This window comes from Sebastes fasciatus, chromosome 1, assembly GCF_043250625.1.
Source record: "Sebastes fasciatus isolate fSebFas1 chromosome 1, fSebFas1.pri, whole genome shotgun sequence".
In the NCBI taxonomy this organism is placed as follows: domain Eukaryota; kingdom Metazoa; phylum Chordata; class Actinopteri; order Perciformes; family Sebastidae; genus Sebastes; species Sebastes fasciatus.
In genome coordinates, this window is record NC_133795.1 from 15,292,278 (window position 1) to 15,405,481 (window position 113,204).

The following is a 113,204-nucleotide window of genomic DNA, read 5'->3' on the forward strand; positions in this document are numbered from 1 at the left end:
TGACTTTTTTCTCGCAATATTACGACTTTTTTCCTCGTAAAGTTATGACTTTATTCTCGTAATATTATGACTTTATTCTCATAAAGTTATGACTTTATTCTCGTAATATTATGACTTTATTCTCGTAAAGTTATGACTTTTTTCTCGTAATAGCAGATGTTTTTTTCCCTCAATATGGCCCTAGTACTCCGTGGTACATTTGCTCTTTGGCCCTCACTGCATTAGACTTATATACGATATACTTAGACTATAGGCTGTGTTACCTTCATCACAATGCTCAAATGTTTTGCGGCTCCAGACAGATTTCTTTTTTTTCTTTCCCTAAAATGGCTCTTTTGATAGTAAAGGTTGCTGACACCTGCTCTATGGATAATGGTGTCGCCCTCAGGTAACAAACTATTATATAATATATTGTATATATTAATTAATACATCCATGAACCATGGATGTATGGATGTATTTATAGAAAACTAAAAATATATATGCATGTAGCCTACATTAGTATGTAAAGAAGTATGTTTGGTTGTTTAAAGATTTATTTTGTTTTTATTTATACTAAAACTGTGGGGGGGTTTTGTACGTTGCTCAGGGCAACATTGTGCAGTTGGGCCACTTTTGTTCGATCAATATCATGCTAAAGTTTGCTCAGCCTTTACGCTCCCAGCCGCTGGAACAACCTTCCAGAGGAACTGAGAGGAGCTGAAAATATTGATATTTTTAAACGTAAACTAAAAACCCATCTATTTGGTCTGGCTTTTATGTAGTGTTTTATAATTGTACGGTTTTATTGTTTATATTTATTTTATTTATCATCATCATTATAGTGTTTATTTTACTATATTTTGTTTAATCAACATTTTATTGCTGATTCTGTTTTATTAAATTTTAATACAATCAGCTTATTCTGTGTAGTTTCATAATTTGTATTTATTTTTATTGTTTGTTTTTATTTTCTTGTATTTTATTTATTTTTTATCATCTTAAATAACCATCTTTTATTGCTTTCTTATTCAATGAACTTTTATATTGTTTTTTTTGGTGTGCATTAGTCTCTAAATCCATTTTTAACATTCTACATTTTTGCCAATCGTATGTACAGCACTTTGAATTGCATTTGACTTGTTTGAAAGGTGCTATATAAATAAAGCTTGATTGATTGATTGATTGATTGATTGATTGATTGATTAATTGATAATATCATAATTAGGACCATAGTCAATGTTTTTATTTTACTGTACACAAGAACATTTTATGGGCTGGAAGAACATGATGGAGCAGTTGGGGTTGTCGTTCCCTCTGACAGTGAGGAGGACAGTGAGCTTGAGGAGAGTCAGAAAGAGTGTATCCCCCTGGGCCCGACCGGATCACGTTTGAGAGACAGTTAGGAGGTCAGGGGTCAATCAGCAGAGTATAACGTGTGTGTGTGTGTGTGTGTGTGTGTGTGCATGTGTGTGTGTGCATGCAGGTGTAGTGGCATATTTTCACAGTGTGGTATTAGTAGTTATCGACCCACAGCTGCTGCACCACAGCTCCACATGATCACGTCATGGAGGAACTTTGATTCTCTGTGTTGTATTTCTTAGAAATCACTGCCTACGTGCCTGATGGTTGGTCACCGGCATCAAACCAACAGCACACGTCTGATCGGTTAGATCTAATCTGATGCAGCTGACGGTGTTAGAGCATGAAGCAAACGCTGAATCGTGACAGAGGGGAATTATTTTTGTTAACGAGACAAGTGGGCGTCACATTAACACCAAAGAAACAGGTGATATCGTTGACGTAAACTTGGATTCTCATTGGTTTGGCCAAATAAATATCAACAAATAGGCAGAAGTCCAACTTGAAAACTTTTAATGACATCTACAGTAACAGTTTGTGTTAAATTAGAATAAATACAGAGTTCAGATACTGAAGTTTATTACACTTACAAAATGGTGGTATGTCACTCATAGAAGGTTTAAAACAAATTAAAGAAGTTGCATTGTGCTGCACTGCTGAACTGTGGCACATATTTACATTTTAAAGACAATACAGACAAAGACTGGGTGCAGAGTGGCACCATGCATTCCTACACAGGAATCATTTCAACAGCTGCCATTTGTTTTGTAAAAAAAGGGACCCGTCACTAAAAGTTGACCATAAGCACCTTAGAAAATAAACTTTGATCAACATCATGTCTACACAAAACTCTCACAGTAGCTGAACAGAGTGCTCCAGGGATGACGTATTTTTGTAGGCCAACCAGGAAGTTAGCATCATCCTGGTTCCCTCGACAAAAAGCCAATGGGATTTTTCCATTGGGTTTTGGATTATTGCAGAAAATAAGCACTGTGGCGAACAAACGTTTATGATACTTACACATTTTGTTCAGCAAGATAATCTTTACAAATGAACACCACTTTTATGATTTTTGAAGTGTAAATGCAATTGCCAGAAGTAAAAAGCTAACGTTAGGCTATAAACATACTACACCACAGTCGCATGAGCGCAAGTATACTCAACAAGGCTGTAGAGGCGGGCGAGTCGGCGTTTAGTAGACTCATTTAGCCACTTGTTAGTTTAACGTAAAAGCTTCAAAATTCAAGAGAGGGTTATTTATTGATGTATTTTATAGTGTAGAACAAAATGTTAAAATCTCTTCAGCTTGTGTTAACCACAGACCTTATTTCAGGCATCCAACAAAAACCCATTGACTTCCAGACGAGGGAACCAGAAGTGCTAAAATACTAACTCATTTAGGACTCAGTCCTGCAGCACTCAATAAGAGCTGGAGAAACAGCATTTCCATGTGTCAGTCTGAGACTCTCCTAATACTCTTGAGTAATTTATGGCACACTGAGTATCTCAGACTTATATACAGGAAACTAAATGAAATATCTGCACGACCAGGACACACAAGAAATGCTGTATATAGCGAAGAGCGCAGACGATCACAAATCATAATCAGATTTAGGAAGGGGTTACTCGAAAATATAAAATCAGCTTCAAATACGGACAACACGCTCACTTTAAGATTGTCTATTGAAACGTACTGCTCAGTCTTGGCTTCTGTGCAAATAAGTGCTTGATGGTGATTTTAGTCTAAAAAAAACCCCCCACAGTATTACATTTGGAGTTACACTGCTCCCAGTGGAAAGCCTCAGTGATGAGCTGTCGCTGCTCATCCTTCATTCATTCTGTCCTTCTCCTCACGACACTAGGTTACGGGTACGGAGGGCTTTGGCCTTTGTCGTGTCGAAGGTTGAAGGTCCGCTCTAACTGCGTGCAACCGGCTCACGGCTCCTGTGTTAACTCCCGTCTGCGGGCGTTCTCTCTCATGTAACAGATCAGCACAGGAGAGTGGGTCATCGTTCAACAAACTGGAGGTTAATGACACTTTCAGGAACCAGTAGCGTCCGTGTCATGGGCTTCACGGAAATCCCTTCTGGGTCCGGCTTCACATCGAACTCTATGAGGATCTAGTGTGTGAACAGAGAAAACAGATTTAGTCCAGGGTGACTGAAATGAAAAAAAGTGCTCATCACGTGCTAAGTGTTAGGTCGTGACTCTTAACTGAAGTCCCTGGATTAAGTAATCAAATTAATTCATTAGGAACTGGATTTGCACAACAGTTTAAATCCCCATCGCTTACATTATTCCGTGAAAAAATGCAGCAAGAGGATTTGTCGGAAACACTGCAGTTTCTGACAAACTATATTTAATCAGAAACAATCTAAAGCACTTGTTGACTAATTCAAATAATCTGTGTACATGCAGCCTGAAATAGAATGTGTTTACGATGTCTTGAGACAAATATATGTTGTTTTAAATGTTACATAAAACATTTTTAAATGACTGAGAGGTTAAAAACTGTTAAAAACGGTTCTGATTTTCAACAGATAATCAAACACTCAATTACTGCTGAATATACACAGTTTTCAACCACAAAATAGAGCCTTTCTGGTAGCTGCAACGATTAATCGATTAGTTGTCAACTATCAAATTAATTGCCAGCTATTTTGATAAACGATTAATCACTTTGAGTAATTTTTTTAAAGAAAAAAAAGTCACAATTCTCTGATTCCAGCTTCTTAAATGTGAATATTTTCTGGTTTCTTTACTCCTCTATGACAGTAAACTGAATATCTTTGAGTTGTGGTCAAAACAAGACATTTGAGGACGTCATCTTGGGCTTTGGGAAACACTGATCAACATTTTTCATCATTTTATAGACCAAACAACTAATCGATTAATCGAGAAAATAATCAGCAGATTAATCGACAATGAAAATAAATGTAGTTGCAGTCCTACTTCCTGGTCATATCACAAACTACCTATCTATATCAAAGTCTTAAAGAAACACGACATCAGGTCCAGCCAACTCACCCTGGCGAGAGCGAGGTAGAGCTCCAGCTCGGCGACACGACGACCTATGCAGCTGCGTTTTCCCACGCCAAACGGTACGGAGGCGTACGGGTGGTGAGTCTGGTCCTTGTTCAGCCACCGATGGGGCTGGAACTCATTTGGATTTGTAAACACCGCTGGATCCCGTGATGTTGCAAAGTGGCACAGGGTGATCAGAGTCTGAGTGGAAAGATTTTACTATTAGATACGCGTAACATTCACATTTAGCCCAGTAAGAAGGACTCCTCACAGAATCCATCACAGAGTACGAATGGTTTCAAAGTGCGCTAATTCCCTCAACACACTCACATTTTTAGGGATGAGGTAGCCTCCGACCTCGATGTCTTTCTCTGTGATGACTCTTGCATTGGCAGGAATAACGGGGTACAACCTGGAAAACAAAAGTTAAATAATATGAGCAAACTTCAAAGTTGAAAAACTACATGTCTTCAGGAAATGAACTGAAATCTTTTGAGTTGTACCTGAGCACTTCTTTGACTGTGGCTTTCAGGAGAGGCATGCGGGCCACATCTGCTGCCTCCGGTATGCTCCGACCCTCCAGCACGCTCAGCACCTCATCCCGCAGTGATGCCTGCACCTCGGGGTGACGTGACAGCTCGTACAACGACCAGGACATGGTGCTGGAGATCTGAAAGGACGGGCAGGGTGCACGAGAGGTCAATAAATAAATCAGGGAGAACCGACGGCAGAATCCAGCGTAGAAGGGGACAGAGTGATCATTCTTACTGTGTCGACTCCTGCGAGAAGCAGCTCGGTGACGTTGCTGTAGACCGTCTTCATTGGCAGCCCGGTCCGCGACAGGAAGTAGGTGAGATAACGACCCTCCACCTTCTCTCCACGGGCAACCTTCTCTGCTTCGGCCGTCAGACGCTGGTCAATGTGGCCTTTTGCTGGAAGCACAGAGATGAGAGGCCATTATGACAGGATATTGAGACCAAGCAGGAAGTCGTGAGCTTTAGTAAAGTTTGTAAGTAGTAAATTTGGGGAAAACAACCAGAGAATTATGTTTATTATAACCACAGTTTGATGTTTAAGACTTAGAGCGCAGATGATCTTGCAGTGCGTAAGAGTTAAAGACTTTAATCTCCTGCTTCCTGATCCAGTTTGCACCAGAGCGATTATTTTAAACATGTTCGATTCAGATCTGGATGAGTCTTAACGTACTGGAAGAGTGAGGAGTGTGACGATAACCCAGCGCTGAGTGGAAACCAGCAACAGACAATAAGAAATGAGAAGGAGCGGAAGGAAAATAATCATAAAGTGTGGAAAGACGTGCAGTATGTTTGTTTTGGTTTCATGTTCAATTCAATTCAAACAACTTTATTAATGCCTCTAGGGGCAATTGGTTTGGAGAAGCTTGTACATAAAAACATATATAAAACACAGTAACACAAAACAACAACAATATATGTAAGCTAAAAATACAGGATCTAAAACGATTACTGATGTAAATTAGACTAACTAATAAATAAACTGACTGAATAAGAACAATAGAAGGATCAGTCTAATAAGGGATAAAAGGATCTGTGGTAAAAGGAACTGTTGAAAAACTGGTGAATTTCTCTGCTCATGCAGCTTTTTAAGAAATGTATTTGATGTTAATTTTTTAGATATTTTTTCATTATATCTTCCAATTTTATCACTTTCAACAGTGTTTTTGTAAAAAATACTAAAATGACATACATACAATCATCACTATCAGAGTTATTATTTAGTAGGCTAACATTTTCCTACGCTGACACTGAACTCAAATGATCAGGAGAAGTGAACCTACCGAAGTCAAACATGTAGTCCCAGCACTGACAGAAGATGTTCCAGGGTTTAGGAAACAGCTGGTGTAACCACTTGGGCATGGCCATGGTGAGAAGCGTCATCACAAACATGGTGTTGATCGACTGGATGAAACGCTCTGTCTCTTCTGGGACGACCTCATCCAGGCAGCCGATTCTGGATTCAAACAACACCGAGGAAATGCCTGTCAAAGAAAAAAAGAGAAAAAAAAGAGATAAATGAGGAGGTGAGAAAGAAGCAGCACGAGGGCTGACAGGAATGTACCGCAAACTGCACAGGGAGATGAAACCACATCTAATAAAGCTTCTTCTGATGGTTAACATTTTACTTTTCAACAACAGTGTCAACACGACGGCAGAGTAAACGTTTGAGAGCTGTGCACGTGACCACACAGTCACTGGACTGAGACTGTGTTTAGTCTGGGTTAAATCTGGGAGAAGTGCATGAATGAATGTAGCGCTCTCATCTCTGTCGAGGAGCCTTGAGGCGGGGAATGAGGAGTACTCAATAATCAGTGGTTATTATGAGCTGGTATTAGGTCGAAATTAAGACAAGTACAACTGAAGTACTGAGCTTAAGTGCAATTTTGAGGAACTTGTACTTTACTTGAGTATTTCCATTTTACCATATACTTCTACTTCACTACATTTCAGGGGGAAATATTGTACTTTTTACTGGGCTACATTCATCTGACAGCTGGCATATGATCTGTTTATAGAATATGATGCAGTGTTATATGTAGGTGTAGTTTAAATTAGCTCCATCTTGACAAACTACAACATTTAATGTTGCTTACACTGTAATGCATCAGTGCAATTATCCAATATAATATATAAATATATATAATAACATAACACTCTGAAATAGGCCATTCTGCTTTTCCTGGTAATAACTTTGAATACAGGACTCTCTCTCTACTTGTAAATTAGTATTTTTGTATTGCATACTTTTGCTCAAGTAAAGGATTTGAGTACTTTTTCCACCACTAGAAAGGTGAGCTAAAGTCACTCTGGCTGCACATTTTGCACTTCCCTTACACATGTATATGTGTACTTGGTACAAATTTCCAGTTGGCTGCTCTAGCTCTTTGTTTTATTGTGTTGATGTTGTGTTTTGTATTCTGATTTTATGTGAACCCTGGATGCAAAAGAAATGTCCCCTCGTGGGACAATAAAGATAACCTAACCTAACCTAAAGGTTACTTGGTGTTGATCGATGATGGCACAACAGGCTTTGACAGGCATGTATGTTTAAAATGTCACATAATGCTGCTCCCTGCATGTGGCTGGCCCTAATTACCAATGTTTACACGGTGTGGTACACCCTGTAGTGATGCATGATGCCGCCACGCCTCAAGGCCACATGAAACCTTACCCTCGAGGCCGAAGCGATAGAACTCGCTGGCGATGTCGGAGACGAGGCCCTGGGAGCCCCTGCGAAGGCGAAGTTTGGCAACGAGGTCGCTGACCACGCCGTTCAGGGTCTTATCGTAAGCTTCGACTGCTTTTGGGCGCAGCATGTGCTTCCCCAGGAGGCTTCTCACCGACTGCCACTCCTCCCCCTCACTGGGAACACACACAGAGTAAAAATACTGGTGTTAGTATTACTAAACTAGTAGTACAACGTCAGGCTTTCAAGAGTGTTTAACTGCTGAATTAAAAAGGTTTCGTCCACTTTATTTCATTCTGAATCAGCAAAACAGTAAGAGGGCTTAATATTAATGAATGAAATGAGTTCAACTGCTGTCTTATCTTTGATTTTAATGTTTTCAGTTCTCAGTTACTTAATTACATCAGCCAGTAACGCCACATGTCACACTATGAAAGTACAAATCATTGAAGTTTACATTTAGTTTGACACTATGGACTACTACTAGGAAGTGTCAGAGTGATACTCACGATGTCAGGAGTCCATAGTGGTGTCCTCTGAGCTGCCTGTAGTCCTTCCAGGAGGAGAGGTCAGAGCGCATGGGGTGCTGGCCCTCCTGCCTCAGCACCTGCTCAATGAGCGTTGGATCGGCCACATGAACTGTCAGGATGGGGCCGAAGCTCGCCTTCCACATGGGCCCGTACCGCTGCACGCCTTCCAGCTGGAAGAGAGAGAGGGGGGGGGGGGAACTTGTGAAAACCCTGCAGGCTATGAGGTGATCTCCATCTTTAGATGTAGCTTACATGCAGGTTTTCTCTAATCCAATGGTTCTCAACCTTTTTTTGTGTCAAGGATCCCTAAACTGATTCACATTAGGTCACACACCCGTTTGATAATATTTCGCTTCAGGGACCTCCATCGAAAAGATGTTGGTTGTTAGATATGATTAACAGAATTCTTTAGTTGTCAACTACAGTTGAGGAGATTACCGTGGAGGACGTGAAACTCTTACTCACTGAATTAAATAGTTAAACTAATCAGTTCTCCATTTTTCTGGGGACCACCTGGAACTCCCTCAAGGACCCCTGGGGGTTCCCGGACCCCTGGTTGAGAACCACTGCTCTAATCTACTCATGATTATATTTTCACTGAAGATACATAACTTTGATCAGCCAAATCTTGTTCTCTACTTGGCAGACATGTTGATAACTGATTGCTAAATTAACTTACAAACCATGATGTCTCAAAAGGGAAATTTATATTTAAGCCACTCAACAATGTGTTTTGCCTGCATGTTGTTACACTTAAAGCTTGAGCAGAGTTTGGCACTAGAAGGCTGTTTTCACATTCATATGCTGAAAGGGGAAAGTTCCTCTGTGCTCACCTTTAAATCTCAATTATGTTATCAGAAATGCATTCATTCTGCTCTCTTTGAATGTCCTGTGTATCAATATATATATATATATATATATATATATATATATATTATCATTTAGTCCAGTGGTTCCCAAACTTTTTCACATCAAGGACCCCTAAACTGACACAAATTTGATACGATTTTTTTTTTTTTGATTACAGAAAGTGTATGAAATGTGTATGACCCCTAAACTGACACAAATTATACCACGGACCCCCATTTGATACGATTTTGATATTTGATTACAGAAAGTGTATGAAACCCATGACCAAAATAGTCATACATCCTGTCATCATGTAATTTATGGAAGGAATTATAGTGAAAATAAATTATTCCCCTTTTTGCATACAAGGGACCCCTGGAACCCCCCTGAAGGACCCCCACTTTGTGCATCCCTGATTTAGTCCACTATGTTGCAGAATATATTGATACTAAAAAGGCATACATACACTTCAATAAAGGTTGAATTGAATATATATATATATATATATAGTCCAGTCGTTCCCAAACTTTTTTACGTCAAGGACCCCTAAACTGACACAAATTTGATACGATTTTTGCTTTTTGGGTGTTTGATTACAGAAAGTGTATTAAAGCTATGACCAAAACAGTCATACATCCTGTCATCATGTTACTTATGGATGCAATTATATTGTACTGTAATTACCCTGTGCCTTTTCTACCTTTTCTTCTCTTAAAGCTGACTCGGTGTAAACTGCTCAGAATTACAATGTACTTGGCAAATAAAACTCTTGAATCTTGAATTATAGTGAAAATAAATGATTCCCCTTTTTGCAGGGGACCCCTGGAACCCCCCTCAAGGACCCCCACTTTGGGAACCCCTGATTTAGTCCACTATGTTGCAGAATATGTTGATATTAAAAAGGCAACTATTGTAAAAATAGGACCTCCAACCAAAAGTTGGACCTCCTCTGTCATCTCTTCTTACCTGTAACTGGTGCAGCCTGGACAGCCCTCGTTTGGCGAACAGATCCCAGGCGAAGCTGACCACCGACGGTCCAGGCATGTGGTCCAGACTCCTGACCTCCACCGCCTCCTGCTGCTTCTGTTTGGCGGCTGATGATGAAGCGCCCTCGACCCATCTCTCCATCCACTTGAGCAGCGGGAAGGCGCTGCGGCCGGATACTCTCAGAGCTTGTTGCAGCATCCTTCTCGCAGTGATCATGAAGCGGTGGCCGGACGCGGCTCTTTCGGGTGTCTCGGGTGCTCATTTTGTTTCCCCCGGTTGGAGACAGTATTTATAACGCACACGAACCTGCTCCTCGAACCTGCACCGTTTCTTTAATCTGGACCAATCAATGGGTGTCAATGCAGCGCAGGTCCCGCCCCCCAACACCCCCCCTGCTGTCCCCCCAGTGGATGAGACAGTGAATGAAGGTGTGTCCAATCAGAGAGCTGAGCTCAGACCAGCCCAGACACAGCACACGTGGAGGCCCTGGATAAATAATACATTACTTCTCCTCTGTTGGCCTACTGTTGAAGCTTATCTCACCCCCACCTCCTCCACTATCACCCTCCACCTCCACCATCACCCTGCAGCACTTTGCTCTCTGACACTCCTGCAGACAGACAGACATGCTTCCAGTGATCACGCACCACCGTGTGGAAATGAGGTCTTGTGTGCTTAATAGAAACACTATTACCCCTCAAGGCCAATTATTATAGATCCAATTGATTTAGGCTGGGCCACAAGCTCCAAGCAGAAAGTACAGAAATCAATAACCAAACAAAGTGCCCTAATTTGGCTGCAGGGCGTCTTATAAATAAGAAGGGGGCCTGTTGAGGGCCCGCAGTGACAAAGACATGGGAACATTCTAGCTTAACGTGGGGTAATAAGCAGGGACAGACTGTGTCTTTTTAAGACCTGGGGAGGCAGGGGGGGTTGTTTGTTTACCCAACTATGATCAATTCTTTTGCTGACACGGTGGGTTTCCTAGCAAGGGAGAAAATCCTGACCTGATTTCATTTGAACTGGAATTGGTCCATTCTGAGAGTGTGTGTGTGTGTGTGTGTGTGTGTGTGTGTGTGTGTGTGTGTGTGTGTGTGTGGACTGTGAAGTAACGAGGCATACCCAGAATCTGCTCTGACACTTGCTCCCGTAGTTGGTATATGCCCTAACTAGAATTCTTGTATCACCCAGTTTCACAGAAACACAGAAGAGGAATTGATTGGCAATCTCAGCGGGACGAGTCAGCGAGTCACATCCATCGCAGCATAGAATTTACACTTGACTGGCTTTCTTATCCATCGTGGTGTATTTTCTTTTGCATCATCTTGTCTTCCAAGAGGGTCCTGACAAGTCATTACATCTTACCAGCTAGTGGGTGGGAGGTGCGTACAAAAAACATCTAGGCTACTGACAAAATACATATATAGTTATTATATAGTTATAGTTAACATGACAAAAAAAGTAAAAATGACAAAACATGACAAAATCATAGACATTGATTGATATTTCTTAAAGTTAATACTAGAAACAAGTGCAACTTCAATAAGGCTAAAAAAGAGAGAGGTTATGGATTTAATGTTTTACAGTAAGTTATACCAAGCAAAGGGAGCCTTGGATGAAAATGCCTTATTTATAATGAATTTCTGCAGAGACTGAGCGAAGAGACGAAGCTGATCAGTGTCTTAATAAATACATTGAGGTATAAAAACGACATCAAATAGACTCGGGTAATTCAAAATAATGCAATGACCAAAAAGAGATGCAAAACAACCGAAAGGAGACATAAAACAACCACAAAGAGACACAAAACAACCAAAAAGAGACACAAAAGAACTACAAAGAGACATAAAACAACCATAAAGAGACACAAAACAACCAAGAAGAGACCAATATGAACCAATGACATTTTCTTCTGGCATTTAGAACCTCATATATATCACCTTGAAGGGTATGAAATGGTTATCTCAAAATACATACATACATATAATCTATTGTAAATAACATTTAAAGGTCAAATATGGGACTCAGTATTATCACACACACACACACTGGCATTATCCCAGACAGGTAGCAACAACTGGGTGACATGTTTTTCCTGATAGTAACAGAAAAATAATGTCTAGTCAGCCCGTTCTCATTCCCAGGGTGTCAAATACCGACGCTTTGTCACGGCCGTCAGCGTTCGATACCGCTGCACAAGGGACACTGTAGTGCCGGTATGAGACGCACCGGGCTTTCCATTAATGTAAACCCATCCGCGTCAATATGAAACTATCGGGGAAAGTGCTGCGGTGACGTAGTTTAAAGAACGAAAAGACACAGGAGGTGGACAAACTCATCCAGGAGACCGCTGTATCAACTTCACAATCAGTGTCATTGTCACTGTACAAACCTAGTATAGTTTTAAACCTAACTAAGTGGTTTTGTTGCCTAAACCTAAGCAATTGTTTTTGTTTAAATCCCAATATTAAGCATGTGTTTACTGCGAAAGAAAAGTGACGCTGAGGGGTCTGACAAACGTCAGTATGTGACGAGTTGGGATGAGAACGTGTTGGCACAGACCTTGATTCACTTTTAATACAACAGCATCAATGTGAAGCTCAGAATCAATAATAATACAGAGGTATTTACAGGATTAATTTATAATAATATAGACCCCTCACTGCATGTAATTGAAACTTTGTAGTGCCAAGAAGTAACCAAAAACATTCTTGTGTGTAATCCCTCTGAATATATGTTTAATATATATATATATATATCATTCTTTAAGAGACCTATCACCCCAATACCAGGCCTTAACCTTTTTAAATCACGAGTTATGACCACAATAACACCGCAGCCAAATCCTATAGGTGGACATATATAAATGATTGCAGCTCAGAGGAGAAAGAAATATTGTCTGGCGCCTGAAAATGAGCGTTGTTAAAATGACATATGAACGTTTTTTACATATAATTATGTACAGTATCCAGCAGATTTACTGCAGGCCTGCTGCCCTGTAATGCTGTGACTTATAGTCATGAACAGACAGCGCAGGGTTTTGCTAAGTGAAACAGCGATTAAGAGAAATTTATTCCACACCGTAACATCACATGTCTGGTCAGCCTGATGCTGGGGGACGTGTGACGTGATACATGACATTTTGATTTTTAGGTGTTAAGGGTGATCTGGCGCAGAACACATGGACTCTGTGTTTTGGGGTGTTTGTTTTGTGGGCCAATCTCATGTGTTGGCATTCAACAGAAGGTCAACTGTGGATGATTTATTTGGCTGGAGGAGGATTCAACCATGAGCATGACCCACTGGGATGTGATGACATCTAATATATCTAACTGAAAGTAAAAAATGTCATGAACTAATTTTGGTCTGATGAATGGAAATGATGGGAAAATGAAGAACTTTACATAATACACATAAACAACTTTTAAACAAGGTCAACAGTATCTTGATGAGTCTGGGGTCTTATGCAACTCACTGCAAACAAACCAAACCAAAGATTTGTTGTTGTAATGCTGATAAGAAATTTTCTTCACATCTGGCTGTTCAGGACTGCGTGCATAGAATAATGCTTTCCCTCATTTTGTTCTTGGCTTTTTCTAAAGAAGATATACATATCTTCACTTCACTTTGCTCTGGCTCACGGTGGCTCAGACGCTCATCTTCAGTTTCTCATTCAGCAGTCTGCTAATTTAAGACCACACAAGAAGCTGACACAAATTAAACCCTCCCCAAAAACCAGACATTCTTAATTAATCTGGCCTTGGCTGAATAATGGGGGATTAATATTGATTATGAAAAAACATAATAAGAAATCCTGTGAAAGAAAGGCTTCTTTGTGCTGTCGTGCGGTGCGAACTGATGTGGCCCAGTTGTTGATCATGCTATAGCGCGCAGCGGGGATCGCCTGAGAGGTATTTAGTTCCCCGTACTGTATTGGCCCGGTGCCCAGGAGGGAGGCTGCTGCACTCCGAGATTAGTGTGTTAAAGTTCATGTCTGCAGTCGGCCTGTCTGGGTGGTATCAGATCTCTGTACACACACCACACACACACACACACACACACACACACACACACACACACACACACACACACACACACACATACACACACACACAGTAGGCTATAGTGTATATGTGTATGTGCCCAGAGGTGCAGACGAACATATATATATATCCAGAAAGTCTAATGTCTGGTGCATACCGTCACAGTCCTATCAGATAAGTAGCCTGGCATCGATAAGATTTCACAGACCGAAGGAAAACAACCAATCAGAGCCGAGCTGGAGTCTGCCGTCATCTTGTAGTGTACTGTTTAGCTGTAAAATGAGAAAATTTGTCATGCCATGTTGAGATCAGTTGAGGATATAACAAGCACCGCCCACCAGCCCGAGCACTCTTTCTCAGAATATTAATTAATATTTGATCAGCGCTGCCTAGTTTGACCGTTTGATCGGAGTTCACAAGTGATTGACAGCTGCTTCCGTTGAATGAACAGCCAATAGGAACGCTCTCGCTCTCTGAAATGACCTGTGATTGGTCAAAGTCTCCCGTCACGGACTAGGTCTTTTAAAGCCTGAAAACAGAGCCATGATGAGGTGCAGAAGTCTAGTTATGTCTCAGAACACTTGAATTACAATATGCTGAAAGGTTATTATTGATTTTTTGCCCACTGATGCCAAAAACATTCTGCCTACTGCAGGTTTAACTGCAACTTGCTTAAAATAATAATAATCTTTTTTTTTTTCCTTCAGATGACATTAATTACATAACTAATAATGTTTTGGGAAGAAATACGTGAACATTTTGCTATGATGGTTGTTTCTAAGAGTAGTTTATTCTTTAGTCGGTAGTCTTTGTACGTTAAACAGGTTGGTAGGATGAGGGTTAGACGTGTTCAGACACAAAGAGTTATCTGTATGGCAATAAGCGGAGGTGTGCACAGAGTTACTAACAACATTACCGAAATGCCCAACAGCTGCTTGTGAGCACACAGGATGTGAGGATGTGGTAATGAAGAATAAAAATAGAGCTATAAAATGACTGAATAATGATTTTTATCACCATATGTACATGCGGTAATTGATTAAGATTGTGCAAGTTTCCAAAAAAAATACTTTCATGTCATGAATATAAAATAGGTGTTTAAGATGTGGTGAGGGACATCTGCTCGATTGAGAATACATCTGGACACAAGATGTGCTCCGTCTTTTTCATTCTGGCTGTACATGATGAATGTCCACCACAGTGACAGCGTACATGTGACAGCTGTCTTTGTTGGTGGGATGTATGTAGCAGACCTACTGTATATAATGAGGGATTTCACAGAAAATGTTGGTGATTTTTCACTTCAACATGCAGTCAGTTAACACTGCCTGGTTGTTTTCACAAAGAGACAGCACTCCGGGTAGAAAAACAACAACCATGTGATCGAGGGTGAATCAGTCTTTTGTAGAAGTTTGATGATATCCAAAACATCACATCACATCTGATGGATGAAGCTTTACAAAAGAAAAATGCTTTTGTGACGTGCTGCCGTCCAGTAATTTAGAAATATTGTACGATTACATTCTGATTGTATGTCTTGTTTACATTTTGCAGATGTACTCCTGCTAGTACATATAGAACTACTTGACCTTAATACTGTTATAAAACCCTGATTACATTCTCCGTCTCCACTGTTTTTTCTTCGTCATACTTCCCACTTAGCTTTGGATTTGTTTCCTCTGAAGCGTGCTTTTACTCTGGGGTCTTATTGGGCCACATCTCTGTATATTTGCTCAGCAGTATATAAAACAAGTAGATACACATCTTCTAGTTATGTTGTTTCTGCAGATGCACATTAGATTATATCTAGCTAGATTTTCAAAGCAGTTCCGAGTCTTTTTTGTTGTACTTTGTTGTTTGCCAGTATGCTTAACCTAGAGCTATCATGCAGCAGTGTATGGCTGATGACCACTAGGCACTGAGTCATATTTTGGTCATCTGATGCCAGCTGACTTAAATAATGAAGCAGTCATGATGTTATGAGCAGCAGGTGTAAACAGTTAGAGAGCTGCAGCTGCTCAAAACTACAAAATAATTACTGGTGTCCATCGGCAGCAAAGCTTCACTTTGAAAAGTTTAGACGATCACATTTCCTCACATTTATCACTTACATGTGGTGGAGGGACACAACTTGCAATAAAGATATATTATTTCGGTACCCTACTGAGAATCATTAACATTAACATTTTGAATGATTTTCTGAGAAGGTGGCGTTATCAGAAAGATATTTTCTTTAGTTTTGGTGTCAAGATTTCAACAGGATTTGCTTCACTAAACTGATTCTTGAGATATGAATCTTGGCTTAGACTGTTTTCATCCTGTTTTTTAATTTGAGTTTGAATAATAACTGACCAAAGTAGAGAAGTAATTTCAGTCGGTGGGGAAGCTTTTGATAATGGTTTTGGACCAAACTATTGAAGGACATTGAAGGACAGCAGGCTCAACCACAAGGGGATTTTTTTATGCAATATGGGGAAATATGACAATCGTAAGATGTTGGAGAGAAAGAGAAGGTTTTTTTCTTTGTTGAGTTGAAGGGCCTGAAAAAATAAGGTCATGGGTCAGAAGAAGTTTCTCATTAGTCCAGAACTGAGAATCCCAAGTGAGGAAGGATTTGCTGCTGCAAACCTGCAGGAGGGCAGATTGGCTGTGATGTGGGGGTGCAGATTCTAACCACAGTTATTAATGCTCTGGGAAGAGACGAGTCAGGTTTTTCTGTGGAAGTACAGCAGCTCAGTTGGGTTTAGGCCGAGCTTGAGGTTGCGGGCAGACATCCAGTTGGAGATGTCAACCAGAGATGCACGCCTCAACCTGAGTATCAGGAAGGAAAAGAGAGGCAGAGTTGAGTGCCAGGGAGTTGGCAAAATGTAGGAAATGATGTGATTAGAAAGCAGATCAGGTCAGATACGTTCTTTATGATAAATGATGAGTTCAGTTGGACATTTAGGATGGAAGCACAAATCCAGAGATCCTCCTGGTGGCTTGTGTGTTGGAGTCTGGTGGTTGACAGAAAAAATGTAGGTAAATGAAGCAGTTTAAAGGTTCAACATGCAGCATAACTCATGTATTTGCTTTCTTGTGGAGAGTTAGATGAGAAGATTGATTTGACTCCCGACTATGTCAACAAAGCACTGAGAAGCTTGGATTACAACACACACACACGCACACACACACACACGGAAAGTGACTTCATTCTCTGCTCAGGTAGACTTTACTCCTCCATATCTTTACATAGCAAATAATTGTTTGCTGCTATATTAATGCTCTGAATGTCAAATAGAGAACATTTAACTATGTGTGCTGACAGGATCAAGAGCAGCTTGAAGCCAAATCATTTGCACTTGGTTCACAATGATGACACTGACGGAGGAGACAATGATATCAGTGTCTAAAGTTTTAACACATCCTTGTGTGTAATGCTTATGTAATGGTGGACAGCTGCTTCAGTAAACACGGTCAGAGGGGGATTAACCTTTGGCCTTAAAACATTCAGAATGAAGCAACAGCCACATTGTTTTACTAGAATCACAATCAGAATCCAGTTTATTGCCAAGTAGGTCTTCACAAACAAGGAATTTACCTTGGTGTATTGGTGCATAGACAAGAAATATAAATATAGAATAGAAAAATTACAATAAAAATATTCAAAAATATGTAAAATGCAACTGTTGAAAAAGGAAAGAGCTGGGCAGGAATGTGCATAACTATATTCTTGCAGTTGTGCAAAGGTTCTCCTAAGATCCACCACCATCTCCACTGTCTAAAGATCTCCCACCTGTAGGTGGACTCATCCACAGCAGAGGTGAGTCCAATGAGGGTGGGGACGTCAATGAACTTCAGGAGCTTGACGAACTGGTGACTAGAGGTGAAGATGTTGGTGTACAGGGAGAAAAGCAGATGGGAAAGGACGCAGCCTTGAGGGGAATCGGTGCTGATGGTCAGAGACGTTTTTCCCAAGCTTCACATGCTGCTTCCTGTCAGACAGGAAGTCTGTGATCCACCTGCAGGTAGAGTCAGACATGTGCAGCTGGGAGGCAGCGCTAAAGACCATAAACAGGATCCTGGCGTAGGTTCCTGAGGAGTCCAGGTCCTGGAGGATGAGATGGAGTTGACTGCGTTGTCTACAGACCTGTTGGCTCTGTGGGAAAACTGCAGGGGTCCAGGAAAGGACGCTCAAAAGACTTCATAACCTCAGAGGTCAGGGCGACGGGTCTGTAGTCGTTAATTCCTGTGATCCTTGTTTTTCTGGGGATGGGGATGATGGTGGAGATATTTCAGCAGGCTACGTGGCATGTCTCTAGTGTTGCCAAATGCTAATCATTAAGTTTGTCTTTCTTTGATTCCCCCGCAGCGCCTTTAATTACACTCTTGTCTGATGACCTGATGCTACTAAAATGTTAATTGATGTACTTTGTTGCCACATGGCAATAATAAGCGATAACAGAGCGGCGGCTGCTCGTGAACATCACAGATTTGATGCACTGGTTAACATTTTAACACCATAAAAAGTTCTGTGAATACTTCCTGTATTGGCTCATGGTTTTGGGCGGAGGAATGGCCAAACTATTGAAGGACAGGCAGCCATGCAGTCTGGGAGAATAGGACAATTGGGAGAAGTTGGAAACAAAGAGAACAAAGGGCCTGAAAAGATTAGGTTGGAAACCTGGGTCAGTAGAAGTTTATTAGTCCAGACCTATGAATCCCACATAAATAAGTACATTTTGTACTGTGTACTTCAGAATATTGAGAGACAGGGAAATGAAACATACTGTGAGTCTACTTCATATTCAACATAGACTGTATAAGTGGACGTTGTCACAGTAACGCCACCCATTGGTTTGTGGACTGCCGTTTTGAAGCCTCGAGTTCGGCATTTTGGCCGTCACCATCTTGGTTCTTTGCAACCAGAAATGACACAAGAGGTTGGAGGTAAGCACAACCAAACGCTGAATAAGACATTTTTAGGCAACCAAAAAAGTTATAATTAACTTTCATGAACTGAAAACACACTCTGAAAGGGTTAAAGTTGTAAGACAAAAACACGGACAACTCCCAGACCAGACAACGCCGTGGTAACGACCTGTCAATCACAAGGTAGCCACGCCCTAAAGCATACCCTGCTTTATGGTCTATTTGACTCTAAATGGGACCATCATTTACTAAATGAACATCATGCTGTATTGAAGAAGACTTGAAACTAGCGATTGAGACCATAAACTCATGTTTACTGAGGAAATAAATCAAGTGAGAAGTAGGCTCATTTCCCTAAAGGCCTTGGCTTCACTTTTCAGACCCGAAGGTTGCCTACTGATATTCACAGATGCTGTTTCAAGATCAGTTTTCTCTGAATACTGGAAGCATCTATATTATATTAATTAATTATTAATATCTATATTCTTATCAGTGTGCTGCAGAAGTTGAATAAAATTAATAAAAAACATGGATGTTGATTTGGTACGCTGAATGTTTTAGCAAAATGTACTGTCAAATATGGCTGACTAATGCCAGAATGCCAATAACCCAAACAGAGGATACAAGTAAAGCGTTTTCTAATAATATAAACATAATAAGTTTATAATAAGAGTGCTTCAATTGCTCTCTGTGATTATCTAAAGTTTTGCGGTTTCTGGGTTTCCATCAGAGGCATGTGCTGTCCTGTTCTTACCCATCACCCCCTGCAGCAGCTAAAGGGCTTCAAACCTGCACCGTCCCGTCTCCAAACTCCTGACAGACAAGAACACCAACCTTTAATACACAGCTAAAATCATAAAATGAGCACAGAAAACCACCGTTTTTGTTACAGACTACTTTGATTTGGACTTCACACAGATCCTCAGCAGACACATCTAGTAGATGAAGATAATTTAGGGTTTATTTTGGATAACATACGACATGTAGGAGCAACACCCGTTGTGGTCAATTTGTGGTTTTAGATAAGTGGATTAAATTATAATAGAGAGAACTTCTGGTAAATCAATCAAACATATAAGTATTAATTAGACAAGATCTTTCAACAGCCTCGTCAAAAAAGCAGAAGAGATGTTAAACATAACTGTGTCACAGTCATCCCTATAATGTGAACCAGACAATGACCCATAGCAAACAAGCAGGATGTAGATTGTTGGCAAACGTCTCAGTCTAATCCTTTTCAGATTCAGCCGCCAATGCTGTGAAACCAACAAAGTTATATCATCAGATTGAATATTTTGTTAATTCAAACAGTTTTAAGCAGTAAAACCCAAAGTCCTCTTCAAAACTAAAGCAGGAATGCTCTTTTTCCCTTGGAGGGCCAAAACTGGAACTTAATGGCAGGCCACGGGCCAAAAGCATACACCTACAGTGTTGTTAAGATGCAAAATGGTACTAGGATCTTTTAGCTTTTACACAGTTAACCCCTTAAAACCCACCTGTTGAATACAATCAGGCTCATTTCCAGTCACACCCAATTTATTTAATTCCATTTTAGGGACCCCAGTATGCAGAATTATTCAAATACACCATTTTAGAATAGGCGAACATAACACATTTATACTGCATTAAAAAAGCTGCATGTGATTATCATAAAGTGGGCATGTCTGTAAAGGGGAGACTCGTGGGTATCCATAGAACCCATTTTCATTTACATATCTTGAGGTCAGAGGTCAAGGAACCCCTTTGAAAATGGCAATGACAGTTTTTCCCATCGCCAAAACCTTTGAGCGTTATTTAGCCTCCTTCCCGACAAGCTAGACCTGGTTGGTACCGATGGATTCATTAGGTTTCCTAGTTTCATATGATACCAGTATCTTCACTCTAGCTTTAAAACAGCCTGCTACAGCCTGAGAGACAGTAAAGTTGGTCGGATTGCCGGCAATCCTGCAGGTCTTTTAATTAAAAAAGCAATTGCTAGAAACATCTGGCGGGCCAAATCGAACCTTATGGTGGGACAACTTTGGCCCGTGGGCCCCACTTTGGGCAATCCTGGACTAAAGTCAGAGCTGTTCCTTTTAGTCCTTTTTGTGAGAAAGGCCCCAAAACAACTGCGATGCAAAACACAACATGTCGTCTTTCCATTTTCGGTCCACCTGTTGCTGCTCTCTTCACCACTGATCACCTCTACAATGATCCAAACCCAACACTGATTTTTAGTTTTACTAAAAGAATTTACAGTTTTACAGGAAATCAAAAACAGCACTTTGGAGTTTGGCGAAATAAACTGAAGTGAATATTTAAAAAAATAATTTTAAAAAAGCAAAACAAAACACTTCACAAGTCTAGCCTGAATAGAGATGCTTTTATGATTTACTTGTGCTGTCTTGTGTGAGCTGAGGAATGAAATACTTAAATTATGTGAATATAAAACTCAAACCCTCTATTGGGTAATAGTGTAAATGTTTGTCCATTAATATCACTGTTCACTGCTGGAGATCCAGCCACAGCCTCCAGATCCACAGAGCAGCGTTATCCTCCATGAATAAATTACTGTATAGGACCATTATTTCAGTTCATTGCATGTCCAAACTGTTCGGTCTTAGTTTGAATCCTCAATCCTCCGGAAAACTGCGAGGAAATTCTTCCCTCCGTTTCTCTGCACTTTCTTCCCTTCCTCCGTACAGGTCCCCAAACGACTTATGATGACATCCCCAACCTGTCAAAAGAAGAGTGATCACATTAAAAGGATGTGGTGGCAGAAGAACTCACCTCAACTAATTTATTTTATTTAATTTGTGGCAGAGCTTTTTCACATTAGTCATGATTCCATTCAATTGTCAAGCAAACTTTTGAAATATCGCAAAAAAAGAAATGTGAATTTGGCGCGTTCCCATCAACTGGTTTGGAGCTAATAAACTCTGCTATAGCGTAGTTTGGTCAGAAGTTGCCGCTATAGGCTACACATGGCTGTAATACACCAGTAAACAGGGTAGAAGAAGTAGAGATACAGTAGAGCCAAGTTGCCTTGACCATCTAACCCATGCACGAGAGAAAAATGGAGCAAAATCTTCAGGAATTTGTTTCAATTGGGCAAGTTTTAATTGTTCTTTCGTAAAAAGTGACTAAATTTAAAGCTTCAGTAGGCAGAATATTTTCGGCATTTTTGGGCAAAAACTCCATAATTACCTTTCAGCACATTGTAATTCAAGTGTTCTGAGAGAAAACTAGACTTCTGCACCTCCACATGGCTCTGTTTTCAGGCTTTAGAAAATGTAGCCCGTGACGGGAGACTTTGACCAAACACAGGTCATTTCAGAGAGAGAGCGTTCCTATTGAGCAATCCTATTGGCTGTACTCCGGTGCTTGGTATTACTTCAGCAGATTTCGACATGGCTGCCAGGTCACAAACTTTCTCATTTTACAGCTAAACAGTACACTAAAAGATGTTTCTGAAAACATTTGAGGAGAGAAATAGGCATTACAGTAACAGAATATTGATTCATATTTGATCAGCGCTGCCTAGTTTGACCGTTTGATCGGAGTTCGCGAGTGATTGACAGCCGCTCAGAGACGGCAGGCTCCGGCTCAGCTCTGACTGGTTGTTTTCCTACAGTCTGTGTAATCCTGCAGATGCCATTAGGAGCACCGGAGGACACAGAGGCACATGATTGTTTTTCAGATTACCTGTCTCATGCACTACTGTCACGATATAGTGACCATTTTATAAAAAATAACTTTCTTTTAATCATATATTTGCTCCATTTCTACCCACTGCAGGTTTGTTTTACCACCATTCTCACTCTTATTCTGTCATTAATGTAAATATGACTAACTTTTTAAAGGAATTACCACATTTTGGGAAATACTTATTTTTTTTTCTTGCTGAGTGTTTGACAAGAAAATTGATTACATGTCTGTACAGAGAGAGAGTGGCATCAATCTTCTCCTCTAACTCTTAACATAGCAAATAAACAGATTTCAAACTTTTCCTCTATACACGGTTTGTTTGTTTGTTTGTTTCTGCTTTAACAAATACGTAACACAACAACACTAGCTAATTTCTGCCATTTATCTGGTGTGACTTCAAGGTTAACAATGAGGCTATTCAGGTTTTTCTGTTCTTCCCTTTTTACTGACATGGTGTAAATGAAGCATAGGCCAGGCCAATCAGCTGATGGCTGTAGTTTAGCTTCATATTTATGAGAGTGATATCATTTTTTTCTTATCAAACTAAGAATGTGAAAAAGCGAAAACGTTGAACTATTCCTTCACAGAATTTCAGATCATGAGTTTGACCTCTCTTCCAGGGATGTAAAGCTCCACATCTACGTACCAGTTCTCCGTCGGGGACACGTGTGAACAGTGGATGTTCAGTGAAGTGCTTCACCATCCAGAGGTGCACCTCCTCCACATCTGTAATGGTATACACCAAACCCTGACGTGCCCAGACAAACACAGGGAGGTTATTAACACAGTTCTGGGAAAAATATGTTAACCAAGCTTCTCAGGTGACTAAACACACATCTATTTATCAAATCACTAATTCAACCCACGGCATTAATCAAAAAAAAATAATACATCACTGATTTCATCTGTTTTAATCTTTCCTTTTAAACATCGTCCAACATTTCAGCATCAGAGTGAAGCGGTTTCGTCACCTCTGGAGAGCAATGGTCCTCGCTGAAAGAGGTAAAAATAACCTACAGACAACACAGAGGTTAATCACCTATGTCACTGCAGTTTACTTTGGACGCTGGACAGATAACATTACTAGAACAGGGATTTCTTAGAAAACTCAGCGATGACACAGATTTCCACACAAAGTGCATGTCGGCAGATTCCGCACATAATATGGGTTTCGTTTCAGAGAAGGAGGAGGAGTATGAGAGGCTGTGTGCCTGCACAGATTCATGTTAACCACACTGTTTCAGGTGTACTCGGATTCAAAAGATATTCATTAATGAACAATAGACTTAATTTTTTAATAGAGGTTAATTTTGGAATGAAATTGCCTCTTTAAATGAGCATTTTCTTGACAGCCTCCCCACCCACCAACATATGGCTGCATGCCAACGCCTAAGGCCCTTGTAGAGCTTGCTTACACACACACACACACACACACACATATACACAACACGTGCATGCACGAATGCATCAATGCACACGCGGACACACACGAGGAAAAACGATAAAGGCCAAATTTAGACACAAGCCCTCCATTGTTCCCAGCAACCTCCATCAGCGCTCTGACTCCAGTGTCCCACCGTTGCTCTGACAGCTCTGACAGGCAGGAGCAGGGTGTGTGCAGACGTCAACCAGCTGCAGGCCACACTGGGCGCTCACATTTTATTTCAGTGAATTCATGGATGTCTGCACACTGCAATCAATTGTCGTTCCACTATTACGGACGTCGGTTTTCAGTGCTATTAAGTCTATGACTGAAATCCAATTCTCCTTCGTTGTGTTGCGGTGGTGGCAAAAGTCTCAGTTGCAGATATTTGAAAACCTCTGGTAACATATACAAAACTACGGTATCTTAATTAAAGCATAAGGCCGGTGATACTACTTTTTATATTGACAACAAATCCCATTAAAAACCCAAAACCATCAATAAATTGGTCCTACTAACAAATATCATCCGTGTAACTAAAGCCTAATACATCTTATTCCTCTGTGCCATAGAGCTCCATTGTTGCTCAAAAATGATTAAAACCACACTGGGAGACATGTTCTTTCATTACGATGAACATGGGCAGTGTCGTTTATTTTGAGTCGATCCCACATACACCGGCCTGCTGCCGTAAATACTCACTACGGTACCAAATTATTCATTAGTCCGCGGCTGAAAAGAGTCCCCAACAAAGCTGCTTTTAGGAAATCATTCAACCATTAAAAATGAAACTACATATTTGTAACTCTGTTTTTAATCACTTCCGTCTTCAGTGGGATTGAATGGGCTTGTGGCTGGATGCCGCCAACAATGTAGGGATGTTGGAAAGTACGAAGAGACGGACCCAATGTACTGAGAAATACCACAAGTAAGTGTGGTTTTCTCTCAGAGATCAAGATAAAATTTCTTGTTTTGTCCAACAAAACAGTCTAAAAGCCAAACGTATTAAATTTACAGAAGCTGAAACCGGTGAATGTTGTTGTTGTTGGAATTTGTACTTGATAAATAACTTAAACAATAATCAAAATTATTAAATTTCTGTTGATTGACTATTCGTTTCAGCACTAGCTGCAACAAGTCTTATTTATGTACATACATACCCCGATTCTCAGCGTGTAGGCGTACTCTGCCAACAATGTTGGACTTATAATCCTCCACTTGTGCTTGGTCTTCTTAAAGTGAGGGTCGGGGAAGAGGAAGAACATCTTGCTGAGCTGAAACACACAAAAAGAGGGTCAGAAACAGTAACGGAAGCACAGAATAAACTAGAGTTACCGCCTCATGGTTGTGTGCCTCCGCCAACCAGTCAAGTTGCAGTTTACATCCATGTCTGTCCACAATGTCATCACTTCATCATTTTATCCTGTTAGACATTTGTGTGAAATTGTCATAATTAGCAAATTAATTATTGAGTTATGGCCAAAAGCGCGTTTTGTGAGCTCACAGTGACCTTTGACCACCAAAGTCAGTTCATCCTTGAATCCAAGTGGACTTTTTTTGCCAAATTTGAAGAAATTCCTTCAAGGTGTACCTGAGATATCACGTTATGGGACGGACAACCTGAAAACATAACGCCGGCGTGGAGGCATAAAAAATAAACTGTTCTTCTATTTTTATCTTGTGTGGGAAATACATCAAGTAATGACTACAGTTTAAAAGGTTTTATTCTTATCTATGAGTGGAAATGATGATTATCATCACTTAAATGTGCCCTCCATTATATGTTGTGGTTGATTTTTAAACACCGCTGATTGCAAAGCTGGAATTTCCCTCTTTGAATTTATTTCCCCCCATAAAGTTCCCCGTCTCTCCGTCTTTGACAAGTGAAGGCTCCATTGATATCAGTCTGGCTGATACATTAAAAACAATTCCAGTAACTTTTTATTAGTTAAAATAAATAATGTCAGGTAGAGACAGAAAGATGTGAGGATAATCACCGGGGACGGCTGCAGCCTCAGGGGCAGCTTCGGTGATGAAGGAAGGCGGAAAACCATAACCTATTTTTGGTTACAAAATATACTAAGAAAAAGAAAAAAGGGTATTTTAGGTCTTTAGAATATCCCGTTGAAACACTCAAAACACATCATGCATGTGAGAAGGATTGGGACTAGATTTGGAGCACTAGTCTGGGTGGTCGTCTTTTATTTCACCGACAGTTTTGTTCTTATCACGAGCGACGTAGTCAATTAATACTAAAGCAAGCTGCAGCTGGAAACACGTTGGTCCCAGGTAAATGAATGCGAGTCAAGAGATGAGCACAATGAGTTGAAGGGAGTGCCACTGTCTGCAAAACAAAGCACCTTAATATGGAGCCAACACAAACCTCTCTTTCAGGCAGAGTTCCTCTGAAACATTTCCAAACTCAGCTTGGCAACAGGCCTTAACTCAGGCTGTAGAAATAATAGCCATATTATTTCTAATTACCTGAAATAGCATATTAAAATAATGATAAAAAATGTAATCAATGAATGTGTTTTTAAATGAAACATCTGTATAATTTGTATTTCATAAATGTGTCAGCATTACTCTCCTGTGTTCATTTCTTCGTTTATACTCGCTCAGGGCATCTGAGGTGAGGTCTTTTCCCCCCGGGTACCTAAATTTACCCTGGTACACTAAGCCCGCTGCATAATCTAATGCGACTTTCAACAAGTCATAGATTACCACAGCTAATTGGAACGGATAAATGCACTGCTCAGCAGCCTTGCGTGTCAGTCAAGGACCCCATTGTTGTGAAATCCTGGATTTAATGAGCAATCCGTATAAATTCATTCAGTCCATATGTTGAACATGAGGAAAGTAATTATTCGTCGGGAGAAACGAGCATATTCTTATTACCTTGGCAGCGCTGGAACAGACTGTCAGCTTTAGTTTGAGGTCGTTAGAGGCCACGGTGGATACGCTGCTACAAAATCGCAGGCCTTTAGTTAGTATATGAGCTCCACTTCAGTCCCAATGAACATCATATGTGTTATTTCTATTTATTACACGGCTTTGTTGAATACTCGATTCACAGCGTTCTACGGTTTGTTATTTTCGTATAATATGTCGGACTCCGGCGGACTGTTTTTGTGTCAAATTATTGATTTCTTAAGTAAGTAGCAGTGTAATAAGCAGGGTAATTTACATCTAGCGGGTCATTGTTGTGAAATAACCCCCTTCATGACAATGTTTTGCGTCGGGGTGCCGCATCGTCCTGTCGGGGTTTATTTCACATGCTGTACATTATCCCTTACATAAAGCATCAGTCCATCAAGTTTAAAAAAATGCACCACCAGTTGTATCTAACCAGTAGGGTTGGGCGTCTGGACGAATATATCAGCTGAGTACATTGGCGGTTGTTATTTTTGGCCGATGTTGGTCATTTTATTTTGTTGATTTAATGATCCGCCTCAGACGAATGAGAGACGCTCAGCCACTACTCTGGCAGACAGAGAGACAGCGGGAGAAAACAACGTGCAGAGCCAGCAGATTTTCACATATATCTCTGTGAATTACAGGTTTGTTTTGACCAAACCACAGTCGGCGTTTGTTGGAACAGTGGAAAGACTAACCATGACGGGTTTTGGTGAGTTTTATTTTGTTTCTGTCGAGTTCGAATGCGTGGTTCACGATGCCCTGCCGCTTGAAAAGCTGATCTCCCAGCTGAAACTACGGCCATGCAGAATACCCATACTATAACATACTATTTAGTATGCCAGAAAAAGATTTAGTATGTCCCGATAAGTATGTCAAATGCAGTATTCCAAAATTACCGGGATGTCCTACTACATCTAGTCGCATTTTGCATTATGCAAGTCAGCATGCTTTTCCGGCTAGTCTGACCCACAATCCTCTGTCTATGAGTAAGAGGGTCAAAGTTCAAGGCACAAAGTCATGAAGAAGTAGTCTGTCCCAATTGTGTGCATACGTTATGCAACAGTACGTCATTTGTATGGGCAGCTGCAGTATGTATTAAAAGTAAAAAGAAAAAGGATGTGATTTGGAACGCACCCCTTAGTTTGTAGAGATGTGCCAGTATGGCGTTTTTACTATATACCGTGGTCAAACATACTGATGGTAACAATACTGCCAACAATCTCCATTACTGTCATTACCGTGACATAAGCTAGTCGACCTACTGAAGTGCTGCTACTTTATGGGTGCTGAGTTGTGATATTCGGCAGCATTTTGCAAGACTGACAGTTAAAACTTCCTGCTTCAAGATCACACACATTACATTCTCCCTAAGAGGTCAACTTCAACTCTGCCTGTGGTCGTTGTTAGTGGTGACCCTGCAGTCTATGCCGGTAGCACAGAGATGGTGTGCAGATGGGCGAGTGGTGCTACAATAGCGGCTGGTAGGAGCCCAACGTTACTGTGCCGCGGTCCATCACAATATGCCCTTTTCACAGCAGCCACTTTGACATGTCATAAACACAGGTGTAATCAATAGGATTAATTATGGCTCTGCTGTTGTGCATGCTGGCTCACTGGAATGACGATGACACACTAAACAGAATGGGACCATAATTAATGTTATTAATTACACCTGTTTACTCTGCTATGACATGTGTAAACGGCTGCTGTGAAAAGGGCATATTGTGCTATTACGTTCTGTCTTTTAACTGTTAACACTCAGCAGGTGTCGCTGACTGTAAGTTCTGGCTGATAGACTGGTGGCTTGGATCATAAACTCTGACTGTGACAGAACCAAAACAAATATATATATATATATCTTTCTTACTAAAATTAATTTCATGAATTTAACCTCAGGAAGGTTTGAGGACTGGAACATTGCAAAGAAAGTGAACAGACGTGATCGACAGTGTGCAGGACGTTTTGGTTCAACTTTGTTGTTTGGCACAACGACAATAAAAATAAATCAGAAGATGAATGAAAACATGAACGTTTGCATTCATAGAAGACAAGACAAAGAATATATGCTGCATTTAAAGTCATGTTCAGTCTTACATTTTAAACACCCAACCTGCTTTTGTTTCTGGTGTTTTTAGTGTATTTGTTGGCTGCAATATACAGTTACATTTTTTGGTAATGATAATGTCACTATAATTTAGCACTAATAGTAGTATTTTAGGAAAGTTTGATGTTTATCATGATGATACCGTACAAACTATCCATCACTGGATACATTTACACTGTGCTCAGTTAGTTTCCCTATAGCACTGCCAATAAAGTCAGTTATATAGCTGTAACATCAAATCCAGACCGTGTGCTCAACGTTCACACCGGGACCGCTGAGTCGTATTCATTCTGATTGGCCGGATGGTGCAGATTAACTTTTAGTAACCGGACTATATAACCAGACACCTGCAGTGTGACGCAGGTGTTCTTAATGAATGAGCCACTGTTAAACTGCAGGTAAAGACAGCGACTGTGAGGCTCAAGAGCTGGAAGCCAGATGCTGGTGAGAATTTATGTTTCTTTAGTTAATTAAGGGGATTCAAGGTGAATGGAGACTTTAAACGGTCGAGGCCACTTTGAGTTGGGAAGCAGGACAAAGAAAGGAGGGAAGCCGTTCAATGCGGAAAAGTCTTCTGGCTGCAACAAACAGAACTAATGTGTACAGAAGCACAACATTGTTAAAACTAATTTACAAACAAATATATTCTAATGAAAATGTGTTTGAAATCATGTTTTTTCTTGACAAATCTTCCTTCAGTAAAAAAAAATATCAGCTCTGTTAGGATCTCTGTTTTTGTGACTGAATTTGAAGTGACGTTTCTCAACAAGTGAAGCACAGTTTGTGACTTTTATTTTATAATTTTGGAATAAAATTGTAGGAATGTTTGTCAGTCGGATAAACAATTCTAATAAAAACGTACAGTAACACATCTGTAAAATAAAACCTCATACTTGATGAGCTCTAATACTAGGGCTGCACAATTAATCCAAATTGTATCTAAATTGCAATATGGCCTACTGCAAAAGGAAAATAATGAATGTAAATAAAAATTAAAAATAATAATGTAAAAATGATCATTCCCTCTAATGTCATAAATCATATCGCAATATCAGTCAAAATAATCTATTTTTTTTTTTAAATCGTTCAGCCCTATCTAAAACCAATTCAAACAGAAGGATACGGAAAACAAATATCTATATTATTCTTATTTAATTCCATGATTGAAACTGTATTCATACACAGCTGGGCTGAAAATAACGCTTCTGAATGGGGTTGTTTTATGTCGGAAAGAGCCGTGACTGGCTGTTTTTAGGAGAACAAAACGGCAACCTGTCGGGACCAAAAATTCCTGGAGAGAATGTTCATTAGTGAATTAAACATCCCAGCATCTAATCGTCCGAGCCTACCTGTCCTTTAGTGAAGTAGTTGGGGAGGTACTTCATCGCATTGCTGCGAAGGCAGGCGATGTTCTGGTATTTTCCTGTTTCTGAGGCACGCAGGGATCGGATACGATCCTGGACATAATCAGACACTTTCACTCGGATCTCCAGGCCCAGCATGAGCTTGTCTGGGAAAAGTGGAGATAACTCCACTGAGGGTTAAAGACACACAGAGACACGAGAGAAGAGGACATGAGGTCAACACAGAGTAAAACTATGACCTGAGAAAACTGTAGGTGGTCAGATCAGAGATGTAAGTACCTAAAAGCCCCCCATATCCACATCCAATGTCTGCAAACTCAACCCGGGGGCTCTCTTTTTTCTCTGAGGGGTTGCCAGGTAAGATATCTGCATACAGCTGGGACCAGTCCATCTCCTCAGGACACACTGGACTGCGGAGGAAAGAGGAGGTTTTCAATTCAATTACTTGGTAGAGAATAAACATGGAAACACCTGACAGTGTGTTCTGTGGATTATCCAGAGTAACAGGGACAGAAGAGATGCTACAGATTACTTTTTAAATATAACTTTTCATTGTTGTTAGCACCTTGAGCCATCAAACTGTACAACACCTCTTTAGGGAGGGAGGGGGGACAAAGGAGGACGGTCTGCAGGACAGATAATAATGCACTAATGCACTTTCATAGACTAAGTTACTTTTTTAATTCTGCACACCACCACCGCTCTACTCTGCACATTTATAGACTGGTTTTTACTGTATTATACCAATAATGAACAGCTTTATTCTGCACTTTTAAAAACTCTCTAACTCAGTTCTCATCCCACATTATATTCCATATTTGACTTTTCTTAATCCCCTGGTCTCTACTGTATATCTCATATATTTTACTATACAGCTCTATATCACTTTTTGCTCTATATTCATATTTTTTAATAGTCGTGTATCACAGCTGTTACCCTGCACTATATTCAGTCTTAACAGTTTTCTTTATCTCCTTGTATTTTTTTACATCTGGTGTATTTTTTGTACTTTGCACTACTAACTTCTTTTTACTAACATGTTTTGCACTATGGAACTGTGATGCTGGAAATCTCTCTCTCTCTCTCTCTCTCTCTCTCTCTCTCTCTCTCTCTCTCTCTCTCTCTCTCTCTCTCTCTCTCTCTCTCTCTCTCTCTCTCTCTCTCTCTCTCTCTCTCTCTCTCTCTCTCTCTCTCTCTCTCTCTCTCTCTCTCTCTCTCTCTCTCTCTCTCTCTCTCTCTCTCTCTCTCTCTCTCTCTCTCTCTCTCTCTCTCTCTCTCTCTCTCTCTCTCTCTCTCTCTCTCTCTCTCTCTCTCTCTCTCTCTCTCTCTCAAATCCAGCCACTGAAAGCTAATCTTTCTGCATGTCTTCATCTCACCAGAGTTAAATAAGCAACTGCTTGACTTTCTTGTCCTCTTCACTGTATAATGAACCCCCAGCAGAGACTTCATGAGCTCAGTGTGTTGCAGCTACAGCCCAGGTGTGAACAGTGAAGGTAACACATGTGATGATGAATCACTCACTAGTCGAAGGTGTGGTAAGCCATGGGGTTAGAGTGAGCTCTCTGTCGGTAGTAACGCTTCTGAGGCATCGACGAACTCATGATGGATTAATATAGAGACGTTAACTTCCTAAATGTTCAATCTGTCTCCTGATTATGAAGTAAACTCAGTCGGCAGACAGTCACGCTGCTTTCTGCTTAGTTTACAACGGTAGTGAGTCGCGCTGTTTTGACGTCATCACCAGGCGTCTCTTCTCAGGGTTGCCAGGTTTGTTATATTATACACTCTCGAGCTCTCCATCCATCCTGTACATGTGTCTCTCTACCAGCTGCTGTAGGTCAGGGGTCAGCAGCCTTTACTATCAAAAGAGACATTAAAGGGAAAGAAACCCAAAAAATCTGCCTGTAGTCAAAACTTGATCATTGTGATGAAGGTAACACAGTTTATAGTCTAAGTATATAGTTTATCAGTCTAATGCAGTGAGGGCCAAAGAGAAAATGTACTACGGAGTATTAGGGCCACATTGAGGGAAAAAACATCTGAGATTTCCAGAATAAAGGCATAATATTATGAGAAAAAAGTTGTAATATTATAAGAATAAAGTCATAACTTAACGAGAAAGAAAGTCGTAATATTACGAGAAAAAAAGTCGTAATATTATGAGAATAAAGTCATAACTTTACGAGAATAAAGTCATAACATTACGAGAAAGAAAGTCGTAATATTACGAGAAAAAAAGTCGTAATATTATGAGAATAAAGTCATAACTTTACGAGAAAAAAAGTCGTAATATTACGAGAATAAAGTCATAACTTTACGAGAAAAAAAGTCGTAATATTACGAGAAAAAAAGTCGTAATATTATGAGAATAAAGTCATAACATTACGAGAAAGAAAGTCGTAATATTACGAGAAAAAAAGTCGTAATATTATGAGAATAAAGTCATAACTTTACGAGAAAGAAAGTCATTACTTTACGAGAATAAAGTCATAACTTTACGAGAAAGAAAGTCATAATATTACGAGAAAAAAAGTCGTAATATTATGAGAATAAAGTCATAACTTTACGAGAAAAAAAGTCGTAATATTACGAGAATAAAGTCATAACTTTACGAGAATAAAGTCATTACTTTACGAGAAAAAAAGTTACAATATTACAAGAATAAAGTCATAACTTAACGAGAATAAAGTCATAACTTTACGAGAATAAAGTCATAACTTTATGAGAATAAAGTCATAACTTTACGAGAATAAAGTCATAACTTAACGAGAATAAAGTCATAACTTTATGAGAATAAAGTCATAACTTTACGAGAAAGAAAGTCATAACTTTACGAGAATAAAGTCATAACTTTACGAGAAAGAAAGTCGTAATATTACGAGAAAGAACTCTGTTGATAAAATAAAAATGTTTCCAATAGAAACTGTAGCCCGCCACAGTTAAACATCAAGAATACAGAGTTTAGAGAATAAAGCAAATATAAGCAAAGTCCTCTTAAACCTGCAGTAGGCAGAATATTTTTGGCATCATTGGGTACAAAATCCATAATAATCTTTCAGCATTTTGTAATTCAAGTGTTCTGAGAGAAAACTAGACTTCTGCACCTCCTCATGGCTCTGACTTTAAAAAATCTAGCCCGTGACGGGAGACTTTGACCAATCACAGGTCATTTGAGAGAGAGAGAGCGTTCCTATTGGCTGTTCATTCAACGGAGGCAGCTGTCAATCACTCATGAACTCCGATCAAACGGTCAAACTAGGCAGCGCTGATCATATGAATCAATATTCTGTTACTATAATGCCTATTTCTGCCTATTGTTTTCAGAAACATCTTGTAGTGTACTGTTTAGCTGTAACATTTTAAAAATAAAATTATATCAACAATAACTTTTTTTTAGTTCCATTTCTACACACTGCTGCTTTAATACGTCCTGACTGAGTGGCTCATGTGTAGCTACTTTTGACTTTAATGATATTCACTGTGTTGTCTATTAAATGAAAATGCTGCAGTTCCCTCTGAGTCCTCTTACTCGACTCTAATATCCTTCTCAGTTCACTCTGTCAAGGTGGTGACACATTGTATTGCTCCCTCCTGCTTTCATAAGGCTTCATGAGACTTATTTCTGTCCATAGATGCTCAGAAGACTAACTGAGCTCTTTGTCTCTCTCTATCCTTCATTATGAGATACATTTGTGAGACTAATAGGATGTGAATGGATTTCCCAGGGTGACTGTTATTTGATTTTGCCCACAAGAATCCGAGATGTGTGTAATCCCAACAGGAAAAATCCAATCTGCATATATCAATAGTGTCAAATCTGTTTTTAAGCAACATTAAAATCCATCTTGTTGCCTAAAAATGAGACAAAATAAAACAGTTTTCCTTTGAGATCAACAAAGTCTTTATTACAAAACATGAACTGTACTTCAAGGGTATATTTTAAGCATTTGTGTCTCGTCTCAAAGTTTTATTGGGCTTTTTAATATCTGATCCATCGATGCAGACTCTCAGGAATACATTGAATACATTAGGGGGAGCCATTATTCACAATCATTTTCACCATCAAACTCTCTATTATAGAGTAAAATCCAAATCAAACTTTATGACATTCATTTTATTTTTTCTTTAGAAAGCAAAAACATTTCATTGACATTTTGTAACACGGTGGTAAAAATGTTAATAGCTTTAAGAATCAAAGCTTTTTCTTTTTCAAAATGAATAATTTTTTTCTTATTTGTCTTGTTTTTGCAGACTCAGATAAAACTGCAACGTTCTCCCGTCGCCCAAATCTCATAAATATTTCTCGTTGTCCACTTTGAGCTCAGGGAGATTCTGTGAGACTAGAAGTTAACGGCAGTGTTTACGTGGCAGATTAGGATTTTTTTTTTTAATGAAATCCAAATCAGCACTTTGATCTCCTCCTTAAACATCGGAACACTTTCGTTGTCTGTATAACTGAGCCTCATACGGTGGTCACCCTCATGACCACCTCATGGTTGGCTCTGCGCAGGCTGTTGGGTCTTAACTGGCTGAGGATGTGTAAAATGGTGTAGCCACAGTGGTGGTTGAGGATAGTCCTGACATGTCGACTCGCCCTTCGTCCGCTGTCCGAGTTCCTCTCACCGCGACCTTTGCTGCTGGAACTGATGGGGTCACCTAAGTCCTTCGCTTTCTCATAATTCAGCACTTTCCACTGCTGGTTCACCGCCTGCCAGCGCTTAAAGATCCGGTAAACAGACGATCCTTCATGGATTATAAGGCCTGGGCATTAAGGGCAAAGGGTGGTGGTGGGGAGGTCGGGGGGGAGGAAGCAGGGTTACATATAGACAAACAGTTGTTTGTTCAATGAGAAGTACAAAAAGGTACAGCGTGAATAAGAACTAAACGTTCTCAAAAATAAAACGATTAATATACTGGACTTGTTTGGACTGATGTTTGGTAAGAAACACGTGTCGATGAAAATCCCTTCACAAGAAAAAAAAAGAGGCAGAGACAGAATGCAACAAATACACTCAATAAACACAAATGTATTATCTCATTTGTGTCTGTGCACTTAGAATAAACAAATATCCACATTCACTAAAGTATCGTAAACTATGGCTGTCACAATATCAGATTTCCACTACACGATCATCAGGGCCAAAAGAATTCACAATAACAATATTACAATAACAATATTAATGCGATCTGCAGAAAAAAATGCTATCAGTCAAATTCATCTTTAACTTTGTATATTGTGCATTTTGTCTCCTTTTTGGCAAATGAATTACGCTCAAAATACGAGTGTAGGGAGGGTCTGTAACCATGACTGTACAAAAATGGGATTTTTTACACAATATTAGCATTATGTGTATTATTAACATGATATCAATATTTCGTTTTTAAATATATGCGGTTATCGTCAATACCAGTATATCGCAACACCCCTAGTATAAACTATCTCCATTGTGCTTTGCAGTCAGCCACTGAGTTATAAATACAAAAGTAAGAGATCAAAAGTAAGAGACAGTGATAACAACATCTCAACAACTATTGGATGGATGAAGGAGGATGAATCTTACTGACTCTGTGATCACCTGATTTTTCTTCTAGCTAAAAGCAACATTCCCATCAGCCGCCCTCGGCTGTACTTTGTATTTAGAGCTAATTACTGCAAAAATGTTAGGATGCTAAAATGCTGAACTAATATGATGAACATGTATACATGTGAACATTATGAGCATGTCAGCATGCTGAGGCCACAGAGCCACTAGCATGGCTGCAGACTCTTAGTCTTGTTAATAAGGTGAGTAAAGCGTTAAGTGAAAGCCAAATTGGTAACGCTTTATTTACGGTTTCCTGAGTAACTATGTAATGTGGCACTAATTATAGCCTTGAAGGAGCTGCTCTATTTAAATCCAAGTAAATATTCATTTATTATTCATTTATTGTTGGAAAGGTTTAATTGTATGCTTGCCTGTAGGCAAACTGCCCATTTTGCTCAGCTGACCTGTTGTGCACTGACGAAAATACTCTCTAGATAGCAATTAATTGTACTTCAGTGAAGTATATCATAAGTATATCATTTAACATCATCTCCATATTTCTTATAAATAGTATCAAGATACATAGTTATGTCTGGGAAATTATTAAAAAAATTATAGGAGTATAAAATAAAGCGTTAACACCATTATGTGTTAAAATGACTTGTTATCTTGTTAAAATGGATATTAATATTCACACCAACATGGCAGCCTCGGTATATGTGTCTTACCTATACAAACGATGTCCATGAAGCCGTACATGCCGTAGCATATCTGGAAGAGGAGGTCCTGCCGCTGCCATTTGGCTGAAGGGCTGAGAGACGACCACACCAACCAGGAGATGCTGGCGATGAGGAACAACGAGCCCAGGATGATGGCCGCGATCTGCACCTTCTCGATGACAGTCAGAGAGATGGCCTGCCACTGGGAGAGAACCAGAAATGGACTGAAACCCTGAACCGTGGACATTGATTTAAAAAATGAGTCTACTGTAGTGCAGGGTTTGTCTCAGTTTATTTGACACTGTATGTTAAGATTGCGTATGACGTCAGTGAGACAAATGCTTGATTTCCCCAATTCACTCAGTGTGAAGTCCGACACCTTCAGATGTAACTGCAGTGCTGTGTCATACAATCACAGCCTCACTGAGCCTCTGCTACTCAGGCTCCCTGAATGAATTAAACCATCTCACTAATACCATATCACACTCTCCAAAAAGATTATAATTCATTCAGAGATGCAGGGATTAGCTAGCAAGACAAGCCACTGAGGGAACAAGCATTTCCATCTGATAATAGCTCAGCATTCACGACATTTGTTGCTACGGTCTGTTCGTCTGCTGTCTGTGTGCCACACACTCAGCCATCATCAATCATGTGCCAACTCTTTGAAATGTGCAGCGTCTCATTAATTTGTTCTTGGTATCTTCCTATAAGTCCTCATCACTATCTTCTTCTCCATTTGTCCGTAAAATAAAAACTGTATAAATAGCTCTGTGAAAATTAAATTGAGATATTCACTCTTTATCTGCCAACAGCAGCGTGCTTCCTGTTAGGAATCAGTGCATGTTGACCAAAATCAGTCCAAATCAGTCCGTGGTCAGTGGTGGACAGGAGGAGTAATCAAGTACTGTACTTGAGCACAATTGTTGTATGTTACTTTCCTGCTACTTTATACTTCTACTCCACTACAATTCAGAGGCAAATATTGTACTTTTTATTCCACTACATTTATTTAATAACTTTGAAGATTTTGATTAATAATACTAAATATAATCAACAAATAATTTATCATGGATTACACACTTTAATAGGCCACTCCATCAAAAAGTAAGCACAACTACAAGCCAAGTATACCTTTCTGTAGGCCTATAAGACAAGAACACTTAATTATACTTCTCTTAAGTATATCTCGATCAAAAGATTAAGTACAATTAGGCCTATAAGCCAAGTATACTTAGACTTTTCTGTATACTTGTCAGTATGAGCCAAGTATACTTATGTATACTTTTGTTAGGTATATCTCTGATAAGTACATAAAAAGTAAACCGAAAGTATACTCTCTTATTTTAACTTTAAAAGAACTATACTAATAGCACACTTGTATAAACTTATTTTTGGTAAGGGAGGTTAACTTTATTGATCCCGTGGTGAAATTCACAAACTGCCCCCCAAGTAAAAAAAATAAGGTTCACCTTTAACAGCTATACAACATTAAAGTGATGAACGCATTTAATGCATCAATAATTATAATACAATAATATAATATATATATTATTCTGTGGGCCTCTGTGCAGAATGAGTACTTTTTCTACTATAAGTACATTTTGATGCCAATATTGTTGTACTTTTACTTAAGTAAAATTCTGAATACAGGACTTTTATTTGTAAAAGAGTATTTCTATACTGTGGTATTACTACTTTTACTTTTCTGAGGACTTCGTCCACTTCTGTCTGGGGTATTATTGCCATTGCATTCACTGTATGATCAATGAACAAAAATGTGATTATATGATTTTCTGCCAATCGCTCACTCAAATCTGGTAACGTAAAGTTTGCACAAGGCTTTCTGCTCTATAGCCTTGCAGTCTAATGTGAAGGTCTTTATTCATATATCTCCTCCTTTAAATGTTTATACCCCAGTAAGAAGAGTTTCCACATTAAAGGGTGAAGACAGACGGAGAGAGCGACTGTACCTGAAGTGGGTTTTTGGTGCTGATGGCCAGGACCTGGTACTTGAAGTAGCAGATCTCACAGCTCCAGGAGCCTCTCTCACTGATCCAGCGGATAAGGCAGGACTGGTGAGTACAGCGCACAGAGCCGGCGCAGCGACAAGGGCTCAACAGCTCTCCCTGCAGGACACAACAAGCAGCTGCATGGGACACACTGGATGGAAGCTGTTATTGAATCTGCCTGTTACAAGATTGGATTTGGTGAAGATGACAGTAACAAATAAAGATAAAGATCTGTATCATGAATAGAACAACTTGCCTCCACGGCCCTGACGATGTTACTGTCACATTTTATCTAGTGAAGGTGTTGTTTGTTGTTCCTGTCATGAAGCTGGCAAGGGGATTAAAAAAGATAGATAACAGCCGGGAGCAAGCACCAACAGATATAATCAATGTGATACTATACACTGTATGTATGCAAGGGGAATAATAATCTTAAAAAGGTAAGACATTAGAAAAATGGGACTTTTGATGGTGCACAACATCATCACATTGTAGCTTGTATTTTCTTTGTTTTTTTGGGTGTAGTAGAATATGGTATTAGTCTATTTGTCTGATTTATTGACAGTCCATGTGCAATCCTGTCTCCAATGTTGTTTTGTTATATTTGTCAGAGTACGAGAGGGTTTCAAAGTGACACCAAATAATAAGTAAAAATGATCACAATAGTTTAATCATTTACATTATATGTAGCTTTCTTGTAACCCTTAATCACATTAAGAGTACTGGTATTAAAGCTTTGATAACAGTAACAGTAACTGCCATGAATCCTCTCAGGATAACACTCCTGTGACTTTCAGGTTTTTGTATATTTGATCAGCTTTCTGTTCTTCCTATATCTGATAAATCTATATGTTGGTGTTTACAGGTCTTCAGTGACTGTAACATACGGTGATCAGACGTCCCCGTTTGTCGGGCATTGTCCCAGTTTCAAGCTGGATGTCCCGAGTCCCGACAAATATCTGTAAAATGTCCTGGTTTTCAACAGTCACTACAAAACTGTCCAAGTTTTCACCACAATTAAAATAATAACGATAATATTATATTTGTTTTCAGCGCTTACATCGACATTTTCATGTTCTGCCCCACTCATTAACCAATATGAAAAACATAAACAATGCATCTGAATTCAACACTGATTTTTTTCTGAAATCAATCAATGTTTTTTTGTCAAGGCTGTTGCTATGACGCTCGCAGCTCTTTCTGACAGAGCGGCTTCGTTCTGCACACACTGCAAGAGTAAGCTACATTGTCGGTGGATTTTGGGAGACAAAACATTATGTCCATGGTGTTGAAAGGTGTGCTCGGTGGGTGTGCTAAGCGCTGAAATAACTGTCCCCCTTCCTGATGAAAATACCTATGGTGCATGCATTGAGAGCATACATGTTGCATGTGCATGAACGTGAGGTACACTTAAGAGTCCTGGTTTTGGGTTCTGAAAATGTGGTCACCCTATTGAAACATCTTCTAATGGGTCTGGTTTAGTTACAGTCAAAGTGTGATGATTCTAACTCATTTCACATCTATGATCCACAGGTCCAGGAATGTTTTTCCTCTCTGAGTTTTCCTGGTTCATTGTGTCTGAGTGGTCAAAGCTCCCACAGCTACCTTGTCCCTTTTATTGCCAATTGTCGCCTATTTTTATGGTTCTTCTTTTGTGTTCACTGGAACAAACCAGAGCTGAGCTTTTTAACCACAATATTCTGAGATTGTGTGACGTCGGTCTGCTTTATAGGGTATACTGATATAGTCGATTATGGGATGAATTTAACTCTAAAAGCAACGCTCTCATACAATTGTGCTCTGCTTGGTGCCGTAATATGGAACATAATGAACAAAAGAACGTGTGACTCTTTCAATTTCTCTGCCAATCATATACGTATGCTGTGTGTATTCTGTGCCTGTACAGGTAACCTCCTGGTGTTGAACTGTCTCCATCAGTTGTGTACATATAGCCAACTCTCCAACGTCTCTCTAACAGTTGCATGAATTCATCAGCTTCAGTCATCTCCATCCCGATCACATGTGTCTAACTGCAGAATGCATTATTTTGCTTGACTAAATGCTAAGCAACTTTTTATTTATTTATTTTTAGGGCTTTATGTGGGTTAAATTGTATGTTAAAAGGCTATATGGGACGTGCAACAATATAATCAAAGACATTTTATTTGAATTTTTTCGATTAAATAAAAGCACGTCAAATATGTCTGGCCCTTAGTGTGATTCTCATTTCCCAGTGTGGCCTTTAGTGAAAGTGAATTTGACACACCTGGTCCAGATGAACATTAGGATGAGAGTTTTGGAGCAGTGATCAGCTCCCAACTTGACACACTAGCAGAAATAACTGGAGTCAGTTGATTTAATTATGACTATGGGGTATAAAAGGGAGTGTACCTCATTATTACGAAGACGTTTCGAGCATCATTCAAGATGTCATCTAACCAGACATTTGAAACATGAATCAAAATGTAATAAAGTGAGAGTCAGTCTACTACATTTCATTATCTGCTGCTTTAACGCCTTCATCTGGATACAGATTGTTCTCTCGTGTCACTTTACCGTAGCCTCAAAAGACATCACAGGACATCTGGTGCAGGTTTTTGTTGTCAGTACGAGACTCCCCAAGGCCCTCGGACTGACAACAAGTCCGAGGGCCTCGCACATCTCACTTTATTTTCTGTCTGACTCCGGGTGATGTGCTACGTCTTTAATTAGTTGGCTATCTGGAGGGGAAACAGAAACTTTCTGAGACCTCTAGCAAAGTCTGTCTCTTCAAGGTTGATTTCATCCGCTTTATTGCTCAGACCGCCACGTCTCCGACGAGAATGACAAGCTTTTTAAAACATTTAATCTTTCGGTGCATCCATTCACTCTGTTCTCCTCTTGAGCTGTACTTTGTGTGACCTTCCTGTTGCCTAAAGGAATGATCAAAGGTTTGATCCCTGTATTAATGGTTTCCTACTGAAGAGTCCTTCAGCAAGTTATTGAACTCGTACTGCCTCCCTCGCTCAAATCCCTCAGAATAATAATCAGTATGAATGTCTTTTATGTCGAGGAATCATTCTCGGAAACCTTTCTTCACTGCTTTTTTTTTAAAATGGCCTAATTTTGTGCATCAGATGCTGAATCTATTACTGCGAGGACTTCACTGGTTCACACAGTAAATATAAAGCCGCTCCTGCTTCTTTCCAGCATAAATGATGCCCTTCGTCTGCCCACTGCTATTTTCAGATCACTGTTGATGGATTAATTCCTGTTTTAGTCTGAGTCATTCTGGGTTTAGCAGACTTGATGCACACTTCCATGTATTTGAAACAGTTTGGTATTGATGTATAATGAGTTTTTTAAACTAAATTTGTTCGCACAACTTAATTTCTTCTTTAGCGACAACCCAAACAAATACCAGTTTACTTGTTATGAGGACTACTACTCAGTCTGTGAAAACAGTTGTATAATGTCTTCTGTGGCTCTGGAGGAGCTTTGTCAAATCCATATAGACTGTACATAAGAAGTGGACGTAGTCACCGTAACATCTCCCATTGGTTTGTGGACTGCCATTTGGAAGCCTTGAGCTCGGCATTTTGGCCGTCGCCATCTTTCTGCAAGAAATCTCCTTATGGCAGTTAATTCCAAAGAAGTTTCAAATAGGTTACTTGCTAATTTGTATCACCTAATTACCATGAAATTTGCGGACCTGTAAAATGAAGTGTTACCAGCGTTTTTTGAATATTAAAGCTGAAGTAGGCGAGATTGGAGCAAATATGATAAAAAAAAGTTATTTTTAGAAAACGGTCGCTATATCGTGCCTCCGGTGCTCCTAACTGCATCTGCAAGATTTCACAGACCGGAGGAAGACAAGCAGTAAGAGCTGATCTGAGGTCTGCTGTCCATCTGCTGTCTATGAGAGCCGGCTGTCAATCACTCGCCTCAAATGTTTTCAGAATCATCTTGTAGTGCACGGTTTAGCTGTAAAATGAGAAAGTTTGTGACGCCGCCGCCATTGTGAAATCTGGTGAAGGAACGCCAAGTTCCGTTCACAAATATTTAGTAAAAATATTTCTAGAATGGGTAAACTTCTTAACAAATATTTACATTTGAGCGTTGCCTGTACTGGGTTAAGTTTCCTGAAACTTTTCACATTCACATTTAATATTTTCATGCAGGTATTTCTATGGATTATTGAGCTCAAACAGCAGAGGAGGAATAGTGAACATGACCTCTCTTGACCTGCTAAGACTTCCTCAGGTGAGGCACCACATGGTTTGAGGCCCCCAAGCACACCTGTGCTGCTGAAGTGCAGGATCCTACAGGTTCCTGGAGGTTTTTCTGGAGCCTCCAGGGTCCTACAGGTTCCTGGAGGTTTCTGGAGCCTCCAGGGTCCTACAGGTTCCTGGAGGTTTTTCTGGAGCCTCCAGAATCCTACACACTGACGAGCTGACCCCCTTGTTAAAGAACCCACAGTGATATACCTTTTATTATTTATAGCTACCTTCTCCGGCCCCTGGAAGCAGATCCGGCACTGCGGTGATCGCCAACCGCTCTCTGAGAGACTCGGGAGGGACGATGCGTCCAGGCCTCCGCTAGCTCCTTCTCCTCCTCCTCCTCCCTCGGATTTGTCCTCCTCTGTCTCCTCCAGAGCCAGGCTACGTGGCCGGGAGTCAGAGCCGTAATACTCTCCCTCATCGTCCCGGTGGGAGCAGCTCAAGGGGGGCCAGCCACAGCCTCCCATAGCGAGCCCTCTCATCCGGGTCTGCGTGTCTGGGTCCGTGCCCGACTCGGTCCTCCTGCTTGATCCGGAGCGCATCAGTACCAACACTTTGAGTTCATTGAAAAACATCCGGATGCGATACTTGAACATTCTTCAGCAGCTTTATACTACACAGACACAACTGCTCTGAGAGACAAAACAGCCTTCAGCTTGACTGTGGCAGCTCCAATATAAAGTACCATCATCATCATTTTATATAATATTATTATTATTATTATTATGGCATCCAAACCATTTGATCAGGCAGTCCACATTCCTATTGAATAAAACACAGATCTCGGTCAAAAAAGCATGCCTGAACCATGATAGGCTATTAGATCAGCCCATAGCTCTTTGCATATCCTGTTGTTATAGCATGTGCACCGCAATCCAGCCAATAGGGAAGCACTATTTCTCCTGGATGGAGCCAATGGAGGCTGAGAGAAATCAGAGTCAGAAGGGTCCAACATCATCATCCTCCCATAATTACATTATCATTTTGTTTTTTTTATCAGCATCCAAGTGTTCCTTTTTTTAAATCAACAGAGGATAAAATTGTTGTTTGTTCTTCTACAGGAGGGGAAAGCAGAGAGGGTGTCAGAGGATGTGGGGGGTTGATATTAAATCCTATTAAGTCAAAGCCGATTTATATCTGAGTTTCTCCCATTTACCTACAGGGGACATGAAACTACACGAGGTGACACGCGTGCATCCTTTGTTGTCTCGCAGTAGGCATCCATCATCATCATCATCATCATCACTCTTCTTCTTCTTCCTCTTCTTTTATCACCTTATCCGACAATTAAGTTACAATCCAGCAGCGTTGCATGTTAGATATGAAAAATTAACAATAATAAAAAAAAAAAATCCATTGCACGACAACTTGCACTCACAGTTTTTTTTCCATCCATCTCTGCGCCACAAAGAGAAGAGAGAGAGAGTCAGATATGGATTCCTGCAAAAAATGAGTCGACTGCAAAAACGTCCCTTCCGGGTTGTTAAAAACAAATCATCAAATCTTCACCAGAATAAATCAAAGGCCTTTCAGTGGGACAATAGAAATGCGACGTGTCCAGGATCTCCAGCTTGTTAAAACTTGATTTTCAGTCGTTTTTTTCTTTCAAAAACTTCATCTGTACAGTTACAGTTACATACCGCAGATTTGCATTAAAGCACCTCCATGCTGCAGCTGAGAGGATGAGCTCCATCCTCAGCAGGCAGCTCCACACTGAGAGGAGGCTGCTGTCCGAGGTGCTGATGTTCATGTGACGTAGAGGCCACGTGCTGATATCCATCGGCTGATGAAGAAAAGAAAAACAATTAATAAGAAACTGTGTGTGTGTGTGCGAGTGTGTGTGTGTGTGTGTGCGTGTGTGTGTGTGTGTGTGTGTCACCATCTCCTGCATGGTGTCATAAGACTATAATAACCAGAACAAAGACTGTCTGACAGAGAGGCTATATACAATAGATCCACCATTCACACCATCACATCTGTCACATCATTGTCACACAGAGGAGACTGTCTGGTGACTATTATTAGATAAACAATGAAAGTCTGCTCCACCATCACAAAGAGATGCTGTTTGCTGAATTCTGCTTTTTTTTTTTTTTAATGAAGAGGCTAAAACTTATTATAGGCTACGTATTATGAAATAAACATTAAACCTCCAGAAAATCATCTGCTGTTTCTGAATAAATCTGCATTTAATATTAGGGAGAGAGAATAGGACGATGACTGAATTGTACACTGATTATATTAATTGATTATATATATATATATATATATATATCTTTGTATGTGTATATAGCGTATATAGCGTATTTTGTTTTATTCTATTCTTTTAAATTTTTTTTTACTTGTATATATTCTTTTTATTTTATTTCAAATTTTTTGTATATGTATGTTTTTCCTGTATCTATAATGGTTTATTTTATATTAATATTATGTTTGTTAAAGGTCCCATATCGTGCTCATTTTCAGGTTCATACGTGTATTTTGTGTTTCTACTAGAACATGTACACATGCTGTAATGTTAAAAAAAAACTTTATTTTCCTCATACTGTCGGCCTGAATATGCCTGTATTCACCGTCTGTCTGAAACGCTCCGTTTTAGTGCATTTCAACGGAATTGCAACAGAATTGCGTTGCTAGGCAACAGTTTGGGTCCGTGTTTACTTCCTGTCAGCTGATGTTATTTACATACACTGCAACCAGGAATAAACTGGGACACATTTAGAATGTTTACGTTTAAAACTGTGTAATGGTCTATATATTGTATATTTGTGACATCACAAATGGACAGAAATACTAACGGCTTGTTTCAAACGCACAGTTTCTGAATACGGGCTGTGTGTATTTCTCCATATATTGAGTGCTTCGATACTTTCACAGTATTTATAAAGCACTTAAACCTGCTTTATAATATAAAAGACATGAAAATCGTACTTTTTACAATATGGGACCTTTAAGTTTCTTTGTACCGAGAATGTTGTTATTGGGGACGTTTGTGAATGTTTTTTCTGTTGTTTCAAAATGAAAAAAAAAAAAATAATATAGTATTGAAAAAATAAAAAAATCTGCATTGAATATCAGAAAATGTGTTTAAGAGAGGCATGCTGTTTATGATATCTGTGTCATTTAACCTGTTCGTGTCTTCCTTGAATGTAAATCTACAGCCAGGGGGCAGAAACTATATTATTTAAAGGTATTACAGTCAGTGTTGTGAATGAGTGATAAGAAGCTGCAGGTGTGCTGAAGAGCTGAATTAGCTGACTTTTTAATAGCACACATTTACGACTTCAGTAAATCATTTCTGACTCTAGCGCTTGAGGACTTGAAGGCTTTTTTTCAGAATCATTGAGCTTTGTGTTATATTCTAAGTGATCAAATTAACAGTTTGAGTTAAAAATGTTATGTTTAATTTGACTATTTTCTCCAGAAATCCAAAAATGTTAAGTGGATATCGATCTGGTTTATTGGTACAATGAGACTATGAGTGGTAATAAATATACATAGCACTTTTCAGTGTGTCAACAGATTAAAATGTGAAAACAAGACGACAAAGGGAGGTGATAAAAGAAATAGAAATGAAATTAAAAAAACAAAGAGGTATTCAAGCAAATGGAGATCTTGACGGATTAATGCTGTTCAGTGTCTCATGCAGAAACATCCATCCATGTGTTAACCTCTCTTAGTAATATAAAGAATCTCATTGAAATAGTGCAGCCTGGAGGTTACAAATGCCTATACTGTAAGTGCAGTATGTCCTATTTGAAGTACACAGTTGGCAACGTACAGCTGGGATCAGAGATACGCAGTGTAGTAAGGAGAGATATCAGTTACAGACTATGACTGATAATCATATGTGAAGCCAGCAGTGCTGTAGGAAAGATTGGAAATGAGCCAATGATAGTTTTCACGTATACTGATGGTGTGTCCTCATCTGTATGATAATGGAGGGTCCAAGGCCATCGCTGGGTTGTGGTAAACATTATACAGAGCCAGAGGCATTCTTATATCTGATGCAATGAAATCCCTAAAGAGGATGTAAATAAACATGTTAGACACACAGTAATTACCATACATTTATAATATCTATAGTCATATCACTTTCAAAGTGTAGAATCTGGTTTGCTCTATGAAAAGAATAAAAAGCAGAAATGCCAGTCGATCTGCAGTGCAAGTCATCAGCAGAAACATTTCCACCTCATAACACCAACATTAGTCAACATTTGTGGTTACACAACTGAGAACTGGTCAAATTAGGGGCATCTGAGAAACAACTGCATCTCTATAAAGTCTCAATACTGCTGCTGCCTATTACTATTATGCTATTATATCAATTCCCCTGAAACAAATCTCAAATTAAATTATTCAATTTTCTGTGGAAAAAATATTTCTTACCAGTTGATTATCACTATGATTAAAATATAATAATAAAGAAATTACATTGAATACAAAACATGAAAATAAAATGAATTACAATGTTTACTGTTAACACAAACTGTAATATTTCTAAGCAAAGATTTATATATACAAGTGGATGATATTTTAATTTATAGTATGGACGTATGGGAATTAATTTATGTACATAAACATAAAAATATATAATATTCTTATAATAATAATAATTTATAATTTATTTAATTATAAGGTTATATTTTTTTCAATTTTTTGTGCTAATATATTCCATATTGTTTTACTGTCTTTCTTCTTACATTTTATATGTTGTTGTTTTATTTTATTTGAAACCTTTTATGTTTTTTTGTATTTTGTAGGAGGAGTTAGATAACCCCAGAATTTGATTTATTGTGGCCTTTTTTTCCTAGCAGTTGTATGCCATGCCTTTCATTGATGGCACATATAATCTATTCTATTTTTATTATATTGTTTTTTAATATCTATTATTAATGATAAATAATTCATAATTTATTTTATTATTAGGTTTTTTTTCTATTTTCTTCTATTTGTTGTGCTAATATATTCCATAATGTTTTTTCTTTCTTCTTAAATTTTATATGTTTATTTATTTTATTTTATTTTAACCCTTTATGCTTTTTTTATTTTCTTACTTATGCAAATAAATAAACAAAATTAAACTAAGAAAACATTTTTATGTGGTGAAATAATAGGCATGTCTGATATATATATGTAGGCCTATATTCTTAGTACCTGAAATAAACAGCAACATAATATATGAAGATATGCATATAACAACATTAATAATAATATCATTATTAGGTATTATTATATTATTACCTAATTATATAATATCATGTATTATTATAGATAATATTATGTAATATTATGTATTATTGTACATACTATGTACAATAATACCTTTAAATGACTATAATAAGTATTCTGCAGCATGGATTATGTGATTATTATAACTTTATTATAAGACACAGCAGAGCTTTTTGTTAATTTTCTTCTTTTTTTTCTTCTTTTAGCTCCGCCTCCTCCAGGAGTTGCCAGAAGCAACAGGAAGCGACAACCCAAAAAGAGTTGAGGCTGCTGGGACTGAAAACACAGAGAGAGAAGAGAAGAGAGGAGGCCTGAATCACAACCTGTTGATTGGTTTGAACACATCAGAGCTGCTGCTGCTGGAGCTGTAACCCTCCGCCTGCCTGCTGGACCCGCGTCTTCTTCCTCTTCTTCTTCTTGAGGACCTATATATATTTATATATATATATACGTGGCACATTAGACAGCATGTCCTCCTCATAAAGCTTACAGTAAAGCTCACCTGCTGCTGCAGAAAACACACACAGACGAGGTAAGTGAAGTCTCCTTACTGTCGGTAACATGATTCATGTGTTTATGTAATAAGGTACAGATGTGGAAGTTAGTTCTAAAAGGCGGTGATCTGCCTCTGCAGTCTGCACTTTTTTACTGTCTTCTTCCGCCACGTCAGTTAACATGCAAGTGAAGGACTGGAGGAAAAACAGTCTGTGTTTGTTGCTTCACTTTGTTTTATACCAGTTTAATTAACAAAGGAGCGCTATGGAAGAGCACCACGTGTCGGGGACAGACAGACAGGGGGCTTTCCGTCTGTCTGTCTCTCTGTCTGTCCTGTTTCTGCCTCCGCCCCCTGGCCTTCAACATCCGCCTGTGAATGAAACGTGGGAGACAAACTAGAGCCGATAATCAATACTGACAGGCTCTCTCCTCTCCTGTGATCGATAGCTGCTGTTATAGGCCTCAGTGTGCAGTGAAACTTCCAGGTGTTATTCTAAAATCTGTCCTCTGTATTTCCACAGAGCCCTGGTCATTTGATTCTATTTTCTTCTATTTGTTGTGCTAACATATTCCATCTTTCTTCTTGTTGAACCCTTTTTGCTTTTTGTATTTTTTTACTACCTGTGCCAATAAATAAACTAAATTAAATTAAGAAAACATTTTTATGTGGTGAAATAATAGGCGTGTCTGATTTAAATGTAGGCCTATATTCTTAGTCCCTGAAATAAACAGCAACATAATATATGAAGATATGCATTTAACAACAATAATAATAAGTATTCTGCAGCATGGATTATGTGATTATGTTTATTTATTTTATTGTATTTTAACCCTTTATGCCTTTTTGTATTTTGTTACTTGTGCAAACAAATAAACTAAATTAAACTAAGAAAACATTTTTATGTGGTGAAATAATAGGCGTGTCTGTTATATATATATGTATGCCTGTATTCTTAGTCCCTGAAATAAACAGCAACATAATATATGAAGATATGCATTTAACAACAATAATAATAACACAATAATAAGTCGCCTATGAATGAAACGTGGGAGACAAACTAGAGCTGATAATCAATACTTCTACTACTACTTTCCATTTTCTTCTATTTGTTATGCTAACATATTCCATACCGTTACATTTTATATTTTTATTTATTTTATTTTATTTGAACCCTTTGTGCTTTTTGTATTTTGTTACTTGTGCAATAAATAAATAAACTAAATTAAACTAAGAAAACATTTTTATGCTGTGAAATAATAGGCGTGTCTGATATATGTAGGCCTATATTCTTATAGTCCCTGAAATAAACAGCAACATAATATATGAAGATATGCATTTAACAACAATAATAATAAAACAATAATAAGTCGCCTATGAATGAAACGTGGGAGACAAACTAGAGCTGATAATCAATACTGACAGGCTCTCCCCTCTCCTGTGATCGATAGCTGCTGTTATAGGCCTCAGTGTGCAGTGAAACTACCAGGGTGTTGTGCTAAAAATCTGTCCTCTGTATTTGCTCTGGTGTTGTGAGCAGTTGTGTCACCAAGGAGGAAACGAGTAGATGTTTTTAGGGTGACAAGGCTGACCACATCCTGTAGGACCAGAGAGGAGGTTTGACCGCACAGAGCCTTAGTCATTCATTATGGGACAATGATGAACTTTTAACAGGCTAACTCTGTAATCCAGTGAAAACGTTTTAAATCAAACTATTGTAGGAGTTAGATAGTTAGAGGTAGTTTAGAACAGTGATGCTGTTACATAGGTTAGACTGGAGTAAGACGCCTCCTTGAAGAACAGTTTCTATTTTCCTTTAAAGGTCCCATATTGTAAAAAAAAAAAAAGGGAGATTTTCATGTCTTTTATATTATAAAGCAGGTTTAAGTTCTATATTAATACTGTTAAACTATCAAAACGATCAATATACGGAGAAATACACACAGCCCGTATTCAGAAATTGCGCGTTTGAAACAAGCCGTTAGGATTTCTGTCCATATTGTGATGTCACAAATATACAATATATAGATTATTACACGGTTTTAAAGATAAACATTCTAAATGTGTCCCAGTTTATTTCCTGTTGCAGTGTATGTGAATGACATCAGCTGACAGGAAGTAAACATGGACCCAAACTGTTGCCTAGCAACGCAATTCCGTTGAAATGCACTAAAACGGAGCGTTTCAGACAGAGGGTAAATACAGGTATAATCAGGCAGACAGTACAAAGAAAATAAAGTTTTTTTAAAAATATTAAATCAGGTAAACATGTTCTAGTAGAAACACAAAATCAAAGTATGAACCTGAAAATGAGCACGATATGGGACCTTTAAAATATGCATCATTTGCATATCAATATAATACGTACACAAGAAGTATGCTCAAGTAAACACATTTATAAGGTAACTAAATCATGACAAACTACAACTCTGTTTTCATTATTAAACTAATTGTAAAATCTCATAAAGGGGCGTCTTCCCCCACATGACCTACATGATTCTCATATTAACAGTAAAAAAAAGTTTGTACATGTAAATCCTTATTTAAAAAAAAATATACACAGAAGCTTATTTTGTACTGTCAGAATTTTACATCAAATTACCTCAAAACCACTTCTTTTGATTTCCTCCCACTAGTAAAATTATTTTTCCACTATTCAAAGATTAGCAAGGCCACTACCACCCAAGAAAAGAGCTGAAATTAAAATTTGCTTTATCTAGTAGTCAGAAGGGGAGTAACGGGGTTATATTAGGCATACAGTATGTCATCCAGTGAGCACTCCCAATTTTATTTTTTAACTGTAAAATGCCCAGCTCAGTAAATATCTATATCATAATTAATCAAATATAAGAGTTCCTATCTTAATGTACTACATTTTCTGCTACTCTATACTTCTACTCCACTACATTTCAGAAGTAAATATTGTACTTTTTACTCCACCTCTGAAATGAACCATTCTGCATAACGAGTACTTTTACTTTTGGTACTTTAAGTATATTTTGATGGCAATACTTTTGTACTTTTACTTCAGTTAAGATTTGAATGTAGTGCTTTTTACTTGTAACAGAGTATTTCTACAATGTGGTATTCTTACATTTACTTAAGTAAAAGATGTGAGTACTTCTTCCACCTCTGCATTTAAGTAAAAAAAAAAAAGGGCTGAAAGATCCAGTGTTGGTTGAGAATCAGAATCTGTACAGACATACAAGGAATTTGACTCCAGTTTTATGCAGCTCTTTAAATGTACTTACACAGAAAGGAAGAAAAGAGCTCTATTAGGAATAAAGAAGCTACAGTAATGATCTGCAGTTTGACAGTACGGACCTCTTTCACCACCTCTCTCTTCCTCCTCAAGTATTTTCTCCGTCTTTGTGGCTCTGCTGCCTCTCACAGTCTGCCTACTGTGGAAAGTTGCAAAATCAGTTTAATTAGTTTGATACGTCATAGGGGCTTTCTTAAAGAATCTAACTGTGGTGCCGCTCCATCACATGTCATTCTACTAAAATATCATTGTATGAAATATAAAAATATAATAAATGCATTTATGATGGTAATGTTTTACCAAAACGTTCTGGGAAGGTTACCGAAGTTTATTTGTAATATCAAACAATATGTAAAGCATTATGGAAGCTTTTTATGGCAAAAAAATGATTGATTAAATACAAAATTATTAGTTGTTAATCTTTTCTTGTTTAACCACTAGATAACAATTTATTTCTGGTTTTAATTGTTTACAAAAGGCAGACTGTGTGGTCCATGTGTCACCATTAATAGTTGACACAATTGGTTATACATAAATAATATATTATGAAAATAATTTAAAACCATAAACTATATTTATGTTCATGTATTTATGATATGAAAATTAAAGCCAGTAAAATCCAAATTATTAGTGTAGCCTACTAATAACTAACTGACTAATATAGAAACTAATATAGAAGTATTTGTTTGGCGTGTCAATGTATTAAAAGGTAATTAAAAACAGACAAGAATAGTAAGAGTTATTTTTTTCATTTGAATAATTTAAAGTTCATGAACTCTGCAGACGTACAATCGGATCTTTCTCTGAATATAATATTTTGTATTAGTAACGTCAATAGATAAGTGATAGTTCACTGGTTTTCTCTTATATGTAGAAAACAAATAAAGGTTGTTGTGAAGAGTAAACTTAACTTAATTCGGAAGATATATTACATTTTAGAATCAGCTACAAATCTTTATGAATTAAACTAAATCAAAGTCTAAAAATAGAACACCCAACAATATTGCATTAAAATGTTTCTTGGGTCATATGTGTGGTATTTTTATGTTTCTCTGTTTTGCTGAATTAAGTCAATTATTTTATTTCTATTTCTCAGTTCAGTTCTGACATGAATAATGTTGAATTTGCATTTTCTTGCAGATACACAAGAATGCAGGTCGGTTCTTGTCAGCAGACAGTCTGACTCAACTTTCTTTGCATAAGAGGAAGAAAGAAAAGCATCGTGCAACATCTCTTCCTCTTATTAACAACAGTTTATATTGACCACTTCAGCTATTGTGGTTTGGCAGCATATCTGAATATTCAATCACTATAACTACTCTGTGCCAACTAAGTATTTTACCCAGTATAGTTGCAATATAATACCACCTCACCGAATACCTTGAGATATAATTAACCCTATATGTGTACATGTTGGGTTGTCAATGGTTAGTAAAATAGTTGATTTGCATGCAGATCTGAAAGGCTCTAAATGTGATTCATCAAATCATCTAAATCTTCAAAAATGTGCCCCAAAAGGCCTCCAGTATGTCCAGTATAGCTACATTATACAGCAGTGACTCTGCATTTATCTGTTTTATTCTCCAGGCTTGTGAGAAGCCATCGCGTTTACAAAGTTACAGTCCAATCATGCATTTCATGCTGTCAACTAAATCTTTTTACGGCCATTCAGAGTGTTAGATTTTGGAGAGCCGGCTTTGGAAAATGAAGAGACCGGTATACAACAGAGGAGAATTAATTCCTTGTTGAATTGTTTGGCTTTCAGTGGATTGTGTTTCTGCTCTTTTGTTGCTGTACTTTTCTCACTCTCCCCTGCTGAAACCATTTTAGCTCCAGCCGTACTTCATCTATTTCACACTTTGTCCGCTCTAACAAATCCACCGTGCTCATAGTTAAACACAGTCTGACAGCAGGAGTCACTGAAACGTTTTCTCTTGACAGTTGAGTATTTTATTCATATTGTTATGAATCATATGAAGATATTAAGATTAAAAAAAGGTGTTTTGTCGATAGACTGTCAGTAAGTCGTGAATCATGCCAATTTCCCCGAGCCCAGAGTGATGTATTCAAATTGCTTTTTTTTATCGAACCAACAGTTCGAAACCCAAATATATTCAGTTTACTATCATATATGAAAAAAAGCGTCAAAGCCATACATGTAAGAAGATAGAGCCAGCAGATGTTAGTTACAAAAGTGATTGAAAGGATTTATTGAATATTAACATTTTCCCTCAAATCATTTTGTCAGTCAACTGATTGATTAGTCGACTAATTGATGAATAGACTAAACGTTTCAGCTCTAGTCACATTTTTCTGAGTGCATTATTAGTTGGCTGACAGTTACAATGTTGGTCAAAGATATTTACATGAACATAAATTTAAGATGCTCTAAGATTCACAAAATCACATAAAAACTGTGGACAGGCAACACCTATAGATCGGTGTATTAAATTATGAAAACTGGTAGGTAACGGTAGATAGCAGGTTATAAAAGTCCTGTTTTTGTTCAAACTTGAGATCAGGTTGAGCATGAGGGGAAAACAGGACTTTAATAGTTATTTTTCCTTCCACACCAACACATGAGTCTCTGAGGCAGATGTCCATCATTTAACAAAAAAAATGACTTTACCTTAAAAAAAATATCTAAATATAAAAAAATATCTAATTGCGATTATTTTGACTCATATCTCAATTGCGATGTGATTTGCGATGTTGGAGAGAATGACAATTTTTACATCATTTTTACATCATTATTTTCATTTCCATTGGAAAACATATTAAAATGATTATGGTGTGATTTTTGTGGGGATCTGCACCAAACAGATGTTTTCTTAACTCTGTAGAATATGATGTGTAGGACAGGACATCTCTGCAGCACCACAATATGTAATTTAAAATGGTATTTTGCCTTTAACAAATATTGCGCATCCTGCAATTTGAAAATTACACTGGGCCAGATTGCGATTTTGCTAAAAAATGTGATTACTTGTGCAGCCCTGTTATACAATAGAGATGATGATGATGATGATGATGATGATTATGCTCTGTCCTTAGAATAATGAGCATTGATATTTTGAACCAGACATCCTTAATGCCATGCACTGTACTGAAGGCAGCAGGGAGGGATATGAGGAAGCAGAGGAGCACTGAACCACCACCAGTGAATAGGACATATATGGCGGGTATGAAGGTGACAGGTGTTGATGTTGAGTAGGTGGGAGGGTACACTGTAGATGGAGGCTTGAACAAAGGGAAGGAAGCAGTGGGATGATGCTGTCTGTGGTTGCGTGATGATGGATGGAGTTAGTGAAGAGGAAAGTTAGAAGGGACGGGACAGAAAAGCTGTTTTTGGTTTTGAGTGGTTGAAGGTGCTTCCTGTGTTGGCAGAGTGGCGGCCAAAATGTCCCGCATCAAGTGTATTTGCTTTTAAAATGGCGTTCCCATTCAGAGTCATTTGACTTCTATTGGGAGGTCAGGTACTTTGTCCTGGCAGCTTATAAAACATTTGGCGAATGTAGAAGAGCGTTGATAAATTGGATATGTTCAAAAATATGTCACACATTTCAGCACTTTGCACCCAGAGTAGCTGGAGAGCTCTTATGAGGCTTTAGTCTAATAGAGGCCAGCACAATGAGCTATACAAATGCTGTGCATTTAGCTTCAAGTGTGGTTGACTCCTTCTGCCAGAATGGTTGAAATATGAGAAGGGTTGTATATTAGCGACCCATCATTTTCACTGAAAAGATGTAAAGTGTGAGTGAAGGCCTCGTCGCCTCTAATATTATGTAAAGGTGCATCAATCATTAGTTTTTAAATTAGCAACAGGTCAAATACTGTGTGTAATGTGACCTGAAACGTACCCTACAATGCAGTTCCCCTCAATTCTACAAAGAGTTTTAGCATCTTTCAGCTAATTGTTTTGGTTTTACAGCCCTCAACGTAACTGTTTTGATTCTCACCGCTCTCATCAGAGTCATTATGGTGACTATAGTGGAACATTTAGCAGCTAAAGAGTCAGATATTTTCCTCAGAAGTCGTTGGAGACCAAAACAGAGCTAAAAAGAGAGTGAATATGTTATTTATTTGCATCCGCCAGACAGAAACAGACTCTAAATGAATGCTAATGTCACTTTCAGTCTGCTGGATGTGTAAATAGGCAGCTGTTTGCTAACATATTCACTGTAAGAACTTTGTTACTAGTGATAATATGTCAATGTTGTGTTTATCTTGTTCTGTTGCCAAAGTGGCAAAAAACAAAACATCTGTTATTGCAGGTTTAAAGATGTCTGCGTCTGTCTACGTTTGAATGTGCAGTTAGTAGTGTTGATAGCAGCCTGAATGTGTTGAATGTTCACCTCCCTGATGATGCAGCCTGGTCTTATTCCCAAGTTGTCAAATACCGACGCTTTGCCGTGCCCATCGGTTTCTGTATGAGACGCACCGGGCTTTTATCTAACTCCAATGTAAACCTGTCTGCCGCGATATTAGATGCTCAAAACAACTGCTCCAGCCGTCCATTCACTCCGTCCACGTCGTTAGGAGGTCAGGGTGGACGGACGGGTCAAACAAACACAGAACCTGCACCCAGGAGACCGCTGTTCGTGTCCCGTGTGAGACCAAAACTCAACGTTGACGTTTTTAAAGTTACTTACATAATGTACTTAACTAATGTCATGTACGTAAAGTACTTACTTACTTGACCCCAAGAGGTCCTGACCAAGCGTCCGTATGTGACGAGCTGGGAATGAGAACAGGGTGGATGATGATGATAACTGAACTGAGAGGGTATTGAAACCCAATTTATTGGGCTTTAATGAATAAAGTTGATAGAGTTGGGCAATATGATGATACATACAGGATTTTTGTATCACAGTCAAGTACCCTGATTTTCTTTTAGGTATGTAATTTACTCGATTAGACTTTCCCATCTAGATCCGAAAGATCCGATTGTACGTCTGCAGAGTTCATGAACTTTAAATTATTCAAATGAAAAAAATAACTCTTACTATTCTTGTCTGTTTTTAATTACCTTTTAATACATTGACACGCCAAACAAATACTTCTATATTAGTTTCTATATTAGTCAGTTAGTTATTAGTAGGCTACACTAATAATTTGGATTTTACTGGCTTTAATTTTCATATCATAAATACATGAACATAAATATAGTTTATGGTTTTAAATTATTTTCATAATATATTATTTATGTATAACCAATTGTGTCAACTATTAATGGTGACACATGGACCACACAGTCTGCCTTTTGTAAACAATTAAAACCAGAAATAAATTGTTATCTAGTGGTTAAACAAGAAAAGATTAACAACTAATAATTTTGTATTTAATCAATCATTTTTTTGCCATAAAAAAGCTTCCATAATGCTTTACATATTGTTTGATATTACAAATAAACTTCGGTAACCTTCCCAGAACGTTTTGGTAAAACATTACCATCATAAATGCATTTATTATATTTTTATATTTCATACAATGATATTTTAGTAGAATGACATGTGATGGAGCGGCACCACAGTTAGATTCTTTAAGAAAGCCCCTATGACGTATCAAACTAATTAAACTGATTTTGCAACTTTCCACAGTAGGCAGACTGTGAGAGGCAGCAGAGCGCAATATGATGATACATACAGGATTTTTGTATCACAGTCAAGTACCCTGATTTTCTTTTAGGTATGTAATTTACTCGATTAGACTTTCCCATCTAGATATTTTATCTAGAAGTAGTTTTTCAGTCTTTGACAGTATTTGTGCAATTGCAAATGTTACACATTCAGCAGCACAGAACCAGAGTGGCCTAGTCGGCTCCTCGGCACATCCACCATGTTGTTGAGCCGTATAAAGCACGGATGAGGATTCCCAGTTAGTCTCATGTTCATTTCCAGTATTTTCAGTAGAACAGCTCCAGGCTGCATATTAGTGTGATGTTTAAAAATCTCTGCTTCCTACTTCGTTGGGAGAGTTGTTCACACACTGAATTGATTTTTTCCAGTTATGCTTGTTAAGCTTCATAGAAGTTAAAAAGTCACAAGTGGCCTGCTAAGAATAAGTCTTTATTTTTTATTTTTTTAATAAAGCAGTGTATATCTACATGATTACTTTTCATCATCTCATTATTATAATTAATAGCTTTTGCATCTAATGTGTGCATCATTCTTTGTCTCTCTTTCAGTCTGTCATGGCCCACGGCGCCAGTATGCAGTATGAGCCAGTGGCAGAGATCGGAGGAGGCGCTTACGGGACGGTTTTTAAGGCCAGAGATATAGAGAGCGGGCAGTTTGTGGCTCTGAAGAGCGTGCGCGTCCAGACAGATCAAAATGGCCTTCCGATCTCCACAGTCAGAGAGGTGGCTCTGTTAAAAAGGCTGGAGCAGTTCGACCACCCCAACGTGGTCAGGTAAGACCGCTATCAAAGTGTGTTGTCTACAATTCACCGTGAACACCTCTTACAGAAGTCACTGTTGTTATTATGCAGGCTCATGGATGTATGTGCCACCCAGAGGTCGGACCAGGAGACCAAAGTCACTCTGGTGTTTGAACATGTGGACCAAGACCTCAAGACGTACCTAGAGAGAGCCCCAGCTGCAGGATTATCCCCCGGCCGCGTCAAAGTGAGAATTTACTGAAACAATATCTAAACTAAACTGCATAATCTGTCAAATGGATGGAGTGTTTTTCATTTATTGAGGTCTTTTTTTTAACCCTGCTTTAAAGCAACCTCTGTTGAAATATTTAGCTCCAGTTGAAATATTCCTGTGTGTTTGTGCAGGACCTGATGAGGCAGCTGCTGTGCGGTCTTGCATTCCTTCACTCGAACCGCGTGATGCACCGGGACCTGAAACCAGAGAATATTCTGGTGACCAGCCAGGGCCAGGTGAAGCTGGCTGACTTCGGACTGGCCAGGATCTACAGCTGCCACATGGCCCTCACTCCCGTGGTAAGAGCTCACCTGGACCACACCAATAGTTTTTTGTGTCATGTATACAGCATTTTCCAAAGATTACCATATTTATTTTTTAGATTTTAACCATTCATGTAGCTGCTGTTTCCATTTATTTCAGTTCAAAATAAAAGTCAACCTTCAGCCACGGAAAGGAAGTTATTTTTTGTCCAAATTGCACTTAAATTCCTCATTGACGGTGCATTCAGGGACTAACGTGTGACTGTCTGCTGCCAGACATTAACCTCATGTGAATACAAGACACTACCAACTTCCCATTACCCTTTTGGCAAACTCCATGCTAGTTTATTATTTGTCTTCTGAGTTAAATTTCCTCACAAAATAGCATACATTTAATGTTTTTTTTTCAGTAGCTTACTGTCAAATCTTGGTTTGAGCTTCCTTTTAACAAGAATATGAGTCTACAGCCACGCTATAGGGTCTCTGTCAGGTAGTACATGCTAACTTGCTCACAATGACAATGCTAACATGCTAATATTTAGCAGGCTTACTGTCTGGGTTTAGCCCATTTAGCCTGTTAAATGGTAAATGGACTTGCATTTATATAGCGCTTTTCCAACCTCTCAAAGCTCTTTACACTACACATCAGCATTCACACACTGATGGCAGAGGCTGCTAAGGTGCCAACTTTGCCCATCAGGATCTAATCTAAAAACATATTCACACACTGATGGTTCAGCCTTCAGGATCAATTTGGGGTTAAGTGTCTTGCTCAAGGACACATCGACATGTGACCCGGAGCAGCTGGGGATCGAACCACCGACCTTTTGATTGGATGACAACCTGCTCGACCCTCTGAGCCACAGCCGCATGGTTAGCATACTAAGAACAGCTTGTCACTAGATATCCACACTGTAGTAAAATTCATTTTATAAATTGGCCACCTGGAAGGTAGGAGCTCTAAAATGTATGTTAAGCTTTGGAAAATGGTATTTTGTTTGTTAACAAGCTAAAACATGCATAAACAGTCCAGTTGATGGACTCCTCATGTTTGTGTCTCCCAGGTGGTGACGCTGTGGTACCGACCCCCCGAGGTTCTGCTGCAGACCAGTTACGCCACACCTGTGGACATCTGGAGCACCGGCTGCATCTTTGCTGAGATGTTCAGACGCAAGTGAGTCAGCAGAATAATGTTTGCATAAAGAAGACTTATCGCACTATATGTATGTTTGTTTGTTATGATCAATATGCCTGTACCAGTGTTTGAGTCCAGTTTGAAAATGTGTCTCACAAAAAGGTAACATGAACAGATTTTGATGTGATTTGGTGAGAAGAGAGGCTTCGGGCAAAGGAACCGTGCAGTTTGGTGGTGATCTGATTAAGTTACAAAGCAGAGATTCGATTGCATATCCTGAAGGTACCGTTACAAGGTGGAGGTTTGTGTTCACAAAGTGAGTTAGCTAGTTTCTCGTATGACTCTTCAGGCTAGCTCAGAGTTTGAAACTCTCCAATTCTCCTACAAAATACATTTACATACTACTAATTCACTCTGCCAAACAGGTTTTGAAGGAAACTGCTGCTTGGATAATGTTCACCGGCATCTTTTTATACTGCACATGAATCATAAATAGGGAGGGTAGGGCGTTCAAAGAACAAAGAACAGCCTCTTCTTTGTTGTAAGGTTTAGGTTACTAGGATAGGGAAAGATTGTGAGAAAGACTTTGGTTAAATATTGACACATCACAAGTCCCGTCTTGTGTTTCAAGTCAGCAAATGAAATACATTGACACTGAACAGTTTGCACATATGTTAAATACAAGTGTTTCCTCAATATTTGTTTTATTTAAATAAACACACTCTGGGCTATGTTTCCTATGAATGCTAATGCGTATTGGCTGTAAAGTAACTTTCAGGAGCATGTACGAGGATATTTCCCAGCTCTTCAATTTTATATTCCCAAACATACCAGCACTATATTATGAGACAAAACAGAACATCAAACAATACACAATATTGTACTGATCATCTTGGCAAAGGGAGGTATGTTCTACCTTTAGTCTCAACGGGCCTAATGCACTACGAACAGATATCTTCTTCAAGGGACTGTTTGTAACTTCTTACACGTATAAATCATTGCGGGTCGGTGCCCCATGCGCGCTCGTGTATGGCTACGCTGTTCAGACAAGACTCCAACACAAACTACACGGAAGCACCAAAGTTATATCTAGAGAAGCCCGTCTTGCAAAAGAGTGTTGGCCGCGGTCGGAGGATGCAGGGGAGACCTTAGCTTTGGTCTCCAGTGCCGGAGTCTCTGCTCCTCTGCCTGCCTGCTTGCCTTCACTCACACACCGCGCTCGTTCTCACCCGCTCTTTCGCTCCACTCTCACGTGCACGCGCGCTCACTACACACTGCAGAAGAGTTAGTTTAGCTCTGAGAATATCTAGTGAATGTACAGTGGACGTTTGTGCAGAAATAAATGCTGCAGCTCCTCCACGTTTTCCATGTCTTGTGAAGTGACGGGGCTCCGCAGCGAGAAACGTTATCGTCTCCGACCAAAACGTTGGCGTCTCCCCTGTTCCCTCCGGCCGCGGTCGGGAGGCTGAAGCAGGAAAAGCCAACACTACGATCAGCAGTGATTCATGGAGAGACCTTCGTCTGGTCAGCTAACATTACTGCCAAGCAGCTGAAATATAGAGTGATATTGTGGTTTTAGCTGACGTGTGTCGCCTCACTGTTTTGAACGATGCTCGTTCATGTCTTTTTAGAGCGAGCACAAGCGCGAGCAATAGGGTGCTGACTTTCGTTGACTTAACGGCCACAGGTGTCGCTGTTAACAAGCAATTTCTGATTCTTACAGAGAGTCCCTTTAAGTGGTCTGTACGAGTGATTTAGGAGAACTTGCCGCATTTACCAATTTTCTCGTATTTTGAATTTTGTCTAATTTTGTCAGTGGTCCAAACCTGTTGTAAGAGTCATGTGCAATTAGTCTGCTGTTATCCAAACCTAAGTTTTTCACTAATGGATTGTACGTAAGGGATAATGCATCGAGCCGACTTGGTACACTCGTACGAGCCCATGGACTAAAAAATAGTAAGAGAAAGTTAAGACAAGAATACGGAAATGTTCTTGCATGAGGCCCATTAACTATAGTAGTGACACTCATTGGTTGGTGATGTGAGTGTCCAGAGTTTAACTCTCAAACACACCACACGTTTGTGCGTCAGACTCAGAGCAGCCGTGATGAGTTTGGGGACGGTTCAGATTTTATCTGTACACAGATCACATTACCAGGTTATCTGTGGCTCCGGGGAAATCTGGTCTGGAGCCACAGACTGTCGGGAGGTGAACTGGTGAAAAACAGCCGGGCTTTGCTGCACTCATTATGTCACAGCACATACACATATTTTATTTCAGCTTTGTCCCTCTTCCAACCAAATCTACAATACATTTAAAATGACACATACTGTAGTTGTACTGCACACCTTGAAGTCATCAGCATCATGCTTGCTGATACAAAACCCCACCGACGGCTCACAGACCTGCTTCAACACATCCAAACATGATAGTGTCTACAAACAGTTTCTGCATAATAATAAGTCATAATGTGAGTCAAGCTTTTTAACGCTCATCAGTCTGGTTTGCAATGTCTCTCCCAGATCAGCTGAGAGCCAGTGAGTGCACTGACACACACACAGTAGCTCCATCTAGTGGTACAAATGACACATTGCATGAAGACGGCAGTCAACTGTGGGAACGAGATTCATGCCTCAAAATAATTGAACATTTAATATAATGATGGTGATGATACATTGATAGTATCATGAATAAGGTGATTTGGGTGAGATGTTGCAAACTTCTACCGACAGTAGAATCATTCAACGTCATGTTAATCTGTGTCTAAAGTAGGCCTTCAATTTCATCATTTTAGGGGCCACTTGGAGTTTGGTTGCCATTTTTTTGAGAGCACAAAGGCCAAATGCCAGAGCAGCAAGTAAAACAATGATTTTAAGTCCACAGAAATAGTGAATTTAACTTAAGGGTTAAGGTTGATTTGATTTTAAACACATAGTTTAACTATCAGTGAAATAAAAAAGCTGTTTATGTCACAAAATTTTTTTATTGGTATTTACTTTTCAGAAGCTGAGCGTTTTGCCTGCCTGATTTTGTTGACTAATTTTTCCTTTATATTTGTGCCTAACAGGCTAAGTAGACATAGTTAAATGTTACTTTTTTTTATGTTTTAATTGTGTTTATTGTTGTTCTTTCCTACTTTGTTGTGCTATAGTCTACAGACAAAGTTAATACCATTAAAAGTCGAGCTATGAACGACATAGATCAAAGATTTGTGGCTGTGTTTTAGTTGTGAAAAGTACATTCATCCTCATGATTATTTCATATCTATATTCACATACAGTGCCTTTTAGCAGGGGGTTTGGATTTCTTCTCCTCCTTGAAACTTGCCAATGTGGCCGCAGGGCATATTATTTTTTCAAGGGGCAGAAGGACAAACTGACAGACGCCAGTGCACAGACGCCATGAGGGCCATGAAATTCCTGCCCTGGTCTAAAGGACATCATGTTCCTGTTTGCCCTCCTGCACAAACAGGAGTTGCAAAGACATGTGAACTAATAAAATAACATCTGCTTCAATCTATTAACTTTGGTACAAACTTTCTGTCTGATAGACCTTTGTTCTGCGGAGAATCAGAAGTGGACCAACTTGGGAAAATATTTGAGTGAGTAACAAATTAGTTTTCATCACATTTACATGACTTAATGACTCATATTATACCAATTGCATTAAAAAATTCTGTGTAATTTCAGAGTTATTGGCTTGCCATCAGAGGACGAGTGGCCGACTGATATTACACTCTCAAGAAAACACTTCCCCCCTCTCTTACCTCGCCCAATCACTGACTTTGTTCCAGAGATAAATGAGCTGGGGGTGCAACTATTGCTGGTAAGACTTCACCGTGAATTAAAGTGGCAGTCCATCCTGCCTGGTAATTGATTCATTTTCAGCTGTGTACAGAGTTGAGATCAGGACAGATAACAGATCAGTAACGTCGGGTTGCTCATAGTCTGCTGATGTTCAACACAAGCCACAATAACCTCACTGGTGAGATTCTTGTGACTAATGTGTTATTTAACCAGCTGGTGAAACTAGAGGAAAGAGCAGGACTGTTTAAGGAAAAGTATTCTTTCTGCATTATTATTTACAGAGCTGGTAAAACTGACAATAATGAATTAGTATTTAGTTTACCAACAGATTTAAAAAAGGAAATGTACAGTAAATGTTGCTTTTCTGGGATTGAACCAGTATCTTAACAATACCTTTTAACCTCTTCCACTCCACCCCTCTTCACATAGTCCCATTGTGTCTCTCTTAGGGGGGTACAGGGGGTCTTTAGGGGAAGATAGCAGGTCAGCAGTAGATGTCACATAGACGTGGTGTACATCATCTGAAAGCTGGGAACCTGAAGATTAATTTGAGATGCAGATCAGCACTTTGTGTCAAGCTGTAGTCATAAGCCGGAAAGGAAAAATATATTAATTAAAATAAATTGTGTGAGGGGTTAGAACATTATGATAGAAGTATATGATGGTCATTCCCATACTCTATTATGTTGTTGCAGCAATTTTGGGGGTGATACCATTTATTACACAGATTTGGTGATAAATTCAACAATTTACCACTCAAGAATTATTAAAAAATAATCAATAATCCCTCCAAAATACCACATTAAGACAAAAAGACCTTGAGGAACACCATAGAAAAAGAGATTTCTGCAAAAATTACATTTTTGGCGATTAGATGGCGAGCAACTGCTCAGAAACCCCCTTATTGTCAATATAGCTAGAAAAGCCATCAATCCTCTGAATCATCTGCTGTAAAGTTTCATGAGGCTGTGATTCTCCTAGAGGTCACAACAGGTCATTTTATACAGTGAGGTCAAGTTTTGAGCCTCTAAAAGTCAAGGAGTTAAAGTAGGCGGTATATTTTCTTTGTCTTCTTTCTGCGTCTCTTTATGATGTAAAGAAGACTGACCTGAAACCAGTTTAAAATAACTAAATCCTAATGACCAAAGAAAGTTATATTGGCTAATCTTTTTTCTTTTTTTTTTTTGACCAGTAACTTCCTGCACTGTCTGCTGGTTGCCTGGCAACTGGTCTTGGCCTAAAGATAGTGGGGCACATGACCCTACGTAAACGGCGTGTTTTGTCTTTGATATTGAGATGAGATATGACGTGTTAATTAATGCGCTTTAGAGGTTCTGGTAGGCGGATTTTGTTTTTGTCTTTGAACAGAGCTAGGCTAGCTGTTTCCCTCTGTTTCCAGTCTTTATGCTAAGCTAAGATGTAGACACACAAGACAAACGACACACAACAAGTGTAGTTAATCTCCTCACAGCTCACACTCCTTCTGATTTACTTCTCTACTTCATTTTTTTTTTTTGATACTTGTGATTTTGTATTAATATATTGTTGTAAATAGTTTTTTTATTGACCCCAAACAAACATTAATTACTTCTATTTTCAGTAGACCTATGATGCATACACAAAACACATGTTAATTGTTTTCTACCATTTCCTTCTTTTATATATTTATTAGGGCTGTCAATCTATTAAAATATTTTATCGCGTTTAATTGCATGATTGTCCATAGTTAAGTTTTTTATCGGTTCAAAATGTACCTTAAAGGGAGATTTGTCAAGTATTTAATACTCACATTAACATGGGAGTGGGTAAATATGCTGATTTATGCTAATGTATGTATATATTTATTATTGGAAATCAATTTACAACACAAATATTGTCCAGAAACCCTCACAGGTACTGCATTAAGCATAAAAAAATATGCTCAAATCATAACATAGTACAGCTACAGCTACAGCATAGAACAGCTGTCAGTGTGTCAGTGTGCTGACTTGACTATGACTTGCCCCAAACTGCATGTTATTATCATAAAGTGGGCATGTCTGTAAAGGGGAGACTCGTGGGTACCCATAGAACCCATTTTCATTCACATATCTTGAGGTCAGAGGTCAATGGACCCCTTTGAAAATGGCCATGCCAGTTTTTCTTCGCCAAAATTGAGTGTTTGGAGCGTTATTTAGCCTCTTTTGTTACAAGCTAGTATGACATGGTTGGTACCAATGGATTATTTGTGTTTTTTAGGTTCATATGATGCCAGTATCTTCACTCTAACTCTAGCTTTAAAACTGAGTCCGCTACAACCTAAATACTGCAAATTGTGTTAATGCGTTAAAGAAATTAGTGGCGTTTTATGTTAACGCGTTATTATCACGTTAACTTTGACAGCCCTAATATTTATTTACTTTAGTTTACTTAATGATTTGTATTTTTGTCCTTCTCATTTAACTATTTAATTGTATTATCCGTGATGCTTTGGCAATATTGACATTCATGCTGATAAACCATATTGAAATTGAATTGAGTGGTATCAACCTCCTCGTCTAACTCTCGGAGCGGAGAGTGGATAAGAGTATTTCTCAAAATGTCTGTTCATTTTTGACCCGAAGCAGCTCTAATATTCTGCTGTTCTTTCTTCTGCAGGAAATGCTGACCTTCGACCCCATGAAACGAATATCTGCCCTGAACGCCCTAGAACATCCATATTTCCAGGACGAGGAGACATTGACTTGAAAGGATGCAGTGAAGCGAGAGGTAACAGTGTCTAAGTTTAGACCTGGCCTAACCATAAAGGATTTCAATTTCATTCAGTGCATTGCCTTTCAAGATGTCTGGGTTATGCTTTGGGATATTTTCTTGTTACTCCTACATCAAAAAGGATTAAAGCCTGAGAAATGGAATTTAAAAAAAAAAGAAGAGGAGTGAACTTAAGGATCACTGGCATGCTTTCCAACGTCACAATTAATGATGTTAACGTGTCGTGTCTTCTAGGACAGTACCAGTGTTTTTGATGTTTGATCTGTGTGTCAGTCCCGACTGCAGGGACTGATGCACAGAAACGTCTGTCATCTCCTCTGAAATGGTGTTACTTTTCTACAGTGTTTCGACAGAAGGAAGCGGAGATGTCGTCTTTTTTCGTTACAGGCTGAACAAAGTCTGTCAGAAGTGACACCTCGGGGTTAGAACAGCCAGCTGTTAGTGATCTTATTGTATTTGTGTTAATATTTATCGTACTAAAGGACCAATAAGACTATACGTTTTATGAAAATCATGAAAGAAAAACGCACAAAGAAGACACACATGACAAAAATACTGGTATTGCCCTTACATACTGTCATAAATTGTTTCTTTTATCCGAGGACTGAAGGGTTGGACGTCATTTCATGTTTAACATTTTTTGTCCGTTTTCTAAAACCATCTGAAATCAACCAGCACTGCTACTACATATGAATAAAAAACAGTTTTAATCACATTCAAACTTCACTTGTGTATTATTATTATTATTATTATTATTATTATTATTATTATTATTATTATTATTATTATTATTATACAGATGGCAGTCCATATAAAATGAATAAATATGATTCTATAAAAACTGAAATATTTTGTGAAAAATACAATGACCTATATTAAATACTAACAAATATACAAGTTAGCCATACTGTTTTTGTCCTCTAATATTGACCAAATAATCAGTTAACGACGATTGTGGCTGTCTAAATGAGTGAGAGGTGTTGTCTTTTGTTCTTTTTTCTCGGGTGAATTGTTTTTGTGTTTCAAATAGGGGTGACCAAACAATTTAGCATTGCACTTCCAAAAAGACTCTTCAAAATTGACGCAGCAGAAGCTGAGAGATCCCGAATTTTAGTCCCAAATATATTGTAGGTCGAGCTCCAAAAACGGTGGATACTACACTTCCCATAATACAACTCGATAGCTCATACATAGTTAATTAAGTAAATGTGTAGTTCCAAGTTCAAGCCCTGATTACATCATTACAGGTTATTTTCTCAAACTTAAAGACCCAGTGTGTAACGTTTAGGGGGATCTATTGGCAGAAATGGAATATAATATTAGTAAGTATGTTTTCTTTAGTATTTAATCACTTGAAGATAAGACTTGTGTTTTCGATACCTTACAATGAGCCGTTTATATCTACATAGGGAGCGGGTTTTCTTCACGGAGCCGGCCGCCATGTTTCTACAGTAGCACAGAATGGACAAACCAAACAGTGGCTCTAGATCGGGCCATTCGCGCTTTCATGTTTTCGCGTCGGCCACCGTAGTTCTCCTACTTCTCCAGTTGGTTGCAATCTGCAACCTCACCGCTAGATGTCACCAGATCCTACACACTGCTGCTTTACAAAAACCTCCCTAAATAGCCACAGAACATATTGAGTCGTACTTCCCATGATCCAAGTTCCCTTTTAAATTATGAATTTGTCACTGTGGTAAAAAAACAAAAAACAAAGATCAATCTGATGAATTAACTACAAGAACTGCAATATTCCCCGTTATTATAAAATAATATCAGGTCAAACTGCAGACATGTATTACCCAGTTATATTGGCAAACATTCACAGTAATTCACAGTTATTTGTTGCATGTTTCTGACCTAAATATGTCATGTAAAATATTCATGTGCACATATAGTCTTTATTCCAAAGAAGATATTTAACACAACTTCTGTTTTTACTTTGAGTTTCCTCCCTATAAGGTTTGCGGTTTAAACTTGTTTTAAAGTCGTTGATCCAAATATCAAATTAATTTGTAAAGGATCATGGAACTCCAGTTTAATTGTAAAAGTGAAAAAAAATGCTCATCAACTTGACTTTTGATTCATTTTCTAGACGGGTTAATGATGAGGAGACGAGCAGAGAGGGAAGAGAAGTGGTTGCCCCCTGAGGAGAGAGATTGTTTAGTGAAGAAGAGATATTTTATGCATGTTTTATCTCCAAAAACTAATTATTCCCTCCCTCTCTTCTTCATTCTTTACTGTCCTGCCTCATCACCTGCAAACCCAAATTACTATCTCCAGTTTCCTCTTCTTGTAATTTTAAATTACATGCAAAATCAGTTCTGCTTCCTAAACATTTTAACCCTCTTAACATCTTTTTCCATTTTATTCCCTGTTGCAATGATCCATAGACATCCAGATTCCTCCTGTGCATCCTCACTTCCTCCCTCAGAGGGGACAGACAGCGAGGCAGGGAGAGAGAGGAGCAGGAGCTGCCCATAAATTGCTTTGGGAAAGGAGAGAGGGAGAGACAGAGCAGATGCACTGGCAGGAGCAGAGTTGAGGGTTTTTTCTCTCTCCCTCCTGTCTCTCTTTTGTTGCTTCCGTACAGATAAAAATCTGATCCACGTTGGCAAGGACCACCACCACCAGCACCAGCATCACCTCACTGCAAGCCTCTCATCCCCAGCCTGTTTGCCGGAGCTGGATCCAGTGTGGAGCTGGTTGTGCGGCAGGCTAACGGAGGGCTAGCGGGGGGGGGCTGCGAGGCTCTGTGGCAGCGAGAAGAGGAGGAAAAAAAGGGAGGAGGGGCTGTGGTGAGCTGGTGGGCTTCCTCTGCCTCACAGACACATTTTATTGACTTGCTAATTGGATGAGGCACTCGGAGGAGAGGATGCGGTGACCGAGAGGAGCTGCTCTCCAGAGGAGGGATACAGGCACAAGGAAGCATCGCTTGGGATGCGTAAATCTGGCTTCTTCATCTCTTTAAAAAAAAAAATCTGGAGAGATAACAACAGATGTTTTTCAGCATCTCCCAGTGACCCTCACACCGTGCATACATAATTTTATGCATGACATTGTCGAATGGAGGCTCCAGCTGCCAGACGCTTCGTGACAAGTGAATGATTTCCATTTTGATGTTTTTGCACCCTGTTTTTTTCTTTCTTGGACTCATTAGCTGGGGCTCTTCTTTTTTTTTTGTGACGTTCGATATGAATGGTAATCTGATGGCGAGATAAATTCTTCATCAAATCAAATGTACAAGGAACTGTGCCATGGATATTCCTCAGAAAAAAATGAAGGTATGATACGAGCAAAAGCCAAGACACATACTGTAGTAAGGGGGCATTATTCAGCCAGTATTAATGTTAGTCCCTCTAGTCAAGAAATGGATCAACCGAATGTATTGGCTGTTGCATAATTCCAGGCTGAAATCTGAGGCTGAGACATCAACACAGTGAAAAGAAACGTCTCCTCACAGCTATCCGTGTGTCTACATGTCAGATTTGCACAGAATAAATGAGTTATAAGAAGCAAAGCACAGCAAAGAGAGGTGAGGATTATGAATGAATCAGTGGTAGAAACTAGTAGTATCGGTGTGCATTGAAGAGGATTAATAGAGGCATTAAAAAACAGTCTAGACTTGTTTCACCACTGGGTCAGCATTTTAAATATATTCATGAAATTTGCAATTCGAAGCATTCCCTCTTTTTTTTCACTGACTCTTCATGTCTTTATTGAAGGATTTTAAAAGGAAACTTGGATTCCTGTCAAGTGCAGAGGCCTGATATCAGACATAATCAGCTACACAAGGTTTGATCTGCGTTTGATCTTGAATTTTAAGATTTTCTCTTTTCTCCTCTGCTCCAGTCTTGTCCCGGTTGCCATGACTGAGGTGTGGAGGTCTGGCTAGGTCAGAGAGCAGGTGCCACTGTGCTGAAGTCTGCTGTCCCGATGAGCAAGGCAGGCAACCCACAGAGACGCACCACCTACCTCATTTCCCTCACTCTGGTGAAGGTTGAGGCTGTGCCAGAGGATGTAGCAGGGAACCAGAGGGAGGCTCTTCCAGAGGGGGAAGGGAGCCCTAAGAAGGAGGAGGAGGAGGTGGTGAGCAATGCCCCTGAAAAGGAGGAAGGACCTGTACAAGTGGGGGAAAAAGAAAACACACAGGTGAGAGAGGAAGTGGAACAGGTGCAGATTGCCAAGTATGGCAGCCCCATTGAGAGCTGGGGGAAGCCTGAGAGGAGGGAAACTCAAAAGGACATTGTGTCAGTTGGTAAAAGCAAAGACACTTCTTTTGTGCATCCACCTGTGCGGCAAATGGTCAAAGTGTACGGAGGGACTACCTCTGAGGGAGCCGTCCGCAGAGAGGGGCCTCGCTCGGACGCCATGCGCCCCAAGACGGAGCTCTACAGAGAGCCTCCCATGCTGTACCTAAAGGGTGAAAATGGAGCAGACCTGAACAGCCGCTCACGTTGCAGCCTCCCGTTTTCCATCCCGCCGCAGGTCAGCCAGCGTCCTGAAGTCCTGATGAGGTCACACGCGGGAGGCAACTCTGCATGCTGGAGAGAACTCAGAGAGGCAAACGCAAGCCTGTATCACTCTGCCAGGACTTTGGATCGAAGGGACAACCGTTTCGGGGACCAGTCCCCCTTAATGGCAGGGACGACTCTGGGGCCTTACAGGGCGTCCTGGGCTGACAGCGACGGCAGGGGCACGCTCATCCGCCCCGGAGCTCCCGTCAGCGGAGGATTTTCAGGCGTAATGAGCAGGGACAGCCCTCAGGGGGAGAGGTTTAAGACGGTCTCCGTTTCCTTGCCTGCACCTCCTGTCACCGACTCGTCCAGGCCTCAAAGAAAAGGAACAAGTCGTACCCTGGACAACAGCGACCTACATTCCCTCCCCGAGGACCTGAAGAAGGGGAAGGATGGTCAGGCAGGAACAATCCAGCGCGCTCCTCCCCGTGACAGAAAGATGCTCAAGTTCATTAGTGGCATTTTCACCAAAAGTACAACGGTGTCAGCCAGCGTCAGCACTGCACCTCCCCTCTACCCGGCTGTGGAACGGGGCTCGAGTGAGGAGGAAGGTAAGGCCACCTCACGCATCTACTGCACCGACGGGCTCTTTATGTAACATTTACACTTACACAACATTTCTGTTCACATGTCACACATGTCTTCTTACTGATTACGAGCCCCACAGTGCTGCACTCACAAAATAAAGTGGGAAATCATAACAAAGATGGCAGTTGGTCACATGAACCAACAGGTGACAAAAAAACACACCGTCACATCTGTTGTTTCATTTCTCCCATCGGTGCTCACGTGGGCTGAAAAAAAGCGACTACGAAGACCATTTTATTTAACACAGGCTCACATTTATTATCGTTTACATTGCCCTCTCTGGAGTTGTGTGAACCAAACATAAAATATGCCCCCACTCAGTCCCAGTAATGCTATAATGCTCTTCTAATTCATTCATTTACTTAAACATTTATTTCACCATAGTTGCTGTAAATTACACACAGTTGTGATATTCAATTATCAGGTGAGCACACATTTATCATGCTTACTGTCATGCAAAGTGGTTTTGAATTGGCTGTAGCACCAAAATAAATTCAGAGCGATCTGTGGTTATTTGCGATTAGAAGCAGATTTAAACTAACCGATGTGACTGAAATCCCGTCTGAGATCAGTTTCTAGGTAACCTTTCATGTCTTTGAAGGATTTGGTGAAACAGTTCTGCGGTTTCATCGCTGCTCTGAGCTCTCAGTGTATCTTAAAGTAATTCTCAGGGCCACACAATAAGTTGCAATAACGACATCTTACAATGTAATAATGAGGTGCTCCTTTGAAACATAACACAGGCCCATAGAGGATCCTCCATGAAGGGAATAACAGCAAATGTCCTCTGATATCAGTCAGGTATTAAAGGTTAACAGTTGTTAAAAGAACAGATATGAGGAATTTATCCTGTTAATATTCAGATTTCACTCCATTATGGCACAAATGGTTAAGCCATAACTCGGATTCATTATTGATCTAGCGTTGCAACAATTAGCTGATTATTTGTTTATGTTTTGGTAAAAGAGGTTGAGCTTCAACAATGGGATTCACGGTGGAGTGCTAGATCCAAAGTCCAATAAACATAAAAAAATGTGATAGGGTAGCACGTCCCAGATTTCAAAATCAAGGGGGACAAAATACTAACATTTCACTTATTTAATTACGATAGACATTAAACAAGTGAAATGTTAGTATTTGTCCACCTTGATTTTGAAATCTGGGATGTGCTACCCTATCACATTTTTATGCTGATTATTTGTTTATTGGCTGAAAATTAATTGACAAAAATTCATGTTTCTCTCCTCTCAAATGTGACAATTTATTGCTTTTCCTTCTCTTATGTGTTAGTTCTCAGTATGTGGGGTTTTTATTAAACTTTTTATGAAGTTACTTGAAAACGTCACATTAGATTTTAGGAAATTGTCATGAGCACTTTTCACTGTTGTCGGACATTTCATAGACCAAACAATCGATTACTCGAATGGCCAGATCAGCTGATAACGAAAATAATCGTTGCAGCCTTTTATTATTTATATTAACTTTATTAACGTTGCAGACAAAGTCGCAGATTTCATGGTAATTAGGTGACAATTAGCAAGTAACCTATTTGAAATTTCTTTGGAATTACTGCCAAATGACCTCAATATTTACCTCAAAATGTATCGAAAATTACTTTATTATAAACATTATTTAATAATTATATGCTAAAATAGCATATAATCGTTAAAATAGAGCCCTTAGGCTTGAGAAGCGGCTGCTCTTCATCGTTGGTGGAAAACCAAAACTAATAGAAGACACTTCTGATCAGGCACAAATCTCACCATTGTGTGACTTACTGTCTACACAAATATAACCTGGTAGCTAATGTAATGATTCAGGGAGTTTTTAAAGAAATTTCAAATAAGTTATTTGCTAATTATTATCTATTTATCAGCAGACATGGAAATAAAGCATATCAATTAACTTTGTATTCTTTTCCGGGATATTTATTAAATAAATTACCAGCTATTGGGAAATAGCGGAATATAATTATTAAATAATTTTTATAATAAAGTAATTTTTGTTAAATTTTGAGGTAAATATTGGGGTAATTTGGCAGTAATTCCAAAGAAATTTCAAATAGGTTACTTACTAATTATCACCTAATTACCATGAAATGTGCGGACCTGTAAAACGAAGTGTTACCAAAAATAAATAGAACAGGTTGTTCTTTATCAGCTTCATTGTACATTTCTATAAAGACCTTTTCAAACTTGAAAACACAAACATTGTAAATGGGCCCTTTTGTATTTGCTGTTGCAATGTATGTTAATGCAGTAACAGGAAGTAAACTTAAACCAAAGCTGTTGCCCTGGCAACTGAATGGCAATGAAAAGATCTATAATGAAAAGGGTTAAAACGTTGTAACCACAGAAGTTAAAAAGCCTTCTGTACTCTCACTAATGTCCTCAATGTTTCGGATCTCTGTTTTGAGGAATTCCCCAAACCCTGACACTCAAACAAATGGAAATGAGTTCAGTCTTGTCACAAAACTACAAAAACACTTCATGAAATATTCAGACGTCTCTGAAATAAAGGAAATGATGCAACTTTATCAATCTTTAATCTTTATTGGTATATTCTAAAGAAAATCATCTTTGACAGAGAGTGTGGTATCGGGGTAAGCTCTGAATAATTTGTCAGGAGTAAGTGGGACATGAATAATTAAGGTTGGGGATACACAGAGCTGTGTTCATCAGGGGAGCGAGGAGAGCGGGAACCTTCTACTTCCTGCTTTGTGCGTGGAGTTAATCAGCCCTCAAATGGAGCCCATTCATTCGCCGACGACGTCGTGTTTAAGTGTTTGTGAGCGGCAGAGTCAACATTGTGTCGTGTTGAACCTGTGATTTCAGCATGTTGTGTCAGTAGTCTGATGACAGAAACACATAATTGATCAAAGATGTATTTATAAATGATTGGTCATCATTGTGAAGGCAACACATCATATGTGTGCTCAGGGGGGGACATCGTGTCTCTATGCCTCTCTCACACGTCGCTGTATCCATGAGAGACCATTTATTGTATAGAGACCCGTGCTGGAGGCTTCTGGAAAATGGAGTTGCCATGGCAACAGCAAGCCGTGAGAGATGCTGTTTGGTCTGTGGCGTGACGCTGTTGATGGAGGTTGGGGGGTGGGTGGGGGGTTGCCCAAAGATGGGGATGAGGGAGAGTCGCGGGGGTGTAAAGTTAGAATCTGATCCGTGTCTCCCGAGTGTTGGCCGACGACGTGGCTCCGCCCGAGCTCATCGTGACCCAACAGCTTTTATGTGTGTGTGTGTGTGTGTGTGTGTGTGTGTGTGTGTGTGTGTGTGTGCACTTTCACATTCAGAGTGTGTTTACTGATGTGTGTTTGGGTACATGCGTCCACACTGGCGGTCATTTGTCTTTCTCTCTGTTCAGTCACATATCTGCAGATGGGTATGGTGTCCTTCATGGCTCTGTGTGTGTGTGTGTGTGTGTGTGTGTGTGTGTGTGTGTGTGTGTGTGTGTGTTTTATTGAATGTCCATTCACAGAGATAAGAGAGCCGAGGCACTCAAACCAGAATGTTTAGTGGACCCTCCCTACAAGGTTATCCTTAGCAAATTATTTAATGAACTTAAACCATTTGAAATGTATCTCATATTTGTCAATATTAGGGCTGTGTATTGGCATGAATCTGGCAATACAATACGAATCATGATACATCATATTGTGATACTGTAAACGAGGCGATATATAGTGATTTGGTAACGCTTCATTTTACAGATCAGCAAATTTCATGGTAATTAGGTGATGATTAGCAAGTGACCTATTTGAATTTTTGGGGAATTACTGCCGAATTACCACAATATTTACCTCAAATTTGACTTTTTTTAAATTACATTACTTTATTATAAACATTATTTCATAATTATATGCTAAAATAGCATATAATCGTTAAAATAGGGCCTTTAGGCTTGAGAAGCAGCTGCTCTTCATAGGAGGTAGAAAACCAAAACGAATAGAAGACACTTCTGATCAGACACAAATCTCACCATTGTGTGACTTATTGTCTACACAAATGTAACCTGGTAGTTAATGTAATGATTCAGGGAGTTTTTTAAAGAAATTTCAAAGAAGTTATTTGCTAATTATTATCTATTTACCAGCAGACATGGAAATAAAGCATATCAATTAACTTTGTATTCTTTTCCTGGAAATGTTTCAAATAAATTACCAGCTATTGGGAAATAGCGGAATATAATTATTAAATAATGTTTATAATAAAGTAATTTTTTATCAATTTTGAGGTAAATATTGGGGTAATTTGGCAGTAATTCCAAAGAAATTTCAGATAGGTTATTTGCTAATTATCACCTAATTACCATGAAATTTGCAGAGCTGTAAAAATGAAGTGTTACCTGTGATTTCTTTTTTTTTTTTAATCTAATTTGAGGGAAAAAATAATAAATAAATAACACACTGTCATATGCATAAAATCTGACTAAAATAAACTATACTTCGCCTTTACCACCTTGTTGGCAAGTCGACTTATTCTTTTTAAATGGAAACATGTTCTACCTCCAAATCACACTAGGTGGGTGAAAGATACGTTACTCTCCATTGGTTTAGAGAAACTTGAGAAACTGGGATGGAGAAATGTATAAAAAAAATAGAAGACTACTCATTTGCTTTATGATTTATGCAATCAGCATAGTTGGATCTGCATTTGCATTTATCACAGTCCCTGTAACATTCAACATCATAGCATTACTTTTGGTACAATCTGAGCCACTTTCTGCTACAAATCTTTGCAGGTAAACTATTAATTAAAAAATTCAATACAGTGTTTTTGAGAATCACAAAACATAATATCGCGATAATCAAGTGTATCAATATTTTCTTACAACCGTAGTCAATAGTGGAAAGAAATCAGCTTGTTTTAGGAATTGTTTCGATGATAATTTTCTTGACACCGGCAGTTTTATCTGTCTTATTCCACCTTGTTATTAAGATAAGACTGAGATATTATCTCTAGTGGAGGTATTCCATCATATTGTACTGGCTGGATCTCTCTTTATGTCTGAATATGAGAGACTTGTGATTCGTATTTCTTGTAGAATGTGGAACAGAAATATATCCATGACCTGAGGGTTAAATTTGAGTAGTAAAACTGAGAATACATTTGAACAGTTGCTGTGGTGCCGTAACTCCCACACTATGTCTCCAGTAAAAAATTGAACAAAAGCAACAAACCTCGCTGTCTATACCTCCTAATTTGACCTTTTTCCAAAGTCTTATTTGAGTATATCAGAGCCAAATGTGATAATGTACTAAACCCGCTGCTACACAATAAACATGCACAGCTGGTGGATCATTATGATCACAGTTAAGAGATGACGTAGATTTATTTGGCCATAATCTCACAAACGATTTATCATCATGAGACTTGGAACATAATGTAGGTTTTTGATATCAACACTTAGTCCTTATCAGTGACACCAAAGCCAGCAACACAAACACAGCTCCATTTGAGCTAATAGATCTTAATAATGTAAGAGTGAAAATACGATGAAATGAGGTTGCTTTGGCTTTTCACAGGGAGTTAATTTACAGTACACACATTTATAGAGTTGTTTTATATCTTATTTAATAAGTGGTTAGCTTTAGTCAACTTCTGATGCAATTCAAAGACTGTCAAGAGCTGACAGAGGAATGAGACTGTTTATCTCTGGAGATGCTGACGTCTGCTGCAACCTAAAAATGCTGCTCTGTAACTAGATGAGTCACTTGACAGCAGTTATCTTCCATCGTCATTTCATCATCAGAGCCATTTCATTTTTATCTGATACAAAATGATGTTGCACATAAAAGTAACCAAATTCACACTATTGATCATTCAGTATAAAAACATCCATTTTTACAAGTCTTTTGGTCCCGCGTTCAGCCCTCGAGACTTATTTTTAAATCACAAATGCAATGATTTCACATTTCTCAGTGCAGTTTCCTCTTTTTATGGAATACTTTAGAAGTTCTGATCAATACACCGTAACAATACCGGATGAGGTGGGTTGGTATTAAGACTCCGGCTGACTCAATAATGGACAATAATAATAAAAAACTCTCAAGCAAAAACTCCTGTATTAACATATCAATTTTATTTTAGCCTATTTGACTTTTCTCTGATGCAAGCCTGCTCCTTTCAAACATCTTTCTGAATCAGTAGTCACCTCCCTTGACTCCACAGAGCACCAAGTGGAATACTCCGTCTCGTTTCAGTCGACACTAACTTCTATAAAATTCATGAAATGTTGGAAACTGCACTGGGAACAAGATGAATTATCTCACCACAGCTGGCTGAATTCTTTTTTTTTTTTTATATTAATACAGTTTCAAGGCTGAATAGTAGAATAAATGACTTGTTAGGAGGTTTCTTTTTGCAGAGTAACCATAATAAAAGGCAAAAAAGTGGCGTGTTTAACAATGTTTGGGTAAACAGTATCTGGCATGCTCACTAGCTCATTTAGACGTGCACATTTGTAAACTTGATTGAATTTTCTGGGTGCTCACACTGTGACTGTGTGGGAGCTGCAGCCTCTCAGCACCCAGCGGGAAGCTTGGACACCCTGATGCTCCTCACTGTGTGGCCAGCAGTCAGCAGTGAGTCTTTTAAAGGGACACTCCAACATTTTGGGAAATATGCTTCTTTTTCTAACTTAGCCAGAGTTAGACAAGGAGTCCAGTACCAACTTCTTTTTTGTTCCTTTACAGAAATAGATTTAGGTCTTACTTAACTTAGCACAAAGACTGGAAGCAGCCTAGTTAGCTTTTCTAAACCAGTGACCAGAGGTATGCTCCTCATTGTGAAGTCGCCTCCTTTACACATTTCACTCAACAGAACCCAGGTGACTCATAGATGTGGTGACTAGTTTGAATGCTAACACCATACAACATGTAAAGTTTTGGAGTTGTTGATGTGTTTTGTTTGCTATATGTAGAGGCTATCCATTTTTTTCCTGTTCACAAGTGGGCTACCTCTGGTTCTGAGAAGTGAAGCCAATGCTGAAGTGCCTTAAACTTGCAACCTTTCTAATAGCCAGCAGGGGGCGACTCCTCTGGTTGCAAAAAGAAGTCTGATTGTATAGAAGTCTATGAGAAAATGAGCCTACTTCTCACTTGATTTATTACCTCAGTAAACATTGTAAACATGAGTTTATGGTCTCAATCTCTAGTTTCAAGTGTTCTTCAATACAGCATGATGTTTATTTAGTAAGTTACTTAGTACAAAGCAGTTAGCCCAGATGTTAGCTCTGTTAAAAGTATCCTGTATCTCGTTATATAGCAAGTTACCAATACATTTTTTAATCAATGAATCCCCTCCCTCTTTTTTGTTTTCATTTTCTTTCTTCAGCTACGTGCACCAGCAGTCAAGAGTGGACCATGAACCAAACTGTACAGGAGCTTCACCTGGTAAGCATCAGATCACAGCCTTTACAAACTGGCAAGTGGGATTTAATGCTAAATTAATATTTTCTCTCTATATATATCTGTGTGTTTGTGTTCTCCAGGGTGTTTTGGGAGGTCTGTGCAGCGGGAAGTCGGCTCTGGTCCACAGACACTTGACAGGAAGTTACCTGCAGCTGGAGAGCGCTGAGGGTTGGTTTCACATGTCCTCATCTGCAACTTTGATGTGTGTTTGTCCATGACAATAGAGCTTAATAACATTAATACTGGCTGCATTCAGTTTTGGTGATCCAGGGTGTGTTATAAATGTTATTAATTATACATGTGAATTTCCTGCTATAACAAGTCAAACTACAGACTGTGAAAAAGATCTAGAACAACCCTTGTTTGTTTCTGCTGTGTATTTGCAGGGCGCCAGTACATTAAGGACGTCCTGGTTGATGGACAGAGCCACCTGTTGGTAATCAGAGAGGAGACCGAACTCCCGGTTGCTCAGGTGGGTTTGAACTTGGTTAAAGGTGCTATTGATAACATTGATAACATTCAGCCACTAGATGTCGCATTCTCCCTCTCCCGTTCTATTGCATTCACTTCATAACAGGTCGTTGCCGGACACTGACCGTCAATCTCTGTTTTTTATCTGTTTTTTCCACACTGACGACCCAGAGATACCTCATGATACTTACGTTGCTTTACTATTGGCTCACAAGCCTCGTTAGAAGTGGGAACCAAACGTCAGATATCTTCCACAGACATAAACAAAACATTCATTTTGGACCCGCTATAATGTTTAAAATGATTAATTCCCAATCATAGTAATTTTTTTCGGAAAAGCTATTCTTTTATTTAGCACCTTTCTAAAGTCCAGGGCTGTAGTCAAGTCCAGCTTAATCGAGTCCAAGTCAAGTCCAAGTCCAAAGACAGTTGAGTCAGAATCAAGACCGACTCCAGAGCAAATCGAGGCCTGTTCAAGACCACAATAGGCAATAGTGTCTTTCCAATGCTAATATAGTGATTAATGATTTAATGAGGATTGACAGAAATAATCTATCTATAAACAATATTGATCTATCTTCTAACATCAAACTAATCAATGCATAGAATTTAGGTTTGAGGACCATTGTATTCTAACGTTACATTCATAAACCATAAACTGATCTCAAATCAGCAGCCAGGAGCAACTTGACCAGTTCTCATAGCCGAACCCGAGACCAAGGCAAGTCCGAGTCCAACAAGCCACGAGTCCGAGACAACTGCAAGACTTCAAAAAAGTGGACTTGCGTCTGGACTCGAGTACTACAGCCCTGCTAAAGGCTCTGTAGATGTTATCAATAAGACCTTTAACATGGACAACTGATTGATGTAATCTAGTCCTTACTGTCAGCCTAGCCTGTGTATTTTGACTGTACCTCTTCTTCTCCTTCCCTCTGTTCAGTTTACATGTTGGGTGGATGCAGTTATCTTGGTCTTCAGTTTGGAAAACGAGGCCAGCTTCCAGGAGGTTTACAGAATCTATCACCAGCTCGCTCTCCACCGGCCCGTTTCTGAGATACCCTTCATAGTAGTCGGGACTCAGGGTAAGACACTCACACACATCATGTACTTTGATTCAAATGTTTGCAGAGGCGAACAAATATTTGTGCTTCTTCTAGACAAGATCAGCAGCACCAACCCCAGAGTAATAGACGATGCCAGGGCCAGACAGCTCTGCTCTGATGTGCGGCGCTGCACCTACTATGAAACCTGTGCAACGTACGGCCTCAATGTGAACAGAGTCTTCACTGATGGTATGTGTGCAGACCAGCAGAGCGTTTAGGATTCTGCTGCAGAAGAAGCAGAAATATGAAGGTTATGATTTTTTGTTCCATAGCTGCTCAGAAGATCATGGCAGCCAAGAAGCAAGCTGCTTTACTGGCTTCCTGTAAATCTCTTCCCAACTCTCCCAGTCACTCTGGAGGCTCCACTCCAGTGTCGGGTGTTTTTCCAGGACAGGTAACACCTTTACGGACCATCTGTTCCACCCTGTCTGGAAAAATGGCACAAAGTTGTACCATTTAGCCAGTGCCTTCTCTTACTGAGTGTATTGCATAGTTTAGTCTTGCTGTCAGGCTATTTTTAAAGGCTGTCAGCACGCTGTTGTAACAACTCTTTTCTGCTCAATTATCACTTCATCGCCCCCTCCTGCTCCGGCTCTTTCTTCTCTTTAGGCCAGTAACGGTGGTCAGAGCAGTGATTACTCCTCATCACTTCCCTCCACTCCTGTGATCAGTCATAAAGAGATCGGCAAGACAGTGAGAGGGGAGAAGCAGGACAGTGCCACGCCTGGGTCAGTCCGCAGCGCCACACGGAGACGCACCTCCAGATTTGCTGTACGTACCGGTCAAGGGATCGTTATTGCATCCTTTCATTTCTATACTCTGTCGCTTTTCTGCTTTTTTCTTTTTTTTTTGATAAATAAATAAATAAATATCAGTACTGATGCATTTAGAAACTGAAATATACAGATAGAGCACATTTAATATTTCCACTTTTCACTACATTTCGGTGGCTTGTACCAATTATCTTTTCCAAAAGAAATCGGCTTCGTAATGTATTTTTTTTAGAAAACTTATATTCAGAGTAGTTCTTGATTGAGCTTTGAATATAAATATTTTACCCAAAAGAATAATTTATTATCAGGGGACAATTTGCCTATAGAACCCTCAACATAATATTTAAAGGTGTAAATGTAAAATAAATATTGAGTGGCCAATTTTGGATATTGGTCCACAACCTTGCAACATATGCAACATATTTGTTTTATATTTTTTACTTTACGTTCTGATATTAATTTGGCTGTACCGTGATTAAATGGCTTTTATTTGTCAAAACAACAACAACAATTATTTTCAGCTAAGAAGAAGAGGAGGGTGAAGAAAAAGTTACTTGTCAACCTGCAGATAGTTGCATTCTCTTTAATGCTTTATATAGTTTGAAAACTAAACCTTTTTTCCAAACAAATTTGTCAAATTACATATAAGAAAAGTATTTTATAACTTAGAAATGGCCATCACTTGATTTGGGATTTGACTATGAAACTGGTTGAGGTCATCAGGAACCATATAAAGAACATTCACACCAACTTTAGATCAATGTGGGGCTGAATGGTGAATATAATATAATGTAAAGTCTGTGGCCGTAGCTTGTAGTCATTTTTTTCTTTTATTAGTAACTCAGTTTTTGACGAGTCTATTGCTAAAACTTGGTGTGATTATCTGATATTGTATTTAGAAGATTACTATCATCACTACAAGTGACCCCTTTTTGATCCATTGTTGATATAAAAATATTGATTATTGCAGCTTTAATGTAAGGCTGAATGGCTGATATTCAACTAATATAGCTTACATTTAAAAGACAGCTTTTGCAGTCAGCAGAAACTCACATTTCCCAATTATTTTTATGGCTTTATAATAAAATGCACGGCAATAAGGAAAACTTCCATAATTAATGAGGTCTAAATTATATTCTTTACCACATTCGTGCCTCTGACGCAGTTCTTGCTCCTCTTGTACTTTGTCCAGGGTCGGAGAGGCAGTGACTCAAACAGAAGGAGTGCAGACTGCAAAGGAGATCTGGGCAGTGGACGCTCCATTCCCATCAAACAGGTAGGACACAGACTTCTTGCAGAAACAAACATGATGTATCTAACGACATTCTGCAGAGGACATCACACCAGCAGACACTTCAGATCAGATGTGTGAGAGCAGTTTCATCAGTGATGAAGTCTTGTGATCTACCATATGAGCCTGATCAATAGGATAGTGGGTTTTTCTGGCAGCCAGCAGTCATCATGCTGCCGAAAATGTGCGAGATGAACACACAAGACATTTGCAATAAATTCTCACTCTTTGAGTTTTGTCACCTCCATCAGGGCATCTTACTGAAGCGCAGCGGCAACTCGCTCAACAAAGAGTGGAAGAAGAAGTATGTGACGCTGTCCAACGACGGCATACTGTCCTATCACTCCAGCGTCAATGTGAGTCAGCGTGTTGACACAGCTCTAAGGCATTACGCTGCTGACGGCTAGAGGTTGATGTGTTATGGCTGATGTTTGGCTTGCAGGACTACATGCTGAATGCCCCCGGGAAGGAGATGGACTTGCTGCGGGTGACGGTGAAGGTGCCAGGAAAGCGACCGCCTCGTGCTGTTCCCGCCTGCGGCCTTCCAGTCGGGCTCAACGGACGCGTCAAAGACGTGCCGGGACCTGAGGGTGTCAGCCCAGGTCAAAGAATAAACATATATACGGCTGTCACGATATCAGAATTTCACTACACAATTCTTGTGGCCAAAAGAATTCACGATAACAATATTATCGCCATACCTATAGAAAATAAATAATAATGCTGTCAGTCAAATTCATCTTTAACTTTGTTTATTATGCATTTTGTCTTCTCGTTTTTGGCAAATGAATTGCATTCAAAATATGAGTGTAGCTGTTAGTGGAGGGAGGCGAAGCAAGAACGGAAAGAAACGGAAATGATTGACTGATGAGGCGCTGGATAATTTATTATCACGACACCCCTAATGCCTTTTTCCTAAATCTGTGCATAAGCATAAAAGAATAACAAAAAAAACTGCTGACTTTGCTTATACAAATGGCAATGACCTGGCATGGCTCTCCACCCTCCCTGGTCCTTTTCTTTACGGAGCTTGGGTGCATGTGAGCAAGGTGAAATGTAGAACCGCATGACCCTGAATAGTAATGAGCAGGTTTAGAAAAAAAACAAATCATAAAATATGGGATTTGGGGGAAAAGCAGGAGTCAGAAATACAATAAATCCACTGTTCTTTAGATTTTAAGACTTTCTTTGTGAAGAGGGGTCAAGCCTCTGTACAGGAGAGGGGGAAAAAATTGCAAGGGAATGCAAAATCATTGCAAAAGGACAAAGTAGCATCATAAGGGATTTCACAAGTTTTGCAAAGGCGTCTGAAAGACTTCAGGACTTCTTCAGTCGTTCTCTGTATCTTTTATTTCCTGTGGAGTTCAGACAGAATCAGTAATGCATTTCCTTTTTATTTCAGTAGCTCTGTTTTACATTTGATGTTTGTGTAAATCACTTTATTATTAATTGCATGCTTGCAATCATCTCTTTAGTCCCCGTAAGCGCCAGCAGCCTCCTGCAAGTGGAGGAAATGGAGGGGCTGGGTGGTGCACTGTTCCTGAGGAGCAACAGAGGCGTGCAGCGATGTCCCTCGACGCTATCTAACCACGCTCAAAGTGTCGGTCAGTAATGGACCTTTGTCTGTGCAGATATTTAGCTTAAAAAACATGCGTGTTTTGTACCAGATGAATGTAATTCGGTATGTTTTTGTGTGATCTGGTTGCCAGACTCTGCAGTCGAGGGTGTGTCCAGCTCCTCTTCCACCAAAGATGTAGGCTCGTCCTCCCCGCTGACGGACAGGAAGAAGCATCGCAGGAAGAAGAGCATGAACCAGAAAGGAGACGCAACCATTGGCCAAGCAGATGGTAAACTCCATGACCTCCATATTTTTATTATATTCAGCATTTAGCAAGTCAACAATAAAGCAACAATCACACTCTGATAATTTTGATATAATGTTAATTATTTAAAAAATAATAGTAATAATTGATATCTAGTTTCAACATATAACATTTATTATTTCCTCTCTTTCTCTCGTTGGCTTTTCTGTGTTTCTATCCTCTCATGCAGCCAAGCGCAAAATGTGGAAACTTAAAAGCTTTGGTAGCTTAAGAAACGTAAGCAAGACAGGTAATGTTGATCTGTCACGTTGCATCTTTCAGACTCTGACCGACCCTCTGCACACGTCAGTCCGTCCGCTTGTGTTGCTGTTCTTCTGCTTTCCTCTCACATTAGGGAGGGACATTATACTGTATACTATCAAGCGTTTGTTGTAGAAAAATTACACATTTTGTCCACATGTATGTACATTTTAGCATGTGGTTACAACTCAACAATTCACTAACATAAGAAGACTTACTTATGCCTAATAGTGATCGGACATGGATGCAAACTAAAACTCTTTTTAGTTCAAAATGTTAACAAAGTAATGATGAAATATCTTCATTTGCAAGACTGCTTTAGCTTTCCAAATGGGCAAAATAATCACTGACGGAAAAAATGTTTTTTGTGTCAGACGAGGATAACTTCGACTTCCTCATCGTGTCGAGCACCGGCCAGACGTGGCACTTTGAAGCCCAGAGTGTGGAGGAGAGGGACTCCTGGGTCCAAGCCATCGAGAGCCAGATCCTAGCCAGCCTGCAGCTGTGTGAGAGCAGCAAAAACAAGGCAAGAATGAACAAAAGGCAGCGATGATTTAAGTGACAAATGACATATACGTATATACTGTATATATATATATATATATATACACATATATATATATATATGCAACACAGGCTCACGGCAGTTTGTAAAATAGTCACAAAATTATATCTACTTTATTCGTGTACATAGACACAAATTTCTCTTTTTTTCATGGCGCTCAGCATGACGTTCAACAATGTCTTCATACGAATGTCCAGCAACATGTGATGCATGTGTCAATTTCCGCTCCAGTCTTTTCAAAATAAAACTACTTATTTAGGTTTAGGAAATGATCGACTTTGTTAGGCTTAGACAACAGAACTACTTAGTTAGCTTTAGGGAAAGATTAGGATTTGGCTTAAAATAATAGTACCATAACTTAAGTACGGAAGTTATGGGACAAATAAATCAACTTTGACTTCTGGTTTCACACAGGATACAAACACAGGTCTCCTCAGCGAAACTCCTGTTTTTCTGACCTCCTCCCTACACGGCGTTCACCACTCTTTATACTTTCAGGTTCACAATTACGTGGATTACATAAAAATGTATTTCGTGCTGACCATCACGCAAAAAATGTGAAATTCGTGTCTATGTAGACGAATCAATACATTAAATTTCCAGACTATTTCACAAGCTGCTGTGCGAATGGGCTGATATATTATGAATAGTTTCATGTTTCATGCAGAGGCGCAAATGCAGCTGCAATGCCATTTTGGTACAGCATAAGGTGCATTTTAGTATTATGTGGCCTCAAGTGTTCCTGCTTGCATCAAAGAGGGCAGAGTCGTACACTCGAGGTTGTATTTATGCAGATCAGGTGCTGTAGCGCAATACTTGTGCCCATATTGGCATGAAATAGTGTCTGTATTTCCATCTGCTCAAATCAGCTCAGTCTACAGAACATTTCTTTAGGCTTTTGTTGGCAGAGACACACACACAGAATATAAGTGCTCAGCTGCTCCACACATTTATTATTCGACATGAAATGTAAACTCAAATTTAAAAGTGACATTATGTGCCCTTGGAAGTAGATTTGGAGGGCTGTATAATCATTCTGTGTGCTGTGTATTTGCACCCTGGGACTCCTGGAAGAGAACAGTTTTCTCTCAGGAGAAGCTGGCCTAGGAAACTGTTACTGCTGCTACTTTTAAAAGGGATGAGGGCAGCTAATGTGATTGGCCATTACCAAAACCCACCCCGTCTCCACAAGTGGATGTGGCTAAAACTAACAGTCTTGTCCACTAATGGGCTGTGCTGGTTCCTGTTCTTGAGTGGGGAGTACGTCCGGGTGTGGAATTAGTTCAATCATCTCCAAAAATGATAATTGCCACTATGATTCTGAATAATTACTTAAATCCCATGATGCATTTCTTTGTAAGTGTTATGGGAATTGTATGTCTTAGGAGGCTGAAACCGATAATTTTACAGCTTTAAATGATCATAATAATGATTAAAGCCATCTACCACTGCGTTCTCTCTTCTAATCATGGTTATTAGTAATAAGAGCAGTTATCAGAGCTCACATCACAAAGAGTTAGTTTGCTGCTCTTTATCTCACTTTACCCATCTACTGTGTGTTTTCCACAGGCTCGCAGGAACAGCCAGAGTGAAGCGGTGGTTCTGCAGGCGATCCGCAACGCAAAGGGCAACAACTTCTGTGTCGACTGTGATGCTCCAAGTTAGTGACACACATTTAGAGCTGCAACAATAAATCGAATAGTTGTCAACTATTAAATTAAAGGCAGGGTTGATGATGTTATCCAGTATACACTATTTGTTATATTGGTTGAAATGGTCTTTACACCCCGACAGCGATCCATTACTTATGAGCTCTGAAAAAGAGCCGGCATCTATAGCTGCTGTAATCCTGTAAAAACATCTACCAATCACTGCCTCGAGGTCCGCTTGGAAAGAACCAATCAGATTCATCCCTGCTCGTACTCTACCCTTGGCGTGCACCAGCCTGAACTCAAAAGGCGTCGCCGCCGCATGTTTACTGGAGAATGGAAGAGAAAACTCAGCCCTGCAGTAGCACTGCCGCGGTTATTTGTTATGAGGAATCGTTGTTGAGTTGAGGTCCTCTCTCCGCTCTGTGTCTGTGAAATAGTCACGATGCGACAGTGGTCGTGCATGTGTGTGTGGGCGGCGTTGCCTTGGAAGGAGCCCTGAGGGGAGGGGGTGGGTTTAGACTCCTGAGGCGATGCTACTTTCAAAATATGCTAGCTTTCCAACATCGTCGACCGTATCTTTAATATTTTGATAATAGATTAATCGTTTGAATATTTTTTCAGAAAAAAAAGTCAAACTCCTCTGATTCCAGCTTCCTAAATGTGAATATTTTCTGGTTTCTTTACTCCTCTATGACAGTAAACTGAATATCTTTGAGTTGTGGACAAAATTTGAGGAGGTCATTTTGGACTTTGGAAAACACTGATCTACAATTTTTACCTTTTTCTGATATTCTATCGACCAAACAACTAATCAATTAATTGAGAAAATAATCAACAGATTAATCGACAATGAAAATAATCGTTCGTTGCAGCCCTACACACATTAATAGCTTTTCACGGTCTTATCTATGTCTGGTTTTGGAACATTACAGGTGATTCACCAACATCTAAAAGGAGCTTTCCACATCTTAGTCCGTCTAAAGAAGACTACCTTTCGTCTATACATGTGTATATTGGCAATTAACATACTGTATTTTGAAATACTGTACTTGTTATTAGTTCAGATGTTGTAAAATCACAAAATATCACTGAAAGACAAATAACAACATGGAATTACTATCTAGTTTGCATGCGAAAATCACAGCATCTGTGAGAGAATCACAAATTAACAGTTCATGTACCATCACTCAGACACAATCTGTGTTTGTTTGTGTGTGTGGGTGTGTATTACTCATGTTGTTGGGACATAAATCTGTTTATAGATGTGCTTTCCTTTTAGGGATAAACTGCAAGTCCCCATAACGTAAATTATTATATTTTAGGGGGAAGACTTGGTTTAAGGTTAGGGTATGGTTAGGTTAAGGTAAGGTTAGGTTTTAGTTATGGTTAGGGTAAGGGTTAGGATTAGGCAAGTAGCGGTTATGGTTAGGGTTAGGGTAACTCTCCAGGAAATGAATGTAAGTCAATGAAATGTCTTCTAAAGTGATGGAAACAGGACTGTGTGTGTGTGAGTGTGTGTGTTTTCTGAATTTTAACATATTTCTCATATGCAGGGGGAAAATAGTGTTATTTTTCAGTATTATTGTTTCCATATTGTGTCATTATTTAAACTTGCTGACTGCAAAGTTCAAGGTCATTGTACCACACAGGGTTGCACAACAAAGCGCAGTTATAGTCCTTTATGCTACATAAGAAAAACAAAAAAGCAAAACCATGTTTTATGGTGGAGTTTGGAGAATGAGACCTCATTAAACTTATTACCTAAATGCTTCACTGAGTCTGAACCGTGTTGTCATCCAGGCCTTGAAATAACTTTTTTACTTCTGTATGAAAAAAATATCTACTACAAAATTGCATCAATGTTAATTGCAAGATAAATGAACCACTTAGGAAGGGACGCACAAACTATACTATATACTAATGATGAACCGTAGCTTTTAGAAATGTAAGCAAATGTCATTAATAAGCCCTATAATTAAAAGCAGTGTCTTAGATATGACTAAACCAAAAAAAAATAGATCAAATGCTAAAGGTTCTGTTAATGTTGGAGCACCTTAAAGGGCTTTAACGTTTCAGGGGAAAACAATGTTTGGCACATTGGCCTCAGATTAAACAGCCCTGCTTTAAAACCTTTCCAAACAGGATTTCACACAACTTCAGTCACTTTCATGGCGTGACTTGGCCAAACTGGCACATCTAAATGCCACACAGCAAACTCAAATGGTAGAAATCAGTCAACCATATTATGCACGTAGTTCAGTTGAGCCTGATTTGTTGTTTATATCCTTCTTCTCCAAGATCCAACCTGGGCCAGTCTGAACCTGGGCGCTCTCATATGTATTGAGTGTTCGGGGATCCACAGGAACTTGGGGACTCACCTGTCGCGTGTTCGCTCGCTGGATCTTGATGACCTGCCACGAGAGCTCACGCTGGTTCTCAGCGCCATTGGCAACCACATGGTCAACAGTATATGGGAGGCGCGCACGCTGGGCAGCCGTAAACCAGCACCAGATGCTACACGGTAAAGACCATAATGTTATGAGATGTGACACAAACACTCCTGTAGTTCAATGTTTTATAGTTTGCAGGCATGAGCCGCATACTTGATGTGTCGTGTTATGGAGGACGGAACCCGCCAAAATTTAAATAAATAAATAAATTACTCGATAAATAAATAAATATGTCATCAAATGAACTAAAATATATATTAAAAATAAATGTAGGCATTAATTAATTGATAAAATGTGACATAAATGAATATTTCTGTTTTAATTTGCTTCTTTATTTATTTATATTTGGATTACTTCCCCTATCTATCTACGCTTCTATTTCATTTCCCCTTTTATTTATTTATTTATTTATTTTTAGAATAATTCTTTAAGTGTATGTATTTATTTTTGCATTTTTTTTAATTAAATTATATGTATTTTGTATTTACCCCTATTTATTTCACTAAAGGTATTTATTTCTGTATTCTTTTCCTCATACATTTATTTATACATTTCCTATTACATTTCTTTTATGCTTTTATGCCTTATTATGCAAATGAGCTGGCTGCCATTCAACGTGTGTCATGGAGTCAGAGTGCATAGATAGACTATATGCTTATAAGCAGCTTATAGTTGATGCAGAAATAAATAAATAAATGCAAAAATTAATACTTCAATTTAAAAGTCAATAAAATAAATAAATAAAAGGGGAAATTATATAGAAGAGTAGATAAATAAATAGAGAAGCAAATTAAAACAGAAATATAAATTTATCTCACATTTCATCAATTAATTAATGCCTACATTTATATTTAATATTATTTTTTGTTCATTTAAAGGCATATTTATTTATTTATCGAATCATTTACTTATTTATTTTTTATTTTGCAGGTTCCTTCCTCCATATTATTTATGTGTTATTTTAAGTTTCAGTAGAAATAAATTGTTAAATTATGACTCTTTAACAGGAGAAAGACAAGAAGCTGGATATGTATCTCGCTGCATATTCATCATTTGTCTTTGCTTTCTTTTGCTTGTTCAGAGAGGAACGGGAGTCGTGGATCAGGGCCAAATATGAGCAGAAACTGTTTGTGGCGCCGTTGCCCCCTCCCACTCCTGGCGAGGGCCCAGACATCACACTGTCTGGCCGTCTTCTCCTGGCAGTGATGGAGCACAACCTCCCCAAGCTGCTGCTCCTTTTGGCCCACTGCACTAAGGAGGACATTAATGCCCCTCTCAGCCTGGCGCTCTCCTGCAGGTCGCTCCTAGCGCTGCGGCTGCCCGGCTCTGCCCTGCACGCTGCCTGTCACCAGGCCGATGTGGTGATGACGCAGCTTCTTGTTTGGGTGCGTTTCCCTCCTTCTCTGTCATAGGAATCAGTAAAGGTGTGGATGGTCATATTTATCTCACCATGCTTAAGAGTACAGTATCGACAAGGTGTGAAATGATTTCTTCTCAGTGTGAAATATCATGTCGAGTTATGCTAAACTGGCATGATAATAAATGTTACCCTTCAAGAACCTCTAAGTAATTCCTCTCAGCAAAAAACAAAAAGCTTTAAAACAGATGACTCAGCAGACCACTCAAGGTGATCTATAAGTGTGAAAGGCACTAAAGCTTACTGAGCTTGTTGGATAATTTAAGACAGGCTTGTCAGTTTGAAGTTGCAATTTATTCCACATGATAAAGACGTCCTTAAAATGTTGAATGTCACATAATGTAATCTGTTTATTTATCTTCAGTATGGCTGTGACGTTCGGCACCGGGATGCTCAGGGGCAGACGGCTCTGGTTCTGGCTCGCAACGCCGGCAGCCAGGAGTGTGTCGACATCTTGCTCCAGCATGGCTGCCCAAATGAACCGCCGTCCTCCTTCTCTGTCGCCACGACAGTTGGCTTTGCAGCGGCCGCCACACCCAGCTTCCCTGTTGCCATGACGCCGAGCCTGACGGTTGCCACGACACTCAAGATCTCGCACAAGAGCGGCGGCACCAGCTTGAGCTACAGCACCTCTAGGAGAGCGGTGTCATAATCGAAATGTGGTGTGGTAAAAAGTGTGTGTGTGTGTGTGTGTGTGTCGCTTTGCCCTCATACTGTCCTGTACCTTCACACAGGACTGATGTTGCCAGATGTTGCACTCCGTGAGGTTTTAAAGGGTGTGTGTGTGTCAGGGATGAAAACACACACTGGTAATAACGTTCAGTCTGCTAGAATGATTTAACCAAAAGAAAAAGAGATTTCTACGTTAAGATAAGAGAACACGACGTTACATCCAGATGCCCTCTGCATTGGGATTCAATAGGAATGTATTGCACTGTGTACCAGCTGGTATGATTCATATTTCACCGTGCAGTCAATATTCAACTTAATTCTCCACTCAAGTTAAGAATGGGAATTTGCCTTCGGCCTCAAAAAGCTTATCTGAGCATCTGGGGGCCCAGAAGTGAAGAACTGCAATAAGTTTACGATTTCATAGACAGACGTTAGACGCTAAACTCATCCAAACTTTATTGACAACGAATGTCACTTTTAAATCCAGAGTGCATATTATACTGTGTGTACGTTCAACACAGCCGGTCGTTCAAGTGCATAAACAGTGTTGTGTAAAAAAAAAAAAAACTTTACAGTGGCTAAAAAAAAAGAGAGGCCGCTTTAAAGATAATCAAAATAACTGTATAGAAATGCATTGATAAAAAATATTATAATTCTAAAAAATTTAAAAGTGCTTTGTTATTGTATGATTTGTACAGTCGGTTCTGTGTATAAAACTCAAAGGGTTACTCGTAGCTGTTCAGAAATTTCCTGTACAGCGTCTTGGTTTTCCTTTAACAACCACTTGATTTGACATCCGAGACTGAGATTTCTATGTTTTGTTGTTTGTACCACTGTGTGTGACATGAACACGGTACATGACGTGTGCATTACGACTCCAGCAGCAGCAGCTCATCATCAAGGCGAGTGTAATACTAGACGATGTGTAAATGCCTTGATTTTGATTGAATGTATACAAAAAGAGATGGTTTGATTTCATTACTTCAAGATGTTTTCTGATACAGTTTTGGTGGACTGTCGGGGCGTTTTTATTTTTTAATTAACTAATATTATTCCTGCTGTGACTACTAGAAAGTATGGTTTAATAGATCTGCAAAGGGTCTGATCTATAAAACTGGGCCTTTGAATGATTATATTTGTAAGTGGATGAAAATGTAATAGAGGAATGTTGACCAATTTAATATGTTTAAAAAAGGCATAAAAAAACAACCCTCCTGCAGTACTGTATGTATTTTTGTGTTAATCTGAAGACTCCGCTGAGTGTACATGTCTGTGATGTAAGCATCTCTCTCATTTGTATTTTTTTACTCATGCAATGACTCATAGAGCATTCATTATCAATACACTAAGGCTACTGCCCAAGCTGTGGTGGTTTGTACAGAGTTGTGTGTGTTTTTCTGTGTCTGGGCTCAGACCTTATTTGATTTATTTTATTATTTGTTTATTATTAACAGCAGTCGTTAATGAGGGTGAGGGAGGCTTCGGCAGGCGGGGGCATCATGCAGTATAGTTGCATCACATACTGTATATGCTGGTGGGCAGAGGGTTCATGTTTTCTGGACAGGTGGAGCCAGAGCACTAACACTCAAAATTTCATTTCATTTGAATGTGAGATCTTCTGGATCAAACCAGTTCTCGTTAAAGGCGCCTACTGGCTTTGACCTACTTCTTTCTAGGTCGATGTCATGGACTCATTTTTATTCCATAACACCACGGCTGAGGTGGTTTCAGTTTCACGGATTCACAGTGATAAAGTGATTTTCGTGGGCCAACACATATAGAGACAAAAGTGACATGATATGAGGATGTTTATATATTGATGAGATTTATAGATGTTGATGTTCAGGAACTATATTGAAATATCAATAAATATAAGGTCGGTATACATCGTAAAGGAAGAGTTTGACCCAAAACACAATAAACCTTCTATTTCTTTTTACCTAAAATGCTATCCATGTTTCCAAACAGACATGTTGTCAGTGGCATTTGGTTTATAGCTCTCAAAAGTACCAAAAGGAAAGAAAATATACACAAAATAGAGAAAAATCAGCAGCAACAAGGTTGTCCCTAATAAGAGATGGACCTCGTTACCTCTAACAAGGAGGTCGTGTTTTTGGTTCAGTCTGTTTGTCTGTTTGTCGGCAGGTTTACGGAAAAACTACTGGCCTGTTGTCATGGAACATGGTGGAAGGGCGTAGCACGGGAAGAACCCATAACATTTTGGAGAGGATCCGAATCATTTTCGTTAAAGGTGCTGTATACGACACTTAGAGTCTGGGCCGGGATTACCAGCGGCTCTGACCTCTGGCGCTGCAAGCAAACATGGAGGTGCCTGAGCCAAAATGGTGGCTAGTGGTGATAGACGTGCTAACGGTGCTAACAGTACGCTATCAGCGGTGAGCACAGTGCAGAGTGGAGAACCAGTGGGACATGGGAGGGACTCGCATGCGTGGCCGACCTGGCTACCAAAACAAAGAATAGAGAAACTCGGACAACACACAGATGGAATGTGACTTGGCGCCATTACTCCACTTTATTACACGGCTTTGTTGAATACTCGATTCTGATTGGTCAATCAAAAGTTATTTCTTTATAGCAGACCATTGCTATGTATGACAGTTGTTGCTATGGGCGCAGTTCTGATGTCGGACTCTGGCGGACCGCTTTTGTGTCAAATTATTGATTTCTTTAGTAAGTAGTCGTGTAATAAGTGGGATAATGTACAGCTAGCGGGTCATTATTGTAAAATAAACCCCTTCAGGCTGATGCAAGACACCTCCACTGCTATTAATCCAGAAGACTACAAAGAGTTGTGTTGAAGCCACTGGTACACATTTTGACAGGTCCTGTTGCTGCAGTAAAAGGAGCCACAGTAAAGTTAGAGTTGACAGACCAATGAGTGGTAAATACATCAGCGCCAACATTACAAGGATCTGTTTCATTCAATATAAACTAATAAAAAGCATTTTGGACTTATTTTAGAGTTACTCTCACAAGCTTGTCCCTCGTCTGACTCAGCTATTAAAAGTGAAATCCTCTTGATAATCTCAGAAAGAGATTCAGGAATGTGTGCCAGGAGGACTGGGACAGGGGACAGGGACTAAATAAGGACAAAAATGAATGCTTTACCACTGAGAATACATTTCAGAGGAACACATGCACTGCAACGAATCACAATTTGCTTTAACTCGCATTCACTTGTTAGAGTTACACCGATCTGAACTACCATTGATGCTCAGGTGGGCACATTATTGTTAAATTGTTAATATCATTCAAAGGGAAAATAAGGGATACAACATGAGGCTGGATCCAAGCTACACCATTTGACATAAAAGCTCTTTGATGAATTTACACTTTAATAATTTGTGTGCTATGGTGCCTTTCAGATGATGCAAGCGTCTGTAGCTTCCTGAAGCATTGTATTGCCGTAGCACTATAAATACCGAACACTGAGCTGAGACGTGTGCTGCTCATCCGCACTACTGGAGACGTGAATGTAAATCTTTTCAGTTTCAGGCTTTCAGAACACAAACATATTATTTCTACTTAATTAAATTTGAATTTAATTAAATTTAAACCAATTTATCTACAGATAATGGCAAATGTGCATCTCTTACTGATAAGGAAAACAAAGTGGTGAAACTGTTATGAAATTGCCCGCCTGGCGTGTTTGTTTACTCTTTGTGAAAATAGGATTTAATAGCACATAATCATAATATCATAATTGATAATACATTCAATGATAAACAACATTGCCAATGGATTTACATATCATTCAATTTTCATTCTAAAATATGTCCCTATTATTGGAAGCTGCAGTATTTAACAGCTGGTACTCATTCACATTGTTATGTTGGTGCCATTTATTTAAAATCTGCATTTGGCAACATTTCATATAAGATGACATCAGTCTTTCTTAACAGCTTGAATCACACATTGCTGCTGACAAGGAGATGAACACTGTATTGTTCCTAATCGAGACCCTGCTGTAGAGTTGCCCACATTATTCTTGTGCTGTCAAGTGTTGTCACTGGTGGGAAAAGAGGGAGTCATAAATTAATATTCAAGAGCCAAACATGCATATTTCTCCCGAGCAGCAGCAAGAGAGACTCGCAACAAACTGTATGTGCTGAGAAAATGTGTTTTCCTCATCATCTCCACCTCCCACTGTGTTCGAGGGTGGAGTATTGCCAAAAGTGAAAACAAAAGAAAACCCATTAACAACAAGGAGTTGCCAAGAAGACTTTTCCTACTGTCTGCAAATTCCAATTCTTCATTCAAAATAAATGCAAAGCCCATCTTGCAGTACAGAACGATAAATTCTGGGGTAAATGCTCAAAAACATCATTTAGAAATTAACAGCACATTTTGATGTTGATTTAAGATTACATAATCATTGCATAGTGAGTCTCCTCTTGTATTAAAGAGGACCTATTATGCTTATTTTCAGGTGCAGACTTGTATTTTGAGTTTCTACTAGAACATGTTTACATGCTTAATATTCAAAAAACGCTTTATTTTTCTCATATCGGCTCACTCTGTTGTGATTGGTCAACCAAACCAAACTCTTCGGACTCCGCTCCAGCTCCGCTCTAACTAGCTTTGTTTGAGGGCGTGCCAAACTAGCCGCTTGGCAAAATGTGTTACTTGGTGACATCGCCATGTTACAGAAGAAAAGGCGGGACATCAAGCAAGGCGTTTCAGGCAGGTCAGTGTGTCTGTGGGGGAGAGTAACTCCCTTTGACGTGGATTTTGGGCTTTGTAACTTTGCAGACTTTTTACATGCACAAAAAACTATTTAACACACTAAAGGAAAGGGAAAAAGCACAAAAGCATTATAGGTCCTCTTTAAATGATGATGGGAGCCTGGACCGAACTACGCAAAGATCTTAGTGATGAACTCCCGGAAACGTTTAGCGTACTGCTCTGGATGAACTGTTGAGTTTTCTGCTCCTGCCTGCAAAAACACACACAGACACAGTTGATTTAAAGATAACTGAATGGGAAATGAAAGCAACACTTTACACTTTATAGGATAGAGATATAAAGACCACATATGCCAACCAGTCACTTTAAAGGACGCAGGTGTCTCACCCCGTGTTTGACAGCCTTGGCAGCGTGAGCAGCTTTCTTCTTGGCGTCGTACTGCGTCAGCACGTCAATCAGGCCCATAAAATACACCTCCCTCTGCGATGCACCTACATGGGAGTGATTCACAGCATTTGGTGAGCGATGTGCACGTATGATCTTACCTGCTGCATCCCAGCATGAGATGTATTACAGCTCAGGGATCCTATAACCTACTTTAATTCACCAGCGATGTCTCAGCTGTCACTTTACTCACCTACAGCGCTCTGAATAGCGTACACGTCCACGTAAGGGTCAAACTCGCCCGGACCCATGGGTTTGAAGGAGTTCATGTAGCCACCGATACCCTCAGGTGATGTGGAGACTGGAGCGGGAGCCATGCTGTTTTCATCCTCCTCTTCCTCTTCAGAAGACATCACCTCCTCCTCCTCCTCCCTCTCGGCCCGCTCGACATCATGGATGCCCAGCAGCAGGCTGTAGTCCATGATCCTCATACGCACCAGAAACTGCAGTAAGACGACAATGCACACATGATGTCAGAGAAAACAAACGGCAGCATGCTTCTTCAACGCTGTTTTCTTACCTCAAGATCTCTGTTCAGCTTGTCCATGACCTTCTCCTTCTCCTCGTCGCTCACATGAACTTTCTGCATGCTTTTCCTGAAGTCTACATCTTTATAAGTGGGCAGCTCCTTCACCTGGAAGTAGAGAGTGAAAATCATCAACTGTAAATGTACCTTCAGCCTTTTCCACTCCACCCCTACAGGAGGTCTTTAGGGGGAGATAGCAGGTCAACAGTATATGTCACATAGAAGTGGTGTACATCCTCTGAAAGCTGGGAACCTGAAGATTAATTATGATTAATTAATGAGATACGGATCAGCACTGTGTGTCAAGATGTTCTTATCATATATCAGAAATAAACATGAATAAATTGATTAATTAAAATGAATTGCGAAAGTGTATAAGGGTTTAGAACATTATAATGGAAGTATATTCATATGCTCACTTATGTCCCATAAGTTGTTGCAGCAATTTTTGGGTTGATACCATTTGTTACACAGATTTGGTGCTAAATTTAATTTTTTTTACCACTTGAGCATTGATAAAAATGATCAATAATCCTTCCGAAATACCACATTAAGACACCAAGACCTTGAGAAACACCATAGAAAAAGCCATGCTGTGATTTGGTATCAAAAAGATTTCTGCAAGAATTGCATTTTAGGGCGATTAGATGACGAGCCCTTCAGTTCTGGAAACTGCTCAGAAACCCCCTTATTGTTTATCTATCTAGGAAAGCCATCCATCCTCTGAATGCTCTAGGTCTGCAGTTAGTGGCTGTTAAGTTTCATGAGGCTGTGATTATCCTAGAGGTCACCACAGGTCATTTTATACAGTGAGGTCAAGTTTTAAAAAATGATCTGACATTTTGAATGGCTACTATGGGAACTAACATCATCACACGTGAATACAATTGGCCTCATTGGATCCATAAGAGTCTCAGCTTTACAGTGATACCCAATTTATGTAATTCCAAGACGGTTTAGGGACCCCAGTTTTCAGAAATGTTCAAACACACCATTTTAGATTACGTGAAAATAACACACACAAAGTGGGCATGTCTGTAAAGGGGAGACTCGTGGGTACCCATAGAACCCATTTTAATTCACATATCTTGAGGTCAGAGGTCAAAAAAGCACTTTGAAAAGTCTTTGAAAAACACCATGCCAGTTTTTTCCTCGCCAAAATTTTGTGTGTTACAGCTTCTGAAAAAAGGAAAGTCGGCCGAAGGTGCCGGCGCCATCAAGGAGTGGAAGAGGTTAGCCTAGTGATCACAATATTCATTAGCGTTTTTCTCATAAAAACACAATCAGCTATTTCCAGAGACATAAAAGTAAAATAATATTACCCAAAATATTGTTTTCAGGATCAACACAGTTGGAAAGATCAAAGTTTTCCACCGCACTGCAGTTAGTTAAACTCCATCCATTCAATCAGCTCTTTTTCTGTGTTTTGTTATCGAGGTCAGGCCAAACAGAGGGCTTCTGGCTTTATTTAAAGTCTATTTCTCAGTGATTTTTCTGTGAAAACATTTCTAAAAATCTAATCATATTAGACTATAATTAGATACAATATAGGAAATGTGATTTCACGCTCTGCCCTCCGTCACATTTCAAACAGTAAATGTGTCTGGGTTGTTGTTGGAGATACAGCATGTCAAACTGGGGAAAACAGCATGAATATAATATAATATATTATATATAGTATACGCCCACACCTGCAGACAGGCTGGTGGCACAGCTGCAGCAATTCAAGAGTGTTAAGTTGTCCTCGTTAAGCATGCAACAAAAGTCTTAACAATACAAATTTTTGTTAGAAAATTGGGATTGCTAAAGGGGCATACCACCAATTTCTCAAGAGAACGTCAGTTTAGAGAAATACCTGGGGAAACAGTTGACAATGTCTGAGGAGGAGCTACATTATGGGAAATGTAGGATTCAGCATTTTTATGGGAGTGCAGTACTACATCCCGGGAGAACCCCTTTAAACATTTCAAACCAGAAAATAATCTTAGTGGTGTAAGAAATACTGAATATTTTAGTTTTTTTCCCTTTAACAATTCAAGCCATATACAGCGGCTCTGTCAAACGTTTGTCTTTTACATTCTTTTCAATTGTTTTATGCAGTGGTGGACTTTAACTAAGTACAAGTACTCAAGTACTGTACTTAAGTACAAATTTGAGATGCTTGCACTTTACTTTGGTGTTCCCATTTTATGCTATTTTATACTTCTACTCAACTACATCTCAGAGGTAATATTGTACTTTTTATTCCGCTACATTTATTTGACAGTTATAGTTACTTGTTAATTTTTACATAAAAAAATATATTATATGCTTATATGATATGATACAGTACTATACTAGGCTATTATTCTACCTCTTAATATCCAAAGCATCTAGAATTGGCTCCACATTGACAAACTACAACATTAAAATACTCTTACATGTATTTGTTAGTGATAAAAAACAGAATAATATTCTATAATAACAAAACCTTGCGAAAGGAGCCGTTCTGCATAATGAGTACTTTTGATGCTTTAAGTATGTTTTGCTGATAATACTTTTACTCAAGTAACATTTTGAATTTAGGACTTTTTACTTGAGTATTTGTAGACTATTGTATTTCTACTTTTAATTAGGTAAAGTCTCTGAACACTTCTTCCACCACTGTTTTTATAAAATATCTGACCTGTTGATGAGTGAATAGTAAATTACTTTTTTCCTCTTTGCAGCAGACTGTCTCTTAAACTCTCGAAGACAACACTCATGCTTGCTTGCTAGTGAAGACAAATCTGACTGCATCCCTTCAGTAAATTGCCAATAATCCACACAGTTGTAGGACGACAGAAAGTACAGTTTAACTGGAGCTTTTCATACAACCTTTACCTTCATTTGACCTCACCTTCTCTTTAAAACTTGCTACACGAGACACCCGAGACCCCTGAGGAAAGAAAAGAGCCCACACAGTCACTAATAGGTCACTAATAGGTAGAAACCATATTCACACATTTACTTTACAAAACAACTGCTACAATCACAAGCCCCTGAGAGTCAATGTCTTCATACATGAGACATGAATGTCCATGAATTCAACAGCCTGGTGGCAAAAATGAGCTGAAAACACTACAGATACTTGGACACACCAGACTGCCGGTGTCCCATTAACAACAAGTCGTCCGCACTGATTCAGTCTCTGGATCCTCATCTAGCTACACGCCTCCTGCAGGACTTACCTTGAGGTCATACTTCCTGTGTACGTGCAGTCTGTGGCTGAACATGTTCCTCATAACTAACAGGTAGGTGTCCTCGCTCTCTACGGTGATCCTGTACATGGCCAGGAACTGAGGGAGCAGCGTGCTGCCGTGGCAGGTGACGATATGCTAGAAGGGAACAGCAGAGAATAGACAATGAATGATGGGAAAATAACGGACACATCAACCCCAGTGGTATGACGCAGTGCATGAATGAAAATGTAGCACAATGGAGGAATGTTTGGAGGAAGTGTGTGCACGTTTTGTTAAATTCTTGTGCAAGCATGCGAGTGATTTTACACCATCTACAGGTGGCAGTAACGCACCAAGAAACACAACAATGCACCAGAAAAGTCAGAGAAGAAGAAGGCTAAGCAATTTAACATGGCTGTAAGTAATGCTGGATTTAATCTGCTTTTCAAGGGTTTTATTTGGATAAAAACGCATTAAACCCATTTGTAATGCTCTGTTCACACTACAAGTGACAAAAGTAACAAAACAGCCAAGTGTGGCCAGCTACACTGTTGGCAAGTTGCCGTTGAAGTGTTGCTCAAGCACTTGTTGGCATAATCATGGCATTAAATAACACTGGGAACTGTCTAACTGCATTTTCTTTTCTTTTTTTAGATGGAATGGAACAGGGTGAAACAAAAAACATTGATTTGTAGAGCGTCAGTGTCAGGCAGCAGTTATAGCTTCATGCTACCAGCTTTCATTTAAAATGACTTGTAGTCTGCTGTGTTACTCGTAGTGTGAACACAGCAAGACCTCAAGGATAAACAGCGTGTTTTGGTGAGAAAAACTGAATTTAAACATAACTTTTACAAGTTTTGTTTACAAGAAAACCACACAGAGCACCTTTAATGCCCGCTTACTATATTTTTCTGGAGCTTTCGACCACATTTCACGGCCTTCATCAGGGATTTGCCTACTCTGAGCAAATATCATGATGAAGATCATGAGATGCAGTTCAAGGCTCTGGAAAAAACTAATTAGCAGACCTTAGATTATGTAGGGCTGTCCCGAATACTATTTTTTGGGCTTCGAAACTTCGGTGGGAAATATTCGAAGGTGTTCGAAGCTTTGCTTCGCGGCGCAGCGCGGCAGGCTGACATGTTCCTCTGTCTGTCCGTCTCCATCTCCACCGTTTCAGTGCCGCTGCCGCACTACTGTACACACACGCACCTCTACACACAACAAACAGCGATATCCGTCTGAGCATAACTAATGTTAATTAATGTTGAATATGAATAATGAATAATGTTGTGGGATTATTCCTTATTTCATGGGCTATTTTGAGATTTATACATTATTTTGCGGTCGAATACCATGGCAACAGTCGAAGCTTTGAAGCATCCAGGTCAGCCCTAAAATTATGATCCTTTTTTTGTCAAATAAAGGTTCTTATGGGATAGGGTTTGTCTTCAAACAGTTTTACTTGGCCACAGGCCTTTTTCACTGAAGACATTTCAACATGTCACAGTAGGAAAAGCACAGTAAATAATTAAATGAACGATGGCTTAATTCTATTTAGCTTCCTCAGTTTGAGGATCCTGGTATTGTTCATGCTGGCTCACTGTCACACTGTCATGGCCACCCACTGGGACTCTTGAATAGATCATCTGAGCCATTATTAATTTTAGTAGTAATATGTGTGTTTCTAATATGACAAGTCAAAATGTGTGCTGTGAAAAAAAGGTCTGTTTGAATAAACACAAATGCAAATATACTTCACTACACCCCAGTAGGCTACAAAAACAAACTCCAATATTGTGTTTATTCTGCCAACATGTAAAGTCATATATTATTCTCTGTTTAGTTAAATGTCTTTAGAGAGGGCATCAGGCTGCTCTTTATAAATGTCAACAGAAACAGTCATGACAGTGTCTTTGCTTTATATTCAATATCTTTATAAAGTCAAATTGAGATGTGAAAACAAGAGCTCTGGTCGTGCATCATTACGTGTGGAAGAAAAACTCTCTGTTTGAAATTCAAACATTCGTCCTTTAGCTTTGATGTTGTAAAGCCTTTGCCATGGCAACCAGGGTTATCACAGAAAGAGCACATTTTCTCCTGGTATACAAAAGAGGCAGGACAAAACGAGTGGAAAATATGTGATTAATGAAATGTATCCTCAGATTTTGACTAACTGGAGTTAATCACAAACAAGAAAACTGATTATTTAAGATGATGTTTTGCTCACTGTGAAAGGACATTTAAACCTGCTACCACAAATGAGTTTCCCACCCTGTGTTAGTCCTACCTGGTGATACTCAGAGAGGATGTTGTGCATTTCCTCCACCTCCTCACTGGAGATTTCTTTTACTATCAAAGTGCGGTCGTATGATGTCAGCAGCAGCTCCGCAAGCTGCCCCTCCTCGTCTTTTACTGGAGGACTGCGGGCCAGAGACACCTTTTGGTGAGAGAAAGGACGGCATCAGTGAGCAGTGGACACATGTGACATCAGCTGTGCAACACATCTGAACCTTTCACATCCATTACTCTGGTGTCCTGTTTTAAAGCTGTTTTCACTGAAACACATCAATGCAAACAGACGGGACATTTTGAAATATAAGGCATAGTTGTGTTAGTCTTGTCACGCTAGAACATAAAAAGCATTTTGCGCTGACATTTGCTGCATCACTCTTGTAGATGTGCAGAAATAAAACTTCATACAGTATTCCTCACACAGTAATTGTGTGCTAAGCAAATGTGTGCTGAGCAGAGCAGATGATGACTCTGCCTGCCACCTGGCACATGCAAATATCACACAAAGAAATGCAAATTTAGAAGGGAGCGCCTCAATACATGCAGAAAAATGTCTGGTTTTTATGAAAAGAAAGAGAGAAAAAACACTGAAAAACATTGAACGCTTTGTGTTTGTTAAAGTCTGTTTCTCTGTTTTTCAGCTTGTTATAGTAGGACAATCAAATGTTGATTTCTACCTGGTAATCTTGGTCCTCGATTCCGAAACGCTCTCGTAGGTTTCTGAACACCTGCGGACAGTAGTCTTTGAATTTGAACTGTCCTGGAAGATTCTCTCTGAGGAACAAACACATAAAATAAGAACAATATACCTTGACATACTGTGCTGCAACTTCCCTCACACATCTAATCAGCAACTGGAGTTGAGCTACACAGGAGCTACCAATGCTTCATTAAATTAATATTTAAAAAATGCATATCCCTATATCTTTTTCTTACAGCACAAAAGTATTATTTCATGTTCAAATCATGTGATCGAAAGGATAACATGGCTAAATGGCTGCTGTTTTAGGGAGCTGTTTGCAGCACAGTTAGTAACCAATTACAAATTGTGTTTATTAAATGTAATGTTTTGGGCATCATTGGGCAAAAATTCCATAATAACCTTTCAGCATATTGTAATTCAAGTGTCCTGAGAGAAAACTAGACTTCTGCACCTCCTCATGGCTCTGTTTTCAGGCTTTAAAAAATCTAGCCCGTGACGGGAGACTTTGGCCAATCACAGGTCATTTCAGAGAGAGAGAGCGTTCCTATTGGCTGTTCATTCAACGGAGGCAGCTGTCAATCACTCGCGAACTCCGATCAAACGGTCAAACTAGGCAGCGCTGATCAAATATGAATCAATATTCTGTTACTGTAATGACTATTTCTCACCTCAAATGTTTACAGAAACATCTTGTAGTGTACTGTTTAGCTGTGAAATGAGAAAGTTTGCTCCGGCTGGTGGGCGGTGCTTGATATTTCCTGAACTGATCTCAACATGGCTGCCGGGTCACAAACTTTCTCATTTTACAGCTAAACAGTACTCTACAAGATGTTTCTGAAAACATTTGAGATGAGAAATAGACATCACAGTAACAGAATATTGATTCATATTTGATCAGCGCTGCCTAGTTTGACCGTTTGATCAGAGTTTGTGAGTGATTGACAGCTGCTCAGAGACGGCAAGGCTCCATCTCGGCTCTGACTGGTTGTTTTCCTCCAGTCTGTGAAATCTTGCAGATACCATTAGGAGCAACGGAGGACACAGAGGCACCTGATTGTTTTGAGATTATCTGTCTCATGCACTACTGTCAGTATATAGTCACCGTTTTATAAAAATAACTTTTTGTAATCATATTTGCTCTTTTTTTCTACACACTGCTGCTTTAATTTAACACCATATATATATGTTTATTCTATAATGCCACTATAACGTGAATTCCATGTGTGTATAATGACATGGTTGGTGTCAAATCTGCTGTTTTTTTAATAATTGTGCAAATTGAAAATTATTGGATATGTTTAAACTATTTAATTCTCGTTTGTGTCCTGCTGTTTCAGGTCAGTATTTTCCACATCAAGCAACATGAAAAGGTATAAGAGCACTTTTTAAATTGAGAAAACATACTTTATTGTTCTTCCACCTCTGTTTATAAGTCTTTACACGACCTGGATTCCTGGCTGGATTAAAGGATTATTGAAAGCCACTCAAGTTTTTTAGACTCCACGCGTATAGAGACTGAACCTCGAGGCAGACTGAGTGCCGAGCTCTCAAAAATAGTTGTTATTTTAAAAGTAATACTTATGTGACACTTTCTGATGAATTCATCAATTTAGCTATATTTTCTGTCTTGTTTGTATGAAACTTATGAATGCTCTAGTGTTACACAACCTCTAAACGCAAATGTATTTCCAACCCCAGTGAACAGTTTCATTCTTTTACATCACCTTTAACAATAATGCACATACACCATGTGTCCAGACAAGCAAAATTATTATTTCTTTCATCTTTTTGGCTAGTTAAAGTTATTGTTAGTGTAAAAAAAAAAGCATTGTTGTTCTCTATAGAGGGGGGGCTGCCATTTCTGATAAGCAAAACAGGCAAATAAATCACATTGAGCCACAATAATGTGTGCAAATCAGAGAGAGGGAGAGCAGGATGCAGGCTGCTATTGAGAGAGGAGCAACACAGTACTTGTTGAAGAGGTGGTTGCACACTTTGATCTTGGTGGAGGCTTTGAAGTCGTCTGGAAGCAGCATGACAGGTACAGGCACCTGGCTCATGTCATTAATCTGCGCATGATCACATCAGTGGATGGATGAGCAGTTATTCACACACACAGATGTATATAAACTCATATGAATGTTGTCAGTAACCTACCGAGTGATTGACTCCCCACATCAGCACGCTCAACACTGGGTCACTGGCTCTGAAGACCTCCACTTTCTGCTGCACAAAGTGCTTCTTCTTGCTTTTCCTTTGGGGTGCCAGAGAGCTCAGAGGGTTGGAGGAGGCTCCGGGAGAAGACATCGCACTTTTTCAAACGTGTATCTCAGTGTGTGAGCCGGGTTTCACTTGTCATCTGTAGGTTAGCCTGTCTGCTGTGTGTATGTAAAGTAGGCTGAAGTCAGTCCGCCTTGTAGGAGTCTCTGCAGCAGCAGCAGCAACCTGCTGGTCCAGAGGCAGTGTGCAACAACAATGAAATCAAACACCAGGCAACCCCGGGATTAAATCAGCATTATACAGTCAGTAATTTTTTTTTAATTATTATTATTTTTTTTATTTAACCTTTATTTAACCAGGTTAGTCCCATTGAGATTAAGAACCTCTTATCCAAGGGTGCCCTGATGGCCAAGATTGTCAGCAGCAACAACACAAAGTTGCAGACACATTGACACAAATAGAGATAAAATACAATTCACAAACACTAAAAGCATCTATTTGTGCATTAAAAGAGAACTATCTATAGACAAATGGGGGGACAAAAAGGAACTTTTCTGGGAGTCAGCTGTACAGCAAGGGGGCTTAAAACATTGGCATGCCATAGAGTCTGCTTCTAAAGCCTTCATTTTAGATTTAAAAATGTTTAATGATGAAACAATGTGCACTACATACTCTGGAAAGTAGCCTACTACATGTAGGCCTACTTCTCTCAAGTTCTCTACTTAAGTACACATTTGATGTACTTGTACTTTACTTGAGTATTATTCCATTATTCTGAAATGGGATGTTCTGCAAAATTACATGTACTTTTACATCAGTAATTGTTTTAATCTAACAGAGTACAGGCTATTTCTGGGCTGTTATATTTCTACTTTTAGGCTACTTAAAGCAGCAATGGGTAGAACTGGAGTAAATATGAGAAACATCTTGTAGTGTATGAGAAAGTTTGTGACCCAGCAGCCATGTTGAGATCAGTTGAGGAAATACCAAGCATCGCCCACCGGTGAGTAATTGACAGCTGCCTCCCGTTGAATGATGAACAGCCAATAGGAACGCTCTCTCTCTGAAATGACCTGTGATTGGCCAAAGTCTCCCGTCACGAGCTAGATTTTCTAAAGCTTGAAAACAGAGCCATGAGGAGGTGCAGAAGTCTAGTTTTCTCTCAGAACACTTGAATTACAATATACTTAAAGGTTATTATGAAATTTTTGCCCAATGATGCCAAAAATATTCTGCCTACTGCAGGTTTAAGAGGTGAAAGTATCCAGCATTTCACTAGAAAAAAGCCAATCGGCCGACCGTCATCTAAATCACCCCTCAGATTCATCTTTGGGTCGTGTGAGAGTCCCGACAATGTGGTTTGGAACTACTGTTATAAGGTGTAAATATTATCTTCATATATCTAAATGCAGTGGACAAAATATTACAAACACCTCTAAGTATAATAACGTTCAATAGCCTAAAACTATGGTTTCAACAAAAACTAAATATTTTAAATAAGGCAATATTTATTACTAGACTTTAATGGACTGTTGCAAGACTGTTGAGTGTCACTCAGTGGAATCACTGTCTAAATGTTGCATTAATTATTACAAACATCTTGGTGCTTTCTGCAACTATAAGTAAGCAGATAATAAACTGTCATAATGGTTTTATTGCAGCCAAAATGAAAGGCACAACTTTTTATCCAATAATTTATACCAATATTGATACTTGAGTTTATTGAGTTTGATCTCAAAACAACTTTAATCTCCTCTCTGTTCTTCTTCTTCTTGATGTTGGTTTTAAGGACTAGATGGATTCACTTCTTTAACAGTCATTTTTATTAGAAAAAGGTAACAAATGTTTTTGTTTTTTTTAATGCACAAAATACACAAAGCATCCATAAAGTCTCTTGTGTTTGCAATATTGCCTGTCAGCGTCAGTTTTAAACTTTCTTAAACACGCCTCCTCTTATTGTTCAAGAGGCACGTTTTCTTCATGAATGCCACAAATAATAATAATAATAATAATAATAATAATAATAATATTAATAATAATAATAATATTAATAATGCCCCCATCTGATTCTGCATTAGAAGTTCAGGTTTTTAAAATAATACCTCAGGTGTCTGCTCTAATGGGCAACCACTGATAAATTATTCAAATGACGAGCAATGATAACATAAATAGAATATTCAAAGTAACATAAATAGGATTACATCTCGAGATTATGTACAGCAATTATAGTGGTTTCAAAGTAAAAAAAAAAAATACAGAAAATATACGTATAAATATGATACAATAATCCATATTGCTCCTGATCTTGGATGATGGCTTGAAATATTAGTGGAGTTAAAATGTTGAAACATGAAGATGAACTTGAATATGTGTAGCTCAAACTGTGGGTGCAGTTTCTGCAACTTATGTACAACGTGACACTTGTTACAATATATTTGATATAGTGTACATCTCATATAAGTCGATATGAAAGTCTAATCAATACAGTCCTGATATGTTCAGTAGAGGGCGCAAGGAGACAACGGTACACCTGATTGTGGGAACAGCTTTTCATTGGGGGAGAGCTGCTTGTGGCTACTGGAGAATGAAATGTGAGACTATGTTGAGCTCCTTTAGACTCTGTATTGACGTTCCTTCATCTTTAATCTCGTATGAAGCTTCAGCCTCCTCTGCTTCAGTCCGTTTCAACAACTCAGGCCGCCCTTCTGCTTAGTGTTTGAGGAGACTGGCATGCCGTTCTGATCCACACACCAGCACTTGCCACGCCGCTTACCTCGAGACGACCAGCACTGCACAAACAGAACAAACACACAGATAGTTTTTGATCACACGTCTATAGGAAAGTCATGTAGTTTTTCTATAATTCATCTTCTAACTCACCTGCTTCTTTCTGAAGAAGCCACGCTTGTCACAGTTGGGCATGTAGATATCCTGATGTGACTTAAATAAATGTGCATCAAGACCTTCGATGAGTGTAGTTAGCAGTTTACGACATGGAGCCTGCAGAGAGAGTTCAGCAGAGACATGATGTGATTGATGATTCATGGACTGTTTCTCTGAATTCTTAAGGTCATTCAATAAAGATGACTTTTATTTACCTCATCTGGATCCTCAGTAGTTGCCGGGTCTAGGATCAGACAAAAACACAAACACAGTTATGTACCCAGTACTCAGTACCTTTACTTAAGTAAAAGTAGTAATACGGCAGTGTAGAAATACTCTGTTACAAGTAAAAGTCCTGCATTCAAAATCTTACTTGAGTAAAAGTACAAAAGTATTAAAATCAAAATATACTCAAAAGTAAAAGTGTCAGAATGTCAGAATACTACATATTATATTATTATATTATAAATATTGATGCATTACTGTATACATCACATTAATATTGCAGCTGCTTATGGTGTTGCAAATTTTAAATACGTCAGTGCTGCAGCTTAATCTACAATATATAATCATTTATTAGGTAATTAGATTATTAATACAAAATATACATCTGTAAAGTAACTAAATATTTCCCTCTGAGAAGTATAAAGTAGCAGAAAATGGAAATACTCAAGTACAATTACCTCAACTTTGTACTCAGGTACAGTACTTGAGTAGATGTACTTAATTGCATTACATCACTGCAAAAACATTTAGCATTCATCACTTGTTACTTTGTGAATACCGGTTTAAATCAAACATTAATTTCATTTTATCGTGAGGACAGCTCCAATTATTCTTTTTTATGAACGCCTCAAAAACTGTAATGCACTTCACTCTTAATTAGCACTAATAATACTAATAGATGTAATAAAACATATCTTGAAGATAAAATCAGTGGTTATCCTGCAGCCACTGAGCCATAAAAACATTTTTTCATGTTGCGATGTTTCACTCCATTTCCTGTTTTTGTGTATCAGCTCGTCCAAACTGAGCAGTGGGGCCGTGGAAAAAGAGGTGTGTTTCTCTGTTCAAGTTTCGTCTTGACTATGCCAAACTCATAATAACATTATTGCAGGATTGATTGAACGCTCATTTGCTGATTAAATCTGAAATGTGGGGATGTCACCTTGCCAAAAACTGATATAAATTGTGTTAATAAAAAAGTGTTAAAAAGTTCATACACAATGAACCTTACCTAAGTCTGAATTTCCTCTTACCTACAGTTTGGACGATTTCAGTCGGGCTGACGCTGGCGTTATTGCAGACCCCCCTGCCTTCCAGGAGGGCCCGGAGGGGACTCGGCTCATCCTCTGAAGGTGCACAACGTAGACCGTTGGCGCAGCTCAGAGTGTAGACCCCACATGGTTCTCCAATGCCCGGAGCGGTGGCGTTTACATCTACAGCCGGCTGACTCTGTGTGGAATTACAGGTGGGACATCCTCTGGACGGTGTGGTCAGCGGGCTGGACAGAGCCGGCTGCAGGTGGAGCAGCACCAGGAGGGTTAAACACAGAAGCATCTCACACTGAAAGCTGTCCACTAATAAAAAAGTCCAGTCTCCTACAACGGACTTGTTGATTGAGGATTTCTGATTCCTAGTTTAGTCCCACTGACTGCAGTTTGCCTGTGTGCCAAAAGGTGGAGAGTAAATCCCTCGAGCTGAGACAAAGTGATAATGAGGCTGTCAGACACCACTGGCAGCAGCTTTTAAGGAGTTGAAACCGGTGGGGAAAGGTATGGGAGGGTACGTGATGGAGAATGTTAGTTTTCCCTCTCATTTCCACCCAGCTGAGCACACCCCGTTCCCCCTTGTCTCTGACACACGCATGCTCATACCATTTGTTGTCTGTCATCTTGCAGGATAGTAATGTGTTTCTACGGCGACATAAATCACAAGTGATTGCTGGGTGTATGCTACTCCATTGCTCTACCTTTTCCCCGACTGAGAGGGTAATTTATTTACAGAGGTGATGCTTTCATGTAACCCACCAATCACGGCTCAGCAGATGAGAAATCACTGCTTTTTATCATAAAAAGGAAACATCAATTTCAATATTGCCATCTGTCTATACAGAATTTATCGTCACCAGTAATTGTAGTTGAAAACTAATTTATATGTATATGTTATTGTATTTATTCAAGTACTATATTTACTATGATAGAGCTGTCAAAGTTAACGCGATAATAACACGTTAACGCAAATTTGATTTAACACCACTAATTTCTTAAACGCAACTTGTGATTTTTAGGTTGTAGAGGGCTCAGTTTTCAAGCTAGAAACTAGAAAAACCAAAGGAATCCATTGGTACCAACCATGTCATACAAGTTTGTCGTGAAGGAGGCTAAATAACGCTCCAAAGTCCAAAAACGGTGGCCATTTTCAAAGGGGTCCCTTGACCTCTGACCTCAAAATATGTGAATGAAAATGGGTTCTATGGGTACCCACGAGTCTCCCCTTTACAGACATGCCCACTTAATGATAATCACACACAGTTTGGAGCAAGTCATAAAGTCAAGTCAGCACACTGACACACTGACAGCTGTTGTTGCCTGTTGGGCTGCAGTTTCAAAGTACAACATTAAGATATTATTTATACAGTAAATGGCTCAATAATCCATCGTTTTGCAACAGTTCTGTCCAGTTTATGGTGATTACAATACTCTGAGCATGATTTGAAATGCACATAAATTTGGTAAAAAACTTGAACTTACTGGCCTTGTAAGATACTCCAAATAATACAAGTACTGTGAAAACTACCTTATTACAATAACAGGAGTAAAAGTATTTAGTTACTTCCACACTTTTCATCCTTGTTTTTGACATTATTTTGACTTGAGCGTGTTTACAAAGTCTGTAACTGCAGGGCTAAAGATTCAGAGGAGATGGCCGACACTGAGAGGCTGAAGGAGTGCCACTCTAGGTTGGATGACTAAGACATTAATAGCCACGAGCAAAAAGTCCCACCCTGCAAATTCCACCGCCGTCTGTGAGTCACAAACAGATTAAATTAGAAGACACAATCTCAAAACATGCCTCCTAACTTATCTTAACGTATTAATATATCCAGCTTGTGACCACTTCATCGCAGATACAAATACAATACATATATATAAACGTATAGGCCCATAAAGAAATATAGTTACTTAACTTAAATATCACTTAAGTGGAGGTTAACAAAACATATTAACACAGTGAAACACCTGAATTATTATATTTATGTTTGGATGTATGAGGCCTCTGTGGGTGATTCTGAATTCATAGGATTTTTTTTTCATTAATGTGATAAGGTATCCCATCTGTGTTTTTATTTTATGTATTTCGTATAACAGAATCTTAATTAAATTTCTAGAAAGTGTACTAGCCTAGCATATATAATGATTCATATCAATATCACAAATTAAGATTAACCTGTGATACATCACTTACAGAAGTCTTTTTTAATGCTTCTGACAGATTTTTTACCCCTGAGAAAATGTGTTCAAAGCTAACTTCAATGGAATATCCTCATTATTGTGTCTAATAAGCATAACTTTGTGATTTTTCCTTTCCAAAAGTAAACAATACTTCAAATATAACTGTAAAAAAAGGTCTTACTACTCTTAGATAAACAAGTATAAGAAGGATTCTCCCCAAAAGTTAAACTTTTATTATTACTTTTGTAGAAAATTAAACAGTTTTCATAAAGACTACTTGTCTTTGACAAAACATTAAGGTGACAATGCTTCGTTTCTTACAAGATCTTAGTCACATGTCAAAGACAATTTTTGAAACAGTAATGCAAACAGCACTTTACTATGGACATAAATGCTCTTTTCTCTGCTGCTAAACACGACTGCAAATTGGGTGTATGACTGCAAATTGTATGAAATTGTGTCTGAGGCGTTTACATATTTTATTCTTTTATTGTTATTTTTAGGTATTGTTAAATTTAGTACTTATTTATTCTATCCTTTTTAATGCACTGACGGGAGCTGGGAGAAACAATATTTTGTTTCCTTCTGTGTATGCAAATACTCAGTGAAATGACAATAAAGTGAATCTTGAATCTTGAATCTTAAAATCTTTTCCCCCCAGATTTGTCTATAACAGTGGTGCACACACTTTTTCAGTCAAAATGTCAAAATGATCTACCTACTATAAAAATGCAAAACATATATTTATTTATAAATATATTGAGTATTCTTTATATGTACAATATATGTTGGTGTACCTTGCATAACTGCATGAACCCATATTGTACAATATAACTCTGTACATTTTTTGTCATTACCTTACTCTGATGACTTGCACTGAATGGAATCAGCCAGGGATGCATACTCCGGACAGTAGCTGCTGATAGCCAGCCTCAAGCACACTTCCAAATGATCATCAGTCAAGGTGGAATGGTATTTGGACTTAATAATCTTCATGTGGGAAAAGGCTGACTCGCATAAATAAGTGGAGCCGAATAATGCAGTCAAGGAGGTAGCACATTTCCTCATGTTGAGGTACTTTTCCTCTGTGAGTAAGTTCCAGAACTGTCCATGAGCCCTGGACTTAAGCTGAATGTCAGCTTGTAGTGTCAAAATTGCATCCTCCACTCCAGATGAGTTCAGGTGAAACAGTGTTGCAATTTGTTGG

The 113,204-nt window shown here is 39.1% G+C and overlaps 7 protein-coding genes across 8 annotated transcripts; 2 read left to right on the plus strand and 5 right to left on the minus strand.

The window, feature by feature from the left end:
• Window positions 1–2,111: 2,111 nt before the first annotated feature.
• On the minus strand, window positions 2,112–10,263 carry cyp27b1 (cytochrome P450, family 27, subfamily B, polypeptide 1). Its single transcript, XM_074632069.1, has 9 exons — window positions 9,933–10,263; window positions 8,097–8,287; window positions 7,573–7,763; window positions 6,182–6,382; window positions 5,134–5,297; window positions 4,869–5,035; window positions 4,696–4,777; window positions 4,369–4,566; window positions 2,112–3,461 (listed from the first exon to the last, which is right to left on the minus strand). The coding sequence occupies exons 1-9, from the start codon at window positions 10,167–10,169 to the stop codon at window positions 3,348–3,350; spliced, it is 1,545 nt and encodes a 514-aa protein (XP_074488170.1). The 5' UTR covers window positions 10,170–10,263; the 3' UTR covers window positions 2,112–3,347.
• Window positions 10,264–21,117: 10,854 nt separating this feature from the next.
• Window positions 21,118–32,145, minus strand: mettl1 (methyltransferase 1, tRNA methylguanosine). Its single transcript, XM_074632081.1, has 6 exons — window positions 31,926–32,145; window positions 30,684–30,814; window positions 30,390–30,574; window positions 25,178–25,291; window positions 23,241–23,342; window positions 21,118–21,623 (listed from the first exon to the last, which is right to left on the minus strand). The coding sequence occupies exons 1-6, from the start codon at window positions 32,003–32,005 to the stop codon at window positions 21,507–21,509; spliced, it is 729 nt and encodes a 242-aa protein (XP_074488182.1). The 5' UTR covers window positions 32,006–32,145; the 3' UTR covers window positions 21,118–21,506.
• A 2,136-nt stretch (window positions 32,146–34,281) lies between these two features.
• LOC141765840 (E3 ubiquitin-protein ligase MARCHF9-like) lies at window positions 34,282–44,688 on the minus strand. Of its 2 annotated transcripts, none has more exons than XM_074632100.1 (4): window positions 43,147–44,688; window positions 38,622–38,777; window positions 36,658–36,844; window positions 34,282–35,165 (listed from the first exon to the last, which is right to left on the minus strand). In XM_074632100.1, exons 1-4 carry the CDS (start codon window positions 43,513–43,515, stop codon window positions 34,867–34,869), a joined length of 1,011 nt encoding a protein of 336 aa, XP_074488201.1. In that variant the 5' UTR covers window positions 43,516–44,688; the 3' UTR covers window positions 34,282–34,866. The 2 variants fall into 2 exon arrangements, with proteins under 2 accessions (XP_074488201.1, XP_074488194.1); XM_074632093.1 differs by having other exon boundaries at window positions 36,658–36,850; window positions 43,147–44,685.
• Window positions 44,689–48,411: 3,723 nt separating this feature from the next.
• cdk4 (cyclin dependent kinase 4) lies at window positions 48,412–67,228 on the plus strand. Its single transcript, XM_074632126.1, has 8 exons — window positions 48,412–48,683; window positions 58,094–58,317; window positions 58,396–58,531; window positions 58,690–58,857; window positions 59,886–59,995; window positions 63,507–63,557; window positions 63,646–63,781; window positions 66,400–67,228. The coding sequence occupies exons 2-8, from the start codon at window positions 58,100–58,102 to the stop codon at window positions 66,487–66,489; spliced, it is 909 nt and encodes a 302-aa protein (XP_074488227.1). The 5' UTR covers window positions 48,412–48,683; window positions 58,094–58,099; the 3' UTR covers window positions 66,490–67,228.
• A 1,194-nt stretch (window positions 67,229–68,422) lies between these two features.
• On the plus strand, window positions 68,423–92,946 carry LOC141765855 (arf-GAP with GTPase, ANK repeat and PH domain-containing protein 1-like). The gene is made up of 20 exons (XM_074632113.1): window positions 68,423–69,797; window positions 70,366–71,581; window positions 78,971–79,029; window positions 79,128–79,215; window positions 79,434–79,519; window positions 80,459–80,600; window positions 80,676–80,810; window positions 80,894–81,015; window positions 81,231–81,392; window positions 82,587–82,670; window positions 82,937–83,041; window positions 83,128–83,287; window positions 84,161–84,289; window positions 84,395–84,532; window positions 84,738–84,797; window positions 85,183–85,334; window positions 86,943–87,033; window positions 89,324–89,546; window positions 90,557–90,860; window positions 91,257–92,946. Exons 2-20 carry the CDS (start codon window positions 70,450–70,452, stop codon window positions 91,542–91,544), a joined length of 3,660 nt encoding a protein of 1,219 aa, XP_074488214.1. The 5' UTR covers window positions 68,423–69,797; window positions 70,366–70,449; the 3' UTR covers window positions 91,545–92,946.
• Window positions 92,947–95,143: 2,197 nt separating this feature from the next.
• LOC141777199 (phosphatidylinositol 5-phosphate 4-kinase type-2 gamma-like) lies at window positions 95,144–105,751 on the minus strand. Its single transcript, XM_074651251.1, has 10 exons — window positions 105,597–105,751; window positions 105,411–105,508; window positions 103,414–103,510; window positions 102,732–102,881; window positions 100,451–100,597; window positions 100,120–100,158; window positions 97,236–97,349; window positions 96,909–97,158; window positions 96,659–96,762; window positions 95,144–96,521 (listed from the first exon to the last, which is right to left on the minus strand). Exons 1-10 carry the CDS (start codon window positions 105,744–105,746, stop codon window positions 96,441–96,443), a joined length of 1,230 nt encoding a protein of 409 aa, XP_074507352.1. The 5' UTR covers window positions 105,747–105,751; the 3' UTR covers window positions 95,144–96,440.
• Window positions 105,752–107,464: 1,713 nt separating this feature from the next.
• On the minus strand, window positions 107,465–110,408 carry LOC141765871 (insulin-like growth factor-binding protein 6). Its single transcript, XM_074632137.1, has 4 exons — window positions 109,802–110,408; window positions 108,758–108,786; window positions 108,540–108,659; window positions 107,465–108,448 (listed from the first exon to the last, which is right to left on the minus strand). Exons 1-4 carry the CDS (start codon window positions 110,100–110,102, stop codon window positions 108,344–108,346), a joined length of 555 nt encoding a protein of 184 aa, XP_074488238.1. The 5' UTR covers window positions 110,103–110,408; the 3' UTR covers window positions 107,465–108,343.
• Between the last annotated feature and the right edge of the window lie 2,796 nt (window positions 110,409–113,204).

Excerpts from the sequence above, each read along its gene's own strand:
- LOC141765871 (XM_074632137.1), bottom strand. The coding sequence starts at position 110,102 with ATGCTTCTGTGTTTAACCCTCCTGGTGCTGCTCCACCTGCAGCCGGCT. Across the intron at positions 108,787-109,801 it reads TGAAATCGTCCAAACTGTAG|ACCCGGCAACTACTGAGGAT; the intron begins GTAAGAGGAAAT and ends GTCTGATCCTAG. Across the intron at positions 108,660-108,757 it reads CTACTGAGGATCCAGATGAG|GCTCCATGTCGTAAACTGCT; the intron begins GTAAATAAAAGT and ends CTCTCTCTGCAG.
- cyp27b1 (XM_074632069.1), bottom strand. The coding sequence starts at position 10,169 with ATGATCACTGCGAGAAGGATGCTGCAACAAGCTCTGAGAGTATCCGGC. Across the intron at positions 7,764-8,096 it reads CACTATGGACTCCTGACATC|TGAGGGGGAGGAGTGGCAGT; the intron begins GTGAGTATCACT and ends GTGTGTTCCCAG. Across the intron at positions 6,383-7,572 it reads CTATCGCTTCGGCCTCGAGG|GCATTTCCTCGGTGTTGTTT; the intron begins GTAAGGTTTCAT and ends TTTCTTTGACAG.
- LOC141765855 (XM_074632113.1), top strand. The coding sequence starts at position 70,450 with ATGAGCAAGGCAGGCAACCCACAGAGACGCACCACCTACCTCATTTCC. Across the intron at positions 83,288-84,160 it reads ACCTGAGGGTGTCAGCCCAG|TCCCCGTAAGCGCCAGCAGC; the intron begins GTCAAAGAATAA and ends TCATCTCTTTAG. Across the intron at positions 84,798-85,182 it reads AAGAAACGTAAGCAAGACAG|ACGAGGATAACTTCGACTTC; the intron begins GTAATGTTGATC and ends TTTTTGTGTCAG.
- LOC141765840 (XM_074632093.1), bottom strand. The coding sequence starts at position 43,515 with ATGTTCAAGTATCGCATCCGGATGTTTTTCAATGAACTCAAAGTGTTG. Across the intron at positions 38,778-43,146 it reads GCTTCCAGGGGCCGGAGAAG|GGAGAGCTGTTGAGCCCTTG; the intron begins GTAGCTATAAAT and ends TGTGTCCTGCAG. Across the intron at positions 35,166-36,657 it reads CATGGACATCGTTTGTATAG|GCCTTATAATCCATGAAGGA; the intron begins GTAAGACACATA and ends CTTAATGCCCAG.
- LOC141777199 (XM_074651251.1), bottom strand. The coding sequence starts at position 105,746 with ATGTCTTCTCCCGGAGCCTCCTCCAACCCTCTGAGCTCTCTGGCACCC. Across the intron at positions 102,882-103,413 it reads TCGAGGACCAAGATTACCAG|GTGTCTCTGGCCCGCAGTCC; the intron begins GTAGAAATCAAC and ends TCTCACCAAAAG. Across the intron at positions 97,350-100,119 it reads TAGCAAGTTTTAAAGAGAAG|GTGAAGGAGCTGCCCACTTA; the intron begins GTGAGGTCAAAT and ends CTCTACTTCCAG.
- cdk4 (XM_074632126.1), top strand. The coding sequence starts at position 58,100 with ATGGCCCACGGCGCCAGTATGCAGTATGAGCCAGTGGCAGAGATCGGA. Across the intron at positions 63,558-63,645 it reads CAACTTGGGAAAATATTTGA|AGTTATTGGCTTGCCATCAG; the intron begins GTGAGTAACAAA and ends GTGTAATTTCAG. Across the intron at positions 63,782-66,399 it reads TGGGGGTGCAACTATTGCTG|GAAATGCTGACCTTCGACCC; the intron begins GTAAGACTTCAC and ends TTTCTTCTGCAG.
- mettl1 (XM_074632081.1), bottom strand. The coding sequence starts at position 32,005 with ATGAGTTCGTCGATGCCTCAGAAGCGTTACTACCGACAGAGAGCTCAC. Across the intron at positions 25,292-30,389 it reads ACTACTTCACTAAAGGACAG|CTCAGCAAGATGTTCTTCCT; the intron begins GTAGGCTCGGAC and ends TGTGTGTTTCAG. Across the intron at positions 21,624-23,240 it reads GTGTCCCCGACGGAGAACTG|GTTGGGGATGTCATCATAAG; the intron begins GTACGTAGATGT and ends TTCTTTTGACAG.